Source organism: Synchiropus splendidus, chromosome 7 (genome assembly GCF_027744825.2).
Source record: "Synchiropus splendidus isolate RoL2022-P1 chromosome 7, RoL_Sspl_1.0, whole genome shotgun sequence".
Classification (NCBI taxonomy): Eukaryota; Metazoa; Chordata; class Actinopteri; order Syngnathiformes; family Callionymidae; genus Synchiropus; species Synchiropus splendidus.
The window spans coordinates 19,114,775-19,251,571 of NC_071340.1; the positions used below are offsets into that span (position 1 = coordinate 19,114,775).

Consider the following 136,797-nt stretch of genomic DNA (forward strand, 5'->3'; position numbering starts at 1 on the left):
AATAAAACTATGAACCAGACTTGGGAGGGATCCAGGACTCTCATCTTTGTGTACTTCTTATACACCTCAAATACTGTCCCCGTTATCCCAGAACAACCCTGGATAGATGTTTAACAATTTACAACCAGTGATGCCAGAAACGCATCACACATTACCTGTATATCACAACCTTTTTCAGTAACGGGTAATCTGACGCGTCATTATTTCAAACCAAAGTTACTTATCTAAGTCACCGTGCGTTACTATTGTTGCCATTGTCGGGAAGCTAAATATTAACATTCGCTTTCTACAACTGCGTCTTGGCATGGCGTCATGTGCGGGACACGCCAGTCACGTTTTCAACACGCGGGCAGCTCATGTGTCAAGCTGACGGAGCGTTGACCCCGTCATGAGAGACTGAGACGTGGTTTTCTGACTTGTTTGCAGCAACCTGTCATGGAGGGCAGCGGCTGGCCGGCGGAGCTCCCCACTCCACATGAGCTGCGTGAGGAGAGCGAGAACAACAGCCACGCCATCTTTGAAGTGGCCCTGCAGAACGGCTCGTCCAAGCGCGGCGGCCAGTTCGCAGGTGTGGAGCTGCTCCAGTCCTTCAAGCTGCTCATCATCCCCTGCTACACGCTGGTGGCCCTGGTGGGAGTCTTTGGCAACTACCTGCTGCTCTACGTCATCTGTCGCACCCGCAAGATGCACAACGTCACCAACTTCTTCATCGGCAACTTGGCCTTCTCCGACATGCTGATGTGCGCCACCTGCGTCCCCTTCACCCTGGCTTACGCCTTCAACCCCCACGGCTGGGTGTTCGGCCGCTTCATGTGCTACCTGGTGTACCTCATCCAGCCTGTCACCGTCTACGTGTCCGTCTTCACGCTCACCGCCATCGGCGTGGACAGGTAGCCGCAGAATTACAGCGAGAGCGGATTTACTCCGATGAGTCACGTCATGTGCTTGTAATCACTGCACATAATAGTAGTTCTTGTTGGGCAGAACAAATGTGCCACACGTAAATGTCAAATTGAAATGAATGTAGCTCAGGTGGAGGCTGTCATTTTGAGGTTTTTCTGCTCCTCATTCACAACACGGTGTCCAAAACAGGTCAGTCAGATGTGAGAAATGAACGAAATGTCTCACGTACTGAAAGCCTTCCTAGGAGAACTGGTTGACAAGTCCGAGGCTGTGGTGAAGTGGGCTTTTGTCCTGGTTTCTGAAGCGGCAGTGAAAGACTTCCTGTCTGTCCTCTGCAGATACCACGCCACGGTGCATCCTCTGAAAAGGCGCCTCTCGGTCCTGGCTTGCACCTACTTGCTGTCTGCCATCTGGCTGCTCTCCACGGTCCTGGTGGCCCCGGCTGTGGCTCACACCTACCACGTGGAGTTCAAGACCGAGGGCTTCACCATCTGTGAGGAGTTCTGGATGGGTCAGGAGAAGGAGCGGCTGGTGTACGGCTACAGCACCCTCTTCATCACCTACCTCCTGCCTCTGTCGGCGCTCAGCATCTCCTACCTCTGCATCTCCGTCAAGCTGCGGAACTGCGTGGCGCCGGGCCACCTCACCCAGAGTCAGGCCAAGGCCCAGCGGCTGCGCAAGCGTAAGACCTTCCGCTTGGTGAGCCTGGTGGTGGCGGCGTTTGGCGTGTGCTGGCTGCCCATCAGCGTGTTCAACGTGCTGCGTGACGTCGACATCCGCCTGATCGACAAGCGCTACTTCCTGCTCATCCAGCTGCTGTGCCACCTGTGCGCCATGAGCTCCTCCTGCTGCAACCCTTTCCTCTACGCCTGGCTGCACGACCGCTTCCGGGCTGAGCTCCGGAAGATGTTCACATGTCGCCGACGCATCGGCATCTCTGGCAACAACTGTGCCACAGCCAGCGTGGCCTTGTGAGGATTTATACACCGACATCAACATGACCGCGCAAGATTCATCTATAGATGGTGTCCATTTAAAGAGGAAAATGACAGCATGAAGTTCTGAATATCTCATTCTGCTGAGGAGCAAAAGTGTTTTGTGAGAATGTTGATGAAGATTCACTGATAATCGTCACCATCCTGTGGCTTAAAAGCACAATCTATCAGAGCTTCTTAGACTTTAACTTCTTAATATCACAATGGAGAAATTCACTGTTACAGAGTTAAGAATGGAGAACATGAGGCAGGAGGGGGGAGAAAAAAGCAAAACTGTGAGGGGGGCACAGTGTGGGATTTGGAACACCTCAGCACATGAGCAACATGGAAAACACAACAACAGAACTCAAGGACTGCACGTATGGGAGGGAGGGAGAGGTGTTGGGTGGGAGCCACCAACCTTTCTGCCCTGAGAGGGAGGCAGAGTGCGGGCCAAAGAAGGCGTTGAGAACAAGGGTGAAGAGTCAAGGGTGAAGAGTGATGTGAAAGGAGGACAGGAGGGGGTGGAGAATTTTGTCTGCACAACTTCCAGGAGAGTTGAGCAACCTTGGGAGGCCGGTTGTATCTGGGAGCCAATGGAGATAACTTGTTATGGGTTCTAATCCCATGTTATTTGACTGACTTACCAAGGCGGAGAAATTGACGCTATTGCGATGACGGTTAGTAAAGTTATGCGAATGGACTAGTCGGACGCTTATTCAGGAAGTAATGCCACTTGTGATCTGTCGAGGGTGCAGTGCACGCACCTGCCACATGAACTCGGTCACATCTGAGGAGTCGCTCCACCACGTGTCTTCTCTCTGGATGACGACTGTGAACAATCGCTTTGACTTTTTGACGTTTTGTCCAGCGATGAAGCCTCTGTTGTCATGTCTGGAAGGTTCTTTGTTGGTTTTGTTGTTTCTGAAAGTGTTATTTTGATGTGACGTCTGCTGTGATGTGAATGCTAATGCTAGCTGGCGACATAGCTAACGCTCGGCCGAATGTTCCTGTGGTTTTCATGTCATCTCCTACAACCAATAAATCACTTGTGTAACGCTTCGTTTGAGAACTAACATCGCTTCACATCGCTGCACAAACCGCCGTCGATTTTAGCTGTTAAATCGCTGACCTTGAGGGATAACAAATAAATCACACTTTTTTAATCTGTTAAAATGTAAATTAAAGGAAGTTTAATCAATGCATTAATTTGCGATTAAACACCATTAAAAAACACAAACACATAAATGAAAAAAAACGATGTTGATAGTGTGTGAACATGTTCATTTTTCAAGCTCATAAAAGTGTATATTTTGACCAGGATTTGAAGACAATGTGTCAATTTGTGGACAAAAGCCTCAACCCAGCGACCATGACACGTTTGTTTGGGCCCTTCTACCTAGTGATGAGAATGGGACAAGATTGTTACAGTTCCTGCATTGTATTACTGCTATCGTCGACAGTGAAAGTAGAAGTAGAAGACGGTGTTTAAAAAAAGAAAAAGATTATTATATAGATAGACACTCCATTTATTCAGCTGTGTAGCTTCTGTCAGGAGCCTCTAAGGAATACAAATAAGAACATCACCATTTCTTACAGAAAATAGGATTCAAGCACATGAAAACGTTTGGTCAGCATTTCCTTGTTCATTTCGTGAGAGGGACAGACTCTAGTTAAAGAAATGAATAGCATATTTGGCTTTACATTTCTTCATTTTTCAATATAAAAGCTGGCTGCCAGTTAAACTGAGTCCTTGAGGAAGACATGGAGGACTCAGAAAGTCAACGACTGAAGCAATCAGAAGACCACACTCCAACTAATGGTCAAGAGAGCGCAGTTGTAATTGCATTCGCTCACTATCGGCTGCTGATTCTTCCCTTTGTGGCGGGAGATGGGAGACAGCTTATAAATCCATCACTAGACACAGACAACCACTTACACCTGCTGACAATGTGTCAAAAGGAAACCAAGGAAGGAGATCGAAGCACGAGGAGCACCACACAGAAAATATCCAAGATCATTGATTCCCCACTGTGGCAGTAATAAAGATCATCTAATCTAATTCAAGATGGATTCAAACCCACAACCTCCCCCTCACATCTCACGTCAGTAGAGCGACTAAGGCAGCTGCAGATGGAGGAGAGAAACCTGAAGTTCACAGACAAGGCTCAGAGGACAGCTGAAGGTCAGCATTTAATGAAGTCTTCACTCTGTTGAGACTTCTGAAGAGCGATGTCCTCGAGGTTCAGATGAAGCTACACGCAGGGGAGTAGGCGAGTACAGACCTTCAAGTGACGCAGGACGCTACATAAGGTCATAGTGGACTGACTTAAGCAGTAACGTGGAGGCAGCCAGTGGCCAACAGACGGTGGGCTTCAGTTTAACCAAATATCAAACCTTTGTGATTATTCCAGCGCCATCTGAAGTTGCCATGGTGACGCGCGTTTCACCTCATTATTTGCTTTATCATTAAATCCTTTCGGCATGAAGTGCTGCAGATGTTCAGGCAGACCAAAAACATTTAGGGTCTGAGAGCAGAGCTCACGGTGATGACGACAAGCAGCAGCGCACGAGAAAAACAATTCACAGATGGAGTCAAGAATGGTCTGAAGTCTGGAACAACGGTTTGAATATTTAGTGTCTTTATTAGAAGAATAAAATAACAAGATTTCTCTCCATTCTCTTCTTTTTTTTAAATCAACTGCACAGTACTTCCAGTCACGAATGACATTTAAAAACACGGGGCGAGCATGTGACTTGCAGAGGGAGAAACTATACAAGAAGGCACAGCCCGACACTTACATTTCTCAGCAGGCGAAGAGCAGAATATTTACATATTGCTTCGAGGAAAGACGGCTCTGATTATTGCTCAGCGAGAGCGGTCCACATTATTGCAGTTTGATCAACACGAGTTTAGTTTGAGCAGGAGGCGCTCACACTGGTGACTCACACCATATAGTAAATACAACAGAAAAACGTTTAACTCTGGAGAAGAGGCCTCCCTCTCTCTCTCCTGACAATATTCGTAATCACAACATTCATCCGACGTCTTAAAACCCGCTGTAAAAATGATAATAACTTAAGGGACGTTAAATAGAGCGAAAATGTCTTTGATAAATCGGCAACTCAGCGACAACAAACATCTCTAAAATCACATAGTTAAGTACCAGAGAGTGAAAATACATTCATTTGCTTGTACGTGGCTTATTATTTCTGCTTGTTTTACCTCAAGATAGAAAGTGCACATGCCCCATGATGCGGGTCCAGCGGGTCAGGACCTGGCTCACACGGGTTTGGTGGTGAGGGACTGCAGGATGCTGGGCTGCTCCTCGATGACACGCACCAGGAGGTTGTCGATGTACTCCTCCAGCTCGGTGATCTTGGCGTCCTTCCTGGACAGGTCGGCCTGCTGCTTCACCACCAGAGTGATCAGCTCCTCCTGAGTCAGCTGAGTGTACGGGCCCGTCCCCACTGAGTCCGACATCTGGGGACCCAAACAAACGGTCCGTTTTACCACGAGTGATGAGGGACATTGTGATCATCTCTCACTTCTAATAATGGTCTTCTAACAGACCTTCCACTTTCTTAGACTCTGGATTCAGCTGGAAAATGACTGACTTTTCACTTCATATGAGTTTTATCTCTCTCGCTCTCCGGACCAGACTGCACTTATCTACTCCTGAGTTCAACAATGTAACCCATCACCATCACCACAGCCTCGCTGAATCACATTGGGTCTCCCCCCTGGTCAAAGAGCTACAGAGCTTCACAGTCAGCCCCAGGTTCTTCCAGCATGGAGGACAGGAAGCAGGTGGAGGACGGTGACACACACGTGTGCTTCCATTCAAGTGAATACATTGACTAGTGGGGTACAGTGGAGTTTGAGGCGCCGTGCCACTCAAAAGCCTGCGGCCACTTGATGACAGCAGAAGACGATGTGGGTGGGCTCCAAACAGCCCAAACCTTCATCTTAACTAACCACAATAACTAAGCCAGCATATTCCTCTAAACGTCAATATTTACCACTGGAGGAAAAAGCTTTTAAGTATTTTCCATCTTCCTTTCAGGTCAGTTTGCGCCCTATGAACGCATCACTGTCGCACACAGACAATTCAATGAAAGTGAGTAACAGAGTGGAAGGACTCCAGTGTGAGAAAGACGACACAATACAAGATCAGCCCTCAAAACCTTATAAATATCTTCCCTTAAATGAATGGAGTTGACCTTGAGTGTGACGTGTTCTGCCTGTAACTCACAACATACAGTACACGGTAAAAACAGAAAAGCCTTGAGTTGTTGCAGCAACAAGAGACGGGGTGGAGGTGACGCCAAGATTGATCTTTCCTGACAAAGCCGATGGAAAATATCGCAGTGAAAGGTTTGCTGACAGAGTTTCATTGGGACTCATCATTGTATAACATCAAGGCTATTTCATAAACCACACAGTCATGTAATGTAAACAGTAGAGAGGAACTTAGACACTGTAGACTTCCACCAGGCTCTTCATTCCCACCAAGATTGTTTGGGTTTGGGCGTGGCTGACGTTTGAGTCTTGCTAACAGACAGATACTCCAGAAGGTTCACTGAACCTACAAAGCTAGTGGAAGTAATCGCCACCTGTTTAAAGAATTTGACGCATTACATCAGTGTATAGCAGACGTACCTTGAATTTTGAAAGTGAAGCATCCTGGACTTTGATCTCCTTAAGAGCAGTATTGGGGTATGGACTTTCCATGGGCTTGACCGGATGCGGCCTGTGAGGATAAAGCAGTGGGTTTCAGTTCACTTTGAGAGACAGGCAAAAGAAGGGCTATTGTCTTTTCAAATAGCCACAGCAGTGTTGGTTGCATCCCTCTTTTTGTGATCAAAGTTAATAGTAGAAATCACAGGTGCACCTAGAAAAAAAAAGACCACCAGCAAATCCCAACACCGATTTGCTTCCCATAAAACCAGCAGCAACCAATTTCAGATGTAAATCAACAGTCTCGTCTCCCAGTCTCACCTGCGGGACATCACGCCTACACCACCTCCACCGCTATTCTGAGTACTGATCGGCTGGGCCTCAGATGGGGAGACCCACGCTCGCAAGGGAGACTTTCCCACAGACAAAATTCCTCCCTGAGAGGCCGTTTCATCCAAAACCTCCTGTCGAAGATCAGAAGAAGGAATCTGATCGGAACTAAAGGGATCTCCACCGATGTGTGACGGCATCTGTTCCTCGACTTTCGACGTCGGAGGCTCATTGAGGTCGATTGTTTGGAGGGTAGCTGCAGGTTCTTCCGTCGCTGTCTTTGAAGCCTTGTCCGACATAGCAATCTGCTTTTGTCTCAGAGAATTGTTCCTGATGAAGGCGTAGCTGCTTTGTTTGGAGTAGACTTCCGTTTCCCTCGCATTTTTTTTGTTTGTCGACCTGACGCTGTTGGGAGCAGAGAAAGGATCTGCTGTCTTCTCTTGGCTGAAAATCTTGTCAAGGTCATCAGGGCTCATCCCCTTGTCTTTAGGCTTCTGACTACCCTTGCTGGCGAAGAGGTCATTGGAGAGGAGTTCTGTCGCCGGAAACGGATCGGGTTTAAGGTCACTGACAGACGAAGTCGTGTGTAGAGGGTTGTGGATGCTTTCATCAGAGAGTCTGGCAGCAGGATATTCTTGTTCAACAAGATCTCTGCCACTAACCCTCTGTCTGGGTCGAGCTTTGGGTGCTTCAAGGTCTGAGGTTTTTCTTTGGATAACAGCCGGTGGGTTATCCAACTGCCTGGTTGGTTTGGACGGTGCCGACTCCCTTCTTGGCCGTTCCACAGACAGACTTTCCACAGAGTGGCCGCGTCGGCTAGACACGGGAGAAGGTCTTTGCTCCGGGACTTCAGTGGGATAATACTGTGAGTCGCCCTGACTTTGTCTTTGAACGGAATCCATGGCAGACCTGGGTTTAGGTGGGGCGGGGGCAGCCACCTTTTTTGTGGACGTCGGCCTGGATGGCTCCGACTGTCTCACAGGGCTTCTATCCATGGAAACCGAAGACCTTTGTGTTGGCGGGAACTCACTAGGACCGTCCACACTCATCTCTGGACCCAGCAATTCAGGAGTGTCTCTGTGTTTCTGACTGACCTCTGCAACAATATGATCCCAGCGGGTTTGTCCCTGGACGCCATGTCTTTTTTGGGGAAACAGGGTTTCATAATCAGGAAGCAGAATGGAAAGCTTTTTGCCTTGCTGTGAGCCACCTGGCTCCACGTATGCCGGGTTATTGATCTGTCTGACTGGCGCCTGGCTCTCCTTGGCAGGATACAAGGGTGGTTGCGGGGCTCGCCTCTTCATGTCAGCCATGGTGGGTGAGAGATTCTCTACGCCGTCCTGAGGGACACCGGGTGGACGATCACTCAACTCTGTCGGAGCCAGAGACAAGTGAAGGCTGGAGAAATTTTCAGGGGACTCGGCGGGGACGCTAGAGAAGGTGGAGTCAGAGGCGTCTGGGGAGGGGCACTGCTCACTGGAAATTTGAGGGTCAGTGGAGTCAGATGTTTGAGTCAATCTGCCAGGGAGTGAGAACAGAGAAGCTTACAGGTCAGTTAGACCACCAAAGACCAACAGGAACTCCACGCACTTAACGCCACTATCCTGATCGCCAGACTACAGAATGGCCCTTCAACTGGGAAACACACTCTTTCAACACTAACCAACAAGTGTATTGTTCAAAGATACATGTAATGTTCACATTGCATGATTCAAGCTTTTCAGTTAGACACCATTCACTGCATTAACACAGCATTATTTGGCACAGCGCCTATTCCACCAAGAAGCTAACTAAAGCTAGCGTAGTACGATGGTTTGGTACTTCTATACCGGATATATGAACAGATAGGTCAGACAAGACACTTCCATGACCAAAATCAAGTTGAATCAGTCAGTACACACAAGCGTCACCATGAGGGTGATGGTGCGCCATTGATGACTTTTTGCTGCATTAAATGCACGGAACACCATTTTTTGCGCTTCTATTGTGATGTTTTTTATGCTTTTTTAAAATACTTTTTATACTATTCAAACTCACTCAGTCTCCTTAATCATAGTTATTTGGTTATGACATCACATTGCCTGACGTGGTGCACCTGAAAATTGTTATGAATGAAACTTTACATACGATTAATCTACATTTCTACGGTCTTATATGGTCATTACTTCCATGCAACTCAAGATACAGTGATCGGGATCGGGTGTTTTATCAGTCTGGTTAAATGGAAAACAAAGCCTTCAAGTCTTTTCTAGTGAAACGTCTGAGTATCTGAGAAAAGCGCTATATAAAATTATTATTATTATGAAAGTTCATCTAATTTGTTGCGGCTAATTTCAGCTGTGTTGTGGACTCAGGACTGTGGATGAGTCACGAAAATGGCTGTTTCTCTTGGACAAAAGTACGTAAGCAACAAGGAAGTAAAGCTTCACAACAATGAATCAGGAAAGAAATAGCTCTTGGACATGCAATGTGAACATCTGTGTGAACTCAACATTTTCATCTACAAAAAAAAAAACCTTTAAAGAAGTAACAATAACTTTGAAGATTCATAAAACCTCACAACGTTGCCACTTCAGGTTGAATTACATCCTCGCTATAGTCAAGTCATCTTGGAATGCAGCTACTTGTAAACTCAACTCTAGACAGACAACAAGTCCAACTATAACACGGAGTCATACTAACGACGGTTCTTACCGATGTGAATCCAAACATAGACAAAGAACTGATTCCTCACATAATGTACAAAAACAGACTGAGCCGTCCACGTAGGAAGCCACACCGCAGCCAAGTCACTGTCGATGAGCTCACTTCTAAAACAGGTTCATCAACATCTTCACAATCAGCAGACACGCCCCAAGTCCACAGGACCAAACCGGTCGGACATGTTCCGCCGCTTTCGGAGGAAGTTTTGGTAATTCAACATGGATTCCTAAGGGAAGTATTTTTGAGGAATTTGTGGCATTCGATGAACACCAATCATGTTTCCACCATAACTCTCGAGATAATGGTGTGACTTCACAGCCCAAAAGAAATATTTGAACACAAGGTTGGCATTATAACATATCTACATATATTCCCCACGGTGGAACAAAGGATGTCTAAAAACTAAATAAAAGAAACTTGAAGGAGAAAATAAGGAAACACAAGAAAACATTTTAGAGGTTCAAACATCACATAAAGCGTTAGAAAGATGAGAAATATTTGCGACAAAAAAAATAAAAAAATACCAGCAAGAAATGCATATTTAAATGCATCTTAAAATGAAAATATACTGAAAGTGAGTGGTATGGGGGAAAGCAGTTAATTGAAAAAGTAAAATGATACTAATGTTTGCAAAAAAAACCAAAACAATTTATCAACAGTAAAGAGCATATATTATTACAAATGCCGGTCATGTCCGGCAGCCAAAACATTGTGACCAACTGTCTGGCAGCTGACTCTCTTGTGGGCGTTCCCACTCTTGCGAGAGAAAAACCAAAACATTTAAATCTCGGTGAAGCATCCCATGCTGATGGTCGCAACATGACGCGCAGCTTCAGCACGATGTTGGTCATAATGTTTCAGCCGACTGCGTATGGTACACAAGACTGCTCACCTGGGTTTGACTGCAGACACTTTGGCAGTTCTGTTGAGGAAGACCATGGCTGAGGGGGTCTGCTGAGTCCGGTTCGATGGCTGTCGAGGATCAGCGTTGCTCAGTGAAGGATCCGGACCGAGGGGAATCTCCTCGAACGGGTTGTTGGATGGCTGTTGTTCGGGGGTTGGGGTCGGAGACTCCTCTTTTGTGCCTTGCTGCACTTCCTCCTTCTTCTCCTCCTTTTTCTTGATCATCCCAAACAGTGATGAAAGCCTCTCGCTCATGGAGGCCTCCTCTTGTTTCTTCTGCTCCTCTTGCTTGCGCCGCTCCTCTTCCAGTCTCGCTTCCTCCTCTTTCTGCCTCTTTAGTTTTGCCTCTTCCTCAAGGAAACTTTTCCTCTTCTCCTCCTCCTGCCGTCTTTTCTCTTCCTCTTCCTGCTGCTGTCTCTTGACCTCAGCTCTGTACCTCTCCTCTTCCTCCTGCCGCTTGGCCTCAGCTAGTCGTCGCTCTTCTGCCTGCTTCTTCTCCTCCTCCTCCACTCGATGGCGCTGTTGCGCCTGTGCCTCGGCAGTCTCGAGCCTGAATGAGGGCACTGTGACTCTGTTGGAAGCCTCGGACGCGTGTTTGCTGATGTCCTCCACAGACCCTTGTCCAGAGCTGTTCAGACTGGGGGTGGAGCCACTTTTTGTCTCCCCTTCGTCATAAACGTGGCTGCCATTGATGCACAGGTTGTTGAGATCACTGTTGCTGTGTTTGGAGCGACCCAGCAGAGAGAAAGGACCCTGTGACACCTTGCTGTCCGAGCTGCCTGTTCGCTTGTGTCCCAGGAATTTGAATTTCTTCTTACCTGTAGGAGGAGCACAGAACCGACAGACGTCAGTGCTGGTATGCAAAACACAGTATTTAAATTCATCTGAGTGAAATGGAAACTAGAGAAATGTCGACCTACTTTCATATCTCAGCTCTCATTATTTCTAGATGACATTTTACAGAATGACCTTGAAACTGTGCCTGAGTAATAAAATGGTTCTTATTATGCCATTAACGTAATTGAATCATCGCTGGATTTGTTGGAGTACAATTACCTTGTTGTTTTGAATGTGCTATTGTGTTAACTTCGAAGGTACCCTTTACTTCTCTGTCCTAATAAACGGCTCAAAATTTAGATGCAAAACTACAAAGGTCAAAAAAGCAAGCACAAGAGTTGGTACCTTCAGGTGAGTCAACGTTGAGCCCAGAAGAGCGGCTCCCGCTGAGAAACGAGTTCTTTTCAGGGAGGGTTCCCAGTGTGGACATGGACTGGGAAACATTTTTCTGCAAGTTTGACTTGGGAGCAAACAGCTTCTTCAGCTTGGACTTCTTCTTCCCTTCGGGACCTTGGTTCAGAGAGACAGAGTCGAACTCCCCCTCGCTGTCCGTTAGGACCTGACTCACAGAGGGAACGATTGCCGATGCCGAGTCGGAGAAGCCGTCCTTCTTCTTCCCCCTGACTTTGTCTTTGAGCTTGGAGATACGAGAGCGCGGCTTGTCCTCCATGGAAAGATCCATCATGCTGGCCGACATGTTGTTTCTCATGAAGGTGATATCGAGGAGAACCTCCCCTCGCACTTTGTCCTCTTTGCCCGTCTTGTCCACTAATTTGTGCCAACTAAAGAAGAAAAAAAATATAGTTAAGTAATGAAGCATAAAATAGATCTGCAATTTAATCTGTTTTCATGCATGAAAAAAGGTTACTGTATATTATAAGAATAGATCAAGTGTTTAGGATACAAAGTCAGATAGGCTAGATGGAGATGGTTTGGACATGTACAGAGGAGAGAGAGACAGTACATTGGTAGGAAGATGTTGAGGTTGGAACTGCCAGGCAGAAGGTGGAGAGGAAGGCCAAAGAGGAGGTTTATGGAGGTGGTGAAGGAGGACATGAGGTTTGTAGGTTTGAGAGAAGAGGAAGCAGAGGACAGGGTGAGATGGAGGAAGATGATCCGCTGTGGCAACTCATGAGGGGAGAAGCCCAAAGAGAATGAAGAAGGAGGAGGAGGAGAAGGAGAAGAAGAAGTAGGAGGAGAAGGAGAAGAAGACGATGTTGAGGTTGGAACTGCCAGGCAGAAGGTGGAGAGGAAGGCCAAAGAGGAGATTTATGGAGGTGGTGAAGGAGGACATGAGGTTTGTGGGTTTGAGAGAAGAGGAAGTCGAGGACAGGGTGAGATGGAGGAAGATGATCCGCTGTGGCAACCCCTGAAGGGAGAAGCTGAAAGAGAACGAAGAAGAAGAAGGAGGAGGAGGAGAAGGAGAAGAAGGAGGAGAAGAAGATGTTGAGGTTGGAACTGCCAGGCAGAAGGTGGAGAGGAAGGCCAAAGAGGAGATTTATGGAGGTGGTGAAGGAGGACATGAGGTTTGTAGGTTTGAGAGTAGAGGAGGCAGAGGACAGGGTGAGATGGAGGAAGATGTGGCGACCCGTGAAGGGAGAACCTGAAAGAAAAAGAAGAAGAAAAAGAAACAAAAATCTCTCGACGAGTTTCTCAAAATGCCCTTGAAATAGTGTATTACTGGTAGAAAACATTGAAAATAAAGAGAGATTGATTTCGAAACATCATTTTAAGTATGAACAAACAGTCCAAAAGATTTGAAAATCTGCAAAGAAAATCAAGAAGAGGGCAAAGGCGTATATAAAATTCTAAAATTAAGAACACAGCTGAATTACATGAACAAATGAGGCGCATTTCGAAAACACTCACTTCACAGCACATTATGCCAAAAGCTACCAAACTTCAAAAGAATTAATGAGCTCTTTCTCCTCTCACTAACACACTTATAAAAACATGTTGACTGAAAGGAAACAAATGATGCGCCTTGGGCTCCTTCAAATAAATAACACACCAAACGACTTCCTCGTAGCTGCAAGTCTGTCAGCGGCGCTAAATTGGACCTTTAGTTTGCAGGTGTGTGTGTGTGTGTGTGATGGTGTCGTGCTCCAGCTCATATCATCGGTGCGGCTCACGTCCGCTCTGCTCATCAGGAACAGCCCTTATAGTGTGTCTGGGAAAGGTAGGAGTGTTCTGGAGGGCCCTTTCTAAAAACAAGCTCAGGTCAAAACAAACAAAAGCTTCCTGCGGCTGAGGTGAAGACAGCAGTCTCACAGTAACTACCGGTGCTAACTGGGTCTGAAGGCGTGAGGCCTTACTCAACTGAAATGTTTGATCAAACACCGCAGACAGGTGAGACGTCATCACGGAATTAAAGCATTCTGCCAACAGAAAACCACAACCTAGGATGACGTGCCGCTAAGCATCTGGCATGTTCATGTCCCACACTGATTTCACATGTCATGAAAACCTGATGAGCTTCCTGTTGGACTGGTTTCTCTGTTAACCGTTCGTGCTTAATGATTAACCACCGGGTTGCTGTTTATACTCCCGGTGACTCCCAACACTGAGGTTAAAGGCACAGCGCACCTGTTCCTCATGTTCTGACAGTAAGACTCACACAGTAGAGATCACGGTGTTGGAGAGCACAACAACAACATCATAACACAGCAGCAGCCTGCTGAGCTGCGGTGCCACTTATACTTTCCTTACTTAATAACAAACGGAGGAAACAACAAAACTGTCAAGAAAACATTTATCTGAACACAAGCTGAATGATGAAATAGTGGAGATCCTAATCGCCTGAAACTTCCCAAAGCTATTGCATAAATACTTATCATGCATCAATACTATCACACAGCAGGGTTTTTTCCAACCACAGGGTTTCCATCCACCACATGTTAACAAGCGTGGGCCACCGCCACAGCTTAAATGAGAGTGGTTTTCATGGTGTTTTTCATGGTGTTCCGGAAAAAGAAAACCTCCTGAGTCCGTTGTTGGTGGAACTCAAGCTGCGCATCTTCGCCGGACACATGAAGGGACGGACCACTGCCGATTGGAGAGAGATTTACTTCTCATGACATTTTTTATTGTCACCAACTCAGTAAATGTAATAACTCTCACCCCTGCTTCAATGTTTCTCAATCGCTGGCTGAAATCCAGGCTGAAACCCTGATCCCGGCATGGAACGCAGAGGGGCATTTATTTATTGACATTTATCTTTATCTTTATTTTAAATCAGGAGAAGTAAATCTCTCTCCAATCTGCAGCCATCCTCATCCACTCCGTCCTTTCATATGTCCAGCCAGATAGATGTGCGACCCTAGTTCCGCAGTGGACGTATTACAGTCATTTAGTTATGTTTTCTTTGGTTAGAAACATGCCACAAACCACCATAATCATGACCACTTCCAAAACATTATGCTGAAGGTTATATATATATATATATATATATATATATATATATAAAATTGTATAAATATATTTCTTTTTTTAAGGGTCATCATCCACCCCTAAACTAATAGAAACATATCTTATAAAACGCTGGTTGCCAACTAATCGTAGCCGTTTCTTATTTGCATCATCATGAATGTAAGCAAGACCTGAATCTAAATAAAACATTAGCGAAGAAGACAGAGGATGAGAGAGACGATCTAAGGCAGCTCCAACGGTGTCCACTAGATACCCTCTTTGTCAAACACACTCAAGTATAAGGCTGTGTATTGCCAGGAATCTGATACAGGATACAGGAAGAGTACGTGCGTAGGTTAGTAGTGTTCCATTGGAGGTCTGACTCCAACAAACAGCGTGGATCCTGTCTGTGCCACCCTGCGAGAGCCACGTTGACAGTCTAATCCCTTTAGATTCAACCGTCATATTGGCTAGCTGACACTGATGTTCCAACACCCTGTGGACCTCTTTGTCCATTACCAGGTGCTGAGGAGGGAAGTCGAATGCCTTGCTGTCAGCCCACAGTCAGAACTTCAATTCACTCAAAAACACAGAGTAAATAAGAATTTTTATTTAAGAAATAACAGTATCATAGGCATAAAATATTGATGCAGTATCCTAATATTGAAGTATATTCTTGCACCAATGAGATGGACTGTAGTCCAGTCATAAGACCAAATATAGACACAAGACAAGCTCCTTGCTTTGACTCATTTTCAGCCTGCTCTCTTGCACTGTCATCAGTCTGAACAGACCTCCATTGAACAAACCTGAACAAACCATTCCTAGCCTGGCGTGGGCAGAACTCTTATCTTTATAACAGTATATAAAAGCCAAGGCAGAAGAAGGCCTCCCTCTGAGCAAACAGCGCTCGGTCTCATACTGCACTAGTGATTTTGGGAATCCAACACCAGGCAGCTCAAGGTGAAACCCGCGACATCTGATAGTTGCCTTTTACAGGAGGATGGCTGAATGAGTACGGGGGGGGAGAGATTGTTCAGACCTGACTGGAAATGACTGAACTTTGCCATGAACGTGTAAAAACGCCCTGAGCAAACACGAGATAACCCTCCAGATAAGACTGCAATAACAAATGAGCTCATTCCTGGCAGAAAGGACAACCACGACCTCACTCCCTCCTTCTTAAAGCTGAACACCAGCATGGCAGATGTTGACAGTCAAACCTTTGTTTGTTTTGAAAATGTCCCTTTACATAACAGCACGTCCACGTTCAGCTATCAATGCTTTTTTATTTTTGGTTCTCGTTCCACCCAGCTCCACCCTTGCTGCGTCAGGACAGCCGAGTCACTTTGAGCATGATGCACACCTAGGTGTGGGCAGACGTATTGTGAGCCGTTCAACAGCCGTGAGAATGTGCTGGAGACACAACAGCAACGTGAGAAAACCATCCCCAGGCTGCAAACTTTACTTTGCACATGTGTGACGTACAGCTCTCAAACAAAGACGCACAATACATTCCACAGGGAGACAACAGTTCTAAAATCAGACAATAAGGACAAAGCGTTCAGCTCCATCATGTTCTAGTCTTCCATTGCTGCTCTTATTGTTTTAAGTCCTTCAAATACAGTAGGGTATTTGACACCGACGTCCCAAACAAAGGCTGTTCAGGCCTTTCTATGAGGTTGCCTGAAGCTGCATTTGACCCCATTATGGACTCATATCACTCAGTAACATGAGTAGCTACTTCTTAAATTCAATTTGTTTGTATGAAATTTTTATTTGCGCAACAACATCATGTGTGTGTACTCTTCTATATAATTAGAAAGTATCACAGTTAGAAACTTACTGACCAAAACGCCACATGTCTGATGCCAAATCTCCCTGTTGTTGGCAATCAATAAAGAAATAAATACAGGCCATTTGCTCACGTACAGGTTTGGAACTACAAACACAACTAGTGAGGTGCCATTATATGATGACACATTCACAATACGTTTGACTGGAGTGAGATGGAAATGTAAAGCGATGACAAAAGACGCAAATGTTTACTTCTTCTGATTGTTGAAGGAATGTTGAAAACCCAAGCTGCAGCTTGGTGCACATCCTGACAGGATAAGAAGCAATTTCCCAGCATGCCTCGAGGGTAAGTCTGGGATCATAATAATGCAGCCTAGTAGCTGCTGCTTAGTGAGTCACGTAATTCAACAATATATGTACTGACCTAGTTTCTGTCAATGCCTGTAGCCTGCAAGGGTCGATTTCAGGATCAGGTTTAAAAAGACCATTATACACCAAAGACGAAGCTTGAATGTAGCAACATCAAACTATTCCGCACACGTTTCACCCAATTTCTTCAACTTGAACGTGTAATATTCAAGTATTGCAAGTATTCCGATCAGCACTGAACTTTTACGGCTCATGCAGAGTTGCTTGTTCAGTCATGTATAAGTTAAAGAATCATTAATCTCATCATGTTTAACAATCTCCATCCCAAAAGTTTATTGTCGCTGAAACCTCAGGTCTGCAGTTGTAATGAATGACTTGTGCCTCTGTTTAGGGTGAGGCTCACCTCATAATGGCAGGTAGAGCTTATAGTCTTTTCTGAATTGAAATGTCATTACTTGACAGTCTGTGCGCTGACAACTACAACACTGAACAAACATAAACAACAACAAAAACATCCAAAACATGTGGCAAACCATGATGGGAAATGCAGCAAGAAGATAGAACATTGTTTAAGTGCTATAGAGAAGGGGTTTATTCACGAAATATTGAAACTATTAGTCAAGTTTTGAACGTCACTAAAAGTAATGAGGCGAGACACTAACTGTCGAGGAAAATATTGAGACAATTCAAACTCATTTTGGGTCACTCTCACGACTCACTCGGTCTTTTTGCGGCTCTTGTTGTCGTGGAGCTCCAGTAAGTTGACGACGGCTTGTCCCAGGAACTTGTCGAGTCCCACCTGGGCCCGGTGCATGACGATGATGTACAGGGTGCAGCGCTCCGCATTCCCCGGGTGGAAGAGCGGCAGGTCGAAGGCCGCCTCTTCCTTCCACACTGGGGCCACACTTTTCTCGGCCACCGAGGTGGAGAACTTGTCCTTGGCCACCTGGATGATGGCGTAAGCGTCGTTGGTGCCGCTCTTGCCCTTGGCGCGGAGACCCCGGGCTTGGTGCACCGTTACCTGGACGCTAGTGGGGAACCACTGCTGACTCTGGTCGGCCAGAGACATCGCGGCGGCCCGCTCAACTTCTGCCGGACCTGGGGTAAATGTAGCGGGCGCTTTCGCTCAGTTCCGGACTGTGTTGGTGGTTCGGGTTACCTCGCCTGTGGTTCTGGTTCAGGAAGCTGGGGATGGTGTCGTCATACTTTTCCTCCTCCTTTTTAACTTACTCCCGCAGTTGGACCAGGCGGGAGGGAAGCCTCGCTTCTAACTTCGGGTCTCACCACCGACGCCTCTACTCTCAGGACCGTCGCTACCGTTTCACGATGCAGGAAGTCCGTCACTCATTTTGAGTCAGACAACTATAAGCGAGTGGACCAAAGCCACGAGCGGCTACCGATCACTGAACTACAACTACAACATCAGTGACGTAATGTCCAGCCGCGCCCTCTGATTGGCTTTGTTCGTGGGCCTGCTGATTCGCCAGGCAACGTCACGTGACACTCTCCATTGCGACAAACCGACATCAGATTCCTAATAAATGTGAGAACACACCAGTGAAAGAACCTCCTAATTACGAATATAAAAATATTTACCGTCAGATACATAAAAATAAATAAATAAAATTGACATCAATACGTTGATCAGTTGCCCCATTGTTTTCTCTCGTAAATGTCGCATGATGTTCATAGACTTGTTATACTATTATACTAACTATACTAACATTATTATTATTATTCTGTGCTTGTTTTGGGGCTGTGGGAAGAATAAAAACAGGCACTATACAGTAGAGAAAGACAACTTAGTACTATTGCTAGCTACACCAGCTTTCACTTAACTTTATTTTAATATAAACTGATGTGTTTGTGAAGATTCTCATCCTTTCATGTCATCCACTATTTAAAAAAATGCAATACTGTGTATTAAGTTTGATATCAATGATCATACTGGTGATAATATTTTCACAAATCTCTCACTTACTTAGGTAAAAATCAACTTTGAAATGAAGACAGCTGAAAAGAAGACGACTGGAGCAATCTTAATGCCTGTATTCCAACTCTTTACACCGTAGACAAAAATAAAAATCTGCAGACAAATCAAAATGACATTCAAGCTCAAGCACAATATATAATTTTCCCAATGTAAGGCAGAGTGGAAAAGTTGAAATTAAATTAAAGATTGATTCAGGCCTCACATTGATGCTTCTCTCCTAAACTGTAATTGAAAACAAAACATGCTCAACAAGCAATTCACACAGACTGTGCAGTACAGTATGTGACTTCCTCTTCAGAACAAAAGGGTGAAAGCAGGAACAAGGTAGAAGTACAAGATCTTTCTCACGTAACTTCCTGATTGCAGTTGTTCTCATACAGGAATTGTTTTGTCAGACCAGGGTGTTGCTTACCTTAAAATAGTGCATAAATATTCTGAAGTAGGAGGAGCGGAATTAGACATGTTTAATGTTTAAAAGTGCTTCAATTAGATGATTGATCTGAGCACACTGAGGGAGAATGACTCAGCTCTCCGGCTTCAAATGAAGTGTGCTCAGTCCCTTGTTACTGCCATGAAGCTTCAAATATAATACATAAAATAAAACTTTTCATTGTATCCAAACAGCCTTACGGGATTTTAATTCACTCAGAGCATCTGTACAGTATCCACACACACGAAAATAGAAATGCACAGCCATAATTACGAAAGAAATTTGCCCACAGAGTAAATGCACAACTGGAGGCGTATTTTCTGAAGTGCGACAAGTTTGGTTTATGCAAAAGTTGAATGCATAGAAAAATCCCAGCTCAAGCAATAAAGCAACATCCAATTTTGATGAACTATTGAACCTTACTGACCAGATTAAAAAACTTTGAGCAAAAGTTCACATGCTACTGAGGTATAAGTACCACGTAAGGGTCCTGGAAGCCACCACGATATTATGTCTTAAATTATCGAATTACTATAATCAACAGAGCTTCAAAATAAACCATTTATTTAAAGTCTACCATGTTAATGCATAGATGTATAAGAATAGGTCACACTGTGGTTTCACTTTTCCACAAGCTGCTCTTCTTTCCCATGGAGCTCTGCGACTGGTCCGTGCCACTCAAGTCCTGCTCCAACTCGTGTTCGGAGCTTTTAAGGAGGCCATTTTGGGCCGTGGAATTTGGCGGAGCACTGCTTTTGACACTGTTCAACGGGTACATGCAGCGGACAGAATCCCGCTCCGTGGCGGCCGCCAGTCTCAGGTTGTCTCTGCTGGCACATCGCCTCTGGGCTCCTCCGTTCAGGGCCGCTCTGCTTGCCATGGACGGCAACAGAGCAAAGGGCTTGCGACTGCCACTGCTCCCTCCGTCACTTCCCTCCGAGGGGCTTGTGAGCACAGAGTCTCCAACCCTCTTGCCATTGGTCAGAGGGCCCATCTGACTTTCCGACAGGCTGTGGTGGATACTGCCGTTCTCACTGGTGGCTTGTTTATAAGTGACATGTGAAGAATGAATGTGATCCAAGCCTGAGGGGCCTAAAGCTCCAAGACTCCCCCCACCTCCTGCTGTCCTGAGGGCCTTAAGGCGATAGTGCCCTCTTCCTTCACCTCGATGGTGATACTGACCACCCCCTTGTTTACTCCTGCTGCTCACCTTTCTCCGTTGAGGATGAACCGCAGCCACAGAGTTCATCGTGGGCAGGATATTGTTTGAGGGCTTTGTGATGTTTTCTGTACTGGTGCTGGTGTTGTTGGCCACAGCAGGGCGAGCCGCGTGGCTCGGATTGTCTTGTGTCACCTGCAGCAGGTTGGTGAGCTTGCAGGGTCCAGGACCCACGCTGCTGATCCCACTCGGAGTGGACGACGACCTGGCTGACGACGAGTTCTGCAGGTCCCCAGGCGGATGGCAGTTGATGAAAAGCTGTGATCCCTGCTCAGACGTTTGCACTCCACTCCCTGTCGTGCATGTGTGTGCATAGGTTGACATTGGATGGGCGAGGCGGTAACCCGGGCAGCATGAGAGCCAGGAAGCCTGCACATCCAGTCTTCGGAAGCAGTGGTGTACGACCAGAAACACACCCAGAACGGTGGCGGTAATTCCATAGAGGCAGCTGAACAGCAAGCTTGTGTTCCCTGTCAGCCAGATGGCCATGGCTCCACAACACCACAGCGCCACAAAGAGGAAGTGTGTAGCCACCAGCACTAAAAACTGTGTCTTTAGTGAGTACTGGTCCTCGGGCGCCACGACTGGGCTTATCGGGCCCACAACCGAGTCTGTGGAAAGAAGGCTGGTGCTTCCTGCCAGTGTGGGCTGGGTCTCAGTCACAGGGGAGGACACGGTTGTCCCTGAACACTCTTTAGACGCCCGGTGCCTCAGGCGAAACATGGAGGACAGGAAGTAGATCCAGGTCACCAACTCCACCAGGCCAGCGGGGACAAAGAAAGAGCCCAGACTCGGGCGCCACACCAGCCAGCAGCTGCAAGAAGCAGTCAAGAGTTTAGCAGCACACAACAAGGACATCGTTGTGCAACCAACCTTTCCCGCAACAGAAAAACAATGACCTTGGGGGACCAAGGGTTGCACAGAATGATGTACTCACTAAGGGCTGCTATCGCCGTAGTTGCTGAGATTGACAGCAGCCGTGATTCCACAAATGATGAGAGGCACCCCACCAGCTATCAAATAGAACCTAGAGAAATGACAGGACAACATTAAAATCCCCTCCAGTTGAAAGGATGTTCTGTTACAAAATGGTTCTACTGTGCCATCCTTAATGTCTGGAGGGGGTCACTCAGGTCAGTGTGGACTTGTTGAAACGTGTGATTTATTTCCTTACATCAGCAGTAAGGGTGGGATGAGTCGGCTGAATGGCACAGTGTACAACCATCAAGGGCAAGACAGAGAAGATTCCCAGAATCACTGATTTACAGCGACCCCTCTGCCCCTTTTAATGCCCATGTCCCCCCTCCTCTATTCATGCCATCTTCAACCTTAGCTCCTCACGCCTCCCAGCCATCACCCTTAATGTCAGCCCATGGTTTAGTCAAAACTGTGAAACTTTAGTCTGCGATCACAATAACACCATTGACAGTGAGCGCTCTGGGTGGCCTAGCACAAGAGCGCATCTGTCTGAAACACAAACTGATCTCTCGGCTGTCGCAGCTGACCTGAGCATCGGCCGCTGAGTCGGTGGAACCGGGGAATCGCCCTCTGGCTGTCGAGGCATTCTCCACACTGCCTCTTTGTAGATGACCCTGGCGCTGACTCCGATCCACAGCAGGGTCGACAGCGAGGAGTAGTGGAGCGCGATGCCCACCTGTCACACAAGCACGGAATCACAATCAAATAGTAATAAGTAAAAAAAAAACATTGATAAACAGTCAAGCCAAAACACAATTTTGATCATTTAACAGATAAATATTTTGAATCAGAACTGCACTACAATGAAAAGCATCCATGTACAAGGATTTCACTTACAGCTTGACAAACAACTGGATAGCTGGTCAAGAATATCCCCCCTGCAAAGGTGGCTGTGGTCATGGCGATGTGGAAGCAGGTGTTCAGTAAGGTGTGCCAGCTTTTCCTTGATATGTGAATGGTACTACAGGAACGGATGGTAAACAATCAGAAGACTGGGATACATCTAACGGACATTGTCTTTCATGAGTACCTGTGATGAAGGATGTGGGTGATGATGATGGTGAAAAGGCATAAGAGAAGCAGTGCAGTACAGGCATACACCACAGGGTGGAGCACTCTGGCAGAGTTGTGTGATGTGCTGGGGAAGTCAGGTACTTCCTAAAAAAACATATTAAAAAAACATATAAACAGAGACAGGGAAAGTGTGTTTATAGTTCGTGTACAATGCTACCAACCTGCAGCACTGCGTAGTTGCTCAGAACTGAACAGCGCATGGTGGACATGCTGCTGTCAGTGTGGACCAGCTGACAGCCTTCCTGGTTCCAGCCTCCTCTTTTCTCCAAGGCTCGCAGACTCCACTGGGCAGCCACAGGGTCTGTGCCGGGTGACAAGTGGCGCAGCGACACCCAGATGGGCTCTGAGAGGTTCCACATGCTGCAGCCATCTGTGAGGAAATACATCAAGTATGTTTCATTGTGACACCTTCTGAGAACAGGGCAACACTAGTTACTCAAAGATAGAAACGAAGTGCGTGTGCTAACACTCACCCAGACCAACAAAGATGACGGGTGTATTCACGCTGCGCCGGCGGGAGTGTTCCCCAGAGTTGCTCGAGTTTCCCGTGAGCGGGAAGAAGCTGCCGGTCCTGAAGGTAATGAACTGCAATTTGCAGTCGGCAGGAGCATCCGGAGGAAACAAGGTGGCAGGCAGCGTCACCGAGGCAACCGCAACAGAGTTCTGGGAAGAGGAAAAAAAGACAGTTGAGTGAATGTCAAACAAAGTTGGCTCACAGAGTGTGGCTCACCTTCATCGGAAAATTGTTTAATGAGGTGTTGTGGGAGCCGGTGCTGCACCGGAAACGAAGCTGTTGTGGAGCTGGGTCTGGTGACTCCATCCCAGTATGAATGGTGGAGATGTCCCAGCGCTCATACGCAGTACAGGTTAGGCCAGTGAAGTGGGCCGGACGAACCAGGTGGGCCTCCATCACAATGTTCCTGGACACCTGACCAAACAGTTCAGTCACTCACACTGCTGAAACTAGCGATGTATTCACCAGGAGTTGTGCCTACCATGGAGAAGTCCTGAGCGTGGCTGTGGAGCTGAGGCCAGGCCAGAGTCTCCAGCGAGACAACAATGGAGCTGCAGGCTCTTTTCTCCCTCTGAGCGATGGCCAGGATCTTGGCGTCCACCTGCATCAGGTTACTGCCCATCTCCACCAGCACCTCTGACAGCTGAAGCAAACGTGGACAGAAACGCTGGCGTCTCAATCGTCATCTCAGCGGATATGTAAGATTCATGGATTTTTACCTCTCGAAGTTGTCGGATGAATTCCATGAACTTCTCCATCATCTGCGCCACATACAGCACATCCACTGAGTCGGTGAAGCCTGCAGCCTCCAGTGTGTACGTGCGCACTTGGTGAGCCACGGTGATAGCATTTGATGTGTTAATGGGTCGCTGCATCGGAAAATAATTTAGAATCCAACAGACTGTTGTTGACATAAAACAAAGAGTGACAGCTGCACTGACCAAGATGAAGGTGTGAAGGACACGTGTGATGCCATTTGTGTAGTGACAATCGGAGTAATCGCCCTCCTGCCACTTGCCAGAACGGTCACAGTAGCGTGAGGCCTTCCGTTGCTCCATGCCACCGTCCACGGTGAGGGCGGGGTATCGCAGCTGGAGGCAGTACTGGTGAGAGGTGATCCCTGCCAGAGTCCTGGGCCACCTGAGTGTCGCAGCAGGGGACTGGTTACTCACAAACAGATAAAAATCCAAGCATCACTGACGCTGCTTACCTGAACTCGCCACGGTTGTTGACTACTTTATCCTCTGGACAGAAGGAGGCGCTGTTCTCCAGCACCACTATTTCAACGGTCAGAGATGTGTTGCCCCTCCCAGTGGAAACTACACACTCCCACTCTCCACTGGCTTCCACATGAACATTGAACAGCATAAGCTCACTGCAGATTCAAAGAGGAAAGATGTTAGTATTAGTATTACCCCCAATTCCTACTAAATTTAAATCATGGACAGTGGTGAATATTTCAATTCCCATGCCTGGTAATGAAGGTGCAGTCATGTAGCACGTTCTTCTCCAGCTGGACGCCCATCTCCGGATCAGAGGTGACCAGCTGACCATTGTGACGCCAGTGAAGAGTGGTTAGTTTGTCCACAAAAGCAGCAGTGCAGTGAAAGGGCAGGCGGTCACCTCGGAAGACAACCTGACGCTGGGACGGCAGCAGTGAGAGGGTGTGGAGCTCCAGAGGACCATCTGAGCAGCAGAAACATCTCCAGTTTAATCGAGCCGATTCCTCATTACACAACCACAAGTCAATATTCCTGCAGAAGCCATTATGGCTCGCGCCTTAATCGGATCCAGGCCGCAGCCATTCATAAAGGCAACCCACAAGGATTAGTTGTCAACACAGCGATGTGATACTTTCAGAAATGTGGCCCTGCTGAGCTGCTGAAGTGACTTTCCAAAATTCCGATCGGCTAACTATTAAACGCCAGGATAAGCTCCAGCTCCAGTGCTGTTTTCCGAAAGTGTGGCAAAGAGACTTGAGGCCGCGCTCACCACAGCTGAGCTGGCTCTCTCTCAGGCCACGCAGGGGCTTTCCTCTCAGGCTCCTGGGGTAGGCGCACAAGGTCTCGTCCCCTAATCGGGCCGAGGTGCTGCGGAAAAAGCCAGGGATCCAGCGTAACCCGCAGTCACACGACAGGTACTCTGAGTTGAAGTTTCTAAAAAGAACATCAGGATGAATGAATTTGAGGTTGAAAAAAAATGAACAATATTCATGAATGATGCAATATTATTCCTCCTCTTCATCATCAACACAATAACTGATCCAAAAATAGGGAAAGTGGAAATAAGAGACAGACAACATCTGTTCTTCACTCTGCTCCCTATCAATTGAGAACCTAAGTAATATTATTGCAAAACAGTAAAATAGTAATATAGTTACAAAACAGTCATATAACATGTCAAGTAATGTTAGAAATGTCTGTAATTTATCAGTGAATTGAACTAAACATTCATTCCATATCATTCATTCATCAGCTGTCCATTTGACCTGATTTTTCTTTCATTCCTACATCACAAAATTGACACTTTCTCTTTCAATTCAAAGAAAATACAGACTCTTTTGAAAATGTAAACAACTGACTAATAAACATGTAGATAGCTTGTGGACTACAGTGACATTTATTTAACAATGAAGTCTCAGCACAGCAGCCCAGCTCCGTTCAGAACTAGCCTGAAACCGGAAAAAATAATTTTATAAACTTGAATGACTAAAATAAATCAACTTTCATGTGACTGCTGTATCGAAATTCTTCATTCAGCAACAAGTTTTGGAGCGTGGTTGCTTGGTATGGACGCTATGGCGTAGAACGCCTGAGTGTCACTCCAGATTAGTCAGAACATTCAGGTGCCAGGTGCCCAGGTGAGAGTCCATGTCAGTGAACGAGCTGAATAGTAGATGTTTTGTTTCGTATACAGTGATGCTGACTCAGCCCTTTTCTAGTGTGATGTTTGACTTACACAAGCTTGAGGGATGGAAGTTCTTGAAACACGCCCGAATCCAAAGTGGAGATGATATTTCCTGAGAGATTCCTGTCGCGGAAGAAGTGAAGTGAATTAAACCTTAGCTTCAACAACATTCCAGCGCGAGTCTGGTCCTTACAGTTTGGTGAGATTCGTGAGACCCTGGAACATGTCTGCAATCAGGCAGCCGATGCGGTTGTTGGATAAATCACTAGAGGTGCGAAAAAGAATGCACTGGTTATTTAAAATCCAAAGACAACTTTCGTTTCAGATACATTCCCTGTTTTGTTTAGAAGCCTCCCTTAATCGACTAAACAAGTCTGTGTCTCTGGCTACTTTCCCTTATCTCCCCCTCAGTGGGACGCCAGAGAAAGTTTATCACCAAAAGTGGGGCCCCTGTGTTGCCGTCCACCTCTGAGCGTGATGTATCACTGCAGCCAGTCAGAGATCTGCTCTGTTGCACCCCTGACACGACCCAGCAGAGAGCTGTCCAGAGCATGTGTTTATCTCCCCCTGTTTGTTTGGAGAAGCCCCAGACCTCGCAGGGAAAACACAAGTAGGGGGAGGAGAGGAGGGACTCACGCTGTGAGAGCACCTACGACCAGCATCGACCCGAGACTGATTCCATTGAGACGTTTTACTTGTGTAGCGCCAAAGTTTTCAGCGTTTGATAATTGCTAAACAGTGTTTGGGGCCAATTCTGGCCAGATTTTACTCTGCACCATTGCTTGGTTATGCAGTCAAACTTTATGACAACAGTAAAAGTATTATATCAAATGGCTTTGTAATGGCCCTATTCTGTGCCCTAGCCTGTGTTTGGTCGTGTTTGTTGTGTTGAATTTTGTGTCAATAGTTGCTAACCTTCAGTTTTTTATGATCTTTGAAGTCTTTTCTCTAAAGAGATGTTGAAGTTTCATTGTCAGATATATGTTCTTGGAAACCCTCATGTTGTTTGTCAGTGACTTCCACATTTTCAATCCCACTATTGCAGTGTATTCACTGTAGTTAAAGCATATAGTTGTTGTAGAGAAGTTGTACAGAAGTTCCCTCTTCTTCTCTGCTCCTCTTCATCAGGTGTTACTTTCAACAGTCTCTGTAGATGATCCAGCAAATTTGCAGGACATTTGGGCAGCATTTCCACAAGCCAGTTTCTTTGCTACCAGGTAATAGTAGAATATTTCACCCCATTTTTTCAGTCCTCACCCTGGCCAGCAGGAGGCACTGCGACTTTGAGCAGTCACCTGAGACAAATGCCTCCATAGTTACGTGGAAACAAATCTCTATCAAACACAGATGCGACTGAAAACTGCAACATTATTGTGTCTTTTCTCAAGTTTTTTTTCTTTCCAAATACCAATTGACTGATTTAATTGCTGCATATAATTTCCTGGATCTTGAGGCGAGTTGCCTCTGGCTCCTCGTGGTGTCCACTTGCTAGAGACGTCCGAGAGACATCCAACTCTTCAGCAGAAAGCCAAAGCCTGGTTCCACACGTGTTAACATCTTGGATTTTTGAGCCAAATGGACTGTGACCCGAGACTGAGTCAGCAGTGTGAAAGCTCTGGAGTCAACCTTGACCCGTCAGGTTTGTTACCACTAAACTATGAATAATTTGGAAGGACAGTCGAGTGTGCTCACAGTTTGCGAAGTTCAGACAAGCCATGGAAAGCCCCCGGCATGATGGTGCTGATCAGGTTGTGCTTGAGGTCCCTGCGGAGAGAGAAAATATGAAAAATACACCCGGGGGGAGAGGTGACGCATCCTTCCACAGAGAAGAGTGTGAGCTAAAACAGAAAACAAATGCTCCAAAGCAGGCTACTACAGCACACAGGAATAGGATAGGAAACCCTATCCCATCAGCGACCTGGGTTTGTGGCCAGTATGATGGAGATCTGCGATTCAACCACATCCAGGATTGTTAGTTTTCTTCTAGTTACAAAAACAGCTCCCCCGAAGTTTGGCTTGGCAATTCTTCACTGTAAATATGAAGTCTCATCGCTGCCTTTGAGGATCTCATTTCCCACTATCAGCTGTTCCTTCCCATTCCACATCTACACCCATGTCTGAAACTATTTGGCCTGAATGTCCTGCAGAACTATTTCTAACATGAGTTCATGGTGAACCCAAGCTTTCCTTAACCGGTCTGGTCAGAAGACCGATGGTTATCTGCAGGACACGCTCTGTGCGGGTGGGAATGTGATCCCTGTCCCTAGGATTAGAAAAATATGAATTCCCAGCACAGTGATCACAACAGAGGACATCCGTATGTGGTGGCTGATGACAACACTCTGTGTCTGGATTTGCATCTCTGAAGCATTTCATTGGAAAATTGGCTGCCATCGATTCTAAAAGAGATTCTTCTGCTGTGTGGTCAGAGATTTTGTTGCTGGTTGCTCGGCTCATATCTGGATTCAAAATAAGACACAGCTTATAATGATGAAGTACCGGCTGTCTGGCTCCTGACCAAACAGCTGAGCTCTGATTTGTTTGTCTCAAAGCAGAGCTGTGTGTTTCTGTCAGAGTGTGTTGGCTAAAAATAGACATGTAACCCAGGAAGTGGAAACGCTGCGAACCAAGCGCTGGTGTTCTGCGCGACCATGTGGGTCCGTCATGGTATCATCTGCGGTAATCTCTGTGCGGTTTCGCGTTCCTCTCTGAATGTGCTCCAGTAGCAGTGTAGGATTTGACGATGAGGGTGGAGGGAGAACAATACGGCTGAGTCCTGGGCTTCATTAGTGCAGCAATGGCATGTTAGGCACTGCCCACCACTTCCTCTCTTTGATGGACGTCACCCCCCTCCCCGTCTCTACCATGAAACAAACACTCATAAGCAGCGCACCGATGACCTCAGCATATTCACAATAGCTACAATGACGCTGTATTTCAGACCATGATCCAGTCCATCTAGATCTCCTGCAAGAAAAGTTCTGTGGTTACTCAGCCTCCTACCTGTTCACAACTGATTCCATTGAGATGTTTTACTTGTGTAGAGCCACAGTTTGCTACGTTTCATAGTTGCTAAATAGCGTTTGGGGGCGATTCTGGCCAGATTTTACTCTGCACCATTGCTTGGTTATTCATTCACTTTCACAAGCCACTTTTTCTTTGATACCAGGTAAGAGTGAAACATTGCTTATTCCAATTCACCCAAGCCTGTTTCAATGATCATTTCAAGCAACTTCAATGACCTTTTTCACTTTGGTCACGATGACTTGGATGGATAAAGTGGATGCCATATGGAGCAAGGACCAAACATATAACTCTGATCCAGTGCTTGTTCTAATAATGAGCATATTTCACCTCACATCTGTCTCTGATCATGTCAGTTATTTAAGGTATAAACAACCACATCGCCCCCTATTCTTGTACACAATTACCAGATGTGAGGTTCATGCTCAGATCGGGTCACTGAAAAAGGTTCCAAACCCGATTAAGTACTTTAAATTACCCCACCGCTCCGCTGCGGGGGAACCCAGAAGTGACTGAGATATAGATTACACACAGCAGAGAAATATGAAGGACAATTCCTAACAAACCCACTCACTTTTCACATACATTCACGTACTGAGCTGCAGACAGTGTTGCTGTCAGTCTATCAAATTTCTATCCAGAGTAAAGCACACTGAAATCTCCTGGTGGCAGGAAGATTTACAGGATAAAATATGTGTGTATTTTGGCATCATATCCCCACTACTTGTGATAGACTTTCTTATCACCAAGATGGGGAATGTGCACGAGCTCACCCGAGTCAATAACAGCAGCTGAAGTTGGACACGTACAGAGCAAAACTATAAGCTTTGGATACAAACAGAACCCAAACATCACTCATGGCTTTTCCCTAGTTTATCGCACTTCTATTTTCCACGAACCACTCGCACCACAGCTCCAGCAGGACTCACAATGAAGGTGGCGCGTTGTCGGTGCGCCCTCAGGAGCAGACAGACGCCTGCCTGACAACAGTTTCACAGCTCAGTGGCCTTGGCACTGTTGACAGGAGCTGTCACAGAGGAGTCGGAGAATATCACAGGCTCTCAAACTCTTCAAAGAGTTGCGTCTGCGGACAACAGTTGGAGCCTTGTAGGCAGCTCCGCTCACTCGCTGTACTTGTACCGTTGTAACAATACAGTTTAAATAAAGAAAACCAGGCCTGCATTGCATGTTACAGATTAAACATGACAGTGTACTAACACTCCTAGATATTACTCCAGTCATCTCATCAACTAACTCAATTGTCAGCAGTGGTCATGCATGTCTTTCACAGCCACTCAGTTTCAACTGTTTACTGAAGTGTTGTGTTTCACTTAATGTCTGCCATTGTAAATATAAATCCTACACGTTTTAGTCACTTTCACCAAGGGCAGGGCCAAATTCTCAGAGTCCTAAATACCCATTTTTAAAACATATGTTCATTAATTCATTTTAATGTTAAAACAACGCAAATTTTATTTGATCAATTCTTCAGTTTAAATCCTACTTTCTGCAGGTCCCATATTTTTGCTTAACATCCAGTAATTTTTACATGTTCAGGCTGTTACACTTGAAGTTGTGTGTGTCTGTAACCTGATGTGCAGTACTGTGTTCCTCGATCTTCGCCGATGTCTGCTGTGTTATGTAGATGACCTGCAGATTTGTCTACAACTTCCCTCCCCCAGGTCATTTTTATCGTTTAGAAGACATGATTTGTTGGTTTTAGGAGACATTACCACCACGTTAGCAAACATTAGCGTGCTTGCTAAGTGAGTCAGGGCTCACAAAATGGTGATCATAAGCAAGACGCTGTACTTTAGATACTCCACATTTAATATTATTGTAATGCATAGGAAAACACAATCTCAGGAATATTTCAATTTATGCAGAAACTTGCCAGTTAATTCTGAAAACTTTCCCAAGGAAGCACCATTGAACCATCGCTCTGACGCGGTGATTCTGAACCTCTGAGGTCAAACTGGTGAATCAGTCAGCACAATCGCTGTCAACACAGTTCAAAATAACAGTCTAAAACAGCTCCTCGCTCCCTGTCAGCTTCGATTGTCCATCCTCTGCGGTCATAAGAACCTGAAGGCCACCCCTCATCACGGAGGTGAACTACTCGATTGTCTCTGCTCTGCATGAAAACTGGGAGAATATGACGGAATCAGACTTGGTTTAATTTTTGCTAGTTGGACAGGGACCATGGATCAAAGCCATACCGCCCCATAACAAAAACAGTAGAGGGAAAGGTAGGGGGAGGTAAAAAAAAAAAAAAGTTGTGTTGCAATAAACGGATAATAATTCAATGCAATAAGTTTGTAATGTCAGGCTTTTTTTAGTGTGTAATCTTTATGGTTTCGTTTTGACAGCAAATATAATTAATTTTGTTTAGTTATTTGGGGAATATGTTGGGTAAATCTGGCATATCAACTGAAAGGACTCCTCCACGAAATTCAGTGGATTAAACTCTATATGGTCTTTTACTACTATGCAATGCCGATCTGCACTCAGAGGCTCAGCAGGACATGTCATAAGATTTACTTAACCATCTCACGGAGGGTTCACATCCAGACCAAGTGCTCCATTATCAGGGCCTTACTCAGCAGCTGCCACTAAGAGAGACTTTCATTCTCATGACTCCTTATGCTCAGCAACGATGGCCTGCACTTTCCTGAAGAGGGTTGAAGGGATGAGCACCTGGGCCTCATGCAGGCAGGAGAGGAGCTGAGCAGTCGTGGACAATAATGAAGACATGGCCTGTAAGAGGCGCCAGACGTGGAGTGCTCTTTCATCAGGAGTGCAGCCACAGAGTGCTCCTCGGACATTGTTTAGGCCCCGGCCTCAGTGCGACGGTGAAAGTGTCTAGCAGCAGCCGTACTCGCCGAGTGGCGACTGAGCATTTTGCGAGTCTCTGATTCACCCTTGGAAAAAGAAAAATCGGTGACACCTCACATTCTGACAGAGGTCAACGCAGACCATTTTTGTGTGGCTCGTCATTTCCTGTCTGGACGCCATTACTTGCAGAGGCCCTCACTCGTTTATTTTTACAGTTTCCTTTTCTTGCTTTTTTTTACAAGCTACTTTTCCCTTTTGGGGAGGGGCAGGTGGGATACGGGAACCAGAACTGAGCAAAAGCGTCTCTGTGCAGCCCAGACCCCACCTCCCTACTCCTTAACACACTCGGTCACAATGGGGGCTCTGTAACACAGGCCCCAAACCTACTCCCGTCTTTCCCCCAAAACAGGAAACCAGGATCCGCAGTCTTCTTGTTTTCTCTCCAATTTCCTGCTTTGCTGCCCCTTCCTCAGATTATTTTCTTTATTTGCACTGGCTCCTACCAGATGGAATACTAATTGCATTTTGTCAGTTGGCATCTGGACAATAATAGTATTGTGGCCAAATAAAATAAAGAATGACATTTCTCCGGTTTATAGACGAACAGCGGACATGCACCGACTTCATGACTGAAATGTTTAAAGTATTTGAGGCCCACAGCGACAGGCCATGACTGATGGTAACATAAACTGCGCAGACATTAGAGGGATACACAGAAATAGAGACATACACTTTATTTAAGGTGTAACATATGCTTAAGTTGATTACACGTTTCCACAGTTTCTTTCTCTGGAGTTGGAGATCTATCTGCCAAGGAAAACTTTCAAACCACAGCCTGTTATTGCTCTCAGTTCTGGCGTTGTGAGGGCTTAAAGAAGGTACGTATTTGGTCTCACGATATCCCCCGCATACACAGCAATCAGGACCAAGCGATCTGCGTTGGAAGAGCTGCAGAAAATTGCTCAGATGATGTCACGAGGATCGAATCCCAAGTGCAGATGTCTGGTCGAGCATCATTACCGACAAGTTAACAGACCTGAGGTTTATATAATCACAGTACACACTACAACAGGAAGGAAACAGGAACAAACGCCTTTCATTCAAGCTATCAATGAATAGGCGGATTCATGTCTCGAACTACATGTTTAGAGTATGCGGCGGGCAGGTTGGGTGGGGGGGTGTACAGTGAGACGGTGGAAAAGAACTGGAGCAGATAAGGAGCATGAACGGATGTGGAGGAAAGTCAGTCCACAGAGTTACTGTTGGTCAGCAAAGTCGAATAGCATGGAAACAAAAGAGCAAAATCAGAGTGTAAAAGAAAGATGGCGGCATACAAAGTGTACAATTTGCTAATGGGCTTATGAAGGGGTTTGCTTGCTGTTTCAATAAACCCCTAGAGTCGTGCGTGAGCTTGGTTTGCAATGCAAACACCCCAGTCCTTCAGTTTATCTGACAGCCACATCTGGAGTCTATCAACTCGAGCAGCACCCCCCTTTTTTGTTTCCACTCTACAGCACTCTTAACCCCTTCCTCATCGGCTCCACTCCTGAATGACACGCACTCTCACTACGTGACTGTTGCTCAACTTTGTAAAGTTAAATCAGGAAACGCTGTGAAGGTAAATTCATGTCCACGCTGACGAACATTGACCCACGCGTTGATACAATCCGATGCCTTATCTAGACCGGTCTAGACACCAGGGCTCCCTGCCACCTCTGCCACTTTCCCACTCTTTCCTCAAACAATATAGTGTGTTTGTTTCTGCTCACTTGAAATAATGTTAATCTCTGGTTCAGCAGAACAATCCCCAGTATTATATTGGACAAAGTGCAGAGGTTTGTGTTTCCGCTCTCCCTCCCGCTTCCTGCCTTTCTCTCGTCATACCATCTTTAGCCATCTCGTCTCCAGTTCCCCTATGTCAGATGGTAAAGCTGTTTAAGTTGGACTGCATCCTAACCCCAGCTGTTCAGAACGGTAGGGGCCACCTCAAGGTTTAGTCAAGGCAGAGGAGCTTACAGAGATAGATATCAAACGCTACGGTTGCAAATAAGTGTAGGACAGGACAGAAGTTCCACTCAAGAGTGAGCTAGAAAAATAGAGTGTCAGGTATGCGAAGGCATCGTTTCAGTCTCTGATGCTGTGAACGTGTAAAGGGCTGCCAACACCCAGAGTATCCAGCCGCTCCTGACCACAAAGCTCGCTCCTGCCATCCAGACCTGTCAACTGTAGTACCCTGCTGCTCCCTCATCCATCATCATCACTGGCCTCTGCTCTCCCGCTCCGCTCCATCTCTCCCTGGCGGGTGAACAGGCCTGGTAATGAGGGGCCCTTGTGCCTTGCCCGTCTGTCCCGTGTCCCATGGTGCAATGGGGCCCAGTTGGATGAGAGCCAGACTGCCTCGGCTCTATTTTGCTCATTATTCTCATTACCTCCACTCAAATCAGTGCTCGGACAGGCTGCTGCGATCTGTCCACAACTTAGGAAGGTTCAGGCTTGTTAGTGGAGCTGCCAGCGTCAGCTCCCAGCCCAGGGGTGGACGGTGTCGCAACACATGCGTAGTGTTGAAGGCCTGTGGGCGCATGTGTTGGTTGAGTGACCACTTTGAAAACAGCATTTGACACTTCCCTTATGCCAGGTATGATGGTTCCTCGTCCTAGTCACTGCTTTACAGTAGGGCCGCAACCATTAGTTGACGTCATCGATAACGGCGACAACTAAAATTCGTCATCGTCGAAATCTGTGCGTCGATGCTTCATGTTTCTCGTGGTGTTAACAGACACGGGCCACAGGATGGGTATCGAGAAATGGTTGTTATTCTGAGGCGGTGAGAAAATATCACATTCTCTGGAATCATTAAGATAAGTTCATTTCTGTTCCTTTAATTGGTTCCTGACTGAGGTCGGACTCCAACTGGCCAACGTCGCTGCGCGCCCCAGGATCCACGTCACCACCTCCGACTGACCGCCTCAGTCACAGTCACGGAGGAGTTCGAAAATGTGGATTTGTTTTGTTTGCGAAGATGCGCGTCTTAAGGACAAGCGAACCCCTTTGACACCATGGTAGAATGATGAAAGAGTGTTCCGTGTTTGGTCTGTGACGTCACACACGCTCGAGCTAACAGCTAGCATGTCGTTCGTAGCTAGTAGTATCGTAGCTAACTTGTTGTAGATGTAGTGAAGTGTCCTCAGTCTCTCTCCTCCGAATAATAATAACCAGACCTGAACTAGGGAGCTACACTGAACACATCATTTGAGATTATTATTCAAATAAGACCTTTTGATGTGAAAGTTGATCAGATATAGATATAGATTTTATATGAGATACATATGTGTATAGTGATGATTTTAAATTCTTCTCAAGTACCAATGAAGACCTCAGTTTTAAAGAACAGGAGCTCTCTGTTAGACTTGACCATATAGAGACCAAGTCCTGGAGGACTTTGTGGATGGAAGACTGAGCCGAGACTAAATTGAATACAGTACAGAACGAACCGATAGTTTGTTCAAGTGACAGCATTTCAATGTGCGTGAGTGTTCATAGCCCTAATAGCTTCTGCATTCTGTGCTCAGTTAGGTCTCAGTCTTGGTCTCATCCCCCTCATTGGTCTGGGACCCGACTCCAGAGTTTACCAGAACATCAACCTAGTTTCTTAAACCACAGGCCAAAAAAGGTGTTAAGGTGCCCTAAACAGTGTTCCCATGATGCTTTGCAGTTCAGTCAACTATGGTTGATCGCTACAATGTGGTTCCGCCTCCATAGCCGCTCAGCAGAGCGGTGTGGCGCTCCAAAGAGAAGTGGGAAGGAGAAGATGTCGGAAGACACGGACAAAAAACTGCTGAAAACATGACATTTTAGCACTTTACTGTCAATACTGTCGGCTCCGACCGCAAGTGGCCTGGTTAAGACGAGACCAGTTACAGTTAGAGAGAGGTACGAGGTAAGCAGGAAAATGCTGGGTTGGTTTCTGGGATGGGAAAAGTTTTGGAGGTCAAAAGGCTGAAATCATTGCAATTACTGTAAGGAGTGGGAGCCACCAAGCTTTTCCAAAGTGGAAAAACAGTTGTTTTATTTTATTTTATCTGGCTTATAAAACTATTTCAGTGACGTACATGAAGGTGCTGAGCCATCCGGCACACATGTGACCTTAAGGTTTAATTGCTAGACATTACTTCATCCAATCTGACGGAGTGATTGAAAATGACAAGTCGAAAAAGGACCAACCCCAGTTATGCATTTAACAGCAGGCAAGCGACCAGCATCACTTAAGAGCTGATAAGGTGCAGAGTCAAGATAAGAAAGCCAGGCAAACGGAGAACATACTTGGAGCTGGCTTTATGTGGCCATGATAAGAGGGAGACACCCCTGGCTGAGTGACTCAGAGGGAGTGGGTGCCCCCCACATTTATCTCACTCATGTGTTGAGCCGTATGTCTGGACACCCGTGGTCACGTCCCACAGCACATTCACCTCGACTGAGTGGTCTATATTATTCCACTCTTTCACAATTTCCTCCATTGTATGAATGGAACCTGGAGAAATCATCAGAACCAACTTCCATTAGTAGAATTACGCTAAAATGAATTGGAACTCCCAAAGCGGCGAGAGCTTTTCAGGACCCCGGCGTAGTAGTTGGATGGTAAGCAAGTTTAAAAAGGGTTACAAAAACACTAGACCAGAATGACTGCAAAAAAACAAACAAGCCTAAATGACTCCTTTGCACTTGGGTGGTTTGGCAGATTGTGAAGGCAACGCAGTCTTTGAGGAGGTTTGTTCCAATGAAAGGGCTAACTGTGTAGATGACTGTTTGGCATGGAGGAGCGCCGCCCGCCCCACAGCTTTATTATCCCACTCACAACAGCACATCAGGCTGCATTCAACTCTGAATAGGTGAGTGAACGATGGGCTTTTCAGAGACTCACCAGACTAGTCAAGAAGTGTCAGCGCCCACACTAGGACACACACTCAAGTCACGACAAAGAGTGAGAGTGTGTGCAGTCAGGGAGCAGACTGTGTTTATCCTTTTCACGTAGAGGAGGCGATACAGCGTAATTCCCTGATGTGTGTTTACTCAGCCCTAGTGGGCTGGGCCTTTCATTATAGCACTGACCACATAATATGACTAACTGTTCACTACTGCCTCAAACGACAAGCACATGTCGACTGGAAATCATGAAGCAACCTGAAGGATGAAGTGACAAAACGAGACTCACTAGATGATTATTAAACCAATAGAAATGAAGTTGGGCCACAACTCATTTTTGCATCGCACATTTTCCCATGAGCTTGGATGTCTGCTATTGCTGAGAGGAGCAAAACCAAAAGGTTAGGGACGTCAGCGTGAGTGAGCAGACCTCCACTGCTGCGTGTCGGAGAGCCAGAGAAATGAAGTCAAGGAATGAAACGAAGCAGAGTTGTTTTATGTTGGGTCCTCTACTGACAGCAGACGCCCACACTCCTCTGTCTTGGTTCGTCTGACCCTTTCAGTTTCCCTCTAAAATGCCTGCTGCTTCACACCACACGAGAAACAAGTGCAGAATTATGGCACATATTTTAGTGTTGAATGAGATACAGGATGTTTGTTTTATACGGCGACATCGTCAGCTTAACCATCCAACATTTAACACTCATACACACTGTTACATCACAAGCGAGAATTTTCAAACACAAACCACCGACCCATTCAGCAAACCCAACAAATAAGAGCAACAGCAATGTCTTCTCTGAGGTTATTTTCTAAACCACGGCATCAAACTGGGGCGGCACCACTTAAACTACTAGGTACACGTCTAGCCTGCATTTACAAGGACTGCACCACAAACAATGCTAGCAAAACCCTGCTAACTATGAGCATACTCATTTGCTGTTTTCTTCAGGTTGACTTTGGTCTGGTGATACACTGTGCCTTGGTCCATTTCCATGTTTCAGCCAAAGTCTGAACTGGCATATAGTCATGCTAAGACTTCACAAGTTAATTCTGACTTCAAGCAAAGAAAGGGTCCTACTGATGTTAAGCGCCATCTCAGTAGGTGAGCAAATATAAGCTCAGTATCCAAGATTTAACAGAAAAGTAGGTTTTGTCTCTTCCTGTAGGCACCTTTCTCGACACCGCTTGAGAATTTAACCAGCTCCACCCTGGCGTTTACATGGCAAATATAAAAACGGCAACGTCAGCGGCGTTAGCTTTTGTTTTCCACTGGCGCGTCTGGTGTGAGCTCCGGTAGGTGGGAACGAAAAACCAAACAACTGCTGCAAATTACCAATTTTTTTCTTTTCTTCCAGCATTTATGAGAAGCTGTTAGCTTCATGGGTGGCAGCTGAGTGGCATGTGGAACTAATATCCTGCCAATCTAACCATTCCTCCATCCCATCCCACAAAATAAAAGTCTGACTCTGTGCAGCATCCAGGAGAAAAATTTGGATTGGCTACCAAAACGCTGGAAACTCAGCAGGGATGCTCTGTAAAAGCCAGGTCCTGTGGGCAACAGTCACTGTATTAAATCATAATATTTGAGGTGTTGGAAGGTGAACTCCATCCGGGCTTTAAATACAAAAGATTTTTTGTCGTTTTTTTGTATCCTACCCTACTGGTTGGCCAACTTGGGCAACTCATCCTCAATCCCAAGGAATAATACAGCTGAAAAACACACACAGATATATATATATATATATATATATATATATATATATATATATATATATATATATATATATATGAAGATGATGTCGGAAGACATGGAGGAAAAATTGCCGAAAACAGTACATTTTAGCACTTTACTGTCAATAAAATGTCTGTAATTCATTGGTCTGACGTAATGTGGCTCAACCTTAGCAGCATGAAACTGGTTTGCCTGTAAAATACCATAATATTGTGAGCAACTGAGCTTGCTGTTGAGGGTGATGGCACCTCAGGTCCTACTCAGGCCTAACAGAATGGGTGAATTGGAATGAAGTCAGGGGAAGTTAGTTGTGAAGGTAATTCGATCTCTGATGTCAGAGCTAGACTCCTTTGTCGCAAGAGCCACATCTGCCTCCCAAGCCATAGATTCCAGACCCCTGCTGTGTAGTGACGTTGGGAAAGTGTGTCCTATGTTGACGGCAAATTCAGCCTTCACATTCCATGTTGAGGCGTATGTGGAAATAGATCTATAAATCTCAACATGGTCAACAGTTGCTTCAGCACAGTCTGTGTGTTGAATTAAAAAACAAATTTAGAGGGTTGTGATGTTGGAAATTCAATATGAAATTCAATCTATCACACTACATTAGTGCTCTGATTCAACCTCAGTTTTTTGTTTTACATCTTGCTTACCTTTTAAAGTGGGACAGAATGAGCAAGAATCATTAGCATTAGCTTTAACTGTTTTATCGTCCTCCCACAGCTGTGCAGTTAAAAATAATGTAAATAATGACAAGCTGGTTATAAAGTGCCATTCATCAGGGAATGAGCAGCGTTTTGAGATTAGTGTAACTTCCCAGAATTCCAGAGTCAACAAATCATACAGATATTTGGAGTTATTGCAACACAAATGAGGATGGGCGGCCCGTGGAGAGGACCTTATCTTGTCCGGAGGTGGGGGAGGCCACATGTTAGTCAGGATCATTATGTGGACTTCTCAGCCTAACAGTCTGGGTGGATCATCCTCCCTTCTGGACGTGAGCCCACACTACCGACATCAAACATAAGCACTCATATTCACGCTATATGTCTAAACACTGACTCCATCTCACACGTCCACATTTGTCCATTCACACCAAATGGAGAGGAATACTCACAGCTTCTCCAAGGCAAACAGTCCGAAGAACGATCCATTGCTCAGAACGCGGATTTTGTTGTGGCTCAGTATTCTGAAAGAAGAAAACACCAGCTTTACTAGTCATAGAGGCTGAAGCTGCAACCACAAATGAGATAATTGAGCATCCTCATCCTCGCTGTTTCTAAATCATTAGCCGGAAAAGCCTTCATTCCCAAATGACTTTCCACCGGCGAGAGCCTGTCCTGGAGACAAGCATGCTTCCAATTAAAAAGACCATCGAGATTAGTGGCACTGTAATCTTGATCTCGCAGACATTTTTCCTTCAAGAGAAAGGTTGGTCGACATCAAAGGCACGGCAACACAAGCCACGCAAACGTGTTCTTTCCTGGCTCTCCATAGGCCAGTGACTCTTATCATAGCAGAGGCCTCACTGGAAATGAGGCTGAGACGTCTGACACGAGTTCATGGGAAATATTTACAGTAATCAGTCAGCAGAGAGGGCCACTGTCAGAGCCAGGATTGATGGAAGAGAGTTTGAGGGCTTCCTTCAGACTGAGGTCAAGAGGTCAGGTTTCTAAAAATAAACATTGGATCTCTTCATAAAACCATTTCCAAATATTCTTTTCCATAACATACGACCAAAAGAGAGTACACATATAAGGTTTATATTGACTCACTGTACCCCCAGTTGTTGACCTGAGCAGTGGCCAGATAAGCAGCCGGCGACCATCATTACCATGCACTTCAGGTTCACATCATCTGCACCCTCAACATGTGGCGATTCATGGGGTGTTGGCGACATAAAGTGTGCTCTTAATCGAGGGAGCGAGGCCGCGTGTGCCTATTTAAAAGAGGGAGCCGACTGTGAACAGACTGTGAGATTTACAGATTCAGCAGCAACAGTCGCCCCCCTGTTTCCTGCCACATCAATAAAAACATTGCCTTCAGCCCTGCGCCTTCCAACACAGTTAATGACCAGATTTAATCATCCAGGCTCCGTATACAGGAAGAAAATCGGCAGAGCTGGCTCCTTAAATGAGAACTGACGTGTTAGAGCCATTTGCAACTTTCCAATGGTGGAAAAATCTTCATGGGTTTTGTTTTTAAAACAAACACAGACACATCTCAGGGGACTGTTGTTGCACAGCTGCCGAGACGTGGTTCTAATAGCTGAGACTATGTTGAGTCTAATGGTCATATTAATATGTATATTAAGGATATCACAACGACTATCTCGTAATGAGTTCTTTTTACAATTAAATAAGGCTAGATTAAATGACAACATATGTAGTACCGAGTTTCCACTGCAGCAGTGCATTATGGGACTTACAATATAAATGCATTTTGTTGTTTCTCACATGTCGATCTCAAGGCCTGGGGGTCAAACCTGTGTTACCAAACCATTTTAGACCACCCTCTAGTCCAATACTAATTTAAAAGGACATCAGAAATGTAAATAGATTTCTTATTTCCTGTAAAAGGAGTGGCACTGACCCCTTGTACGTTAGAGTTAGACACCCCTGCGCTACATCTTAACTAGTGTGGCTCACTGCCGCGGCTAAATGAAAGCTGCCACTGTCAGAAAAATGATCTCTTTTAAAAGATGAAATCTCACCTGATCAAGAGTGGAAACATGGTAACAAACGGGTATGAACATGACTCATGCTTTTTGGTTTTGGAACACTCCCCAAAGAAACCTTATAATCACTTAAGTCTGTTGCTGGTGGAATTCAAGTCGTGCTTCACATAGGAAGAGACGGGCCGCTTGGATTTTACTTCACTTGACTTACTTAAAACTAGCGTTTTTACTGTCACCAATTCAGTAAATGATAAAACGTTCCCCTCTCTTTCACTATCACTTCTTGACTGGCTGCGTTCCATTCCGTTTTTTCCTCTTTTTGAGGGGGTGCTACTCAACTGTCTTGAATTTGACCATGCTTCTCTACTGCAATGATGCCTCAGCAACGACTGATTCATCACCTCATGGAGATAAAATCGACACTGTTGTGACTCGACTCTTCCTGTATTTTTAATGTGACAAGATCTTACAGAGGATGGCAGAAAAGCGTCTCAAACTCTGATGTATTGATGAATTGGAGGTATGTACAGGCACTATATTTGAGTAGTTCCTTGAATGACTTCAACATTGCATTTGCAAATGATCAGTGATGAAATACACCCTGGCGGTTGAGTGGGGATATTTTTAGCACGGCTGTGTCAGCGTTATCGTGGCGCTGTGAATCCGTGACCCCCAGACCTCGGGACTGCTGCTCAAGTTTGGGCGCAGTATCTCACGTATAACTGGATGCAGACCTGAGATGAAAGCTACAGAACATCCGGAACTGCCTGAATAATTCAATGCAGATAGAAGAAGAGAAAGTCACATCTGGCAAAGAAACAAGCATCTAATTGAAAACAGGCCGCTCGAATACAGACACACTTGATCTTGAGTGAGTGCATTACGCAGGAGGAGACTGTCTCCACGCATGTAGTCTATAGGAAATATACACACGAGCACCCAGCACGCATGTGCGGATCTAGATGTTGGGAGAATATTTCCATGAGACTGCTCTTCCGAATGCTAGAACTTGAAAGCTCACAAATAAACAAGCACAACCCAAGCACAACAACAAAAGCCGCAGATTTCCAGGAACAGTGGTGTTGCTCGGGCTGGACACTCACGGCAATTGCCCAAAGTTTTCAGCATTGTCACAGCCGGGACATTGTTCTTGTGTAAACAGTGTGTAGAGTAGAACTTTCAGAAAGAGACAGGAGGAACTTTGTAAACAGACTGAAATAGTCAACGCTCCCATTAGGCTAAACAGGAAACCCAGCCAATTAGCTGTTTATTCAGAGGCCGGCTTCAGAGGTCAGCGCTGCGGAGGGAGCACTTCCTGGACCCACATCGCACAGACGGACCACTGTTAGGACCCAGCTGACAGTCGGGGCGCATGGGAACACCATGATCAGAGGGTGAGCGAACTTCACCCACCGATCCTCAGAGGAATCATGAGTCAAGGGCCCCACATGATGGCAAAGCAGATTGAGTTATCTCCGTCCGAGAGCAACATGTTACTGGGCGCAATTGAGCGATGCCAGAGATCTCAAAGCAACGTTTAGCATCTCTCATTAGCTCGACCCTTCTCTGACCACAAAAGGTCTCACTGGCTAATTCAATCCACCTAATCCGTGTGCAAGAACCAGGGCCACATGTCAGGCTCCAGGATCGCGTCCAGCTCGGTTCTGTAATTGATTTACGCAGAGACATCAAAAAGCTTAGGTCATATGAAGAGAGCCAGGTCAAACACAAGCGCCAGCCACTGTCATGCAGAGTTCCAAGGTATCGCAGCAGCAACGAGGTTAAACAGGGTCATGAAACACACAACGGCTGCATATTCAGAAATCAACAATCCATCTGTTCGCAGAGGCTTGGGTATGAAAGTGGAAAGGAAGGCAGCAGAAAATGAATGTTAAATCTTATCTTATACTGGAACATAACACCATCTGAGAAAGGTCACCATTTTGGACTGGTTGCTGGAGAGGAGCGGGTCACATGAATTTTAAGGATTAAATCTACTCAAATACATCTTTACAGCAAACAGTTATCTCACACAATGATCACAACTGAAAAATGTCTCAGTGAGGTCATTCAGCAGTTGAAAAGTATCCTTATTTTACAGGCACGGCTGTTACAATAATTTGCATTATTACTCATGTGACAGGTTTTAATGCAGGAATGATGAGTGAAAGGGAAGCTATCAGGGTTTGAAGTGTAAACTTTCGTCTCTTGGGCTACAACTACAAGCCATAAAACTTTAATGGATGTAGCAGAAAGAAATAGAGCCTCACACAGTTTTCCTCAGATAAAACTTCAACTCTTTAATGGAGAAAAAAAAACAACATTCTACTGATTTGTTTTGTGCAGAGTCTTCTTGTTGCGTGTGGCAAGGAGAAAAAGCAAAGCGTGTTCAGTTCACAGCAGCTCCTCCCGACTGTCTGCCACTTATTTTGCTGGTTTGCTCAATTTGCCTCTCTCAGCCACAAAAGCATTAGAAGGCCACACAGGAGCGTGACAGCCAGCTGCCCGGCTCGCCTTTAGACCCAACCCTCTCTCTGAAGCGTACCTGCTCACACTAGAGCTTTGCAGCATATTCAGCTGCTTCTAATTTATGACTTTTTTTTTTTCGTATCTTGGTGTTGAAGCTGCACGTCATTAGTCCCTACTGCATCCAAGCTGTCTTAAGTCATGTCAACTTTGAACGTCATCCTATTTCCAGCAGGGTTTGAAATGGATTTTTTGATCTTCTTTGATACAATATTAGCTATCCAAAAATATTTTTAAAAAATGTATTTGATATTGTTATATGTCACACAGATAACTAAACATTTATATTGAAATGTAAAATTGTAAATATGAGTCAGAGTTTCTTTTTTCTTATCCTTATTACAGTAAATCATCAAATGTATGGAGCATATTTATAAAGTAGTACTCGGAGGTAGGAGGCAGAGTGTGGCCAGGTAAAACCCCCCACAAAAGATGCTGTACGTTATTTATCATTCATACTTTGCTATTGTAAATATAACTCTTTTGTTTTAAAATTTGATTCTTTTCATGAGAGATGCTTATAGAAGTAGCATATTTTTTGTCTCTGAAATTAATAAATTAAAGGTATACAAAATCTACATTGACATTCAGTATCTTTATATCATAAAAAAATATTAACATAGTTCTTTCTGAGTGATAGTCACCACTCAGAAATAACTTCCAATACTGAATCAACTGTGTATAATTTAGCAAATATAAATTTTATGAAAAATATAAATTCTAATAAATATAATCAAAAACATTTTAGCATAAATGCATTTCATTTTTTTTTTGTCTTGTGTCTTCCTGGCTTGATGACCCCTCATATATACTATTTAACTGGCCCCTCCCCACTCACAATATTAACATTATTGGCCTGACCGTCAGGTGTAGGGGGAGCAGACCACAACATGCCTCATCTTGGCTCTGACAGAAAATAGATTTTCATGAAACGTTCTCACTGACTTTGCCTCTAATTTTGCCCAACCAAGCCGTTCTGCATCCAGCGGGCACAGAACCAGAACTCAGGGCGGAGGGTGAAACAGTCATGATGTGGGCCCACCCAGAACTCTGGTTTGGCACTTTTTTGTTCCTTTCCTCTCTCCTTGTTTTGTTGTGTTGGTTTACTTTTATAGAACATACTTTCATTTCTAACACTTCATACATTTGATATTATCTTCCAGCTCATGTCAGAGGGCAGATGTTTGAAGGGGAAAATAAAGTTGAAAAAAATACAGTGAAGCAGAGTAAAAACGTAATGGTCAGTTCTGAAAACAATAGACACGTCTTTACTCAGGACATTGACATGGTTTGACACATTTTGAAGTGCTACGGAAGTCTGTTCCATAAACAGGAAGCGTAGTAGCGGGAAGCTAATCCACCATTTTGGATTGGACTGGTGGATGTGGTCTGATCTTTGGAGTTGGAGTGATTGAGGAGTCACAGCCATAGAGGTGAACTCCAAGTTACTTCAGTCTCCTGAGTCTGAATAGTCAAATCCCCCTCATGTCAATGGCAATAAAAATACATGTATCTCTGGAATACTACTACAACTACTGCTACTTGTACTACTACTACTACTAATAATAATAATAACTTTATGATAATAACAATAATGAAAATAATAACAATACAATGACTATTATTATTGTGACTCTTATTTGTACTTTTTACAGCTGCACATTGTGGTGCAGCAGAATCATTGCATGACCAACTTGACATTTGAGTTGAACAATAATGTGGACTCCCTCAAAACAGTTTGACATTTTTAAATGTATAAATGAAATAACCAGAACATGAATGACTGGATGAGTTTTGGTCATCGCTCCCCCCGTCCCCCATCCGTTCATGGGTCCATCACAGACACTGAGGCTCAGGTTCTGCGTAATAAAGAGTGTCAAAACAATCCCAACAACCCAACAGGCCACTGTGTAAACACCATTTATCTTTGGATCCGTCTGTAAACCCACTGAGACCACACGTGAGGTCAAAAACAAAAACCCCTGAGAGCACAGTCAACTACAGTCCCTGTGTGTCCTTGTGGGATCGTAACTCCTGAAATGAACACAGCTTTGCATTAGCACTATTTATGTACTCAAACACACCAGTCATCTTTCCTAACTCTCTTGGTTCTTAAATGATTTTCCATGCTCCACTTCACTTTCCCCGGTTTTGTTGCAGAGTTTACTGCCAGTTCACCGGCAACTAAGCGAACATGGCAATATTTCTTGTTATATACACATCACAGTCACGGCGCTCAGAGTAATGAAGACAGACGTGTAGGATCAACAAAATATTGCAGTGGAACCAAGAGATGGATTAAAAACTGCATTACCTAACTTGGCTGTTAGCAGGTTTTCCAAGGACACTTACTCAATCCAACTGTCAAGACTAATGAAGGCTGTTAGAGAGCTGCATCACCTCGCCGTTTAACCTCGCTGACACCGATCTGGCTTACGTGAGTCAGTCACAGGGTGCTTGGCGCGTACGTCGGGAGAGTAAGATCATCTGTTTTTACCTTCGTCAAGGAGTTTACGTTTTTGAGAGTTTGTCCGTCTGATTGTTAGTCAAATAACTCTAAAAGCTCTCAACGCACTTAAATAAATGTTGTTTACAATAGGGAAATGAACAGAGGATGTATTTTGGTGGTCTGACGTTTTGACTGGATTCTTTGACTTTACTTTCTCACACAACCAGCTCCAATCAGGAGTAGCCAAAAACTCAAAAAAGATGTCATGACTTCATAATACACAGCATACAAGGGTGTTTGAAGGTTTCTAGAAAATCGCTGTATCGTCATTACTATTTACAACTCAGCAATACTGCACTAAGTAGGTCTCCTTTCGGTCTTGACCATGCAGGACTTGGGATTGTTTTTGTCAAGAACACAGCCTTTTTTTAATGCTAAATGTGCAGTGTAGAACCTGAATGATACTTTTGTGCCCATTAGCAGGGATGTAAGAAAGTATTGATACGCTCAAATATCGGGATACTTATTGCATGATATTGTATCAATATTTTGCTGAAGTATCGCAATACTTGATTGTGCAATACTGTCTTGATATTTTAAGTCAGCCATATCAATATTTAATTCAAAGATACTTGGTTATGCTGCTGCATTTGTGAGATGTTTAATAACTAACATTTTCTTTTTGTACACTGGAGTCATTTTTTTATTTTTTCATTCTTCTATGTGAAATTTCACCAAAAATCTAACTGGGCTGACATAAGAATAAACTTGTTTTCATGCATTATCTGCATGATCGGATTTCCCCCCTTAAAATGACGGCTCTTATCGCAATACATTGCTTAACATACAGTAGCGCAAATATATCATAATGTATAGTATCACCACTACTGTATCGGGATACGTATCACACAATACCTGCCAATACCTGCTGATACCTGCCGATACCTGCACGATATCTTCCACAAATGGTGATGGTTTTGAGTCAGTGTCTCTGCCCATTTGAAAACAAGGTCCAAAAGTATTACAGCAAACTTGCTTCTTTAATGGAATTTTACTTTGGCGGTGTTCTGTAGGTGGTTTAACACTGATAAATACACTGTGTTCATCTATACAAAGACTTGTAAACGGAATACAGAAGCATGAATGTATTACTCATACAAACACACACATTTATTTTTTACAGAAAAAAAATAAACTGAAAATCATTGGAACAAACTAGTAATTCGTTCTATATTCAAGTTGGTCTTGGTTTCGACTCAGCACTTGGGTTCAAATCCACTGCTAAGACATTTTTAACCATGGCCCAACACATTTTTTTAAATGGACACAGTTTTGTTGATAATATAGTTTTCAGGAAATCGTGTGACTTGAGCTGTTTGGCAGATGTATGTACGGCCTCAGTGACTTTCTAGTTTTAGATGTTCTCAACATGCGTTTCAGAAGTTGAGGACCACATTAACAAAAGTAAACCAGCTACATTGACACAGACTATCGACTCATGACTGCTGACATTCTCAGCTCCGTTGACATCCCCTATCATCCCCTATTTAAGAATACAATGCACATTCCAATCTAACAGCTGGAACACTAGCAGGAAAAAGCAGGAAGCAAAATGTCCGGCTAAAAGCGAGGCAATCTTCGAGACTGGACGAATGGTGAATTTATCATCTTACAATAAGTGCTTTCCAAGAGGCCTCCAGACTCTATTCTGTCCAAATAGCTTAACCCTTTCCTTGTCCGAACCATGAGGAGCCAGCAAAGCCAGCAGTCCTGGGAGCCCCTCTGACCCGGAGTCACCATCCCAAATCTAACAGAGAGACTAAGTGGCCTGGAGCGCAACAGGCACTTAGGCAGCAAATGCATGTGGAGATGTGAATGTGTCCATTGTTGCAGACGCAGCGGAGGTCTGCTCGCTGCCAAGCGGCAGGACCCATTTGCCGCCTGTCATGTATGGAGCCTTCCATGTAATCACATGCTAAATGTTTGGCCCAAATCTCTGGAAGACAGCTGGAGGCGCTTATTCTACATGGAAGGCCATGTTTTTTAGGCCATCATCACCTTTCTTTGCTTATCAACATTGCTTTTTATTACAGTTTTTCTTTTTCAATATGGTACTAAACTGGTCCTTTTTTGCCTCTACCATCCTTTCATACCTCCTGTGCTCGGGTTCCATGGGACTGATACACTATTCAAACAAAGTATACAAAGCTAAAAATCTAAAAAACTAAAGGGCAGATATGAGGAGACCTCCTGCATGTGATGTGAGCAAGTGTGGAGCCACTCATTATGGGGTGCATTGTGCTTTGCTCACCCTGCTGAGGAAGGAGTGAGGCATTGCGGTGTGTGGTTGTGTGTGTGTGTGTGTGCATGAATGTGGAAGCGATCAGATGTATTTATACCGTCAGTGAGCCCTCATATGAGTGTGTGTCCCCGAGTGGTCCCGAGCGCCGGTCTAAAATTAAAATTGGGGTTTTTGAAATGTCTCTAATTAGAGTGGGGAAGACTGAGACCTATTTTAGGCGTTGCGGTGATGCACGCCCTTTCCTGAGTGTGTGTGTGTTTATGCCAAGCAACCTAGACGTTGCAACCGTTGCCCATTATCCAATTAAATGTCATCACAATGAGAGGGGATGTTGACGGAACTGGTGCTGAAGGTTTTTAATCCGGGTCTAAGGTCAGCTAAACGTTTTCGAGAACATTTTAGACTCTTTCTCCTCCAAACATGTCCTCCAGCTTCCTTCAGCCACCCAGGCTTCTTCCTCCAATTTTCCAGCTGAGATCGCCAGTCCTATCTTTGTAAAAGTGACCAGTTAAATCAGGAATCCACAGTTGAATTTGGACGTTTGGCTCAAACAGAGTTTATGGTCATAGGAGCATTAATTGTTGCAGTGCAGTATGGGATTTGCAGAATGCGTTGTTGGACTGCTTTTGACTGGATGGCGCTGCTGAGTTGTGTTTTTGTGTGTTCTATGTACCAGTGGTTCTTAACCGTTTTAATCTCAGGGCCCAGAACTGATTTATTACTCTTCATTTCATTTGTGTTCAGTAACCATATTTGATCTACTAACACGTAAACAAACCAAAACCTTGTGAAATGACATGAAACCATGTGACCATCGCAAAGATATTAGTCATCGAAAAGTCCAGCAGAACCAGGTCATATTCATCAAATTTACTCAAGAAAAACAGGAAAAAAATACAGTCGAGTCAAAATATACAGTGTAGTCTGAGAATTGGAAAAAACTGTAGGTCATTAATAAAGTTCTGAGTAAAATAAATAACAAAACATTCCATAAATATTGTGAAATAACAATGATATATATTTTTTTCAAAATATATACTAAAGAAGGTAAAAGTAAAGTGTAAATGAAAGTATCAACAACAAAACTGCTTTCATGAACAGTTTCTACTGTTTATCATTTTCTTTTTTCAAGAACTTCTTCATAGTTAGTAACTATCACAAATTTGCAGCTGTCAAATCAATTCAGTGACACACTACTGCCACCATATGTGGCAAGTGTATTAAGGCTGTGCTTCTCGCGGCCCTTAAGGCCCAAAGGCGTAAAACAAAACACTTTTTGCATCCCTCTATGAGGCGCTCGCCACCAAACCATGGGCCTCGGCCCTATGCGTAAGAATCACTGCTATATACAACTGTGAACTTGTTTCGATCATTGTACGCCATGTTCTGGCTTCTGAAAGATGGCAACTATCCGAGAGACAGCAAAAAGCCAACACGGTGCAGGGCTCAAAATACGACAACTATCACGATAACTGTGAATATTTAATAACTACAATTTGGACTCCAGCACACAACTTCAGATCATCTGCTTTTTCACATTTCAGCATAGAAGTCTTAACTTAAACGTAAATTATTTAAGTGCTTATATCCGCCGTGAGAAAGCTAACAAAAGCTGCATTTTTATCCGTATCTGAGGCCATTGTGCCATATTATGGATTCCCATTTCAGATACAAACAAGAGACAGGATTCATAACCAGAAGGTAAATATTGCTGCAATAAATAACCCCAATATTTAGACGCAAAGACAAACTGGAGAGTTCATAGCAGCAGCGGCGCAGAAACACAATAGCCAGTTAAATCACTGTCTAAAGAGTTTTTATGCATTTAATGAGGCAATTTGGCGAATTTAGTGTTTGAAACAGAGCGAGGAATGTGGTGTGCGCCTGGCTAACATTGTCTCATTGTCTTTGTCTCATAACCAGGCTCTGTTTTCTTCTCCAAGAGCAAAGGCTGCTGGGAAATCAGGCTGATTTAACAAAAGGCTTGCCAGCAGAGGAAAAAAAACTGCCCCAGATATTCGCACGTTACTTTTGAGGCGACTGTGAAGAGGTCACTGTTTATTTAAAATGTGCTAAATAACTGTGTGCATTTCCACCACACTGTGTTGAAGAGAGAGATTATGTCTCCAAACAATATGGTTGACTTTGATTCTGCAATGTGCCGTTGCTCGGTCCATCAACATGGAGACGTTTAGGGTTCATAAACCTGACAGGACGCTGAGTGCCCCACATTCAAGTGGCTTTTGCCAAATAAGTCAGCAATACAGAACCAATTATTGTACATTTAACAGCAGTTAGAAAGTAAGAACAATATTTATAAAAGGTATTTAAATTCTTCAGTGTGATAAAGGAATTTTAGAACAGTTAACTTTCAAACGGCCGGCCCATTGTTTGCTTCAGGCTTCTCTTGGCACTCTGGTTTCCTCCTTCTGTCACAAAAGACTGAGATTATTTGAAGACTTTGCCAGCATATGTGAGAATCTGTTGGTGTTAGTTGATCTACATGTTCCCAGTGACAGAATGGTGAGCAGTTCCAGGGTGTCATCCCAAGAAAGTGGGATTTAGCCTCCACAATCAGTATTAATATATATATTTTTGCAACTTGAGCAGTTTTAATATTAAAAAAAAAACAAAAACCTAAAAATAAGTCTCACAAGTACTCAAAAAAACAATACAGTCCATCAACATGGAAACAAGGAACAATAATTATTACTGTTATTACTATTAACAATTATAGTAATAATGTATATATGCTTTTTAATTTTTTTTTTCCTACCAAAGCAGCAATATAATGCACAAATAAGTACTGCAAAGTATTAATTGACCACCCAATTAAATACTTAAACCAGCAAATATAAACAAGGGTTCTTGGGTTGTAGTTTATAATGTCCTGTCATCTGTATTCAGTTTAGAGTTAAGTGGATTTAAATGAATAAGTTTATGTCAGGTTCAGGCAGATATAATGAAACTACTGTGCAGCGGTTTTCAGTCGTGCTTTTTTTTTCTCACGCACTTTCCCTATTAAATGTTTACTTAGGTATCTGAGTCTGCATCAATGTGCTTCAGTCCTACAGGAGCTTTCCGCGAGGCTGTGGTCAGACACAGGAGGAGGGAAGTTAGCACTGGCAACGAGAAATCAAATTTCGCCATTTCTGGAGGAAGATAAGAGGAGACCGGAGTGAAATGGAAAACTAAAACAACAAAAATCTGCTCGGCTGGAGGAGATTACTATAATGTGTCTCCTTTTTCTGCCACGTTTTGAAAAATGGCAGCCGTTTGAGTCAACAAGCACCCAGGGGTGAAAAGTGAAATAGAGGTTTGTAGTGGCGCAGCCTCAGCACTGTGTATTTATGTGTCGGCCCCCTCTCATGTTACCGTGACCCGCCAGGCAACAATCAAATCTGGGACTTTGTGTGGCATCGCCAGGTGCACTGGTGGAGGATAAATCTCCGAGTATCCAGTGTCAGGCCTTTGTTTGCTTTTTTGATTTATTGCCGACCACTGCCCCACCTAACATGTGCGGAGTGGAGCGCGCTCCCCCTCCTCTCAACACCTTTCCCCACATAAATAAACCCCATCGCTGCAGGAATGCCCAGAGTCCAGTTCTCTCCCTGCCATTGGAATTCTCCCCGCTGATAAGACGACTGATGGGGAACTTTCCTCAGCGCTCTCTGGACTCAATACGTACTTAGTCAGAGATGACATATATCTCATATGCATGGGATAATTCGGAAATTTAGATTCCATTTAGTTTCCACGTAAAGGTCAGGTTGGGTTAAATTACCACACAGTGAAGTGACAGTATTCCAGAAGACAGTTTATGGCTTGAGACAGACTTGAATTTGAATCTGCAGTGTTTGTGATCAAATAATGCGTGTTTTTCTTATTGTTTTTACCAAATATTGCAAAAGATGCAAGAAATTCCGACATTACAACAGAATGACACCCTGAAGTGCCCGAAATGGAAATGTATTCTCAATATTTTAGCGCAGTAATTGACGGTGGCACCAGTAACAGCTGCACAAGCAGCACCACTTTCCCAGTGGTGCACGAGTCATGAAGCAAACTGTCACTCAATGTATAGAGGTGGGTGACAACATTCCTCTGTTTTTTAGAAAATGAAAAATGTCATCCTGGATACAAGCCACTGAAATGAGTTGTCTCTGACGGGTGGCGGCCGTGAGGATAGGGTGAGGAGTTCAGTCACTCGGGAGAGACTTGGAGTAGAGCCGCTTCTTTTCCGCGTTGAGGTGGTTTGGGCGTCTCATGAAGATGCCCCGTGGACGCCTCCCTGTGTAGGTGTTTCAGGGCCAGCCAGCTGGGAGGAGACCAAGGGGTCGACCCAGGACCAGGTGGACGGATTATATTTCTTCACTGGCCTGCGAGCGTCTCAGGATCCCCCAGTTGGAGCTGGTGGATGTTGCCTGGGAGAAGGGCGCTTGGTGCAACCTTTTTGAAGCTGCTGCCCCCGCGACCGGGCAACAGATAAGCAGTTGAGGATGGATGGAGCAAACCCCAGCACGCACTTTGTCCCTCTGAAGACCGGTTTGACATCCCCTGGTCTATAGCAAGCCATGGCAAAATGTGGCCCTCAGGGAGTCATATTTAATTCATAAAACTGATCACACCTTTTTGGCATTTTTTTCTTGGTTCATTTTGAGTACAACTCAAATATAACTGATTTGTTTTATATTATTTCCCCTCTTATTTGTCTTCCTATGAGTATTTCCTGTCTTACAATACATTGGAGTTAAAACAGATTTTTGAAAGGTTTCCGACCATCTTTCATTGGAATGTACTGTAAATCCAATGAGACACAGCAAACAACAATTTGAGCCTTTTTTTTTACAGTGCAATTTCACATAACATCCTCACTGTTTTGCCATCATGTCAGCGATTTCTTTCTTCGTCGCCTCCTTTGGCTTTGATAACAACAGTCACAGTGTATTTAATTGCCCACCCCTGCTCCATAATCAACTTTGAATAGGAATATGAATACACACAGACCCTCCAATGTGTTTGGACTGGGTGATAAAACCAAAGAAATCCAATGACATTCCAATAAAAATATTACAAAATAACAATAATAAATGAATTCACTTGTTATAAGTAACTTCCTTCCTCAATTTTTTTCTTGCCATGCCTCAAATCAACAGGTGCTGAATATCCATAATGGTGCCAACCATGGCAGCAAACTGTCCCAGCTCCAGCTGTACAGACCCGCCCTGATCAAACTATTGTCGCTTTGATGCAATATTTATAACTTAATGCCGCCACAAGACTGGTGCGACGCGCAACATTCCCGGACTCAAGTGCAACCACGCAGGGAGCAACTGACCTTCTTTGCAGCTGTCTCCAAAGAGTTGACATCAGGTCAAGGATGAGCATCAGAGGCTCTGTCCCCCCCGCCTGCTCTCAGAGTGGTACACCAGAGTTCAACAGAAGACAGACTTGCTACAAAAGCCAGTCATAATGCTCAGTGGCATTCTCTCTTCCATGACTTAGAATGGCTTTTGGATTTCTAAAAGATGTAAAATATACATCAGAGTAAATGTAAAAATGTTTTTTAAAACAGGGAATTGATATATTTAGATGCTCATTTAACATGGTGGCAGCAGTGATTCACGTGATTCAGTTGACAATATTTCACACAGGCAGGGTGAAAGGTGAGCCAAAGTTGAAGGCTGAAACTGAACACTCCGATGTGTAACAAGCATCAAGTCATAATCCGAATTAGATTTAAAGCATTGGCCACGACGTAGTATGATAGTTGCAGCGCCTTATGGAAGTCATACAACCAGTGGGCCATGAACTGAGAGTTGTAGTCAAGACTGTCTCGAGACGAGCGAATACTCAGACCAAGAGTCCCAGACCAACGAGCAGGGTGAGACCAAGACAGAGACCAATGTGAACACAGAATACAGCAGCACAATTAGTCACACAGACACACGTTTATTTCTGACTTCGAATGAAACATTTATTCAGAAGAAATGAAGCGTTCACTGGAACAGCTAAGTTATGCGTTTTCTATTCAGTCTGTTCTCAGTCTTGGTCTCACCACCCTCATTGGTGTTGGTCTCCGTGAGCTCTGGTTTTGCACGGTCCTGACTACAACACTACATTAGCGCCACACATTGTGAAATAACATGAATATACTGCCCGCAGGCCTCGTGTTGGATAGCAACAACTCCGTAGAATCCAACACCTCAAGACTGTTCCTGTTATTCTGCTGCCATAATGGCGATTCATGGGATGAATTTCACTTAGTTTCATGAGGTGAACGGCCAAGACGGTGATAGAGGCCCCTTATCCGTTTGTTCCCTCAATAAAACAAACACAGCTGCCAACACACAGCAGCATCACATATTTAAACAAGCACAACGTGTCTGCAGACCAAACAGCCTCACTATCACACATGAAGTAAAAGAAAATGGAGCCGTGGAAGTTCAGAGGTGAATCTCGGCCGCCTCCACCCTCTAACCCTGGAGTAGTGGGGCTGTTTGTCAGCGACTCGAGGGGGAGTTTTCATTCTCCAGGGGCACATCCTTCTGAGCCGCCTGTCAAACCTTCGCAGTCCCTCCTCTTTCCCACTCCCTTCTCATCTGCATCTTCATTCCCTCCACAAGCCTTATCTATTCCTCTCCAGTCCTCCTGTCGTCTGCCTGCTTCACAGCCCTGCATAATTAGGCCTGAACACAAGCCTGTGCAGGCTCACATCTGGAAGGAGTTTGGAGATGGCAGTTTCCTACCAAGACGACTAAATATTTAGGTTGAGAGTTACTGTGTGCGGACGAACTCGAGAGAGAGCGGGGTGGGGACAGCGCAGACACTAGATAAAGGATCGGGAAAAAAAGGCGACCGGTTCAGAGGAGAGTTGCGGCTCATTAAAGAAAAGTTTAGAGCAAATGCAGAGCTCAGACACCATTAATCCGAGAGGGAGGTGATAATATTGGGGGGGGGGAGCGGGAGGATGGCATGAACAACAAACACCCCACTAATAGTTTTAGTAAACAAATCTCCATTGGGAGTTCCCATGAGGCTGAGGGGCCTCAGCTGGAATGTTCACAGGGGCCAGCTGTTGTGCATTATACATAGCAGCCGGCCCCGGAAGCCACAGGCCTGGTGTCATGCAGTCCCTGCCTGCTCAGCATGGAAGGAAGAAAGCTGCCCGGGAAGAAGGACAATGAAGCTGGCTGCCACTCAGCCCGGTGAGTCCCTCGCAGCACCTGGAATACCGTCAGGAATATCAGGGATATCAAAACACATTCCACATCTGGATCCAATGTCAAGAGGAGCTGGACCGATCTTTAGCAGAGCTAACTTTTCAGAGCCTATTTAGAGGAGAGGAAAAGACGGGCTCTGTCATTATACCGAGATGCTGCACAAAAACAAGCCGGCCATGATTAGTAGGTGAAGCAGTCGAGGATTATCTGAGTTCACCGGCAACATGTTCCCCAGATGTATGAGTCCGCTCTGCCTTTATTGAGCCAGGAACACAAGAGCCTATAAATGGCCGACTGGACGACTTGAACTCTCCAGGGCATAAAGCCATTTATTTGACATCATTTCCTTGCTTCGGTGTGTTTTTAAACATACCCATGTGCAGCCCGCATTAACCCCAGAGGGCAGCGAAGGCGGACTCAAGTCAATTTGCAGAATTGAGAGCAGGAATATGTCAGCGATGGAATCACTCTTCATTTGTCAGGAAAAAAATCACCGAAATATTGCATTCACATCGTGTTTAGATTTGCAGATGAAGAGGCCAAAATGAGGAAGTGGAAGGAACCTCACGTCATAGACTTAAAACCTTGAGAAATTATGATTTGGACTAGTGATTATTATGGATGATTCCTGATTCAAAACTTAAGTATATTTATATCCATACGGTGGCGACGCCAAATGATTGATTCAAATCTTGATTCAAAGTTTGGCTTTAAAGCTCTCAACTCCACACATTCTAGTGGCATAAGTTGAGGCTGCAGGGTGTTAGCCACAATGGACATGCAACTACCAGGCAGAAGGTGGAGAGGAAGGCCAAAGAGGAGATTTATGGAGGTGGTGAAGGAGGACATGAGGTTTGGAGGTTTGAGAGAAGAGGAAGCAGAGGACAGGGTGACATGGAGGAAGGTGATCCGCTGTGGCAACTCCAGAAGGGAAAAGCCCAAAGAGAAAGGAGAAGAAGAAGGGTGTGAGCTACAATCCACCTCCACACCTGCTCCTTCTGTGCAGTCAAATGCAATACAAGCCACACAACACAAGCTGTACATGCATCTACCTCGGCGCAGACCTGAGAGGACATAACAAACCACATGTGCAAATCCAACACAGATTGTTCCCAAGTGACGTTTGAACTTTCTGAGCACGAGGGAGTGGCTCCTCCCTCACCTCACCACGTCAGGATCATTAGGCTGCAGTCCACTTATCTTGGTATCGCAGGACATGTGTGATGACAGTCGGTGTTGTGGGCTACGGTCAAATTGGGAGTGACGGAGTTGTGTCACCGATTATCCCAACACTCACTGCACTTAATGCTTCACAGGAACGCGCTGCTGCCAGCAGTTACTTCAGAGCCCAAACCAAATCAAGATGTAAACTTTCGACCTAACCCAACTCGTCGAGGGGCAAATCCTTCGTTCAGTTTAAACTGAGGTCAGGGGGTCGGAGTCGAGGGAGCGTGGGCCCAATCGACGCTTGCTTTCCGATCTTAAGTATTTCCACACCTTTGCTGTTGTAAGAATGAGGAAAAAAACGGACACATTTATGTGACAGCTCATAGGTGAGTGTGTCAGTGTTGAGGCGTGTTCACTGTTTGGCAACTCACACACGATCCTCAATGTGATCTGTTTTGACAAAATCACGACTTAAACAGAACGTTACACCAGTACAGTCGCATACATTCATTTTGACACACTATCATTGACCTCTCAGGTAACTGTGGTGCCATCAATTGACTCCTCCCACTTTCACACGGCTCACCAGCTCCTCAGGAGTCGCTCTGGTTCTGCTTTGGTTTATGCCAATGAACTAAAACTATGATAATTTTTGGTTCTTGTTTTTACTTGTCTCAAACTTGCGACCCAGTTTTAGCCTGGGAGTGGCCCTCACAGGGCGCCAACTGGCTGTCTAAAGTGAGAAGAAAACACAGAATTGAAGTGAATTCCAATGGATAACATATAGGCTTTACCTAGGAAGCAGCTTTATCACAAGTGCAAACTCACTCTGATGCTATTGAAGTCATCTCAATGCTGCCATTGTCTCCACATCTGATTTTCCCAATACATGGCATCCGTAAAGAAGGATAAAAGGTCGTACAAACAGACCTTTATTGAGACCTTTCAGTCCTGCAATGTATGATGGGATCCCTCAAGACCTGATCTACAGATCAGCAAGAGGCTAACATTCACCACGAAGAATCGTTTAACGCAAATATCAGATGAAGCAAAATGGCCAGAGACAAGCAACAAAACCAAGACTGTCTCTGGTTTGAGACCAGTGATCTACAGCAAGAATGGGGGGGGGCAATCTCACTAAAAGAAATGATCATGACACAATATCATAGTTTCCAAATGCCATTCTGAAAGCCAGAATGGAGATTGAGCATCTCACAATCTGATCCTGGGTCTGCCCCGATGCTTCCTCCAGACACTTTTATAAACACTAAGTAAAGTGAAAACAATTCTCATTTAACAACTTAAACTGATAACTTAAAACTATATGCCTTCTAGTCCTAAAATTTGATTCCCCTCTAGTAACTACTGAGGTTTTTTAACTCAGTATTAACAGTATTCAAAATGTTTTCACTCACAGTGTGACGGTTCTGTTGGGGAGCAGACTGACATCCGGAGGTTCCGTCAGCTCCTCTTTGCTGCAGCTGACCCGCTTCCCCACGCTCTGGACGCCGTGCGCTTTGGGCCGCTCCTCCGTGCAGCTGCAGCCGCTGGACGCGAACAGCAGCCCGCGACAGGCTTCGGACAGCCCCGGGACACAGGCGGAGAGCAGCAGCATCAGCACCAGGCGGCCCGGCAGCAGAGGGATGCCAAGGCCGGGCGAAGTCATTGTCCTTCGGCTGGATCTCACCTCAGCTGCACCCCCGCCTCCAGTCATCCCATATCTCCAACATCCAGCTTCCAGAGGCGATGAGACTTGTCTCACTTATCTCAGCGTTTTCATGAAACTCCTCATCCGGTCATTCCTCACAGTTGCACCGCCGCCTGTTCACAAGTGTCCCGTTATGTCATGGCAGCAGAGGCGCACGATTTTTTCCTTCCAAATCCAACAGAAGCGGCCCTGTACGATGAAAGAATCGAGAAAATATCTGCGCGAGGTCGACTGTGTTCTATAAAAGTTGATCCACACGGAGCACAAACACGAACGCAGCCACACTTGGACGAACCGGGAGACGGTCTAATTCAAAAAACTTTTCCAGCTGTTCCGCTTCTTCGCTTCTTGGAAAAAAAAGAAGAGCGCGCCGGCACTACTTCTTCCGACTTGCCTCAAGTTCAACTCAAATTACGCACAAAAAAGGTAAATTAGAGACAGAAGAAAGGAGGCCGCCCGGTGTAAATCCCCCCAAAGTAGCGGTTTTGCCTGGCTGCGTCTCTGTCACTCTGCCACTTTGACTCGTCCCGAGTGCGCACTGCTCAGTTGGCGCATGCGCCGTGGCCACGACAGCCCAGCGGACAGACCGACATGTGGTCCGGACACACACCTTCAGCGAGAACTGAGCCGTTTACACGATTTACGGCAAAGTCGAGCGTTTCATTAGTGACTGACGTGTCTATTTCACCTCTAATTCTTCGTGATTTAACACCACACATCTTTAATAATTTTAATAAGCAGTGGTTTGTGTCTTTAACTTTTGAGTTAATGTAGGTTTTATCGCTTAATTGACTTGGTGGTTGCTGTATGTTCCAGCTGTGTTGCTGTTATTGTTGGTGCTTTGGCTGTTGACAGTCACAACAGCAAACAACCAACGTACAGTACATGTCTGCAAGCATCTTTCTGAGCAGAAAATGAGACACTATAGGTGGTATATTTGCCAGTTAAGCGACATTTGTATCACTATTTGTATTGCTTTATCTGCAATTGCCCTGTTTTCATAAGTACTGACCACTGCAGGCGAATATTTCCAGAGCAAAATGATAAACTATCATAGTGAAACAGAGAAATATAGACAATTAAATACGTATCTTTATATTAAAGTAGGTGAAGTTCTGAAGTGTTTCACACTTGTTTTCACACCGAGCTAATACATTGTGCAAATTGTGTTTTTGGCTACATGTCAGCAGCACAGCTAACTAGCGATAGCAACATACCTTCAAACAGATATAACCACTAAATAACGCAGAAACTCATTAGATGTTGCGTGTGTTGTTAACATACCGACACCTCAAACAGGTTCCGTCGATAAAACTTCCCAAAAATTCCCATTTCGCCATCAACACCAGCATACATTGACCATAATGCACAGCGGGACTTTGGTTACGTTAAGAGAAGCTGTTGCAACACTACCACCTACTGGCGGGAATATCTTTTGCACTCAATCTGAATAAAAATAAATAAAATAAACAGTTGCTCTCATGCCAAGGCTGCACTTTATCACGTGTCATTGTGAACTCAATTGATGTAGTTCAGCTGCTTGGAAAGGTACATTTTAAACACTGTACTTCCCCCAAGTTCAAGAACCGCATACCAGGTTCCAACATTTCCACAAGGTCTCATTTAGCAAATTTCCTCTGGGTATGAAAAAACAAAACAAATCACCAGAACTTGTGTGGTTTTAAAAATACATGTTTGATATGCGAGAGGCCTTGAGAGGATAAAGAGCTGATGAAACCATGAAAGGTGAAGCAGTAAAGAAGACAAATCGGCACTGCGGTCCTCGCAGGATAATAGTCCAATGTGCGGGGGGCTTTGTTATTCCTGTATATGATACTGTACTCTGGAGCGGAGTCAGAGGCTTGAAGGAAAGCAGCAGCAGCGGAGCTGGGCGCCTGCTCAGCACGGAAACAGAGCAGTGTTTATCCAGGCTGTTAAATCAGGCTTCAAGTGCAACACCCTCCTCCAGCAACCATCTCATCTGGAGAGCACTTTCCACTCGCTAGGTCACGTCCCACACTGCACATTACATCCAATTGTACTTAATGGCATCCAGACTAACTTTAATGTCGTTCCAACGTTTTCTCCGTGTAGCCCGCAGCTCCCTTTTTTACAGCCCGGCAAGTTATCCCTCCTTCTTCCCGCTCCACATCTGGACTGGATTACAGGTGGGTCACGCAGGTCGGCGATTGGCTCAGAGACGTGGAGCGGCCCGAAGGCTAGAGATGGTGTCACCAACGTGAGAGTCAGGAGATGCAAGGCAGACTGTTCATGATTTGTAAGCAAAACAAGTGAACAAACAAAACATCTGTGCATGGAGCAAACATCTGTCCATAGTTGGCTCACAACTTCCCAATGCAGACAGTGACACCTAGTGGTGTTTGGCCTTCATAGCACCAACCTACGGTGGTGGTTCTCATTACAGCTGAGTTGAATATTTCAGTGGTGCCATTGTTCTTAGCTGTCAGCAGAGCGGTTCAAAAATCTAGTTGTTACTAAAGAACCTGAAGACATCAGTCACTTGAGTTACTATTCAATAGGTCGTTCAATAAGTCGGGTATACTCACTTGAATTCAGTAGAACTACTGTAGCAAAAACCAACAATGGCAAAAGATATGTTTTAAAATAAATATCTTGTACGCATTTTAGGTTCTTTCTAAAAGCCATACTCCATATAAGGCTGCCGGAAAAAATATTTCAGTGAGGAGAAATGCCTATATTTAGCAGTTCAAATACAAGATGGTACATAAACGTAATAGCGGCCTCTTGCGGCCTTCAGTGAAAGTCTCTGAATTACACGTTAACTGGACGCAGATGCTACATGTACTTTGGACTGTACGCCCGAGGGCGTGTGCGTTTATTTCAATATGAACACATATTTTTCACTCCATATTTCAACCCAGAGCAATATGAAAGGCATCCAACAGCCCATTGTATTGTGTACATCCATGTCAACTTTTTTTTTTTTAAATCAAAAGCCATCTTAAAAAAACAGTCACAGATGAAACTTCAAGTTGTGCGATTTATTAAGTGCCATATGAAATGCAAACATCATGGTGTATTGTAGAGGATATCAAGTTAAATATCAGCATCCACTCTTCTCACACTAAATGTCTCGGCCATACACGGTGCATGTTGATGGTTTTATATAGAGCTACAGATCAATCAGAAAAAAAAACAACATCAAATACTTGTATATTAAATGAAACTACAGTCCCTCATAAGCAATAACAGCAAAACAAGTCAGCAAATATATATATATAATCATCATCTCTACTTATATATCCACTCAGAAAAGGAAACTAGATATACTTGGCGGGTTTTTGTCCCAATATTAACAACTTTTTTCTTCCACTTGCACACACACTCCTCACAAAAGCGTGCAGTGTAAATGTTGGTCCCTTTGTCACCACGTGATTCCAGATCTTTGAATTTCGAGAAAGTATGGTGATGTGACCAGAGTCTGGGCAGCTGCGCACCATTAAAGCTAAGAATAACCGTGGAGGCGGGGCCAGAGGAAACGCTCTTAAATAGAGAAAGAAAACGAGATCGAGAAGGACGATATTGTGTATTTTACACGACCAGAACAGAAAAATACTTATTCCATATTTATCCCAGTCCACCTCAACACCCCCTTCCCAAATGTCTGTGAGCAGCAGCACAGCGGGGCAGACTGTGGAAGACTCAGTGGCGAGGAGGAGACACCGTGGCTAGTGGGGACGCAGGGCCCGGGTACCTCTGTTTGGCATGCTTCTCGCAGTACATGATGTCGCCGACCCAAAAGTGACCCCTCATCTTCAGGTTCAGACCACAATCCGTGCAGGTGTAGCACTGCGGGTGTCGGTATCGGCCGTCCACGATGCGCACGGCCTGTGTGCTGTGAGGAGATGAACATAACATTGTAGCGCAGCTCAACAAAACACAAGTATTTCCCAAAACCATAAGATTTTTGTTCAGTCGTTTCCTGCTTGTTATAATGTTGATGTCATGGTCTCTTGTAACTCCTCTCTCGATGTTTGTGAAAGTCTGAAAGCTACTCGTGCAAGAAGTTCAAGCTCATGTCTGTTTGCGGGAAGTCAAGCTTGAGTCTCACCACTAGGTGGCAGCTCACCATTTCAGACGTGATGCTGAGTCTGATTTAAATAATATGAACTAGGTAATCACTATTCTCATTTCAACACGTCATTGAGAGTGGCGTCGCGTGAGGCTTTGCTGTTGCCCTCAGTTGACGCAGTAACTTGATACTGCAGAACAAACAGAACCCAAGGTTCTGTGACGCGAGGCCTCCAGCATCTCCAGCATGAGTCACCCGCTTTCAATGTAACAGCACACGAGCACGAACACTTACACAATACTGGTGCCACACTTCTCACAGGTGTGGTATTTGCTGACTCCTCCCACCGGAGAATGTGTTATAGGAGCGTTGGGCGTAAGATTCCCGGGGAACTTCAGTGCAGCCTCTGGAAAAACACACACACAAGCACAGCTGCTGATTGTCCCACATCAACACTTGATTCACCTGAATACCTGCACGCCACATTCAAGACGTGTTCGAGTCACAGAAGAATGCAACCAAGACGCGCCAGCTCCACCATCTGCTGTCAGGAGAAATATAGGATGGCGCTCATGGGCCTCATTTCACTTCTGAACATTACCAGTGGTCCTCACCTCAGAGCTGAACTGATGACAGGCCTCCACCAAAGCTATAACAGAATGTGGCATTTCACAGCCAGAACTAAACATGAAAGAGTCTTGTCATGTTTATTTAACAAGGAAATAACGGAAACAAGCTGCGTGCTTGATTGATCCACGCTGCTCTCACAACACGCCGAACACAGTGAGAGAGATTCCTGACGATTGAGAAGGTTTTAGTCATTCAAGTCCAGATCCAGACATCAGAAATGATCAATGAATAGTCTGGTGAGCTTCAGTAACTTGGGAAAAATCTGAGTCTTTCCTCTTTGCTGTCCTCATGTAGACAGCACATCACGGCAGTGAAAACAATTACTGCGCAGCGCAGCATTATTCATTTAAGAAAATCTGTCTGTCAATAAAATTAGATGTTTATCAGCCTAATAAAGGTGAAAACATGTGAGTTATCAAACATCAGCACACATCGTGAGTCCCGGACCGCTGCCCTGCGCTTCCGTTCCCAAGCACAATTTTCATGGAGCTCCCAGCTGCACACCTCAGTGTTCTGGGAGTTTGAGTTGCTTTTGACCAGACAGCGATCAGACCCTTCAGTGGCCGGCATTTATCATGTTTGTGTGGAGTCGCGCTGTACACGTAGTTTCCGATATCTAGCTCCGAGTTGCCTGGGGTGAGAAGCTCACCACCAGCTGAGAGTTTCCCGAGACAAAGCGCTGGTATCCAGCCGGGATCAAGTCCGTGGCCAAAACCCGACTCGCTGGTGTTCACATCTCTGACTTCAGAGTCAAAAGAGCTTTGTCTCGAGGAGAACCCGCAGTGTGAAAGCGCCCTTAACCAAGCTTCATGTTCAACTTCAGGCTTGTCGAAGTACAATCATGCTGGCCTGCTGGGTGAGTGCTAGCTTCGCAGCCTAAGAGCAAGACGAGGTAGGCAGCAGTTCCCGTGCACTGAGGCTTTAGTTACTCGCCAACTAGCACACAGGTGCCCGATGAGGAGAAGCAGAAGCTTCTGACGCTGAACCTAGTTTAAGACAAACTAAACCTCCACCACTTTAACTGTCGGCTATAATAAGTTTATTCCCACAAACATGTCTCTTCTGACCGATTTTCCCAGTTGTGGATCGACTAGAACCAACTTCACAATAAGAGCATAACAAAGAAAACAGAGACACATCCAGATGTGATCATGTGACAGGGTCATAATGTTTGATTGATTGGGATTGGGATGGCGACAACGGCGATGATGCCAGCTTGACTACGATCTGTGGCTGACCAGCTTAGCTACAGCGCCACTCACAGGACTGGCATGAAAACTAAATCATTTTCAACTGATTTAAATTTCAAACTGATTTGGCCCCTTCCACAAACATCCTCGACTTCCTTCTCAGCCGTGTGTCACTTCATGTAATATTAACATTTGCTGCAGTCATGTCTGCACACAAGCTTCAGGCTCCTGGCGCCGAGTCAGCCACAAGTCAACAGCGACACAGGTAGCTATTTCCACAACACATGAGGAGAGATGTTTGCAGGGATGTACTGACCTTTCTCGTCTGCCTCCAACACTTCCTGCAGCATCTTGAAGGTGTTGGACTGACGGGGGGCGCTGCGGGACTCCCGGTTCTCCTGGATCATCTTGTAGACTTCAGAGTCCCTGTCAAACCTCTGCATGGCGAAGTCGGAGCCTGAGCTGCAGGGACAGATGCAAAACATAGATAAGAAGTGATGAAACATATCTGTCAGTTTGACTGGAATTTCAAAGGGCCTTTGACCTTGAAACGAGATGACAAGCTCACACGCCACAGGCACAACCAATGGCGTTTTCAGTCTCCAGTTGCACAAAGTTTATGGAGAAGCAGCAACTTCCATGTGAATTATTCAGAAGACTTACTTTGAACTGCTGAGCAGACAAACTCAACAGCAGCTCTTTATTGTGGCTAATTCGTGCTGATTTCAGCAGGGGGGAGGAGAGCGCCACACAGAGGGGGAGCTGAGCATGTCAGCTAATTGGGGGATTAGTAAAAGATGAGCGGTCCTTTTCGGAGCAGATTCTTCTGGTGTGGCTCGTTTTTACAGTTTCCTTTAAAGATGAGTGAAACAGCCCCTCCCTCCCTGAAGAAACACTTGAGTCTCTCCTGACTGACGTGGATGGATCAGCAGCTATTTCCTCGTGTCTGGGGGATGTTTGTGTGTTTGCTGACAGCAGGAACCGGTCAGCCTGGTTCACATGACACGCAGGTGCGGCTGTGATAGCTCTCACCTGGAGATGATCTAACTGTCACCCACAGCATACCATCGCAACCTCTGTCGTCAATGGCAGTCGTTCAGTGAGCGATAATATGGACTGAAGAATAGGAAACATAATGAAAGACTGAGAGTTCAGAATGATTTTTGACCTCCTAAACCCTAAAACTGATAAATCAATGACATTTTGATCAGGCATCATCCATCGCCGCAGCTTCTGGAGCTTCTGTTGCGTGTCAATTGATGTTTAAACCCGACGATTGTGGCTGAAACTGGAGATGGCAACCAGAGAGGACAACAAATATGTGACCAGGAAGAGAAAGGAAAAACAGCCAGGCTGCTTCTCTGCATCCACCAACATGCTTTAAATTGAAAACAGACATCTGGAGCAGAAAGTATAACTTCCCCACCCTCCACAACCTATTTCCCCTCCAGCGTGGCTCAACATCCCCCTCGGACATGTAATCTAGAAACAAATGGAAAGTCCTGTGTCCAATGGGAGGAAAGGGAGTGAGGGTCAAAGAGAATGGCGTTCTCTCAAACATGCAGACGGGAGAGAGCAAGGGAGACTTTAGGAAACGTACGTGAGGATTGACATAGAACCAAAGGTTTGACATATGGCTTTTAAACGGGCACCATCACCAGGACGCAGCAGGACCCATGACAGAGACTCCACGTGTGAAAAGAGGAAACGCATTCTCAAGCCCACGTTTGCACAGTAAACCCTGAGCCCTCCAGTCAGAACAATCATCGACTCACCTCGAAGGGGGAAAGAAAAAGCTCCTGAAGACAGATCCACTAAGTTTAACCCCACGTGTGGGACAACACCATCCAGCACACACAGAACACACACACCTCAGTCTGCTGCAGACAGGACAGAACAACAAGAGACTGGCTGAAAGGTGCGACTCTGGGCAGAAACTTATTGGCCCGGCAGCACAAATGGGTGGGAGAATGGGTGTTGCTGAGCGTGATTGGCTGCAGAGATCCAGGGGAAGCCATGGTGTGCAGACTTTGGGCTACAGACTGGGGGCCAATTAGGGGGGGAATATATGTCGATACAAGCACAATTGCTGACACAAGCCGACCAGGTCCAAAGTCAACCATGGTTCCCTGTGAAAACACTGGACCCGGAGCGCAGGCAGAGGATTTCATGACTGACTGAAGATTTTCATTCGTGCTGAGGTGAATGAACTCTGGGGAGTGAGTTTAGAAGAGTGAGGTCAGGCAGCACCTGCGAGAGTGAAGTCACAGCTCCATCACCTCATCAGTGCAGGCAGGGGAAAGCAGCGCCAGTGCAGGTGCAGCACGCACAGCCGCTTCCCAGGGGTGAACCGCTTTCATGGTAGCTTCAGAGCAGCTGAACAACTGCAGGGAACTCACAGGCTGCTGGGTCTGATAAAGACACAGCTCTGACTGAAACACCGCTCCACTTTATGGGAGAGGAAGTCGGATCAAAATCTAGCACCATAGTTGCTAGGGGCGCTCAGATGCCGATCAGGAGTATTATGGGATGTCCAAGGTTCAGTTGAACAAGGTTGGCATGTGTTTGGATGACATAAAGCTTACCTGTGTGGTACGTTCGTTGTTTTATTATGAGCTGTGGACAACTGCTGTTGTTATGAAGACATCTCAGAAGAACCATGACTCTTCTCACACTAACCATCAATACATGTGATAGTCATCCTTAAGTCTGTGTTAGACATTCTATCAACATAGACACAAAGTGGGCTCCACTTCAGTTGGCAATACTGTAAAGCTGTTATCATAGAGATTTTCAAACACTAATATGGTCAAAAATTTAATCAATCTTTACAGTAAGGAAAAGTAATCAAGTCCCATTTTTATCGCTTTGAATTAACCAACTGAAGTTAAAGAAAGAAGACTAAATGTCAGACACATCTCTCAAACAATAAATAATTAAATTCCAAAACAAGACTAATGAAGTATATTTTAACATAAGAAAACGTGCACTTTTGCACGTTTTGGTGATTCTGTATAAACAACACGTTTATACAGATGAAATCAAGTGTTTTAAAATATGAAAAAAAGAATATGAAGAGGGGAAAAAACAATTTGAAGGTGTAAAATGCAATTGTTTCTTATTTACTAGCCCATTTCTAAGCGACCGCGTACCATTTTCACTCAGCTACACTAACCTGCGATGCAATAAGCCATCATCCAAAGCAGGAAAGCTTAGAGAACTTTGATCAGCAACTTTTATTCAACTTATGTAAGAGTTTTCATGATCTGCCTGTTATCTACCGGTGGATTACTGAGAACTGTTAAAGCAGCAGAAGTGGAGAATAACTCAGGAGACAAGTGCCTCTGGTGGAGACACTTGACACACAACCTTACGTGTTGGAGCCTGAATCTGAGAAGGAATGAGATCATTATCACCGTTTGTTTTAAGGCGAGCTCCTAATGTGCAAATCTAATGTCTTCTGTCACACACCCTAAATAATGGCGTTCAAGTGTCAGCATGTAAAAAATCACTTGGTCTGAGCAGGTGTTTCAGTCATAATCTGTAATAGTAGCTGCTGTATAAGTAACTTAGTCAACTAGATTCACACAAACAAGGCTAGACCTAATGACTTAGTTTCTTTTATTTACTTTATGCTTTAAATTATCCTGAGTGTGTCTTATGGGTCATCAATACATTTGTTTTATATTTAACCTCTTTCAGAATTGATCAGTTTTCATCAGTCATCTAAAACTATCCATTTTTTAAAAATCACAGCATGTAATAATAGTTGAACTTTGCTACTCGCTATACTGCCTCCATGTTTAACTCTTGCACTTTGTGTTCATTTTCATATCAACCTGCCTTTATTATTTTGGGGGTCCATGAGAGTTTGTGGCATATACGTGAATGTTCAACACACTGATGCAGACAGAGAATCTGAGGCTAAAACCTTTCTTTGCTTTGTTTTCCCTCCATCCAAATAGTACGGAGCTACAAAGGACCGGTCCTCACCTGCGGCGGGGGGACATGGGCATGTCCTGGTCAATGGGACTTTGAGGGGAGTAGCGTCCCGGTGGGGTTGGAGTTCTGCTGGACACAGAGTTATTCCTGTAGTCTGAAGGGGAGAAGTCCTGTGGAGGAAAAGACAACGATAAAATACCAAATGTGAACAAACAGATGGAATCTGTCTCTTCACATTCTTGGACTATGATGCGCTGCAACAGTAAAGGCAACATCAGGTATGGATTTGTCTGACAGGTCAGAGGAGCTTTGGTGCTCAGAACAATCGCAGTGTCCTCTCAGGAAGCTCCAACTCTAGGTCAGCATGAGACAATAAATAGAATAAAACCTGACACCCCAGCTTGTTTAACATGTTTAATGGCAGTCCAGGCAAAGATTTATCAGTAAATGGAATAACTTCCAGATGGAGGAAAGTTCACAGAGAGCACCACAGACTTGACCTTTGAACTTGAAACGTCCAGGCGAGGAATAAATGAGGACGCAGGTGAAATCAAGTTTCTATTGTGCCAAGCCCAACATTCCTCTGTTTTATCTCAATGACATTTACATCAGCTGAGAGTAGATAAAAAAAGTATGACGACATGAATTTCGGAAAATGTTAAAGTCATGGGAAAGACCCGAGCAAGGTGCACAGTCATCCTGTAATCATGTTTTCTTACGTGAAATATATTAAACAACAAAAGGTGGGACATCGAAACTGTATTTAGTCATTCATAAATAGCAAATGTTCCATTTTTTTCTTGTAGCGGTACTGCCACAAGAGGGCGCAACACACCAAAAATCGCCATTGAACCTCATTCAATGACGGCTTATCATTGCAGAACATGAAAGCTCAAGTACCCAGGTTATCAAGAGGCGATTGTTTGGAGCCTAACGACGTCATGAAAGTCATCAACATTATCGACAAGCGAAACTGACTGGTGGCGCAGGTTTCCCTCCGCACACCTGTAGTCAGTCTGCACTGCACATAACTCAAGCCGGACACTTTTACAGTCAGGAATCCCAGCAAACAAATGACTTTTAACGACAACAGTGTCTGGAATTCACCTGACTCCACCTGCGAGACTGACCACAAGCCGGAACCTAAACACACGGGGTTTATTGAGCAGTCCACATGTGAGCGAGGCTGGCTTTCAGGGGTGCAGCAGTCAAGTGTCTAAGGGTGCTTTCACACTAGGGGTTCAAGAAGAGCTTCAGTTGGAGCTGGTGCTGGCCTCAACACTGACAGAGTGGCAGAGAAGCAGTCAGCGCTTGCCTCTAATCTTCGACCTTCTGTTCTCAATTGCTTCCAATCTTTTTCATCTTTGTCCTCAGTGAGTGGCAGATTATTAGTTCGTGCCAGCAGGGCTTCAGCCGGGAAAGGGAAAAAAAAAAATCAATGGGAAGGCTCGCTGAGATTCTTCCCAAGATAAACGGCGGATAATAACAGGAGGCTCAGAAGACCACGGCCGCTTCATCATCAGAGGAGAAGAGTGAAGGCGCACGGCTCCTCTCCTGCTGGGACTCAATCTCTGCGGCACATATACCTGACAGGCACGGCAGGAGCATCTTGCAAACATTTTGTGTTTATGAATCCGCAGTAATGCAATGCAAGCCTTTTGTTATGTAAGTGTCTGGCTGCTGGAGCACAATCTTCATGTTTTCCAGCAGCAGGAGGAGGAGGACATAAAACCAAGTGAAACAGACTGACGAGGAAAACAGAGGCAGCGTTAAGACACTCCAGTGGCTTTTATATCAGTAACCATGGTGCAACCATCTTCAGTCTGAAGCCATCGGTGCACAAGCGAGAGGCTCAAACAAATCAACGCGCTTGATTTCTGCCCAAGCGTGGAAGTGATAAACTGCCTTGCTTGCAGAACCAACAATACACCGATCTGTAATGCCCCAGTGGCTTTAAGGAGGTGCTGTTATTGTTTTGTCTCAGATAAGCGTTCGGATCCAAAAAGGGCGAGACGTTTGGCAAAAGTCCATCAGCAAATTCCTCCTGGTTCCTGTTGCTGTTAGAGGAAACTCCGATTAAGGCAAGAGTCAAGGGATCTGTAATCAGCACCGCAGTGGTCAACAGGGTCGCCGTGTGTTTTGGAACCGCAGTTCGATCGACTGCATTTGCAAATCAGCCTTTGCAGGATGCTGGGAAGGAACTCAGGGTGGTATCAGTGGTTTCTCATGATGTCTGCAGAAAGAAATGTTTGTGATGTGGTTTCAGGCCCAGTTCAATATGTCACATTCCATTTCCATCCCAGCTGACTTACATCTGGATAACTAGCCTGACAACGCTCGGTCATGTGTGCGACCATTTCTCACAGGGACACAAAAGGCACGTTGCCAGTTTCTCAGAAAATCTACAAGTGCACATCAGGCAGCAAGCATGAACAAAAAAAATTAAAAATCAAATGATCATGATTTTATTTTGCAGAGCAAAATACAGCCATGAAATCAGACCATGGCAAAGTGCGGCCCAGGGGCCACATGAGGACCTTTTCCGGTTTTGATCCGGCCGTCGTGAGGAACTATGAAATGGATAAGGAATCACTTTTTCTGGAATGCATTTTTTTATTATGAATTATTATTAAAATGGAAAAGATAGCTTCTTTCTCCTCATAACAAAACAAAAAATAAATACATTTTCAGTAAATTATACTTTCATGTTCTGCTTAAATCCTAGTCCTATAACTGTACCAGTTTATAATTTCACATATAAACATCCTAGCCATTTTTGAATTTTAACATAAGGCTTCTTTTATTGGCATTTTGCTTGAGGATAGGGGGAGATTTTGGGGGGCTGCTGTGTCGAATAAAAATCCATTAGATGGTTGAATACCAAACATTCATGAAGTCTCCCAACAAGGAACCCGGGGCTGTGCCCAAACACGCAAGCTACATGTCTTGACCTGCCGCTTCTCAGTCATAAATGAATGGCAACATCATTATTTGCGCAACGATAAATGTGCATTGTCATGAACCTGTCTCTCCAAATCCAATGGGTTTGCACGATCAAAGCAAACGATTTAGTGTAATTGAGGGGTTTAAGTGGAGCGAGTGCAATTCAACAAGAAAGTAAAACGGGCCGCTGTGTGATTGGCCACATGAAGACACGAACAAACAGGAAATGTCAACATAAAGTGAGGACAGCTGTTTGGGATCGTGGAGGGTTAAGGACGTTGGTGCCAGTAGGCCGCTCATCATCACCACTGCCACCCTGCAGCTTCAATTACAGGGCATCGTGAGACAGACAGGACAGGAGTCTGGAGCAGCTTTATTTTGAGAGCCTGGTGTGTCCATATGCTAAGTATACGAACTTCTCCACCGCCACCATGACGTGAAGAACAATGAGGTGGGAGAGAACAGACATCTGAGGCAGAGCAATAATCACAGCTGTTCACTGTTTCCTATCCAGCAGTGAACTCTGGCGGAGGTCTCCAGCTCAAACCTGGGGCTGTTTGTTGTCTCCCTCTTACGCACTGCCACTGATGGACCAACCCTTGTAATTAGGTTGCGGGTACATTGCGGCGCCTAATCATTAAACACAATAAGCAACCAAGTACATCAGTTGAGTCCATATCAAAGTGGATGTTATTAACATTCCCCAGACATCAGTGAAAGAATAATGATTGGGCATGCGTGAGACGATGACACAGCTGGACGATCACTCTGCTACCAACGTGCATGTTTTAAGAACAAAAGTGTTGCCATCTAAACAGAAATGTGTCACAATTGATTCATGAGAGTTGCAATAAAATCATTGCACTACCAAGTCAATATAAACCAATAAAGCTTGCTTTTAATTGAGGGGAAAAAACTAAAGAACTACAACTCACAAACCCGCTTCAGGCTTAAGAGTAAAGGAACACTTATTAAGAGCTATTATTTATGTATATGTTTTTATATGGTTTACTGCTGTCAAAAGATTCAAATTTTAATGGCAATAAATCACACTGAAGCTGAGTTAACTCATGATTATTAAAAAATTAATCACACATTTTGTATCAGTTCAGAATGAAACTTAAAGGAGGTTTGTTGTTTCTTAAAACACGACTTAAAATGCACTTAAACTCTGGCTTTTATACAAACATGCTCCAACAACCCAGCATAAGAGATACTGTCAAAAACATTCTTGAGAATAACCTCAGAGGCACTGAAAAGGTTCCAAAACATGCTAAAAGCACAACATTTTGTAAGCAATATTGACCTCTCCAGTGTTGATTAAATATTCCTTTATGTTAGATCGAGAACAGATACAAAATAGTCAGTCCTTGATCCCCATCTAGCAACAAAAATCCACAGCAAGTCCCGTTGGTCAGGGCATACCATGGTTGAAGTCATAGAATTGCAGTGGAATGTCAAAACAAAAAACCTCAATAAAGCCTGTTTCTCTTCCATTAAATTTCCTCCAACTGTAAAAGTTCAATATAGTCTGAGCTCTGTTATATTTAGAAGATTTAGCCTGAGGTCCACAAGCTCGGGTGGAGAATGCGCAGGATGTACGACTCACTGGAAACATATATGCAGTAAGCAGACCTCAGCACAGTAAGCATCTCCCTTTCATACTTCATGTGTACATTCTTGGCAGGAGGTCTCCGAGTGAAGCATTCATTAATCATTACCATCTAATAAAGTGAAAGATCACGCGATACCAGAGCTAATACTCCTGCTTTACATAAGTCCACCATGGCCACACACTGGCAGATATGAATCATATGTACAAGATTAGAAGCCCCATGAGCAGCAGCAACATCGGGAGAGCTGTAAGAACAAAACCAGGTGCTAAACCATCACTGAAGGAATCTTCAATAGAGATGGCTTTGATTTGACTTTTCACTGACTCCTCTAGTCACTAGATAGATTAGATTAGATGGCCTGTTTTAGTCCTGCAGTGGAGAAATTCAACATTACATTTCCATAGGCCAATTAAGCATCTCAGGATGTTATTGAATCTCAACAAGGAGAACACCAGAAAAACATAAAGAAGTTGGGTGAAAACAACTTAACATAAGTTTGGATGACTAAAAATGCTGTATCACTCAAACAGGAGAGGGAAAACTCTACACCAGTCTGAATGTTGTGTTACATTTACAGGCCAATTTGTGTAAATCCCACTGTACAGGTGATGGGATTACTAGCCATCAAGGTCCCAGGTTTGGACAGTGTTGCCTATGAGCTAATTAAATGCAGCCACACAGAGAAACCATATGGTCCGTCTCCTTCTCTGGTTTCACACCGGGACAGTTGCAGTAGTGCGCTGCTGCAGCCCAAACATGAAATACAATTTGAGGGTTACAGGGCCGTGCTCAGGTTTCGGCAGGAATTTCCCCTCAATTGCTAAAACATAAATCCACAATGTCAGCAAACGTCAATGCAAGCGTGATGTCTCCGTCAAGCGGAGATGTTTTCAGAGTGTTACTCGCAAATGCTTTTACCAGCTTGAGGGTGATGATTTACGAGTGACGGACACAGCCATGATCACCCCAAAGAAGGATTTTGACTTTTGCTGACACGTCCGTTTTTGCTGGAATGAACTTTCTGAAGAGCAATTATGCACATCATTCCCTCGACAACAACTTTTGGAATGTGGACATAACTCTCCGCCACCTTCGTAAACAGCGCCACCTTGTAAAACGTCCCATCTCGATTCTAGCCAAAACCTCCCCATAAAACTCTGCCAGAGTGGTCGAAGTCACGATGAGTGAGCTGGGGAACTCAAAAAGCAGGAATCAAAAGAGACCCAGTGCGTTTCTCACTCCAAAGGAAAGAAAAACACGATGCTGATCAATCAGTGGGGATGAGGAGAGGCATGCTGCCTGTGAAGAGCCTACATTGAATTCCCAGCTTAATGGCTACACGTCCACGTGAAAAGGCATCACACTGTCAGGGCTGAAGAAAACATCCCTCTGCAGTCGCGCTGCCAGCTTCAATCCCCTGATACTCCCCTGCTTAGCAAAGCACCAGGCTGCCAAACCAAACAAGAGCCCTACTCACGTAAAAGCTCAAATTGTCCATCATCCCAAACGAGATTTAGGCTTCACATAGACTGGTCAACATTTTGTTCAGTTTCCTTACTACCATAGTAACATGCTGTGTATAGTCATACTCACTCCTGCCAGGTCTCCAGTCAGCTCCAACGAGGTGACCACAGATTTAACTATTATCAGCCACAACCACCAGAATATTGCAGGACACACTCGCCCACTTGCGTGCAGTGGGACGAGCTCTGGCCAAAAAGACGTGTTTCAGACGGATGAAGTGTTTTTTCGCATAAAGCCTAGTGACACATCATCCTTCTGTGGCCAGTCCACCGAATTTAGCCAGGGAGGAAACGGTTCGAGCAGTTTGGACCAAGTAGCATCTTGGATGTCTCATACCGCAAAAGATATTTATACATTACTAAAAATCTCTGCGGCTAAATGAATAACTGCAAATAAAAAAATGGCTTTAAAAATTGGCCAAAAGTGAGGTTCAGCTGAAGACACGAGAACATTTTTCAAATTTGGGTTGAGGTGTAAACATTTGCTGCTTTTTGTGCTGAAAACACAGCAGCCGCTTAATAACGTGCAGCAAACAGTCGTAAGTGGAAACAGCTTCGGAAACAGTTGCATTCCTGTTTTTTTCAGAAGGTCAGTGCTCGGCAGAAGCTAGCAGGTTGGCATGTGTACTTTGGAACATTTAAATACTTCCTTTAAAAGTCATAACACTCATTTAAATTTCTTTGGTGTGTTTGCAAGGCGTGTCTAGTACAAGATTGGTGAGCAAAGGAAACAATGAGAGGAAAAACTATACAGTATTTAAACATATCCACCAAACTGAGCCATAACATGGTGAGCACAAAGAAGACTTCTGATTTAGGTCTAAAGGCCAAACTTTTATGGACATTTTTTCCAGATACAACCTTAATAATAAACATGTTTTACTGATCCCAGAAAACAGCCATCTTCCCATTAAACAGTGCACTAAGGGCACATTGTTGTCACGGTTTGAGAAACGACTTGACCTTATAGATGAATGTGATGGCTTAAGTGCAGCGCGGGAATGTCAGTGAACTCCCTGGTGTCCTCCACACACCTTTTCAGTCCACCTCGACTCAGACAACACAAGAGCAGGCCTTGTGGTGAGTTAGAAAAACTACCTGCTGCTTTCACAGCCTCTATTGTACAAGGTCGCTTTCTCAGGACACCCAACACCCTGGAAAATGGGGGGATACTATTGCACATCACTCTCTCCTCATGGAGGAGTGAGGAAAAGTCTTTTAGGAGCATTTTTGGAGACACTGACCACCTGATACATTCAGAACAGAGGCTCTTGTCATGGAGGCTCCACCGTCTCTGTGTTCACTGAGTTGCTGTGGTAGGCTCGGCAACCGCAGAAGACAGGCTCTTGGTGACGTATGGGATGGGAGAACTGAGATCACCTTTTGGAGTCAAGTTTAAATGTTCAAAGATTAAAGTTTCAATCTAAAAGATGAACATTGAGAGATTAAACGTATTGTATGACCACACATTAGAAGACAAAACAGGAAATGTAAAAAGTAGTCAGAGATGAAATGGAGGAAACTTTGTAAAAATAGAGTCAAGCTAATTTAAAAATTGAAGGTTGTCCAACTTGACAAGCGCCACAGTCACAGGAGTCTGTTCAGCTGCCATGTGAGTAGCACGTTGATTGCTGATGTCGGATTGTTGGAGCTCACAACCACAACATAGCCCCAGATGCATTTCACACCAGATCCCAGGCTACAGCCTTATTCCGGCTCCACGCATGGTTTTCGCTGTGGTCTGGATCAAGAACCTGTCTGTCTGTACTACGACTCAAGGGCTTCGGAGAGCGCTATAACAATGAAGCCAAAAATGCTAAATCAAGGAGCTGAAATTTGCAGGAAATGATCGTAATTACTCAAACTGTCAAAATCAAAACCTCAGATACCCCAACGTAAAGACAAAACTGACCATTTATGAACCTCATGGTAGTAATCTGGGTATTTTATGAACTATTTAAATGGTGTTGTTTTTCCTCTCCAAGGATCTTTATGGCCACATTGTACAAAAAAAGTCCAGCAGTCTTAGACAGTCCTGGCTCTGTATAGTTATAGATTGATTACATGAGTTTGCGGCTCACTAAGATATCAAAACGCTAAAACAACAGATACCAGTCAAGGTGAATCTTTTCCGCCGTTTAAGTGTGTGAAGTTTGAATAAACTTACTTCATATCAGAAAAGCTGGACACTAAAATTATGTTCTGAAAGTTGACAAATCACATTTTATGTCAATACAAAATGGGAGTCAGAGTTGTGCAATGATCGAAACACGATAGTGTGCCAGTTGTATATTCTTCACGACGTCATTTGTGTCTAGCATGGAAGACAATTTGTTTGGACAAAAATCACTCTCTACACAAACCCTAATTTCAGTCTTTTAAACCTGTACTACCTTTCCAATCTCACCAAACAACCCACAACACAGGCTTCGACAGCAAATATCTTTAAGTTATAATCAAGAGCACACACTACAGTCAAGAGTAAGAATGCATCGGTGAACTCCTCACTCAAGATTGATGTCCTCCAGTTAAAACGTATCTCAGAGAGCACATCAGTTCAGATTGAATCTGAATGTGAACCTCAAGTAATATGCCTGTCAGTCACAGCTCATTCATGTTAGCACACAAACCCTTCCTGCCTGAAAACTATTTGAGCAGATACCACATGGCATTAAAGTCACATCAAATTAAAACTAAAAAAGAAGAGATTGATGAGTTGCAGTCTGTGATTTCACTTGGATGGACTTGTGGCTGAGCATTTCATTGACTTAAATATCAATCAGAGGCGTCCTTAAAAGACCTACTAGCGGCACTCTGAATTCGATTCACTGTGTAAACAGCACAAAGATCTGGAAGAGAAAATCCAAGAGTGGCCTTTCTCAGCAGACAAGCTCTGTGGATGGAACGCTCAAATGTTTTCAAGTTCAAGCCACTGCATATTTATCTAACTTAATATACCCTCTGCACGAGTTATAAAAATGACTGGAATCCTCGTGCCATGACAAGAGGTCTCCAACATTTCCCTCTCTGTCATCTCACATGTTCTGCCCTCAGTGGGACCCGTGCGTGAGAAGAAGCATGTAGACATAGCTGAACTAGCCTGGGATGAACTTTCTCACCACTTTTTCGAGTCCAGACGCCTCCAACTAACAGAGACCCATGCTGGGTTTGTTGCCTCATTCGTAAATAAGCATCACGATCTCAGGGCGACGCTCTCAAGATAACCTCTAGTCTTTGAGTTAACACTTGCATTTTTCACTATCAGCCAGAGTCATTAGTCTCGGTTCAGGCAACGAAAGGTTAAGGTCATTGTTTAGACTCATATATTTCCTCGGAGCAGGCAGCGTGTCTGACTTCTGAGCAGCTTAATGTCAGATATTTTAAAAGTCTGACCTTCACAGTTCATACACTCCCAGTTATAAAAATGTCAACCATCCTCTGTATCCTGCAGTTACTGTGAAGCCCACACCAGTGTGCTCACATTCAGGGCATCAGAGGAGGCACGCCGACGCAACAATTACAGGGGAAAATTTGTTTTGGGCGTTAGAGGAAATCAGAAGTGAGTCAAGTATGTTCACCATGACCATATGACTCATATGTTTAAGATTTTAATAGATAAGACTCCTAGAAGACACTCACCTGTGACAGTGGTCTGGACACCCTCTGACTCTTCTCCTCAGGAGACCATGAACGCATCTGAACACTTAAAAAGAGAGAAAGCAAGAGAGACAGAAGTTAAAGAGGCAAAAGATATAAATAATGACAGACCTCATCACCTAGAATGGATTGGGCAGGCAAGGTGTTCATACTGCAACCTGGCATACTGAATGAGGAGTGAAAAGAAATACGACATTGATGTCATATTTACACGACAGCATACAGCCACAGTGACAAGTGTAACATGATGATCAGAGTGCATGAGCAGTAACAAGCGAGTGTCAGACCTTTAAGATGAGTACAACCTTTCAACAGTTCACTAGTACCAGAATCAATTAATGTTGTTGCACACAGAGTTTGGTGAATGTTCCACATTCAGCCTTTTGTGAAAGCCATTACCAACTGTGGAATGTGATAACCTGTGCATTTCCTTTGTTCCTACAGTACAATCCCACAGCTCCACTTGCTGTCTGTCATACCTATTGACCTGGCTGCTGCTGGGGAGTCAAGGGAGTGACTGGTTGCACGCTTTTGCAGGTTTAAAAATGTTTATCTTTAGAATTTGATTACCTAAAAGTGGTGGTTGAGGTTAACTGTACAGACGAGGAAGGTGAGTAAGGATTATAAAAGCAGACAACAAAACTATTTGTTTTGACTTCATTGTTCCAGAAAACGGTGCATATCTTTTGTCCATAGTCAAACACAGCACCGACTATCTTCTTTAATACCTGTCTGATAACAGAAGGGAGAAGGTCAGGGCAGGTGAGGTACCTTTTGTTAATGGCTTGTATCACTTTCTCTCTCTTTTCATTGGGACTGGAAGGAGGAACCGGGGAATAAGGTCCAGGGGAAAGTGAGGCCGGGCTGGAAATGGTGTACTCCCTGTAGTTCTGGTTCTCATCTCGACTCACCATTACTGCCTCCTGCAAAACACATGAGAGGACCAAACAAATAGAATGAAACAAGGTGACTAATATATTTAAATGTACAAACAAAAGAACCATCAACACATTGATCCAATAAGACGCACATATACATAAGGCATGCCAATAAAACAATCAATGAAATGACAGAAGATGCTCAACCAGGTGCTCTGTTATTTATTCAGAAGATAAATATTTCTGGACACACACAACTGGCAGTGCTTGTCTCAAACGCATTTATTAAAAGTACCTGCCCTAGCAAGATTTTTACTTGTCCCCGAGTATTGTCCAAACTCATACCTGGAAGCGCCCAGTCAGTTGTTCAGGAGTGGTGATGCCATTTGATTGTCGAGGATTGGGAGGATCAGGTCTGGCGAGACAGAAACACTGATCAGCACAAATCAATATAAATGAATAATGAATGGATATAAATGAATATTCTAAACCTGAGAAATTATAATGAACAATAAACCACAGAAGTAACACATAAAAAGACATTTGATTTTGTTTAGGTGCAGATTACTTCAGCCACATATAGTCATCATGGGTCAATATTGAAGATGAAAACTGTGTCCACCTCCAGGAAATGTGGCTACAGGCAGCTATTTTACTTTCTTTAATAGAAAGAAGCACTGTAAGCTGTTCCATCATTGGATCTGAAGGGGAAAATATGAGCAGTGAAAGCGCCAATCTAAACACACACAGCCCCTGTGGCAGCAGGGCCAGAGGCTGACTGGCTCTACGGTGAGCCCGAGGTAATGAGGCACACAGGACAGCTTGGATGCCTGTGGTAACTCACCCAGAAACACACCTCTAGTGGCCACAGCTTTAGAAAATATGTAGTTGATAACTCAGTCAATCCTCTCGATAGAAACAACATATTAGGTGGAATTAGGGAAGGCAAATGTGAGAGCCGATCACTTTCACTGGGGGAAGTTGTGGTCTGAAAACAATGAGTGGTATTAGAGGTCAACGAGCACTGTGGCGTCTTGTCTTAAACCGCTGACCTCCGGCAGCAGGTTCTAGCCACACAAGATGGATAAATCTGCTCCTGGCCACTTTTCAAACCGACATAAATCAGTGCTTAAAAACAATCCCAAGCAACTCATAGCTGTCATCGTGGTGACCTGCTGTTAACCTGCCCGAGGCAGATTCCAGATTTCCTCTACATTGTAAGAATACCACAAGTTTCCAAAGTCAAATTAGCTCAGACGGAGTGAAAACAAGTGGGACAATATATTTTAGGTCTGTCGCAGCGACATGTATAGAAAAGAAACATCTGTGAGTTTGTAAACCCAATGTATATCCCTGAAATATACTTCAGTTTTTTTAAGCGTTAGCATACAACCTTTATGGAATATGCCATTGTCACGAACCTAAACTAAAAGTTAAACTCAGTCACACATTGCATCTTCATGTTGCAGGCACTTAATCCATGACATAAACAAAGTCACAATTAAAACGTGTAAAACATTAGTTTGTCTCCAGGACACCAATGTTAGTGACCTTAGAAAAGCACTCTTAGCTAAGACAAGTACTCAAAGCACTTGCTCCCTCCCTTAATGAGGAACATTTAGTTGTGTCCAAGATGGCAAGATTGTCCGAAGAGCAGAGTCTTTGTGAGGAAGAAGACAGTGCCGCTCTGTATTCACAGGCTCCGCTCCATAGAGCTAAAAGCAGTGACTATTAAATGTTCCTACTCTTGGCAGCATTTTCTGGAGGGAAGCAAAGTTGTCACATTACATTTCTTGTCGCTCAAGCTATTTTTCTGAGCAACTCAAAGTGGGGCAGACGTGAGTCTTGGTGAAAGGATAGCATGGATTATTCCTCTTCAAAGTCCCTGAACTTGAGTCAAGACACTGAGTTCATCGGTGCCAACCAGCTGATTTGTGCTTTAGCACAATAGATGATGACCCTGTCACTTACAGTAGATTGACAATAGGAGCAGAAGCACTTGATTCAATTTGGTGGTGTTCTGAAGTTTTTGGCAGAATCATCATAGTTGTAGGATATGATGATTCTTCTTGATGGTTCTCTATTGAAACACCTCACACTGTTCAACAAAAAACCCTGAAACTTTACAAAACACAACATACAATGAAACCATCACTTAAATAAATGAACTGACAAAATGTTTTTCATTGGTCATTCATCATCGTGAAAAGATTGCTACAGTTATGACAACTCCAAAATACTGTCAAGCTGGAGTCACTGGTGGTCCAGCTGTAATTGTTCATCGCACTTAGCCCAGTGTCAGGGAATTCACCTTTTTTGCAGTGGGCCAACACAATTCTTCAATCATGGGCGCTGTTTCGTTGATTTGACTGCATGCTGCATTTTATAAAGTCCTTTGAAATGAGCTCATTTGCAGAGGCCTGTGCTGTCTTCTAGCTCTATATAATATCACTAGAAATCTGTCCTTCAAAACAAGACATTCATTGGAGGAAATCCAACATACTGTAGCCGAGACAGATGTCGATTTAGAAAAACACCTTTATCCTCTTCAATACATGTCTTCTTATGTTTACAAAGCATACATCTTTTTACTTTACACATGTTTTTTTCTAAATAGCGTACCTCCCAGTTTGTTTCCCTCATGACTGTTATTGCATGTGCATCTGAGAGGAAATGAAGGTTGTGATTGATGTTGCACCAGTTATTCTCAACGAAGGGAAAGAAGAGTTAAAATGTGCTTCATCAGTTGCAGGTGTTCCGTTGAACACCATCTGCATCCTGCCTTATTTTATTTAGCGTCACACACACAAATGTTGTGCATGCTGCCACATATTTCATGCTGAATAATTAAAAACATATTTTGCTGATCAGACACCTTCGTGTTGTGGCTAGTCTATTTAACGGGAGAAATGAGATAAGACAACCACGGCAGTGACAAATTATTCAGTGAGTGTGTCATCAGCATGAACCGGCCCCACAGAACAATGAAGCCCAAACACAAGTCTGTCAACAAAGCCCTGCCAAACAACAGCTTTCTGGGTCAGTGATGATGGTGATTTTCTGTTGGTACAAAACACCCAGATATAGGAAATATAGGGTGAAAGCGTTGCTGCAAGTAATCGTGTAGCTACGCCCTTAAAAAAATGAAGGCAAAGCAGAAGCAGAAAAACAGTTTCTGAAGAAGTCAGATTCTTCTCAGCAGCTGTCTGACCACAACTTCGCCGCTGCTTTGATGAGAATAAACTGCCAACCAGATGTCACACAGATATAGTAATTCCCAAAAAAGCAACGACAAAGTAAGCAATGCCAAAGTGTGCATCTTAATTACAGAGCCGTCTTATTTTAACATTAAAATCTGGAAGGGATGCTGCTGAATTAAATCAGCGATGATGACCAACAGAGCTGTGCAGTGGCAGCTTCCTGGGTCAGGCCGCGGGAATGGTGTTGTTTCTGGCCTGGCAGTAGACGTGAGGTCAGCAGGGAAAAATTCTCTCACATGGATGTACAACATCCAAGGAGGAAGCATGTGAATGCACACGTGTGAGAGTGTGTTATGAATTGCCCTGCTGGCTGCAGGAGACAAGAAAAAGCCTGAGCCTGTGTCATGGGAGGAAGAGCGACAAAGAAATGAAAGTTTTGGGAAGCACTAATCAAAACGCCAGACAAAGAGGATCCCGTTCTTATAGGAAAACCTTCTGAGTGGCCAATTTCCCATCAGCCAAACAAGACTTGGCAAATCTCTCAGCAAAGGCTTGCAGAGAGGGACCAGGGAAAAGAACAGCGTGGCTCTAATCCATGCTGGCATTTCCCCTGATTACAATCACTTGATTTGTTTGTACAGCGCTTCTACGATAAAGTTACTAAACGGAAAAGAAGATGGAAACCAAAGCAACTGCTGTTCTGGAGAGGGACTCAGAGGAGTTTAACAAGAGCGACGTACAATATCCTGTAGTCCGTCGTAAGGCTTTCTGAGGCATCCATGGAACACAATAGTGACATCTACAGGCCTATCTCACGGCAACCAGCACACTCTAGTTTGATGTGAGGATTTACTGAAATATTCTGCCTGTAGAGCAATGGTTTGCTCATCTTCTCCCACAGCACATACTGGGCCTTATCAGTCCCAATAAACACATGGGACACGAATGAGGACAGCAGAAGCGATCAACATGAAAATGCAGAACAAGACAAGTACCTTTCCACCAGCAGCTGCAGATTAGTCTTTGAGTTCTTGATCTTATTTTGGGCCTCCGCATTGAGCATGTCAGCTGTATTTTCGCCATTGATCTCCAAAATGATGTCACCAGGTTGCAGGTCCGCCTGATCTGCTTTGCTTCCCCCGTTGACCTGTAGAGCAGAGAAATAAGATTGAGCATATTAATGATCAGACATTAGTGTGCTGATCATTCTTCAAACATCTAACGAGAAAATCGGGAGTAAATCAGGCTGAGAAAACAGTTTGGCTGCCCGCCCTTTTCTTGTCTCCAACACATGATACCTGGGGTAAATACCCACAGACTTCTCACATATGGAACAAAGTAGCAACGCTCAACATTTGACAGATTCATGACACCCTTGAGGAGAAATCATTAGGTGGACACCATTTGATGGTTTGACTGGACGTGACCCTTGTAAGCAGTCTGACTGCACGTCAAAGTCAATGCCATTCTACCGCATCACAGGGAATTCCACACTAATGGGCCAAAACACAACTTCCAAGCCACGGCTCAGCTTGGCTCCTCTGTCCACACAGTCCAACCCGAAACACTCCTTCAAACAGCAGCTTAAGAGGTTTATTGTGCCACAATATTGAAATAACTGTCAGTTCAATACAATTTACTTGACTGACTGCAAAGGAAAATCTCAGGAAAAAAAAAACATGTGCCATCTGAAATTCTCCACCATCTGCAGTGAAAGCTGTACGCAAGCAGCATGCCACAAAGTTTAGGGCACACAGTTGCCATGTCTGCAGGCCCACTTTAGAGGCAGTCAAGCGTTGCTGTGGTGATCTACAATTGTGTCTCTCTTCTCTGATCAGGACATGTCCATTTTCACATCCACCGAGCCCAGTTGGGGGTTCTTTTCATGGGACCTTTCTCAAATGAAAAAGGGACAAACAGTCTCTCTCAAGCCAACACAAATAAAAGAGGTCATCCGTGTTCGTGCCAAGTACCCACCACCTCACATGATCCTGATGAGCAAGACAGTTTAGGAACTTTCCCTCTCGGCAGGACCTCATGTTTCTTCACACAAGCCTTTTGATATTTGAGACAAGCAAACAGTCTGTCATGTTTACTAGTGAGCGGCAACAAAGCCAGACCAGGAGACCATTATTCTTGACCATAACAGCGTGTCAAAAGGGGGAATCAATAACTGCTTCTGAAGCTGAAGAATTTAAAAAGTAAACATTTAGAACGTCGCCACCCTTTGATGGTTTCACTGTAATTTATGCTTTGTGCACCGACAACCAACAAACCCAAGCTATGTTGTGAGTGAGTTGTGATGCCAAAGACACCAGCCAATGTAGATCCCCACAGACAAAAATCCAGTTTGTTTCAGTTAAAAATAGACACAAATGCATTTAATTCAGGAACAAAATCCTTCAAAAAGGAGAACCATCCTTTCAGTCTAGCTTTAGCGCCTGGTGGACAGCACTCAAAAAGGACTGTAACAATGGTGGCACTGTGGTTGGATATGGCACTGAATGAATCCAAGCTGGCATGCTGGTCAGAGACAGCACTGGACGGTACTTTGCATCCGTTATTTAAAGCAGGAATCTGAGTCTTGCATAAGGCCTTCCAGGTGTTATACAAGCACACAGCATACAATGTGTTTAATGGCTGGTTACAGCATCCCACTTCCAGATCCAAATATTGTCCACAGGATTCAGGAACAACTCACCACTGTAACTGTAATCAGTGGTTTCCTTCTCATGTAATCTATTTCCATCGCATTCTACCACGTTCACGCTCAAGGAAATAGGTGTGAAGAAGCCCAACAGACACAAACAAAGACAAGAAAAGAGGCGTTGTGAGAAGGAAATAGACTTTACAAGGTATGCCATTAGAAGAACAAGAGGATATGGTTTGATAAGCTGTGTGCAGGTTCAGGAGAAGGGCAAATTGGGACACATACCTTGGATACTGTAATGGACTTCTTGAAGTCCCTTCCTCCACATATTCTGAAGCCCCATGGTGATGGGCCGATCAGGCTCACGGTCAATGCCATCAAGTGGTTATGTCTGAAAAACAAAAATCGGAGAACGCCACATAAACATGAGTGAACGCAGGCAGGCTTTGTGTCAGCGTTAGTGACTATCCTAATTTCTGGACTATAGAGCGCACCGGAATATTAGTCCCACTCACAAAATTTAAGAAGGGAAATAGATTTCGTTCATACAGTACATAAGCCACACCGGTCTGTAAGCCAGTGCAGCATTGCTGTCTGCGCCATTCAAAGGTCAGTGGTGCACCCGACTTAAAAATGCATGAGGATGACCTCTAAACTAGTTTTGAAAACCGGCATTGAGATGGTCTCATGAAATAAACTCAGCAATGTTCTGAACTTGAATCATGAACTCCTCACATCTTTTATTTACAGGAGAAACCAGCACATTTTGAGTGCTTTTGATGTGACAAGGCTCAATATTTTGGCAGCATGACGCTCTTTAGCCGGTAAAAAAATCTATGTATTAACTGCATCGTAAATCCGCTGGGTTCAGATAAAAAAGTAGTGGCATATAGTATGGAAATGACAGTTATGAAGACAAACTAGAAAAGCAAACATCCACCATGCAGCTTCTGTCCACTCCGACACACTCTCCCAATGACATAGTATCCTTACAAAAAAAAAAAAACCCAAACTGGCACAAATGCCAAAAAATGGTCCTACCCCCCAATGTTAAAGAATATATATATATATATATATATATATATATATATATATATATATATATATATATATATATATATATATATATATATATATATATATATATATTTTTTTTTTTTTTTTTTTTTTTAATCGTGGATCCAAACATTGTTCCAGATCCCTCCCAATTTTTTAAAAGTAGGTTCTTGTCCCATTTCAAACATTTTCTGAAAATTTCATCCAAATTCATCCATAGTTTTTCAAATGATTTTGAACACCGACAGACAACTGACGCCGTCGCTGGAGTTACAGTATTAAGTGTCTTAAACAGCAAGAGATGGCTTTCAACTTCAGCGTCGCTAAAACCAAAGACAGACTTAACGTTTAACTGCCAGCATAGATCTCTTAAAAGTCAAAACTCAATTTCCAGAAACATAAACAAGTGACAGCCATGCAAGAAGATGGGCGAGGACGAGGAAATTAACGTTGACTGCGGTCATTGTGTGCAGTGTAACCAGCACACAGACAAGAGTATTTATATATATTTCCATTCAGCATGACAGGCCTTTGTGATACCCAAGTGGCAGCAAGCTAGAAAAACAAACTTGCCAGCTCAGGCTCATTGTGTATACATTTCCCCTACCGTCAGACATTGCTAATCTAACATTTCGACTCACTGTACATACCAACAGATTGAAACCATCTGCGTGCTTCTGACGCTTAAGTTCAGTCATAAAACATTATCCATACATGTAGAATTGGTTCAAAGGCAACCTGCGCTGTAAAATATACCAGAGTCGAAACATTAGAGGTCAGCTACAATATAGTCAACGTTACAACTGTGTCACCATAGAAAGGTTCCTCGTGATAAGTTGATCAATTGTGTAGTATTGCATTGGTCTCTCACTCTCATTCCCTTACAGTCAATGAACAGCATGTAGATGTTACAGCAAGTTGTACTGTGTAACAAGACTCATGAATTGTATTTGACAATGAAACTACTGTATGTGAAAGTATGAAAACATTGGCTGGTGCACCTGAAACCTTGCACCTTTGACCAAAATACTTTAGTTAAGTGATAGTTCGGGACAGACAATAACAGTATAGTCATTCACGGAGAAGGCACTGGAAACACTGTAATGCTGACTGTGTACACTGTTAATAAAGATCTTAGAGAGGATCTCGGTAATAACAGTGGGTCAATGACTGTAAACACTGCAATGGTGTACTTAAAGCTTCAGAGTGATGTGGAATAAACGTCTTCAAATTAATAGCCAAGCTTCTCCAAACCCATGAAAAAAAAAAAAAATGTGGTTCTGCTGGAAGATTGTGTGTTTGGGGAAAAACTGTGAAGTCTTGTCAGCAGGCTGGGCCAATTAGCAACGCCACTGAGCTCACATCATTAGTGTGTAAATTGCTGCAGCCTCTGCAAATAAGTGAAGTTGTGATAATGACATGGGGCATGCTGTCCAAGTTTCCCAGCCTCCCCAGGGGTGTCAATTAGTTCCACGAACCACAGTCGCTTCCCCGACAGAGCAGCTAGTATCAGACGAGGACCCTGCTAATTCCCAGCATAAATGTCTGGTGTTTGCATCGTAAAAAGAAGTAGCAGTGTGCAAGTGAGAAGGCGGTAAAACTATGCTTCTCCATGAACAAACTCAGAGGCCAAACTACACACCAGTGGCGAGGATAAGTGGCTAAGTGAGGAGAGTTTTAGGCTGCTCATGGGAAGCGCTTGGTGACATGGTTGATTAGAACGCTGACATACTCGTGGCTACTCTTGATGAAGGCTTAGGAAAATTTTATAGAGCCCGGTTAGTGTTGTGTTAGCATGCTGCTGACGGCAGGATGCGTAATGTGCGGCTCATCTATTGAATGTTTGTCGTATTACAACCCATTCCCATGTTACTTTCTCCCCCACAATGTAAACCCACAAACAGGCTTAGTTTTGGAGTAGTGTAAAACAGGACTTGCCGTGAATGTGCCCTCTGATTTTTATGGATGATGTCTTTTCAGATACGTGAACATGGAAATGAAGGGATTGAAGTCCAGGAAAAGTACAACAAACTTCAGGACTTCAAGATTTTTTTTGAAGAATGAGGGAGAAGAGAACACTATTGGCCTAAACCTAACCCTCAAGATGAAAATATCACACTGTAAAAAGCAAATTCTAAACGCGATTTATATGATGTGTGATATGAACGTGTCCACCACACTGAGCAGTGAAGAAAACAAAAGAGTACGAACCGATGATAATCGATTTGGTTGGCAGAAAAGAAAACATTACAGGTCACACGAGCGATTTATCAGTCGACGATGTGAAGTTCTCACATTCAACGGCGAAAACTTATTAAAAACAGCCACACGTGTGACAAATTGGCCCCTGGGGCCTAGAAATGATGGCAGAGTTATGACAGAGAACCAAGCCATTCCGAGTGCTGAAGTGAAGTCATGGTTTTCACACGCACATCAGCTTAAAAAAAAAAAAAAAAAAGCAGACCATGCTATTGAATGATCTTTTTCAAATAACTCTCACCCAAGCACTAAAACATTTTTATGGGAAAGAGATGTACTTTGTAGTCTCCTCACTGGGAGCCATGTCAACTCTGGCATGCAATATGGACTGTGACATGTAGTTACTGGTAATCTGACTGTAGTGAGTGAAACTTGCAAGCACAAGCCTAGAATCGGGTGTGAATTTAAGAGGAAAATTGGACTCCTAATTGCAGGTGAATCATTAACGTGGATCGGCGCACATATCAAAAATGTGAGTCACCCTGTGTCTTCTACCTTAGCAGCGCACAAATTATAAACCGTGTGGTGAACAAACAAACAGAAACTGGAGCTATTGCACGAAGAACTTCACTCTGTTTATATATATATATATATATATATATATATATATATATATATATATATATATAAACAAATCTGTGCTCATTTCATTCAATGTACAACAGATGCTGGCATGGACGTCCCCCTCGTCGTGAGTTACTTTCCACTGTACATCAAAGGGTTGCAGGTGGCTAACCTTAGCTCCACAAGGCAGGAGCAGAGGACACTCTGAAGGTGTTGCCAGCCCATCAGAGCATATATAAACCGACTCACTGACACACAAAGAATTTAGGGACACTTTCATTTTCATTGTCAGCATAGTCAAGGCTGTCTTGCTTGATAAGTAAAGTTGTTTTAGTGAGTAGAAAGCACAGATGGCACTATTTACAGGACCATCAATGGGTAAAGCGACACCTATTATCTATTTATCATTATTATTTATTCCTGTCTGTCAATTTTTATATGTCATGCCGTCCGGGTATGAGAGAACAGATATTTCATTCATGCTATACGTCTTGTACTGTAGCATATTTGACAATAAAGCTGACCTACCTACCTACCTACCTGATCATTGTGGTTCCACAACCCCACAGGTAAAGTCACTGAATACACAGTATTATACTAGTTAAAGCTAGTTTACAACTGTGAAGGGGTTTATTTACTGAGCACATACTCATCAAATCAGGGGAGATTTCAAGGTAAAAGTCTCCCAAAGACACACATAAATCAGACTTAACTTAATCTTTGAAACTGAAATCTTTGATCCAGCAAGAGCCTGGATGAGAATGAGCGCTGGCTCCAGACTCCTCGGCACTAAGTGTGATGAACATAGCAGGAATTCCAGGATGTGCTTTTGTGCTCAAAAAGATGAACCGGCGTGGTTAACAGGGAGACTATTTCTACCATGAATCACACCTGTCAAAGCTTTTTCAGACGGTCACGCGTCAATGTGAAGTTTCCACTGGCCTCAGAGGCGGTCAGATGTTGACTCGGTGTGACACGCAGCATGTCGACAGGTCAACACCTACTCGTACACAAACACACACCCATTGAATTAGAATGAAAAAAAGGCCACTCCCTTGATTAATCAAGAGCACATTCTCATCATTCCCTCATTCACACCCTTTTATGTTGCCACACGGAGCAGGAATCACTAGGGAGATGAGAAGGTATCAAAACAAACATGTCAGACAGGCGTGTTGGTCGATGACTGCGCGCAGCTAAAAATGCCGACCATTGATAATAGCCATGTGTCATCATCACAGGATAACCAGAACTGGAGACATACCTGTCGTCTTTTTTTTCTTACTCCCTTAGTCAGTGGGAAAAAATGAAGGGTGTTGCCTTTTAGAGAACTGGCAGAACAATTCTGAATCCTGCCAACTAATGGCTTAAAAATGCTTTTGTGAATTATTTCCTTCATCTGAATGAATTCTAGATCCTGTAAATGAAAAAAAAAGCTTTTTTCAGGGGCTCTTTTTCTAATTGACAACAGGCATCAAAAGAGCAGACCACACCATCTACCCATCTAGCTCTAGTCCGAGTCTGTAAGCCGGAGAGCAAGGCAGGATGGAGAGAGAGCGCGAGGGACGGGGAGACGTGCGGAAGCTGTCTTCACTGAATGATATTGAATGTCAGTTGCCAATTACAACCCCTTACGTAGCTCTCTCACATAGTGACATTCCTGAAAGTCACCATTGGACAGGCTTTAAATTGCAATTTAGCATGTTGTTATGTACAATGAATGTACCTCCAACCGCGGAAGGCAGAACATGTGGTTCAGTTGAAAACCTGATGCGTCAACATGCAATGCTGAAGGCTGCCTTCGGCGTCAATATAGGACACATAATGAGAATCACAACAAAAAAATCACAGCAGAAATTAAGGTCTGACTCAAATATGCTCAGGCTTCAGGCACAATCTCGGGGGACACCTTATCGGGGCCTCTATATAATAGAGTGCATAATAATCAACCAATTCACCAACTAGTTTTTGGGATGGTGGCACTGTCAAAACTGCTCTTATAAAACTTTCTAATGGGAGCTCATCAGAATTTTTAATTGTACAACCCTATTTTAGAAGCTTTGCTTCACAGATTTTCCCGAGCCCCAGATGACGAAACGTTTTACTGCAGAGCTTCATAATCTTATAATTACAACTCTTCAGTGAAACAGTGGTGCGTGTTAAAGACATAAGTGGCTCCACTTATCTCCCCCAAACATCATCATCTGGCTGATCATGTTACTGCTCTTCACACTGAACACTGCTGCTCAGCAGCAAACCCGTTCACCACATCCTCCACACGCAACAGTAGGTTTCCTCACAAAAGGCACGCAACACCACTTTGTCGACAGCATGCACTCTCTAGAAATATCTTGTTGCTCTGCTGCCACCCAGCCCATTCAATGTTTGACGCTGGCTGAGCAAAAGCTTTCAGAAACATGGAAAACATTCCCTGCCTCACAGGTTCTGTAGTTCATAGGAAGCCTCTTTTGATGGAAGAAAAATACAGTCAACTCTAAACCAAGTGAATGAAAGAAAAGTCTGACTCAGACTTCCTGTATGTGTGTCAGTAAATATCAGACAGACAGGGCCCACATTTCTAGACTGTCATTAAGATTTTGTTCAGATTAGATATGCTTATTTTGTATGACGTCGAATATTTTCTTTCATGAATGTACTGACACAGCAGTCGCCATGTTCTACAGTTCCTTCGAAACACTAAAGCATCAGAGTGTCGCCATGTTCCCATAGGCTGCCTGGGTCACCATGAATCAGACATGAAGAGCAGCAAAGAATCCAGTCTCGGTCTGTCATTCAGCATTCATACTTTCCAAGAATACAGCACAACCAGTACAACAAGTGAATCAGAGAATCGCATCTTTGTTTCTCTGCTGGCATCACTAGACACAGTCTCCCTCAGTGACTTCATCACTGCAAGTGAAGCCTAAGAGACAGTTGACCTTTCACCTGCTTGACCCATAAGTCTCACTGCTGATGTAAGTGACGGCATCAAGCATTGCTATGTTATCCTCACACAGTGGGAGACCCCAACTGCAGTCATGAGACTGGATGTAGATGAGGTTTGGGGCTTCATTGAGGTTCTGCTGGGGGCCCTAAAGCAAGGTCACTGACACTACTGTGTGGTGATAATTGCTGCAATTCGCTTTGGATGAATGCATCTGCTAAATGACATGCTTGTGAGCCTCATGTGAACAAAGCTCAGCCATCAGCAGCTACATAAATATCAGACTGCCCAGGCTATTGTAGCTTAAACACTGACCCAACAGCACCACACATAGCGACGCCCCAAGTCTATTTATCTATACACACACACAACCCCCAAATGTATGTCAACATCTCCAAAAGTGGGGGTGAAGATCTGAGATGCATGTAAACAGCTAGCTCACCACAAGCTTGACTCTGTTTTCAGAAAAACAATTTCATAATTGGGAAAGCTTTGTTCACCATCCGCACTTCATTTAATTTCTCACGAATATGGCATCAGACTAACATCCCATTGATGCTGATATAAGATTAATTCAGTATCTTTCATTTTTCACTTCAATTTCTTTCTGTTCCTGCTCCAATAGCTGATATTTTAATTTGTTTTCCATATTATAATCGCAACATTTTGCCATTATAAACACAAATCATTATTACCTAAGATTCGGTTTCTCCTTTATTGTAAGCATCAAAGAAGCACACTACTCCTGTTGCTCTCCCTGAGTTGACCTCCATGATGAAGACTACTGTCTTGGGAAGCCAATTCAGGCCAGTTCTACACAGATGTTTCCATGTTCGCTGTGAAAATTCCTTCAATATCCTTCATGATTATCACTAAAAACGAATGTTAAAGTACATCCCCGTTTTGCTACGTCGTTAATTCCGTTTCAATCATAACCGTTTTTAGATTATTATTCGGATGCGATTCGTGAATGATCAGGACGAACGTTTTTTGGGGGGTGAAATGGAGATTTTTAAGGAGTTTTCTGTCCAAGTTAAGCGCACCTTCAACACCCCAGGTGAAAGCGATAACAGTCTCAGCGGTTCACATGACAAATAGCTCTATAAAGTTTCCACCTGGAGCTCAGTCCTTCCACTCGTCCTTCCAACCGACTTCGCAGTCACAAAAATACAGATGTGGAGGGCGACTAAACCTCTCCGTGTGTGGGCTTTTGAGGAGGTATTGAAGCAGCTCGCGCTCATCCTCGTCACGCGCCGTCAGCTCCCCTCACACAGACGTGGATGAAGCCGCTGCCTCAGCTGCACTAATGATCGAAAGTCTCATCATTAGCCCCACACTTTACTCAACCAAAAGGCAACACAAGACGCGCGTCATGGTTAAACACACAAGTAAAGGAGAATAGCAACGACTTAACCGCGTTTTATCACGCTTTTCAATGTGAACTTACCGTAATATATGGATAAACTTCCTGTTATCAGAGGTGTTCCGTCCACCTGCTCTCACTCAGCGACGGAGGCGAGAAAGTTTCCTCAAACTACAAAAAGTCGAGCGTGAAAGAGAGAATGAAGGTAACACACACACGTCACTGCTGCCTTTGTGATGCAGGCGACTCAGCTCCAGTCGGACTCCACCTGTGGCCATGTGCTGACACCAAAATAAAGCTGACGGAGGCAGCGCCGGGGCGGGTCACGTCACAAAGGCGGGAGGCGCGTGCATATCACGGCGCTGCAGCGCGAGTGCGACATCTGCTGGCCAGTTTAAGAATAGTGGGCGGAAACCGCTCGGTCGCTGAGGATTAATATTAGCAATTTATGTTCTATACATAGATTTTTATTTATTTAAATGTATTCTGTAATGTTCTAAAACTCGCTGAGTTTATTTTTTTCATCGATAATTGCGTAAATGACCGAACTATATATAATAAACGTTTTTGATTATATAATACTGTGTATATAATCAAAAACTTTGCATACAAAGTTGAGGTGAGCAGTTTTAAGAAAGGAAAAAAATGTTCTGCACAAAACCACCTGTAAAATTGGAGAACATTTCCAGGCCCTTCATTCATAGGGTTATTTGAATGGCATACATTTATCTTCAATAAACACTGGGTTTAATATTTAATAATTAAATGTGATTTAATTCACCCTCACATTGTGCCTTTGGGAGAGTAGAGGAACAGCAACAGTCACACACTTCTCAGTGTCACTCAGCACCATTTATTAACTTCCAAATGCGTACCTTAAATGAGATACATTATATTTCTCAGCAAATATATATTATATTCCATTTTATCCAAAGCTTACAGTCTGTACAATCATTGTGTGTCGACTAAGTAAAAAGTTTTTAAAGTGAAATAAAAGTCTATTTCTAGATTAAAAAACACACCAGAACATTGTTGAAACAGAGCAAATAAAAAAAAGCTCAATTAAAGCTTTGATGCACAGCAGATGGCAATAAAGAAATATATCAGAAAAAGCATTACATTTGGCACCGACCAGGTGAGTTCAAACACTATGATGACCATGGAAAACTGTTAAATAAATCTTATCCCTTCATCCATTTTCACACGGTTATCTGAGATCAGTTTGCCGGGGCAGCAGCTGAACCTCTCCCTCTCCTCAGAAACCTCCTCAAACACGTCTGGTGGAATATTGATAAAAAAAGGTAAAGATTTCTTTAAAAGATTTACACTATTTCTGAACAAATATGTGGCTTCCACTCCCGTAATGGTTTAAAGTTCCATATTCATTTTTTAGTCTTTAGAAAAGTCAATTATTTCAACAATGCTCTTCCCATCGATACGGTGGTTTAGTGGTTGGTCCTGCAACCGCATAGCAAGATGTTCTCCCACTACCGGTGTCCTGTGTGGGTGGTCTGTGAATGGCCCAAAACCTGTCCAGTGTGCCCCCCACCTTCAGCCCCAAGAAGCAGGAATTCGGCTCCTGCACCCCTCAATCCTGTCATTGGGATGTGTGTAAGAAAATGAATGATCTTTCCCCCTAATATTTAGACATTCTTCGGGTGAAAAAAAAATCACATTTTAAAAACTCCCCACAAGAGAATCCAATAATTAAGTTTTGCCTTTTTTTCTGACATAAGGACTCAGTGAGTTGAATTCAACAGCGCTCCCATAGAGCATCAACCTCCAGTCACTTGCAAACGACACCTCAACTTGAAGCTCAGCAGTCACCAATAATGCATTTCTAAGTCAAATAAGTCCAAATATTTATGATTTATAAATGAACTGTAACTCAATATTTGTCAATTCTTCTAATTGAAAACAATTTCATAAAACACACACTTATTTTGAATGAATTAAACATAGATCTAATGTGTATGTCGTCACTCATTGATAGTCAATTATTGCTGTGTTTACTTAAAGCAAAGTGTCACAAACAGCTTATGTGGCTGATTTCCACCACGTGAATTGAATTGAACAGCGAGGCAGCAAACAATTTCCTGGTTCAGTTCCAGCTCTGATCAACAAAGAAAGACAGAGAAGCAGGACTTATTCTGTCGACTCCACCCTCCTCAGACTTGTTACCATCGGGCTTTGAACGCTCCACCTGATCTGTCACAGATCTGTAAAATAATCTGGAGAAGGTGTCCAATATTAGAGCTTTCTCCAGAGAAAATAACTGCATCATCCAACTTGAGAAATCCCAGCGGTGACCAGTGATGGCACAGAGTGAAGGCTTTCTCCTACTGTACTTCAGAAAGTGCTGTGTCACTGGGAAGGAATGCTCGTGTCCTGCAGCTGCCAGGAACAAAAACCTCCATTCTCAACTTCTGACACAGAAGCTGCAGCATTCAGTGACTCTTTGCAAAGTGGCTGGAGTGTGCGAAAACGTTAGCGGTGAAAACACATGCGTGAAGGCGTGTGAAGCAGTTTGGGCGTGGTGGGAAGTCACAAGGTTAAGATGTAGCTGGAGTTCTGGGCGAGCAGGGAGTGCAGCGGTCAAACAGGTGCCACATAATTCCCGGGAAACGTTCCGAAAGCATGGGTCCGATCTGACGTACCTGTGGAGGAGACAGATCAGACTGTGGGTGGAAAGTGAAAAGCAGAATCATGGCAGTAAAGTATTGCAAAGGCAGTACAATTATAAATCTCTTATAAATCTCATTCAGGCTCCTTCATGTTTTGGTTATGACATCACAGTATATATGGTAGCGCAACTGGAATTGGTGACTGAAAAATATTCCTACCAAAAATAAGTCTAGATGTGACTTATAAGCGTTATTTGTATATATTGTTTAAATTAAAATCCAATTAATCCCTTGTCAAATCTCTCATAAAATGTAATCTACTATTAATTTAAAACACAATAAAACCAAAATAATAAGAAATAAGAGAATTTGAAAGAAGACTGGATTGTTAGTGTAACACGGCGGAGTCTGTGCTGAAGGACAGTAGATGTATCAATCACACCCTGGTTTGACTCTAATTCTACGTACAGTTGTGACATTTTCATTGATTTTCTTCAATGTTTTTGCATTTCTTGAATCTCAATCTAGTATGACGTTTATAATTTACCTACGAACCAGCCATCATCACATTTCTCCATCACTTGCACGATGTCTCCTTCTCTGAGCTCCAGCTCATCAGAATTCTGCGGCTTGTAGTTGTAGACTGCTTTGTACCTGAAGGAAGAAGAAGAGACTGTTTGGAGAACGGTTGTTTCTGTGACATGATTCGGCAGTTCGAACTCGGACGTACGGCTGTCGCTGCAGAACTGAGTTGTTTGGCACATTAGCTTGAGACTTGGCAGAAGGATTGGTGCTGTTTGGTGCGGCACCCTGGAAAACACAGAAGGGTGAGCATCATGGAGAAGACCGAGTGGTTCTGTTCAGAGTGTGGAGGTGGACATGCAGTGGCAGGAGGACCTTGGAGGGGTCAGTGAGACTCGGGAGGGCAGAAGCTGGTGACTGTGCAGCAGGTGAGACAGGCTTGGTGGAGCCCCTCCAGTGGTTGTTCTGGCTGGTGGGGGGAGTAGTGCTGGAGTGGCCCTGCGGCCACCGGTAGGCTGTTTCTTTGGTTGTGTTGGTGGGTGAGCGTGAGTGCATCGGTGAGGACGGCTTCAGCGGGGAGTTTTCAGATCGAGGACTTAGTGAGTTTGGACTGTAAGGAGACGCTGGCGACAGCGGGCACGGAGAGTGGAGAGGACGTCCTGGACTCTGGGGGGCGGGTGAGGCAGGGGACAGCGGCCCCGTGGAGTAGCTGTCCAAGGAGTATTTAGTGCGTGGCATCTTGTTGACCTGGACGTAGCTGGCGGGGAAGATGCCACTCCGGCTGGTCCCTGAGATCCTTCCCTCCAACCACTTGTCATCCACTTGCCTGGTAATACAGATCACCTCACCCTGGGGATGCCAGAACCAGACCGGACATCAGATGTAATCGCTTTAATTTTGGTGTAAGTCAAAATTACACACAAATAAAATACAATTATAATAATGCATTTTTAATATTCTGGTGGAAAATATTTTACATTAAAAATGTCTTGACTGCTATACATATACATTTTGATAAAACAATAAATATTTTGACTATGCTTAGTACTACATTCATTACTAGTACTACTAAAGTAATACTAACACTGAAACTCATGTTTAGTGCAAAACAAATGTAGGAACTGCTTCTCACACAGCTTCTCACTGAAGGAAGGAACGATAACATCAAAATGAACATTCTTGTGGATTTCTATTTTACTTGGAATCGGACATTGGGTTAACAAAATTACATTTCAGAGAACATTGGTTCAACTCCGAACCATACTGTATAACTGTTCATGTGACATCTGAGGCACTAATGCAAATAGCTTTAATGCTAATACGTCGAGGAGGGAAAAACCCAGTGTCTGTACCATGATTTATTTTGTTGGACTGAAGCACTTATTTACTGAAAATACTTACAATTCTGGTGTCGAGAGATGCATGCAGAAGGGTTATCAAAAACGATTGAGTCCAGAGTCCAAATTATTTTGAGATACTTGTGCCTCTCTGCAGCTAAAGTAGGTGGAATTATATCTCACTGTTTGGGAGGTATGTGAAGATCAGAACTGCATGATTCATAAACGTCTCCCTCAATGCAGCTGGGATAAAATATAGGCATAGTTTTTGACCCAGGTATTCAATATTATGACTTGTTTAAATGTGAATGTCAGTCACAACTTGAATTCATTATTTGTGTTTGAGAAATATGTATTGGACTTTATGTTCTATTTTAATGGAAAAATCGCGAAAAAAAACTCACACAAAATTCCCACAAAATTCTCCATTCTCCAGTTTTCCTCATAATGCAAGAGAGCCCTCAGTCGAACCTTAAAAAATGTGAGATATAATCCCACCAAGTTTAAGAAAAACACTAATGATGGAGCTGCAAGATTCAGCTTCAGAGTTGAGGAGCCAGAATCAGATACGGACTTGTTCTGTTGTGGTCACTTCACACACAAAGGAATGAAGACTCAAAATATAATTCTAGATTCATAGATGATTTCTAGTTTCAGTCAGTAATGCAATAACATTCTTGTGTGTGTATTATTTGTGGTTTAATTGTGGCATGGATTGTTTGACTCTAATACTTTCCTCCCAACAACAATAAAAAACCAAGAACAGATGATTCGTAGTCTAAAAATGGGCCGTTACAAAATATCTGGGCATAAAAACGTGCTTGTTTGGGCCCTACTAACATTTTTCCTAAATCCTGCTGAGACACAAATCCTCCACACATTCCACAGGATGAATTAAGCTTATTTTGTCATTGTCTTAATGAAACTATAACATTTTATACCCCAATCCAGTATTAAGCCGAAGTTCCTGGAGAGATTTGTGTTTCCTGAACTTTACAGAGCGACGTTACCACCTTTTTTATTTGGTATGTTCGCTCAGACCTCTGGTGGCGGTTTGACGGATTACACCACAGATAAGAAGGCAAGTGAAGCAAGCGGTTGACCTCAGTTGGGTGGAGTGAAAAAAGGCTTGTTGTTTTCAATATTTCCACTTACTTTTCGAAAGGAAAGTTCAACTGGAAGGTCGGCATTGAAGTTATAAAGAGCCACGGCTTCACCGAATTCTATCACCTGCAAAGTGGGGGACTTAATCGGAGTGGGTTTCTCTGAAGGAGGGAGGACCTGCGTGAGACAACACGGTTACACAACACCTCATGGCACAGTAATTCACCAAAACATACCTCCACATAGGTGGTGGGGAAAATCCCGGCTCGTCCGTGATGTTCTCCTTCAAACCAGTTGCTGTCCACCTGCCGGTGGATGTACACGATGTCGCCCTTCTGCAGTGGCAGCTCCCTGCGCACGCAAACACACCAGTAAATCAGTGAAAAGTACTTCAAATGAAACACTGAATCAACATCACTACAGCATGAACTTACTTTGGGGACTGAGCCTGGAAGTTGAACTTGGCTCGTGCTGCTTTCATCTGCGAAAAAAAAAAAAAAAATTGTAAATACTTAAAGTCTTTATTTAAAATGGCAGTTAAACGTGTCCCATTTGAACTGACTTTCTTCTCCTCTTTCTTAGGCGATCGCTCCATGGGGTCATTGGTAGGAGAGAGGCGCGCTACTGTCGACAAACAGTTGGAAAAGGTATTGTTTAGAAAATACATTAAATAATCACTCATTGGAACAATAGCAGCGAGCTAATCTCTACTCAGATCTTCCAAGCTGAACTTCCTTCTTTCCCTACTTCCCCTCCACCCAACTCCTTCTACAAGCGTGGAATTTACGTCACTACATCAGACTCCATGAAAAAACAATATTCAAGAGATCTTAAGTCAAATTTTGGAGGCAACATTGGGTGAGATGAAGGGGCAGTGGGAGGGGCTACAATACACCCCTATGGACAAGTGAGAATCACCAATTAACCTCTATGTTTTGGGGAGGGAACCAGAGTTTTCAGGGGGGAAAAGAAATATATAAAAAAAACAACATAATAACAATCACAGATAAGAATCAATCAAGAATGAGAATAAGAATAAGAATAAGAATAAGAATAAAAATAAGAATAAGAATAAGAATAAGAATAAGAATAAGAATAAGAATAAGAATAAGAATAAGAATAAGAATAAGAATAAGAATAAGAATAGTTGTTGTTGTTGTTATTACTACTACTACTACTACTGCCAATAAGAATAAGAATAAGAATAAGAATAGTTGTTGTTGTTGTTATTACTACTACTACTACTACTGCCAATAATAATAATAATAATAATAATAATAGATGAGAACATTGATAATTTCAGCATGGTGAAAAGGTGTGCAGACTTTTGTCACTGGTGTGGTTGCTCTTCCTGACTCTCACCATACGTCGCAGAAGGCGAAGACAGTCTCCCAGTGTGTTGATGTGACGGCGCCCTTGCTCCTTGTGTAATCCTGAAACAAAGACACACTAGTTTACTGAGCCACTTTATCAGATTACACGACTAAGAACATTTGATTTGGACTGCATTTGCAGGTCAAACATCAGAAACAATAAGTCTAGTTTTTGGGTTATGAATTAACAGCCTGTGCTGGTACTTGTTTTAACACATACAAAAAGGACTTCCAGACTCCGCCTCCTCGCCAATTGCTTCTTTAAGCCCCTAAAACTCACAAAAGCCCGCAAAGGTCAAAAGCCATGAGGGAAGAGCGAGAACCATCCAAGAATGTATGACACACATGTCCAGAAATGCGAGCCTCTGCCTGCCCTGGGTAACAAATACTGTACGTGAACTTGTTACAGTTCAACAGTTTCCTAACTGAGCGTCAGACAGGTACCCTGCAAGGTATGAAGCGTCCAGTCACAGCAAGACTGGCAGGGAAATTATAGGCCAGCGGCTTGATGAGCAGAGTTACGAGTGGATTAGGAGACTCAGAGGAGGTCTGTTAATGAGTCGTGGACCCTGGTGTTTCCACGCGAGGCCCCTGCTGCTGTTTGCTGCATCTGTTTTGTGTTTGCATCCCTGCTACAGTCGACATCATGAAAGAATTACATCTTTTCATGTTGTACAAAAATCTTCCTCTGTTACTTCGAATTTGTCCTACAGATAATTTCATTCAGTTTTAGCAATAACCTTTCAAAACACATTGAACTGAATACAGAAGAGTAAAACATGAAGGTCTGTTTCTGCTGACATGTTCACATCCATTATTATAAAGTCTAGAAAATAATATCCTAATGATCTTGCTTTAGTTTTCCATGTGACATATAGAGCAAAATAAGGATGAAAATCATGCTAATCTCTCTATGTTTTTGTCCAACTAAAGAAGCTCTATAACTTTAGAGAATAAAAATTTACCATTTGAAACTATCACAATGAGTGAGACAAATTCGAAAAACAGTGATGCCTTTTAAGATCATGATATTACAGCAAATTCTTCATTTATAAAGAACGTATTAAGCCATGGGGTATCGTGACTGACCTGTAGTTTGAATCCCCCCTAACAGGTCCACTGCCTCTGCTCTCCTGTAAACACAGTAAATATTCAACAGTTTGCCCCTCAAAGATTTAGAAGGTCTGACAGAGCAGAGGTGCTGACCACTCCCAGCGGAGCAGCCGAATCCCTGGGTCCTACAGTCTACACTGTTCTCTGCTGTGTGGACAACAGACTCAAGACAATTGTTGGACCATACAGCAAGATTAGGATTGTGGGGGGGGTGTGAGGGATTTAAGTGAGTTTCTGGCAGGCGAAATGAAGCGGGCGGGTGATTCCAGCAAACACACTCAAAGCAAACATGGAATCAAGTCTTCATTCAGGGGGGTGAGGGGTTAGAGGTGCAGGTTTGGATCTGCTACTGGATGGGGGATGCTTCGGCGGAGAGTCAGGACGGGGGGTCAGTACCTCACCCCAGCCTTGTTGCTGCCTCTTTTGAGAAAGTCTCCTCTCCAGCCCCTGGATGTCTGAGTCCAACTCGGCTTCAAACTGGCTCAGCTCAGAGGCCAGACTGGCCTGAACCAGAACCATGTTGGATTTGGAACAGATAAGAATCACATAAAAGGAAGCAGGGACAGGCGGATGAGTGCTCACCTCGATGGAAGGAGACTTGACTTTTGCAGGTTCCTTGACTGACAAATGACTCTGGAAAGCAAGATGAGTAACAGAGGAAGAAATCTGTCAGTAATGCTAATATTACGTTTTTTTTTCTTAAATAAAAGTTCATATTTTATTTATTTATAAATCAATATAACAAATTTTAAATATATTTTTTTCAAGCCTTCCATATTTCTCCATATCATAAAAATTATTTTCATCACATCAATATTTGCGAGGTTGCGTCAGCGTTTCTCTGTCTGACAGCAGAAAAACAAAGCAACAGACTTCAATGAAAACTGTTGACAATGCAACAAAGAACAGATGATACAATTTTGAAGGCGTTTTTATCATCAGGATCCATGGATCATTCGAAGGTTTGTTTCCCTCCTTGTGCTGTACCACTTTCTTCTTCATCGCTGCAGTGAGTTGCACAAGTCAGTTCCAGCACGCTACTGCCACCTGGTGTCCCATTCAGCTCGGTTTTTCAAATGAAAAGGTATCTAGTTACACAGTTAAAGTTGTCAATACGTTATGAAAACAGTTTCACCCTACACATCACGATTATATTTTTTATAGTTTCCTGTCAGAAAATCTGAAAACCAAAATGTATAATATTAGTGAAATACATTTATACATAAATGTTTCCAAAAGCCTGTATTACATGCGTAAAACATTTGGAAGCTCTTCAGGTTTGATGTATTCTGACACCAAAGAAAGTTTTTGGTTTAAATGTGAACACCTGATCACTGTTTATCTGATGGTTCTCCGGGGAGGAGAACAACACGTTCCATCACAAAAGGGGAATGAAATAATCTCCATGCTGCGAGCCATTACACACGCCCAGAGGTTAACACTATAATGCGGATCACAAGACACCTCAGCTCCTGTGGGGGAGTGAAACAAAGATTCCTTTTCTTCGCGAGCTGGGGCTTTATTAAAGAGGCACTCAGGAGTGTTTGGCCAGATCAACACACGCTCTTAAACACTCTTAAATCACGCCGTTGCTTGTCAAAAACATATTTTTAAGTGAGGCCTGAAGCTCAGCGAAGCAAGTGCTGGCACATGTGGCTCAAACAATGTAGAGTCAACACCTTATGTGAGACGAACAAAGATTAAAGCAACAAGAAAAGGTGTCTGTTGTTTAACTTTAGCTACAAGCTGGGAAAACAGAGCCAGACTGGCGAAATATTTACATGGCTCTTGTTGCCAGGAGGGATTTTTAAGTTCTGTTTCTGATCTTTGCGTGTGTGTGTGTATGTGCGTCTGTACCTGGCTGTGGACCTCCGACACGCTGCTCTTTCCAGGCTCAAAGTCGAATATGCTCCTGGGCTGCTGGTGCCGCTTTCCCTCGCACGCCAGCTTATCTACATCTTCGCTCCTGGAACACGACACCCAAAACACACACAGCATGGACAGCAACTTAATCACTTCTTTTTGTTGCTGCCTGCAACAACAAATCCAAACTTGTCTGTCCTGCCTGTTTCCCACCCTCAACCCTCCCCGTCTGCTTCCTTCTCCTGTCCAGGAGGCTGGACAGAAGTGTGCCAAGTTACACTTTAATTTTCTCTGCTGGTCAGCTACTCTACACACTGATCAGCCAACAAATGAAAACTGGCTCAAGTGGTGTCATACAGGCCAATAGGGTCACTCTTATGGACCAGAAAGTATGGTAAACTTATACAGAAGACTCAAGGCCTCATTAATTTAGCATTTCTTTATTAATTCCGAGCCATTCCCCCAAAATGAGCAACAGCGGGGGCTTGACTGCTTCAGACACTAGTGATGCCCAGTGGATGCAGATGCTGTTGACTTGAAAAATGCATCGGTTTAACCTTTAAATATTGTTTAAATATTATGAATTGTACTATGTATACAGTTGCTATTAATAATGGAAACGCTTTATAACAGTGATTTAATAATGAATTTACTGATATACTTACCTTGATTGAAATCCTCTGATTATATATTTCTGTGTTATTAATATTCAAAACTTCACTGTAAGAGAGTGCCAAAGAAGGGCCTCCAAGTAAACATAGAGTGGCAGCAGCCGATCTCAGTGTCTCCTGGTCGCTGATGCATGCTGGGAAATGTGAAGCCAGCAGCCATCAGTGAAGTCGGTTTGGACTCACCAGTCTGGTAGAGCTCCGTGGGGCGTCAGTCTGAAGAGATTCTTGTCTGCCTCGCCGCGTTCCTCCGTGTTGGACGAGACCCCTGCAGGGGAGAGATGTGAGCAAAGAACGTCTTTGGTTAAGCTGCTTCAAGTATATCTGCATCACATTATACTGAACTTCAGTCAATCGTGGAAGGGTAAACGCTAATGTCATTTCACATTTGGCTGAGAGAGGAAGATCTCTTACGTTCCGAGGACCAGCTGTCAGAATCTTCCAGCTCAGGGTCTGAAAAACAGACGTCTTGCTTCAGTCTGGGTGACACATCGATGATGTCATGACCAGAGACAAGACGTGATAACAAACGACAAGAGGCATACACGTGTTTATGAGGGTGAGGTCAATGCATTGATGAATAGCTGAGGGTCATCGTAGGTGCGAACAACTTCAAATGACATAAGATGTCATTGGTTTTGTCTGTATGACTCGGGAAGGAGGAGGAGGAGGAGGAGGGGGAGCTCTTACCTTCGGGCCTCTTGTGGATCTGTCGGAACATGCTCTTGTACCAGTCTCTGGGCTTGTTTACACTCTAAATTGGGAACAAAGGGGAGGTGCAATCATGTGGCAAATGCAGTGAAACAGTGGCAAACTGAAATTCCTTCATTAGCTAGCCAACGTGGCTGAACCACGTCTGACAGCTGAAGCCTGTTTGATGTGGCTTGGTGCGATTGCATCAGTAGATTTGATGCGCAACACTAGCAGAATGCTTCCTTGATTAGTTGCTTCTCATGGGCAATGCCTCAACTGTTGACATAATCCCTAATGAATTTAAATAATAGTCCCTAAAATAAATGATTTTTGCCTCGAGTGTACACATGACAGGAGCCAATGTTTGAGGCATCTTCATAGCGGTTGTAAAACGTGATTAATTGAGGTCGCTGTACAATGAATTTATACGGAGCCCCTAAGGGGACATGACCAAAAAAAAAGAAGAGAGAAGTTTTGCGAAATCTCGCAAAAAAATCTTGTAATACTATTTCACTATGTATATCTATTCATTATATATTTCAATGGTGACAAGTGAGTGAGGGTGCAGCGCTGAGGGGTGAGACAGAGTTCTGTTTTTTGAGAGTTGTTGAGGAGAGTGAGGAGCTGCAATTGTTTCTGTTTTCTGGAGACCACTATGCAGTGTTTGAGTGAAATAAAAGAAGAAACTAAACTACAGAACGGCTGTTTTTGTCTACTGCCAGCAGACGCTACAATACTTTTGCAACATCTCACACCATTCAAATGTATTGATTCCGCTGCAAGAAGTAGAGGCGTCATGGAGGATTGCGAGATCTCGCAATACTATTTTTGCGATCTTGCAATACTTTTGTGAGATCTCACAAAACTGGTCATGGGCTCTGTACCTAAGGGGCTCTGTACCGTATATTTAAATCAGAGAGATCTCGCAAAGCTTCTTTTTTTTGTCATGTCCCCTTAGGGGCTCTGTAGAAAACGCAGCTGGTCCAAAGCAAAATAATGGTTGGTGAAAGTGGGCCGAGTGATCTACCTACTGCTGAAGCATGGGTACTGCAGGAAAAAGGCGAATTGAATTAGTAGCGTTACTGGACCCGTGCAGAATTCCACTGGAGCCAAAGACTTGGAATGGAATGGCTGAAAGTAATGATCCATGACTTTGAGAGCCAGAGAGAGAAAGAGAAAGAGAGTGTTTGCATAACCGAATTATGCCACTAGTTTGCCCATATAAGCGCCAGAACTAAGTTAATGGGCCCATCTGAAGCGGAATATTTTTGTTTTTGCAATGAATGACTAAGCGGCCATATAAGGTTCGATGACTTGAGGTAACAAAAATATGAAGTTTATCTCAGGCCAGGATTGTGCCACAATCAAACATAGCCGTAGCCGTGCAGTCTCGTCATATGATCACATCCAACCTCAGCGTGGCAAGACAGTGTTGTTTACTGATGAAACGGATTGACAATGCCACTTAACAATGACGACCGTGCAGACCCAGAAAAAGAGGAACACCCCTGGCCTCACATAATAACAACTACAGAATGCAGTGTCACCTTTGTTTGCCTAAACAACTGTGACAAGATTTCAGCATTCAAGAACTCAATATCTAACTTGAGGAAACATGTTGCGTTTTTTTTTTTTAGATATGGTTTGAACGTTTCTCGTGTGTATATGTATGTATGTTAATATATCATATATAATTTCTGTCCAATTCAATGTGATAAGTCTCTTTTAATATCTTGGTCTCCCACATATGTAGTTCTGCCTATTGAGTATGGTTAAAAAATGCTTGAAATTCTGTGATATATGTGCTTTTTTATTCTATTATTATTTGTATTATTGATTAAAGTACTTGATTTATTTCTATATTTCATTACTTTATTGATTGGATGAACTTTAATTTCTACGAAGATGATTGTTTTGTATTTTTGATTTTTGATTTGATTGAATGGTTGTATAAAAAAATAAATCAGACATTACTCAACCCTTTACTCAGTAACTGAGTTGGGTTTTTTTTTACTTTTTTACTTTTACTCAAGTGATTATTTAAATGACTACTTTTTACTTCTACTAGAGTCATATTATTATGGAGTAACAGTACTTTTACTTGAGTAATTTTTTTGGCTACTCTGCCCACCTCTGCACAATTATGCAAACTACTTTATGATAAAACTCACGATTGTCATCTAAAATTGCTTCATGCTTAGACTAAGTTGACATTCAAATAACCTTAACTTAAAGAATAGCTTTCTAATACTCCGGTTTGACATCGTCAATACTAGTTTACATTTCATCTTACTGATCTAGACGCGATGGGCATTCCTGTCTCATCAACTGGGCCGATGCCGGAGTATTTGATGAGCCTCTCTTCCCTGGTGGGGGTCCAACCACGAGGTAACGTGGTGGAGTTCTGAACACCGTTGCTCATTCCCCCTGGAATAAAACAGTGAAATAAGATAAAAAAAATACATGAGTAAGGGACATTTTTCTGAAGTACCGTGTGATTGCGAGGGGCCGTAATAGGAGCCAAAGCTGAGCCTTGCTTGAGGGCCACCATTGACCTCTGTCCCCTGAAATGGAGGAGTCAAACTGTTCAGACTGAAGATGCGGTGTAGGGCAATATTCAACCACTAGGAGGGGCTCTCGCTCTGAGTGAAGGCTGCATACCTGAAAGTCTCCAGATTTCATCCTCGCTGAGCGGAAGGGGCTTAGAGGCGGGGTGGGCAGTCCTGGGGAGATGACCACCTCCTGGGTCATCTCTGCGGTTGACAGGACCTGCTGAACCGGTGGCTCCATGGAGAACACAATCCGGGAGTCATTTGGGTTGTCAGCAGCTTGCTGCAAAACATCGGAAATGAGAAAAATGGATGATTCCAAACACTGCTGAACTTTGCCCCCGCTGAGTCTCTTGGTAAACATCAAGATGTCATGTGAACATGTCAGCAGCGGAGCGATTCCCCAGACAATAACTAGCCTCAGCGGGGTTCCCTCACATGAAAAGGCCCCTAATTTATTTAAAGCAGGGCCAGCGGGAAGTCGTGTTCCACCCACTTCATCATCTCTTTAGCCACAAGTGCAGAAAGGCCTCATTGAAGGTGCAGAAGGGGCACGGAAACAGGAGAGGGCCATTATGAGCCCATTAACTCCCTATTCACCAGCCGTGTCTGCTCTGCAGCCGGGGGGTGGAGCCGGGGGCCATAGAGGTTGGGAAGGGGTCGTCCATGTCGTCCACGGTGTCCAGCAGCGCTAGCTGAGCTCCCGCCGTTGCCATGGTGTTCTCTTTACTGCCGCCCAGGGTGTCGAGCCCAACTGTCGGGCTGGAACACTTGAATCAGGTGCTTAAGTTCTCCCAGGTTGCCAGGGGTCATGGGAATGTCCCGCCGTATGATAGAGGTCTTATCTAGATGGGATGTGGCTCACGCTTGGATCTTGTTTTTGTCTGGAGATATGTGTATGAGTGCTTTCTTTAGCCCATGAGACTTTACCTGAGACTGCATGGGATTTGTCGTCGGTCCCGGGTTAGGCAAATGTCAAATTCTTTCAAGCAGCATCCAGGAAATCTGTGAAAAAAATGAGAAAATTAATCCAAATTTACAAACCCACAAAATAACCTCTGATACAGGATTGCTTGGTCAGCCACTGGCCATCGCTTTCAACAGTTATTTTTAATTTTTGACATTAATTATGAGAGTAAACAACAGGTCAAACGACAGGCTACATGGTGGTTCTCAACTGCTCAGGCTTTGGGACCATCATTTTGGAAGCTGTGACCCAAATAATAATAACAAAATAAGTGGACAACATGACAGATTTGACCAACTGAAAGCAGTTTCTTGACTCCGGACCTACATGGTTGTGAGAAGGGCCACATGTGGCCCGCATGCTTTATGTTTGTTGCTTAACACACGTTATGGGGAGATGAGGTATCATGAAACAGTATTGCAGGGTTGACGATAATTTTCAGAGGCCACTAGATGGTGCTCTTGGTTTAGAAATGATGTGAGGTTTCATTGAATTAGTCCAAACATTTTACTGCAGGCAGCGCCATCTGGTGTCCTCTGAAAACCAGGACACTGTTTCACAACACCTCATCTACCCATCGCTACTTCACCCTGATAAATATGGTGTGTAATGAGTAAAAACCCAGAGTATCCTCCTGTTATTCCGAGGGAAAACTTGAGTCACACACTTCTCCCCCCTCGTGAGGGAAAACCCAACTAGTGAGGCGATCATCCAGATGGTGGGCAACAACACACAGGGCTGCCGATCTAACTGACAGTTCTTGGCTTCTGTTTCAGGATCAAAGTCCTGCTGAGGATGGAGACGGATGCTTCGACCCGAGCCAGATCTCATTGGCGGTTTAATGGTCTGTAATGAAAGGGGGAGTCGTTCTGCTCTGCATCATAACATTCGCTGATTTGGGATGTTTGAATGTGTCTCTGATCTTAAGAGGATATTCTCAGATTACAACGTGTTTCCGTGCGGAGCTGTGGTGGGGCTACAACTTTTGACATGAATGAGTCTTTGTGGTTGCAAAGATGGCAGCGGGTCTTCGTCCTGATGGAAGCCAGTCTGACTCATCCGTTGCATAACCACTAACTCTGTGGGGAAGGATTGTTTGCAAACATGCGTTCGGCTTAACCTTTAACACCATCACCGCTTGGTTGTTATCAGTTGCAGCCAGTCATCATGAGAGTGGACGATGAGAGTGTGTTGTTCAGTGACAGGTGTTAACACGTGACAAAGTGCTCAGTTTATGGTGCACAGTCCAGATGAAAACATGGTATTGATGGATAAATCGATAAAATTTAAACTAAAAGAAGTAAAACAATTGAATGGATATACTTAGCTTTCGATCAAAACAATCGGTACAACCCGCCAATGTGAAGCATCATAGCTAAAACAAGCTTCTCTGTGAGGTTTTGTTCGGATGGGAGGTATTGAAAGATGATATCTCAGCCTTATAAATCTATTTAAGGTTCTTGGAATCCAGTTCTAGTGTTGATAAAAGCTTCCATTTGCACGTCTGCATTAGCTCAAGAGAGGAACAGACACAGTAGCAATGGGTGTTAAAAAAAACAGCTAAGATACAGCTCTAGAACTAACGTGCTTTAACAGGAAATGAGAGTCAAAATGGATTCAAATATCACTCTTTCATTTCTTGTAAGATAATTTTCGCCATGGTAAAACCCACATTGCAAAACTTGTTCTCTTTCGCCATCAACAACACCTCAAAAAAGATACTCTGCTTTCATGTTTGTAGTTTCCTCCTCGTAGCACAAAGACGTATCAGATTTCCTTTCCTTCATCGAATGCAAGTTTCCAGATGAATTTCAGAGGCTTATCCACAACACTTTTACAGAGGTGCCACAGACGGGACATAGGACTAGTCTGCGTTGTGCGTATAAATAATGCATCATTATGCTCCAGTAGGTGCTCAAATGCGTCAAAACTGAGTTCTCTTACTCATTTAGTATTCAATAAAGTTTCTGTATTCAGTGTGAGACGGTCAGTGTCATGACATTTGACTGACTTATTTCAACCTAGAGAGCACTGCAGTTGTTTCTGGCCACTTTAATGGCAATTTTACAAAAGTGTTCCTCTCCTGTTTTAGGTACACAATTTAAGTGCTGTTCTTAATATTAAGGGCCACAACCTAAAGTATCGAGTATAATGTTGAAGTATAATCATAAAAAAAAAACATTACATGTCTAAGGCATTTTTCAGCTGTGCTGAATGACAAAGACCAGCGGCTCATGACAAAGACCTTTTACATTCTGATAGTCAGCATTTCGCCACTCAATTGAAGACAGCAGCGCTCTGTGGTTATGCCATTAATATTCACAGCAGATGTGTGATAATGGTCTCAGTGTGCTCAGAAATGGGAGAACATTTTTGGCAGAGGGGGGCTATGCAAAAATCTCAAGAATACAGTCTAAATTTTTGAGGGGGAAAAGATCTAATATAAGTCAATAACGTTAGATGAAAAAGGTGGAAAATAAACGTCTTTAATGTAAAATCTTATAGACACCAGATTTATACAAAAATAAAAAAATATGAATTAAAAAGGAGACAGTGGAACATTTAGAGTGACTGTTAAAAAGGTTCATTTAAAAATGCTACAGATTTTTATTTTTATTTATTTAGTTTACAGTTAAATTATCGGCAAATATCGGTGGGAGGGTTTGACTTCATAACACAGAGTAAAATATGGGGGAACATACATTTATTATTGAGCGAATGAATCACACTATTCAAGATAAATATCATCATATAATCACATGTGTCATGTTCAGGGTCCATGTAAGGCCTTGCTCTGCTGAAGACCTCCTGCCCCAGAACAGCACAGCGCTGCTGTAATGACGTGTAAGCTCATATTTTAACGTCTCTGATCAACGTCCAACAAGAAAAGTCCTTCACCTCCTCAAACATTCCTCTGCTCAGAGCAGCAACAGAGCCGACCTAATAAGGAAACACACTTGTCAATACCACACAAAAACCTTCCTTGTCCGACATTCTGGCTCGGAACACGAGCGCATTCTTATATAATGACCCGAACTGCAGCGCGGCCCGAGCAGCTAGGTGAGTCGTCTATTATCACCGCTGGATCTTCCCCACACAGACGGATGAAGTTTGCTATAAAAGCTCCAGGTGTGCGAGAGCAGAGGATAAAACATGACACAGAGACTCACCCGGACGGTTAACTTGCAACTTATGGCTTCTATTGTTCTGAAGAAAAAAAAAGATTCCTGAAGGTTTCAGAGAGTAAATCTTGACTTTTGTCCTCAGGAAGCTCTTCCGGTCTGGGAGAGCTTTATACCAGATGCTAAAGTCGACCGCAGACTGTAAAGTGGCTCCTCTTATGTAACTAATGAACCAAGCTTTTATTGTGTGGAGTTATAAACTCACAGTGCGAAACATGACCAGCTCAGCTGAACTGAAAGACAAACTTTTGTCTCCTCGTTCTGAAGATAAGTCCAATGAAATGATACAAAGGGGAGTCATTCTGTTAGCTTTTCTTCTGTAGCTGACATAGAACCAAAGAGCTTGCCAGGTCAGAGTGAAGAAAGCTTCTTGGTAATATACTTGCTTCCGCTAAATCCCTGAGTAGCTGCGACCTCTCCCAGCTACTCAGGGCAAGAGGCAGGGGACACCTGGGACAGGGCACCAGTCCATTGCACGTGAAACCATGACTGATGGGAAAGTTGTTGTTCATTCTCAGAGAGAAAAGGTGGGCTTCTACAATACAAAAAATAATAATAAAATGAATTAGGAAATATTGCAATCTTCAAATGAAGCACAATTTAAAATAAAAAAAAAATGAAATTGAAACGTTATACATTTGTTTAGGAAATTATTTTTTTGTGGAAATTGTAAAGCTCAAAAAGACAAACTAAAGCGAACCAGCAAGTATTTTCCAGATACAAATATTTCTACTGCAAAAATGAAGCCTTTAATTTTTAACCAGCGGTACCTACTAATAGTGCAACCCTTTAGGACTCCACAAAACTCTTCCAGCTTTAGTACAAGTCTCTAAAGGAAGTCAGTGAATGCCACAAGACATAGCACTTTTAAAGCACATTTGTACACTCTCTCTTACATATGATTCACTGTAAGTCCTGTTGAAAAACTGTTTTGGTGGCATTTGGTATTGACTTCTGGATCTTGTGATTCTTTAGAGGATTTGTGATGCTGTGTCCAGAGAGAGCTCCGCATGAATCCTTGTTTACAGCGTGTGTTGTGGGAGCGAGTTTTCGGAACGCTGCTGCCAACTCTGGTCCAACTGAGCTCATTTGAATTTGATGATAGATCTAAAGATATATTTGGTGAGAGTCAAATGGCCAGAGCTGCTCTGCAGGGCCCGTGTTGGGTCGGATTGGTGGGAAAGGGTAACTACCTGATCTGTACCAAGATATAAACCATGGGAGTGTGGTGGTGAGGAGTACTGCACCAAAACAACACACTCTCTGTTCACAAATTTAGCGACAACTCGAATGACTTGGTGGAAGGCGTTGGATGATGTTCATGAAGCAACACTGAAACTGAAAGCAGAAGTAAGTTTGATCGCCCCCAAAAAAACATCCAGCACTCAGCAAATAATGACAGTTAAGTTTTCAGTTAGTTTCCATTGTACTTAAGTTGGGATTCTTTTGACTCAGCATGAGTCAGCTTCACCACACCCCTGTGAATCCCGTCACCAGCAGAAAGCTCTGCAACGGAACTTCAGTAAACCCACGCCAGCGGCAACATTATCAGTCTCCTCTCAGCCTGCTTCCATAAAAAGACCTGATGTGACCGGTTCAGTCCGAGCACCACCTCCAACTGCTCCTGCTATCTGCTGAGCTGACCGGACGCGACCCTGATACGTGAGTGTGACCCCTGAACTTCTGGAGGCGCCGCCAGGAAGGCGATGATGTGAGCTGGGAGAGAAAGTCATTCATCCTCCCTGCAACTGGTCAAGAGAGTGGCACAAAGCCAGGAATAAAACTGTCACTTACAAAGTGAGCGCCTTCACTCAGAGGCGTCGGCTTGTGTGAGTGAAGGTTAATGATTGACTGGAGGCTATAGTCATGCACAGCGTGGTGAACCCATCCAAGTCCCCCAGAAGACGAAGAGAAAGAAGAGCCGCCTCCTCCACTGCTGTTTGCTCAGGCCGCTTCTACTGTGATGCGCACAAACACGTATTTATTCCCACCCCACTGAGACAAGGGGATAATACTGATGTTTTTTCTTGACAAAAGGCCATAGAAATGGTCTTCATTTCAGTTGGACACGCTCAATCATGTCTGTCTCTGACATCTCTCTAGCCTGACATGACTGGCTGACAACAAAACCTGTCTGTCTTCATTGGAATGGGAAAAACACAACGCTTCCTCAAGGGCCGCAGTATATACTGCGAGAAGTGTGACGGGCCGTCAAGCAAAAATTAACAAGGGGTCTCATGTGTAGGTCAAAATGGAAAATAAAATTAGATTTTCTAGACTTTAGGTTAAGTATTAAGTATTTCTTCTTTCTTATTTTATTTTCTTTAAAACCATATACATATATATATATATATATATATATATATATATATATATATATATATATATATATATATATATATCACCACATGCTATACATATATGTATATACATACATATATATATATATATATATATATATATATATATGTGTATGTATGTATGTATATGGTGGGACTTTAACAGCTTTAACAACTTTAACATTATTACGATTAATTAATGACAACAAAAAAATATTTTATTTTATTTCATTTTTTTTAACAGTTTGCTCTCAAGACAACAGGGAACCTTTGTAAGTGCAGGAGTTTGTCCACTGATCACACTGATGCACAAGAGACATTGCAGCTAGGAGGATAACAACAACAACAAACATGGAGGAATATTTTTTGCTAAATAAGGTTTTATAAAAACTTGTATATGGCCACCATCGTGATTTATTGTGTTATTGTCACACTGATGCAAAATAAACAATATTTTGTTGTTTAAATGTATGTATGGGTCCATCACTTGATTCATAATATAATTCGTAATATAACAAATTCATTCAAATTATATATATATATATAAAAACAAAGAACTTTAACAAGCTATATTTAGAATAAAGGTGGTCATGAATACAAATAAAACGTAGAAAATTACAGTGACAAATTAATGTCAGTTGTCAGACACATTTCAGCTCTGGAATATAATGAGGGATTACTGTTTGACCTCATATGGAAATCTGGGGTTTTAATGATGTGCTGTACAAACACACGAATTAAATGAAAATATGAATGAAAATAATCATGATAATAATAGTAATAAACTGTCCACAAGCTTGAGACCAATGGAGATGTGAAAGCCAGGGCGAGACTTGGGTCTGTCTGGGAAAGCTGCTAAAAGAGCATGTGGTGAATAAATACCACACTGACTCCAAACATCTTCACTGACTCACTCTGTTAAATATGTACGAGTCCAGAAGGTTGACAACAAACGGCGCTGGCCTTTAGTAACTGTGCAGATGTCCCAACATGATGCCATACAAGGGCCTGGAGCTGCAAGTTTATCATATGTGGTTATTAGGGGATACACACATTTATCAGGGGGAAAGCGTTTCACCTCCTTCTATGGTCCTGTCCCCTCCGACAGCCAGCAGGAGTTTGCGTGCTTTGTGTCAATACAGCGAGATGTAGTCCCCTGAGGTGACAACAAATCACGGACAGCAAGAACCAGCGGCAACCAAATGGCAGCTCAACTCTCAGCCTGTGCAGTTTGTTTCCTCGAGAAAAACATGAGTGATGTGAACAGTGAGGTCATGCTTGCTTCTTAATTATCCTGTCAGTATTGGCTTTACGTCACCAGCTGCTCACATCTGTATCTGCAATCTGAAGAGGCTCACGTAATATGGGTCATAACAAGTCGACATACATTTTCCAGTCAACAAACTCGAGTTTCAACACTGACTGTGTGTGAAAATACAAGACAAAAAAACATGCAATACAATCCAATTTTAACTTTAAGCCTCATAATACTTTGACACCTGGTCAAAACTGTTCAAGGGGAAGTAAGGGAGGAAACGCTTCTGAGAAAAGGGATAACCCACACAGGCCCTCACGGCTGTCAAAGCACATTCTTAATATGAGCTCTGGCCCTTGGACCTCCACTAATATCACAAAGGGAATCAGAGGTGGCTGAAGAAATCTGCCTGACAGTAAGAGGAGCCTCCACAGATGCCCGGACCATCCTGGAGCCACCAGACTTATGTCCAGTTACGTAGCACAGAAAAACCATTCTTATTGTCCTAAATAACGTAAAATAAATCAAAGTAGAAGCTCACATGGAAAAGTGATGTTTGAAGTCAACTTTAAATGTCCTTCAAATGGAGCATATTAAAAGCAGTGGCTGCCTCTGTTCAAAAACTCTGCAGTATTTTCTCTGGTGTTCTTATTTTCAGGAGCAGGGAGAGTGGAAATAATGTCTATCCAACACAAATTCATGAGAAGCCAATGAGAGAGAAGCCTGATGTCACGTTTGTTTCAGCGCCTTGATGAACATAACATATACGAATTTATGGACTTTTACAAGTCAAGAAATGTATCGCACAACATGACATGGAAGACTACGACTGGACCAAGCATTGCTCAGCGTTTGCATGGGGAAACTCGGCCTTTAGCAAAGGAAAAACATAATATATGTTCTACAAAACAAACTGGATTTTCCCTTCCTGAAATATCTCAAGGAAAATGATAAAAAAAAATGTGATAAAAATGGACAAAAGCCATTAGAGTTATGTAACATATATTATATATATATTCCTCCAATTAATATATGTATAGTATATATATATATATATATATATATACATCTGTGTCGCTCCACCCCTGAGGTGAATCCAGAACCACAGGGTTAAACTGATCATGCTTCTGTCTTCGTGCCGTGTGTTCAGACGAATCATTCTGTTGTTTATGGAAGACATAAACAACAGAAAAAGAGTTTAACCTGTTCAGTAATTATGATTATGTTAGCTTGTTGTCAAGGGGAAGTATATACATATAGGTGTGTGTGTTTCAGCATGTCTATTCTATTGAGAACCAACTTTTCATATTTGAGGATTAAAACACCAAAATAACTGGGTCATTTTAATTTAATTTAAGTTTGGTTCAGAGTCCTGGTTAAGGTTAGCCATTTGTGGTTAGGTTGAAGGTGAGAGGCTGGGGAAAGGGTTACGACAATGGGTCCCCACAAAGATAGGAATACAAGTGTGTGTGTGGACATTTGATTAAAAAATATGTTTAAAAAAGTGCATGAGAGTAAGATAATGGCTTAGGTTATCAGCATTAAACAGCTTATGGTTAAGTGTTTCCAGTTGTTCTGAACTCAACCCAACACACAGGTGAAGTCTTCTGAAGTGTAAAACTGGAAGGGCGATCAGTCAAGTTTACACTTGCCGGAGGATGAAGTGGCACCAGCAGTTTAAGTCAAGTGCCCTGCCTCCGATCACGGAATGAATCACAACAATCCAAAACTTGACAAAAAGGATTCTGAAGTCCATAAAAGGATGCAAATGCAAGGTCAAACTTCTCATAGTGGTGAGAGAGAACCGCCTTTGCCTCACGCTTTTACACAGAAGAGCAGCATCAACAAGTCCTAAACCGGCAGCACAATGACATCGGCCTGTCAGAGCCCGCACACACCCGGGGGCCGAACATGTGTGGAAGCCCTGCCAACGCTGCCCTCTCTCGTGCTCCACTTCCCATCGGCTCCCACGATCCCAGCCACCAGATCCCACGTGTGCGACGTGGGTGAAACATGTCGGCTCTGGTGCATCTCCACCACTGCCACCGACACTGAGAGGTGCCAGACAGGTTACTCCAGCTTTAAAAACAACCTGTCTTTGTACACTTGCTCAAGACAAGTGGCGGCGGATTAAAGCGAAGCTGCCATGGGAATGTGTACTCACCCTGCGAGTGGCGGTAACAAGTGGAGTCTTGCTGTGGATGTGAACTTTGCTGGAGACTCTCTCTGTTTCACTCATGAACCCGTCAGGACACAATATCTCTCCCTCGCTCTCTTTCACGCCAAGCGCTCGCCCTGCCTCTACGCAGGACTTCCCGGTTGACATGAGTTTCCATGGCAACCCATTGGGCCCCGTTCAAAAGGCACCCTGCTCTTGGCTTGTCAGCTCTTTGGGCTCTATTGTTGCGATAAGGTGATATTTCACAGGGCCGGGTGAAGCCAAGGAGAATGGTTGGTCACCTCCCAGACACGGCTTCCACCACATCCCCCTGTCCAGGCTCTTCTTCTTGGATCAGCCACGTTTGTTTTGACATCGTCTGAGCTTCCTCTGATGAAGATGACGTTCCAACATGACATCCCGCTCAACTACAGTTACAAGGACATTCATTTCAGCTTAGATGTTCACCGTTCAATGAATCTGCTTCACTTGTTACATTAGAAAATACTGACAAGCTTCAGACCTGGTACGATAAACATTGTAAAGCTTCCTACAACGCATTGTGCGATACATTGTTCTAGCTTTTCCAAAAGAGTTTGCATCAAATGCTGAATTTGTCCTCTTCACTAGTGACTGTAATTCAAAACATTATGAAGACAGTAGTTGACACGCTGCCATCTAGCAGCGGGAGGCTGTCACTACAAGGTACGTAGCTTGTCAGAGCCCCACATGCAGAGAACAAAGCCTGTTGTTCATGGTTATGTCTGGGGTGCGTGCTGATGATGCTATACGGGGGGCTATAACTGCATCCCATCACATCACAATACACAAAATAGCAAAGTGAAATGAAGAAACATCACTGTAAAATCTGGGCTCTGATTGGTCAACACCTGCCGGAGATCAGCTTTTTCATCTTGAGTGTTCGATACTATAGATGTTACCTGAAGCATGCCACATGTAACACTGTCGTCCTAAACACGTCTGTTTTGTTACACGTAAAATCACAAGTTATCAGTCAGAATCACTTCAAAAGAATGCTACAAACGTTTCATGCTAATATTGACATAATACTTAAATCGAAGTACGACATCTACAAGAAGTGATCTTAAAAACATTTAAAATAACCAGCTCAGATTTAAAACTCGAGCTAAGTCGATAAAATATATGTGATATGGCACAGATTCATGGGGAAAAAGCTTGAGACTAAACATCAAAAAGACAACAGGATAGTAAACAGATTTTTGGAACAAGAGTTAGTTCTGCCGCTGCTTTAGAAACAGTGTGGTACAAGTTGTTTCTGAGGGAGGACCAAGAGTATGTGGTGGCCTAAGACTAGCTGTAGCCATAAATGAAAATAACTAAAAAATATATATACATGAATATCCTATAAAGCAATTCTGGCAGCACAGTTCGAGCAATTGTTTCCTGTTTATTCCTGCGTCCTGAGTGTTTATGTGCGGTGTGTGTCCTCCGGGTGCCTTGTATGGAGGCGGATGTAAATATTACCTTTGATTTGACTTTTGTTTGTCTGAGAAAGGAAACATTACAGTGATTGAAAGAGCTGTTTTGTGAACTTGTACTTCCACAACTGCAGTCCATTTCCAGTGGCTCTTGATGGACAAGCACCTGGCTGGGAAGTCCACCCTCCATCTGCATGGTTCAGTCACATTAGCAGTGATGAAGCCCTCTGAAAAGCCCATGGAAGAACCATAAACTATCTGGAGCCGCCGCCCGCCGCAACAGCCGACCTATGGCTTATGGATCGGCTCATCACATGTGTTGCTCTGATGAGGTTAACACCTGTTTATCGATTGCAGTTTGCATGCTTTTTCTCCACCTCTGCAGCCGTCTTCTATTGAAGAACCGATGCTAATATGTCAGAATGTGTTGGCAAACTAGAAGCTTTCAGTCATTTTATAGACTGTTCCTGCTGCTACATTTTACACGTAGCTTCATGCAGGAATGTTTCTATAAATTTAAAGAGCCAAGAACAGTTCCTGTTCATCCTCAGAAATTAATGTCAGTTTCATCCCGTACAAACCGAGTTATTGGCTCCTCCAGTTCGCCAATAAGAAAAGCAAAAACCACGTCATATAAGGAAAAGAATGCATGAGTTTACGGTGGGAAACCAGCCGCATATCTGCACACACCAACGTGATGCCAGTAGCAGCTGCTTGGCCCATATGAATGTGTAATATGTACAATGAAAACTGTTGTGTTTTTGAGAGTCAAAACTAAAATCCTGAAGTCCAGATGTGACATTGGGGACCAGCGTAATTTCTCTCCTTGTTTTTATGCGTCATATTTATTGAAAGACACCGTTTTTGTTCAGTGTTTCCTCAAAAAGTGTTTTTGTTCTGTGGTATGCAGTTATAACACTAGCAACTTTGGTTTAACGGGTTAGGGGGGCCACAAGGGTCTGTCCTGTCCACCAAACTCTTCTTCACTGAACTCTCCTGGAGCTACATTCGTCTCCTCCGATCTATAGTGAATGTTGTACCAACTGCTCCCTCTAGGAAAAGGTTCTCACCAGGACCACCTTCAGTAACTCAGTGTTCACCCTGATTTCAAAGGTCTGCAACAACTTCATCGTGCCGATACAAGGCGCACAACGTGGGTATTCACCTTCTACTGTGGCACAAATGCTGCTGCATGTTCTCTTCCAGGCTCTTGTCATGTCCAGACCATGACCAGTCTCTCCTGCTGACGTCTGTGGCTCATCTAGCTCAACAGGTCTTCAACAACACCCAGATTCAGCAACCTGCAGATCTCACCTGATCTTGACTCGCTCTAGCCATAAAACCAAAGCGAGCAACATTTGTGTTGCTCTGCCTTTTTAATAATTCAGTCGAAAGATCAGTTTACTAAGCCTCCTCTCCTCCAAGGTGGATTTCACTCCCTGCACTTGAGCATGGCAGTGCTATAACTCTCCCACAGGCTTGGTTCCTACAGAACTTTCTCCTGCTGCGTCCACATCCGACACCCTGTCACTCTGCAGTTGTACGAGGGGATCGCGCCAGAGCTGGTCAACACTTCGGCTCCCTGTCGTTTTCCGTCATATTCCATACATGCCATCCATCAGATCGGAATTCCCAGAGGAAACAGGATTAAGAATTCCCATCTCGTCTCGCTGTTCAGATTCTGCACAGCGCTCATTAGCAGCCACAGATTCCACTGGGTGAACAGCCGTGACGTAAAGACCTTATGTAATGATGGGCAAATTACAGACGGAGCTCAAAAACCATTTTTAAAAGTCATCATTGTCAAATGTGTTGATGAATAACCAGTCACCAAAGTCTGTTCATAATATTGAAAAAAAAAATGCTTGAAATGTTGAAAAAGTTTGAAATGTTCATGTGAAAATATTTTGTTTGGTCATGGGAGGCCAATCATTTTATTATTATTTTTGAAAAAGATATATCATGGTGTCAAAAGATACACAATAAGAAAGGATGAGAAACGGAAAACTGTCATGGAAATACAGTTACAATATTTTTATAAAGATACAATCTAAAAACAATTATTTATTATATCATAAATATTCATTTATTACTACCACAAATAACAACAATGATAAAAATAAGATAAAATCTATAAACAATTATTCATTATGCCATAAATATTTCTTACTACCAAATAATGATAATAACAATAATAATAATAATGTATTCAAATTATTGTCATTTAATTATAGAGAATTTATGTATACAAATTCTGATTTAAATATTAAAAACACGAAATAAATAATAATAAATAGACAATGTACAAAATTAATACCTTTATGGTATTATGGAAAAAACGTTTTAAAAAGTTACAGGAAGAGAGCACAAACACCTAGTGTCATACAGTAGTAATAATACGAACATGTAATATGAATACATTTGCTTACTCAGCACTCACAGTGCATAGCACTAGGTTTCAAAACTTCACATATGGAGGGAGGCTGCGTACTTTGCTGAACCATTAGGAGCAATCGGAGGTCAAGCACCTTGCTCAGGGGCACATTGGCACAAGGTGCTAGCAGAGAAACTCTCAGGCACTGAGTGTGCCTCCTGATGAAATGGGGAGTAAATCAATATTATTGGGGAAATCTGATAGTATCATCTAAAAAACTAAGAAGTATTTCTCCATATGACTCTGAAAGAGTTGTGACAGCCAACAGCTGGACTCCAGAATAACGGTCAGCCCAACTGTTGGTGACACATTAACTCTAGAATTTCACACTCTCTGACTAAACTGCTGCTCAGCGCTTCAACAAAAAGGAGCCATGACTCAAGATTGACATAGCAGCTACAAGCCTGATGTCAGGACCCAAAGAAAGAGAGCTCAGGGTTCAAACGGTCCGTGTTGCTGAGGGTGAGAAGCTGTGCAGTACTCACATGTGAGCGCAGTGAAGTCTCCTCGGCACAGAGGACGGGAGGAAGTGAGAACTCTGCCGCTCCTCTCCTTCTCAGGCTTCCTTTATCTCTGCTGAATGATTCAGAGTGTTTGACTGGGTGACCGTGGGCGTGTGTGTGGGGCGAACGTCTGCATGTGTGTGTGTGTGTGTGAGAGAGAGCCCACACTTTAGAGCTCATCAGGGAGAAGGAGAAGTAATAGTTTCCATCCACAGCTGGAAATAATAGAAATTCCCATACAGGCACAAGCTCTGAGGCCCCGCCCCCCAGACTTCAGGAGGCTATTTCCACTCTGCTCACTCAGTCATTACACCTTTATTATCCCTTCTGGCACATTTAGATCCCATAATAAAGCTGACAAATCTTGATGTCTGTGGATCTGCTGCTGTAGTTTGTGTTAATACATGTAGAAGACTCGGAATGTCCATGCATGTTGCAGCAGTTGGAGTCGGATCGTGTTTGCCGCCTATTTTTGCAGGATAAAAATGACGTAACTGGAATCATAAATGTGTGTTCAGCCGCACCACTTTTCCATTTTTCATGAGCTCATACAGGCTCGGAACAAGAAATGAAATTTGAAAGTGTATGGCTCTGAATTTTTTTGTATTTAAAATTGCTGAGTTGGCATTTTTCTAGGTCTCCCACGTCTTATTGGGGAGTCAATGAAAGGGAGGACGGTGTGACACATGAGCTGAAGACAGAAATAAGATATCAAGTAGCTGATCAACCACCTCTCATGATGGAGAGGGGTTTCATGAGGTTTCATGAAACAGTGTTGCAGGTGTCCTAATTCACAGAGGTCACTAGATGGCGCTCTTGCTTTAGAGCTGATGTGAGTTTTCACTGAATTAGTTGTTCAAGTCCAAACATTTTACAGCAGACAGCGCCATCTGGTGGCCTCTGAAAACCAGGACACTGTGTCGCGAAACCTGATCTATCACGACCTCATATCACAAGTCCCATAATCCACTGCAACAGCTGCAGTTTTCTGATCATTACAAATAAAGCGAAGATGAAGATCATTCACCATTAAACAGACGTTGATTTCAGTCCTGTTGATGGTATTTTTGTGTCGGACCCTCTGTAGATGACGTTTCCTGACTTCCCACACGACTGAGCTTCTGTTTTCACTCACTTCTGTCATGGGTGTGTTCAGCCGTTCTTATCAGCTTTTTCCTACTCCCATGATGCTTCGCACTTCTGAGCAGAGGAGCTGATAAAAACACTTGCTCTCCCATTCAAGATAAATATTTAACATTTCAGGGGCGCAGAGGTCACAAGCAGGCCATGGCACGCCACCCGAGGTGTCACCTGACCTGCTCGACAGGAACTCCCTCCAACTGGCATTGATGTGGTTAACACCAAGGCGTGTTTTTGTCTCTCACAGCTGAGCAGGCATACAAGAAGTTTAGAGTATTTTACAAGCTAATGAGTGAGTATTCATCGACAGCCTCCTGGATATGTGCTGGTGAATGTGGATTTTTTGTTATTGCTTTAAATCAAACCTGTTAGTGTGGATTTTTTTCCGCGCCTTAATAAAGTCAGAGCCAACCCGCCTTTTCTTTTTTTGGATTTCCAGGCCTATTGACCTACAAAATGCAGCTGATTCCGGACAAATAAATCAATGCAATTCTGCCCCCAAAAATAGCTTATAATCCACATCAAAATAATAAATAAATAATAAAATGAAAAAGTCGCATGACTGATCAGTCAATGAGAGTAATGTCACACAGAATGATTTTTTTATACTGTTATGAATGAAATGCATGTGAATGACTGAAATGAATGTCTGAAATATAAATGACTCAATAGCGCTCTCTAGTGCTCAGTCAAGTCAAAGTCTCAAAAGTTGATTTTATTTCTTTACTTTTTACTTTTGAAAACAATATAGTTGGTGATTAATAATTGATAAAAAAAAATTTTATTTTATTCATACTTTTTCTTCATCTGACATTCAATGCCGCCCCCACGTGTTTATCTAATGAACTACAAGTCAACGCTAAAACACGATCGTTACAAGTTGTAAAAATGCAACCGGAAAACCTTCGTAAACCATTAAGGCTAGCGCACATTTTTTTTCACATCCTACACTGTATTATATGAGTCCTCATCACGTGACAGAAGAGTGATAAATCATTTATTTGAAGCTGAAGGAATCCAACCTAATGACGCTGCTCCTGACCTCATGACTGAGACGCTTACTGGAAATGAATGAGCACAGTTATGATGGCCCTAAATTTCCTCAGGAAACAATAAAACAATCACCTGCGTCGGACAGTGACATAACTCTGGTGGCATCACGTAGGAAAATATTCCATAATTTTCTGTAGTCAGTGAACTTGATCTGAACATCGGCTGTCCTTCATACCGAAGCCAGGCATCTGATGTGAGTTTGACACGTCTTATCTACGTGATCTGGACGATAAAAGTCACTCAAACAGTGTGTATGGATCTGAACAGGATTGACCGGTGCAGCCAGGACGGTGGCGTCTGAGGTCATGGTTCTCAGCAGAATAAATGAACTTCCTCAATTCACGAGACGGTAAACACTGGTGTGTCTCACTGGTGACAACAAGAGCAGTGGATGTGTTTGCTCTGCTGCAGAGGACAAAGATAACAAGGCCAAACAGCCCGGCTCTCCTCCTTCTGAGAACATTCCTGCCTTCTGCTGTCTTCACCTGAACAAGATAGCAGATACGAATGTGTGGCATGACCACGTCTGTCTGTTGTTGAGATCAAGAGCAGAAAGTTCACAGGTAAAGCAAGGCATGCCAGCAATGAATGGGATGTTCCAAAAAACAATATGTGTAAACACACCACTCAAAAATACCTGGACTCTGGGTGGTGGGAGGGACATCCAGATTGTCATACTTGGTGTCCAGGGTGGGAACCACTCTCGGATCATAGTGTCAGGGCAGCTACCATCTCCAGCTCTTCTACAGCAGACTGTTCTGGAGGGAAACTCCCCAAGATGATCTTGCAGGAGGCGGAGATGGAGGTTCATCAGTGAGCCACACAGATCTGGCCTGTAGAGAAGGAGCTGGCCTCCTAAATCAATGTTTCTCAGCTGTTCTGCCGCACGAGTGTGTCGTGAGAGAGTGTCAGGTGTGTTACAGGAAGTGGTCCAGTTTCACCCCATTTGTCCAGAGATAGAGGTGGACGACATGATGACGTTAAATCATGAAGAACTAAAACGTGTTGACGATCCACCAACGTGAGGAGATCACATGGGTTTGGTCACATCCTTTCTATGCGCTATAGATCTATGTAGATTCATTGCTTCCTTCATCACTCACAGTGAAGACGGCAGTCTAATGTGCAACTGAGTTGTTTTTAAACCTTGACCACACACTTTCACGACAGAATGATGGAGGGATCCTTATCGCACCCGCCACGCCAAAGACTGTCTGCACCGCGAAGCTAACAGAGCTAATGGCAAACATCACGCCTCCCCTCAAAACTTTATTGATACTCATGGACTGTCAAAGTTTTGTGGTTTAAACGTTGGCCATAAACTAAATGCAGAACCAAACAAATTTGCTCCAAAAAGAGTCATTGTAGTTATGAAACTGAGGCAAACTAGAATAGGCCTTATGGCCTTTTTTTTTCATTGGGTCTAACACTGACCAGAAGCTTTCAAGTTAGTCTCAAATTCCTTATTGTGATGAAAATGAAACAGTTAATTGAAACCAATGATCAAATCCGGACATATTTTTGCCATATTCCACACCACCTTTTTAAACAGATTTGTTTTCTGCATTTTATTTCTGCAAATTATGTGCCAAAATTGCAGAGAGTCAGTTGCAAAATATTGTCACAAATTAAAAGGGATTCTCGACAGGACTTTCGACTGAGGACGATGGCACTTTGGCCGAGGTCTTTTGGCGGTGAGTGTGGGGATTTTTTGTTCTCAGGCTTCATCACGCAGAAGCATCGTAAAGCCTCGGCTCTCATGACTATGGAAGAGGATTATGGCCTGTGAAGAAAAAAAAATGGCACAATTCTGAGTTTAATCTCAGAACTCTGACTTTAAAGTGAGAATTCTGACTTTTTTCTCAAATTTCTGACCTTAAACAGCTGACGTTTCCCACTCCACAATTCATTGCTCAACGTCACAAAGTGAAATTAAAGTTCTCACTTTAAAGTCAGAATTCCGAGAAAAAAGTTGGGCTTCTTTGAGCTTCTGGATTTCACTGTGTTGTGAAACAACGCTACTTGACCTGTATTATCAGTCATATGACTCATTCATTCATCCTCACCAGAAGTTACCGGAAGATGTAATTACTTTTCTTTATCGGTAACTGCATTAAAACAAAACCCAAACTACTGATTGTTTCCTGTTTTTATGCCCCATTAAATCTGAAAGTGGATGCCAGCTTCTGCTTCAGCCTGATCGAGAATTGGTGCCATCAATTTGTAATTGCACCGAGCTCTCAACCTTTGAGAATATTTGTGACACGGCAGTTCTACGTGTTGTTTGGTTGAGCAGAGGCTGTAACAGAGTCTGTTTATCGGAGTGAAACTAAACTTTTTTTTTTTTTTTTTTTTTAATAGAATGGAGGGAAAAGCATGAGCTAAGTGCAATGAAGAGAACATAGATTGAATATTATTCTTTACATATGATCCATCAACTCTTTTTGTAAAATTATTTTTCACCTCATTTTGTGTAATATACCAAGATATATGTAAGTTATGTGTAGAGTGGATAAAGGCAAGAAACTTTGTAAAGACATGTTTAAATATATTTATTTTGCATGACATGATACAACAGACATAAACATATCCATGAGTAAAAAAATGTTTTAATAATAGTAAAAAATTCATAAATAAAGGCAAAAAAAGTTTACATTCTCAGAGCAAATTCAAGCAGCTTTCATCGACTCAAATAAATACATAAATAAATGATCTCAGTTCTGCCACAGCCCTCAGCTCTGGGTTGTGTGTGGCCTGGTGAGGAGAGGGTGAATGTTTTGCCGACACAGCGGGCAGCAGTCGAATGTCTGCAGGAACTCTGGCCAACAGCTGCAGCACAAGCATCGGTGACCACACGGCAGAGTCACAGACGCTTGCTCCTCCATGCAGACCACACAGCTCTGCTCACTCTCTGAGATCAGAGGAGATGCCACTGGAGAGTGAGTGGCCACGAAGGAGGCACAGTCCCGGCGGCTCTTAAACTCATCCACAGATGGCAGAATGATGCGTTCGGGGACAGGGCAGGACCTCCGGGTGAGCAGTGGGAGCTTCATCTTCGAACCTGCAGCATGAAACACCTGTCAGTCATCTGCAGTGACTGAGTATTGACGGAACACTTTTGGGATCCACACACACCCAGCAGGTGGACGGCTTGCGTCTGGCCGTACAGGTCAACAAGGGCCCACAGGGGCCGGCTCAGGTCCAGTCCTGACAGCAGCTTGCGCTCGTGCTTCCTGACGGAAACATAGAGGTTGCCTCCGCGTGACACCCAGAACTCCAGCTCCGAGCCTGGCCAGCAGAGGGACTCACACACTGGGGCGACCCAGTGACCTGGCGTGTCGGTCAGGTCTGGGATGGCCAGGCTGGGCAGGGGGAGGTGTCGGCCACCGGGGGGGACATTAGTGAAGCCCAGTCGAAGCGCTCCGGACCACTTGGACGAGCGCCTCACCACTCGCAGACGAACCCTCTCCTGCAGGCGAATGGGTCGGCTGCTGAACAGAACACCGTTCACCGACGTGTCACCCTTTCTCTGGGCCAGACGTCCGTGGTTGCTCAGGTGGATCATGTCCCCCTTTATTTGGTTGCAAAAGGTCAGCGATCCCAGACAGCACATGCCACACTGCAGCGAGCGCCGGGGCTCCATGTCTGCAACCAGGCATTCAGACATCAGCAGAGGCCAAATATCCCTGAGCACGTGCGACCGTTAGGTGCGCATGAATAAAGAAGCTGCACAAGTGCACGGATGACAGTTTTCATTTTATTATTTGAAGTCGGTGTTTGGACAGAAAGGAGCTGGTGAATAGGGTTGAAACATCACTGACCACCGCTCATCATGACGCAGACAAACGAACACGCGCTCCACGAGAATAATAACACGTTTTACCGTAGCAGACCGTCCGAGTGCCTTGGTGGAAAAGGAAGAAGATCCAGACGCGCCAGCTTCGTGCTTCCTCTCAGCTCAGTCAAAGGAAAAGTGAGTCGCCGTCGTCAAATGTTGACTAACTTAAAGACGAGGCGGGGCTCTGACTCTGACGTCACTGGCGGAAGTCACCGCCTGTAGAATAGCCACTTGTTTATGATATAATGTAAGTTGTTTCAGGGTCAGGGTCGTTTCTGATCCCACAATAGTCTAGATGTTTTTTTTTTATGATTATATTTCTAAACTAATAATGACGTTTTTTCTCTACCTAATAGTAAGTTCATCAAACCTCTGCCAATTGCTTTATTATTATTATTACTATTTATTTTTGCTAGGCAATGACTAAGATATGCTTGAGCTTTGGGAAATTCGTTTTAAAAATACTGATACAGTGAACCCTCATTTATCAGGGGGGTTACATTCCAAAAAGATGTAGTCAGCTTTATTTTTTACAGTTATTATACAGTACTGAACTACTTGCGGACAGTTACAACCCTTTTTGCATCCTTGCTAAAACGTATTGCTGCCATCCTCCTTATGTTATTTTCCTCATTTCCCTATTGATTCATTTATTCCACAATGGCGCCCGACAGCCACATAGCTTCTACCTTCCTTCAGCATGTCCAGAAGTTTAACTTTTTCTGTGATATTTAGCATCTTTCTCTTCCTTTTGGGCGCATCCTCAGGTGCCTTTGTCGGTGTAGAACGTTGACATTGTGGGTTTTATCATGGAGTAAATTTGCAAACGTAAATTTGGCAAGATGTACCGACACGAGGCGCAGAGACTGTTCACGTTGGTTAGTCCCTTAGCCAATCAGGATGCGGAACAGAATGTACTGTTTAAAAGAAAAAAAATATTTAAAAAAAACTGTACTAAAAAAATCTGTGAAACGGCAAAGCTGCAAAAGGTGAACCGTGCTATAGCGTATACTGTATACTGAAAACAATTAAAGGAACTGTATTGATTCCCATGTCAAATGCAACACTAAAGATACAAAAAGCTGCTCATTACAAATGAGAGTTGTCTGTTTTGTCTGAAGGCTCATTTCATCCTGCTTGTCCCAGTCTTTTTTTTTTTTGCCCTGAATAGCGAGATACAATCTCAGGTCACTTCCCAGAACACGCTCATAGTTGCAGGAGGCGGAGACTTATCTCCAACAGTGGGTGAGACGGAGCCAGGTGTCGCGAGGAATTTCTGGTTATTATCTCATGATACAGACAGGAGCGAGATGTCTTACATTTCTCCACCTGACGATACATGCGTAAGCACTGCTCGGATGACAGCTGCTCCCAAACCAAGTCTGCATGCCTGGCATGGGTGAACCCCCTGAGATCCAGTTCTCCAAAAGGTCACCTGAGCACTTGTGGGCAGTTCCCACAGGGAATCCCGGAGTTAATAAATAGTGGCTGTCACTATCAAGTGACTGGATTTTACAGAAATGACTTGTGCCGGCAGCATCGTCACTCAGACTCCCCCTATTTTACATCTAGATATTCATTTGAAAAATCAACGTATTCATTCACAAGCTGCACTATTTTTGCGCAAATATATGTATTAACATATACATATACATTAATTGTATGTATGTATATGTATTTCTAAATAATTTATTTAAATATATTTTTATATATAAATATTCTTAAATCATATATGAGTTTAAAATATATTTCAATAAATGATTTCAAAATACATATACATAAATACAATTGAAAACACAATAACTGGTAAAAAAAAAAAATATATATATATATATATATATATATATATATATATGTATATATATTAAAGGGAAATAATTAATTAAGCTAAAGCTCCAAAGTGATATCGCTGTGCTTTGCAAGTTGAATAAATTGCTTGGGGAATGCGCGGGTGGATTGGGTAACTTGCTTTGGGAAAGTGTTGTTTATCTCCAGGGAACTGGACGGGGCAAGATGACCGCGCCACACAAGACAGATGAAAACTGTTATGCGTCAACACCCAGGGAGGAAACAGGTAGCTGAGGAGGAGAGCCGCGCTTAATACGAATATCAAAGACTGGCTGTTGATGTGGGAAAATACCAGAGGAAGCTGCTCAGAAGAAACACCGCCTCAACAAGAAGTATAAAGAAGAAATGTAGTCATCTCGATGTGTGCTTCTGCCAGTGTCTGGCCTGTAAGTCACAACTCTCATTGTGCAGCAGACTCTACCTGGAGAAGAGCCCGGATCGATCTGTATAGGCCTGGAGAAATTGTCTTAGGTCCTGGCGAGGACATTTGGTGATTGTGAATAAACGCAGTTTGTGGAAACGTGGACTCCTGATCATTGACAACTACCTGGAACAACGAACACGATTGGTAGGATTAGATATTCTCGGTTAATGTTAGGATCAACTGAAGGATGAGAATATTTTCCTACTATATATATATATATATATATATATATATATGTATGTATTAAACAAAATCCATAGGTTTTGTTTTCATGCAGTTACTGATAAATGAAAGTAATTACGCCTTCCGGTAACTTCCAGTGAGGATGAATGAATGAATGAGTCATATGACTGATAATTCAGGTCAAGTAGCGTGATTTCACAACCAAGTGAATTCCAGAAGCTCAAAGGGAAAAAATACAATTGAAGCCCGACAAAGTCAATTATTACTGAAAACGCGAGGGTTGGGTGAGTGGGTCATGAGAGGCTCCGCTTTACTGTGCTTTGGTGTGATGATGGGTCAAACAGGCGACCCGACGCTCGGTTTATCATCGCTTCCTAGAGCCGTTCAGTCTGTGCAACATCATCCAAATGTTTGCATTTTAGTGTCCGTGCATGTGAAGATAAGGCATGTAAACGGATGTTTGTGGTGGCAGAAATGAACCGAGGATGAGCCTGTGACACACAAATCCAATCCAAGTAAATACGTTTTTTAAATGAGTACATATTTTAAAGCAATAATAATAATAAAAAGCTGTGCGTGTCCATTTACAAGAGATGAAAAATAGATAAACAAAAGATTAAATAAATAAACAATGTGGACGTAAAAGGATAATCATGTATCAATTCCATCATTCATGCATGCAAAAATACTAATAAATACATATAATCAATACATAATATATTTGTACAAATTATCAGTCATCAAAAAAATTGTTTAATTTTTTCTTGCGTTATTATTTCTAAATGTATTTATTCATTCAACTGGTAATGCAGCTCCTCATGTCTGTCAAACGCTCTGTAGCACGTGAACCTGCCTCGAGATTTGAACTTATCAACCTTAATAAAATATTTTAAAATAGAAAATAAAAAAAAAATAAAAATACACAACACACTAGTCATGTGATCTGATTCAAAACTGGGACTCACAGCGCACATTCAAATCGAAAACAAGAAGTTTTATGGATAAAATAACTTTATTTTACAAATATACAAAACAATAGAGCAATGGATTATTATTATATATAGTACAAAGGATTCCATTTAAGATACAATGTGTACAAATAAACACGTTCAACGTTTCTGGTGCCGTCAGCGGTTTGCCCTGCTTGGTAGAAGCTTGAAGTCCCGCTGACACAATGGGCACCTTCCGAAAAGCAGCCAGACCTTGGTTAGACACTGGCTGCAGAGGCAGTGGTGACCACAAGGAAGTGTCACGCGGGATGGTTCCACCATGCAGACCACACAGTCCTGCTCGCTTTCATCGCCTGCAACCAGAAGACGTGAGGGATCTGCTCCTGTGTGTGAGTGTGTGAGTCTCCTGGTGACAGCTCCTACCTTGCGAGTCTTTACTGCCCACAATGCTTTCACTGCAGAGACTGTAGTTCAGGTTGTTGCTGTCTTCAACAGCTGGTAGAATGATGCGTTCAGGGACAGGACATGACCTCCGGGTGAACAGAAGACACCTCTTCCTTGATCCTGCAATGTGAAAGAGCCTTCTGTCAGGTTTTAGGAGGATGGATGAAAAGTGGAACACTTTTGGGATCCACACACACCTAGCAGGTGGACGGCCTGCGTCTGGCCGTACAGGTCAACAAGGGCCCACAGGGGCCGGCTCAGGTCCAGTCCTGACAGCAGCATGTGCTCGTGCTTCCTGACGGAAACATAGAGGTTGCCTCCGCGTGACACCCAGAACTCCAGCTCCGAGCCTGGCCAGCAGAGGGACTCACACACTGGGGCGACCCAGTGACCTGGCGTGCTGGTCAGGTCTGGGATGGCCAGGCTGGGCAGGGGGAGGTGTCGGCCACCGGGGGGGACATTAGTGAAGCCCACTCGAAGCGCTCCGGACCACTTGGACGTGCGCCTCACCACTCGCAGACGAACCCTCTCCTGCAGGCGAATGGGTCGGCTGCTGAACAGAAGACCATTTCTGAAGGAGCCGACCTTTTTCTGGGCCAACAGTCCACCGTGGCTCAGGTGGATCTTGTCCCCCTTTATCTGGTCATGAAAGGTCAGCGGTCCGAGACACAACCAACCACAACGCGGCGTGGGCTGGGACTCCATTTCTGAGACAGAAACCTTTATGAACACAATGATCGTGCTGATACAGACTGATAAAAACGGCATTTCATAGCCAATAAATATCCTACAAAACTGTATGAATAAAGTGTAAAGCACGTGGCCATCAAAACATAGACGCCCACAAACGGGCCGGACCTCGAGAGGTGTGTCTGTAAGTTTCCGACGCTTTGTTGAATGAAAAGAAAAAAAGTCTGACAGATGATAAACATTGATAAATATTTGCAGGTTCATTGCTTCTACTGGATCCACGAACCTCCGAGAGCAGACGGTGCGCACATATGCCTATGAACCCTTGGATGTGAGGCGCGAGACGCGCGCTTCTGACGTGCGCAGTGGACCTGCTGGACCTTCTAGTCCTGCCGCAACATTTAACGTCCGATAAATAAATATTACAATAAGGTAGAAAAACGCAGTATTGTTATTAGTTGGGCCATTTGCGAATGAGAAAAACAACCGTTATTTAAATCAGAATCTAACGGTGAATCTTAAATTCTAAAGCGTCAAACACCTACTGAAACAGTGGAACAACTCACCGTCGCTCTCTTTCATGTCTTTCAGTCTTCGTGCAGGACAATTTGAAAGACACTGAGAATCCAAGAGCGGAGAGCGATTTAAAAGCGCGTGGCTCTAAAAGTGGGGCGGAGCGACGGTGGAGGTGTGTATGTAAACTTTCCAGGCCACGTGAGAGCGCTACACATTGGCTTTAACAATATCCTGGATCAGTGATGTGGACGAAACGAACCAAGAGACTGATTTCGTTTTTTTTACAATGGTGTGGAAGTCCCCCTCGCACCCACCCGCCCCGCGCCTCCTGAGCGCTTGGTCAATGTTTGTTTGTATGACCGAGCTTTTATGATTTACAAGAAGCAGAGGCGCCTCAACTTGTCATGTGATAGCAGCGAAAGCGAAAGTGACATCACCGGAGGAAAATTACCAGCTTCTCACTGGAAATCCCAGATACACCTTTTACCCTGGACCGTTTTTCAGGATGCTCCCCACTCCATGTCAGATGAGTGGATACAGCTGTTTATTTTGGATGCAGTTTCTCTGTCTAAACTTAAAAACATTCCTATCCATTAAAAAACTAAAAATCCTATGAGGTACCGCAGCTGTTGACTCGCGCCTTCATCATAAGAGCAAAGCGTTTTTATATCAAACGGACTGAACCCTGCGGGTTTGACGTGAAATAGCAGGAGGACTTAAATGCAGAAGTGCTTTCCAACTCTCAAGCTTGCCTCCGTTCTAACTGCCAGAGGATCATTTTAACATTTACAGCACGATAATCACTGGTGATATCAACTTTTAATTCAAGCTAACTAGGCCAGTGAGGCTCATAGTCCACAGTGGGATTGCTTTAAAAGTCGCCTAATAAAACCCTGTAACGTGTTGAGGTGTGTGGTGGGAGGCCACGTTTGGTGGCGCATGCCTGCATAAAGTCACCCTCCTCTGATATCACCTCTGGCGTGTGTGGATCGCTGTGCAGACACAGGCTCTGACCACAATAGAGACATTTCCCCGGAGTAAAGCAGCGCCGGCAGCTCCTCCTCTGCGTGTTCCATCACTGGGCTCGAACATGGCAGCCCATCTGAAAAGCTCCCTGTTCCCTCTCCACCTGTTCAAAAAACTATTAATCTCCAGGCTCCCAATCAAACGATGGGTGTCCACCCCGCAGCCAATGGAAGCTGAAGCCCCCCCTGGCCAATCCCGGGCTGCATTCTAATGTGGCCCCTCTTTATCAAGGTGCACCCGGATCTGATCAGAGTTGAGTCGCAGGGTTCGAAACTAAAGGGATGTGGAGCCACGACGGAGTCAGCAGTGGGGATTGTACCTTTCGGGTCTGATCTGTGGTCCGGTTTGTTTGGATCTTACTGGGCGACAGAGTTGGATCCATGGATCCCAACATTCAGGGGTCTTTCCTGTTCAACAACAGCCTGAACCAGTTCCCCAGTGAGCTGAAAGCCCCCGTGTGCCAGTACTCCGTCCCCAACTCCTTCTACAAGCTCAACAGCCAGCTGCCAGCAGGGACCCCGCATGGCATCAGTGACATCCTCAGCCGCTCCATGATGGGAGTGGGCACCACGGCCACCACCACCCTGCTCTCCGGGTACTCCAGCATGGGTGGCTTCGGCCCCTCCGTCACCAGCACCTCCATGTACTACAACCGGGACTACAACTCCTCGATAGGGGGCTTCTCCAAAACCGGGTCAGAGTGTCCCATGAAGGGCCGGAGCTGCTGGACGGAGAGCAGCTGCGACTGGAGGGCGGCGAAGCAGCAGGTCGGCGGCGGTGAGTCTTGCACTGGTCACTTCCTGTGCAAAGGAACTGAGGGAGAGAAGAATGAATTAAAGCTGTTTGTTTTTACCAAATCAATTTCAATGTTTAATCCATTTATTGAGACTAACTCCTTATACTGGGATTGCAAATTGACTGATTTTTTTTCATAAAGTTTCATGATCATTTAAGTTATTTTATGAGTGTGACATCAGAAGCAGGCAAGACATGCAATATAGTACATTTATAATAATAAAATATGTCACGCCTCAGGTTAGAGTGGGCTGCATGGTTTCTGTCCAAATCAAAGGTTCATCTCCAGATCAAATTATTCTCATTAAAAAGGATGTTTTTTTTACTTTCAGTCGGGATAATTTTGAGTAAATATATGATATAACAGCTTAAATAAAGTGTGTAAATTAATGTGCGTGTATTTCCAGGCTCTCTGACAGAGGTGAGCAGCAGAAAGAAACACACCAGACCGACCTTCAGCGGGCACCAGATCTTCGCTCTGGAGAAAACCTTCGAACAGACCAAGTACTTGGCCGGACCCGAACGGGCCAGACTGGCGTACTCCTTGGGCATGACCGAGTCCCAAGTTAAGGTCAGGATGAGTTAAAGCCAGACGTTGGCAATAAAAAGTTCGGAAAATAAGGAAATACATTTGAAAATACCTGTTTATCTGCCAAAAGTTGGTCAAAAGTTAAAGTGTGTTTTCCTTTGCTGGACATTAAATGACTTCTAAACCGTTTTTAAATAAGCTTGTAATTGCTAAAAGCTTATATAAACAGCCAATGAATGAATTTATGTATAGTTTGCTTTGAATTAAAAATTGCTCCAATGTTTCCATGTTGTAGGAGACAGAAACGTTGTTGTACCTGAACATGTATTACACCGTTCTATCACAGTAGTACTGTCCTTCTTTGCCGTTTCAGTTCTTTCACAAAGTTTGATCAGGAGGAAACATGTTTATTTAAAAACCATCTGCCAAAAACTGAGCCAATGAACGCATTTTGAAACCATAATGGTTTTTTATTCACTGTCAATATTTCTTCTCAAAAACGTGTATTTCACGGTACTTGTTATTTTTCTGACAACCTTCTATGTGTTCCCAAAACTTCAACATGTTTCGCCGTATCTGGTCTCATACGCGTGTGTTGGGTTCAGGTTTGGTTCCAGAACCGACGCACCAAGTGGAGGAAGAAGAGCGCCTCGGAACCCACCTCCACGCAGCAGAACCAGGCCGGGCAGAGCGGCGAGGTTTCGGAGAACGAGGTGGAGGACGAGGAGTACAACAAGCCCCTCGACCCAGACTCGGACGACGACAAGATCCGGCTGCTGCTGCGTAAACACCGCCGAGCTTTCTCCGTGCTGCGCCTCGGCCCGCACATGTGACGCATGCTGGAGTGGAACTACGGCGCAGCGATACTACTGAGAATAACAAGCATGCTGAGAAAACGATTATGCATATGGACTCTTTAAAATAAATAAATACTTTTTTGGACAGAGAAACAGTCTGAAGTTATTTAGAATTCCACGTGTGTATGTTGGGTTTTTGTCACATTATATTGTAGGCAACGTGACACCGAAATACTCGGCTATAGTCCAATGGAAAAGACACAACGTTTGAGGATAAAACAATTCAGGTGTGGGTCCTTCGTGCTGAAGACTTGAGCAACATGACTATAGACTTCTCATATAGAGTTGAAGTGAACACACGGGTCATGTCAACAATCCCACTTGGTAACTAGATGAGAACAAGCCTCACTACTGAGCTCACAATCTTTGTGACGCTCAACTCATTTCTGCAGAATATTACCTGACAACATTTGGTTAAAAGATGCAGGTGTTTATCTAAACTGACAAAAGGACATATAGGCCAATGGACTCCAACAAACACTCAGACACACAGTGCCACGTTGACTTTCCTACAAAATGAACCTAGACATGCCCTAACATACAATGTACTGTAGGAAACATCGACTGAACACAGATATTGACACCACAAATGCAGCACCCAGAAAGACCACCAAAAACTAAAAGACAAGGTGCCTCTTCTACACCAGGACACAGTTGGCAGACCAGGGAACACACACAGGTTAGTGCATGCATTTGGGCTGGAGCAACACAAAACAGCAAAGTCCACAATCTGCACACACAAATCTGCTGCTGCACACTGGTTTCAGGAAGGCGCAGCATCAATCAGACACTAAAACAAACTGTTCTTATCTGAGAGCGAGCATGTGAGGGCAGCCTCGTGTTTACATCAGAGTGAAACTGAAAGTAGAGCTTGCAGCCATCAGGTAAATGATCATTAACCCAGCAGCTGTCTCGTGGCGCTCAGTGCAAGTGACATGAACAGCATCGCGCTGTCAGGAAGGATGGCAGTTTCACAAGATGAAGCCTTCCTCTGCTCAGCTTCTGATGATCGTCCCAAAACCTCAAGCCAAACATGTTGAGCGAGCAAGTGACACGGCTCCTCAGCAGGCGCGTCAAACCCAGGAAAAGTTACAGTTACTTTAAACAACAGATGACAAAACCTCATATTGTGCATTCTGAACGGCCCATGAGTGATTAAGACTCCCACCAGACTATTTCCATCATGCACTGCAACAGTTGCAGCTCCGATTAAAGTTGCCAAAGTTAGTATAGTGCGTGGCTTTAATACACCTCCTGTTTATCCTCCATGAGAATCCACGATCACAACCTTTTCAGTCGCTGCAC

General features: G+C 43.7%; 8 protein-coding genes across 16 annotated transcripts in view; 2 read left to right on the top strand and 6 right to left on the bottom strand.

Moving 5' to 3' along the window:
- Window positions 1-1,878, top strand: part of prlhr2a (prolactin releasing hormone receptor 2a) — a 4,244-nt gene extending 2,366 nt beyond the window's left edge. The window contains exons 2-3 of the mRNA XM_053871396.1: window positions 427-890; window positions 1,242-1,878. Coding sequence (XP_053727371.1) covers window positions 436-890; window positions 1,242-1,878 — 1,092 coding nt within the window. The 5' untranslated portion in view covers window positions 427-435. The remainder of the gene's footprint in view (window positions 1-426; window positions 891-1,241) is intronic.
- A 2,600-nt stretch (window positions 1,879-4,478) lies between these two features.
- rab11fip1a (RAB11 family interacting protein 1 (class I) a) lies at window positions 4,479-18,314 on the bottom strand. 2 transcript variants are annotated; one of them, XM_053871454.1, is made up of 6 exons: window positions 17,625-18,314; window positions 11,677-12,113; window positions 10,484-11,312; window positions 6,880-8,406; window positions 6,541-6,631; window positions 4,479-5,361 (listed from the first exon to the last, which is right to left on the bottom strand). In XM_053871454.1, exons 1-6 carry the CDS (start codon window positions 17,972-17,974, stop codon window positions 5,161-5,163), a joined length of 3,435 nt encoding a protein of 1,144 aa, XP_053727429.1. In that variant the 5' UTR covers window positions 17,975-18,314; the 3' UTR covers window positions 4,479-5,160. The 2 variants fall into 2 exon arrangements, with proteins under 2 accessions (XP_053727429.1, XP_053727430.1); XM_053871455.1 differs by lacking the exon at window positions 6,880-8,406 and having other exon boundaries at window positions 4,481-5,361.
- A 641-nt stretch (window positions 18,315-18,955) lies between these two features.
- On the bottom strand, window positions 18,956-59,968 carry adgra2 (adhesion G protein-coupled receptor A2). Of its 3 annotated transcripts, none has more exons than XM_053871304.1 (20): window positions 59,871-59,968; window positions 58,294-58,775; window positions 39,652-39,723; window positions 27,713-27,784; window positions 26,214-26,285; window positions 26,072-26,143; window positions 25,106-25,269; window positions 24,586-24,799; window positions 24,324-24,488; window positions 24,055-24,253; window positions 23,833-23,982; window positions 23,595-23,756; window positions 23,330-23,527; window positions 23,073-23,262; window positions 22,761-22,969; window positions 22,556-22,683; window positions 22,363-22,486; window positions 22,053-22,201; window positions 21,485-21,574; window positions 18,956-21,361 (listed from the first exon to the last, which is right to left on the bottom strand). In XM_053871304.1, the coding sequence occupies exons 2-20, from the start codon at window positions 58,590-58,592 to the stop codon at window positions 19,936-19,938; spliced, it is 4,155 nt and encodes a 1,384-aa protein (XP_053727279.1). In that variant the 5' UTR covers window positions 58,593-58,775; window positions 59,871-59,968; the 3' UTR covers window positions 18,956-19,935. The 3 variants fall into 3 exon arrangements, with proteins under 3 accessions (XP_053727279.1, XP_053727280.1, XP_053727278.1); XM_053871305.1 differs by lacking the exon at window positions 59,871-59,968 and having other exon boundaries at window positions 58,294-58,453; window positions 58,566-59,112; XM_053871303.1 differs by lacking the exon at window positions 59,871-59,968 and having other exon boundaries at window positions 58,294-59,112.
- A 1,640-nt stretch (window positions 59,969-61,608) lies between these two features.
- pdlim2 (PDZ and LIM domain 2 (mystique)) lies at window positions 61,609-93,360 on the bottom strand. Its single transcript, XM_053871850.1, has 10 exons — window positions 93,140-93,360; window positions 85,155-85,260; window positions 83,215-83,366; window positions 79,365-79,434; window positions 78,913-79,064; window positions 78,124-78,187; window positions 68,454-68,572; window positions 64,777-64,922; window positions 62,935-63,046; window positions 61,609-62,463 (listed from the first exon to the last, which is right to left on the bottom strand). The coding sequence occupies exons 2-10, from the start codon at window positions 85,245-85,247 to the stop codon at window positions 62,271-62,273; spliced, it is 1,101 nt and encodes a 366-aa protein (XP_053727825.1). The 5' UTR covers window positions 85,248-85,260; window positions 93,140-93,360; the 3' UTR covers window positions 61,609-62,270.
- A 539-nt stretch (window positions 93,361-93,899) lies between these two features.
- Window positions 93,900-121,324, bottom strand: sorbs3 (sorbin and SH3 domain containing 3). 6 transcript variants are annotated; one of them, XM_053871546.1, is made up of 21 exons: window positions 121,182-121,324; window positions 107,832-107,906; window positions 107,014-107,184; window positions 106,844-106,916; window positions 106,646-106,779; window positions 104,350-104,413; window positions 104,074-104,112; window positions 103,846-103,927; window positions 102,986-103,094; window positions 101,711-101,761; window positions 101,525-101,632; window positions 101,105-101,148; window positions 100,005-100,075; window positions 99,205-99,263; window positions 99,077-99,123; window positions 98,879-98,993; window positions 98,694-98,819; window positions 96,577-97,050; window positions 96,410-96,489; window positions 96,227-96,333; window positions 93,900-95,712 (listed from the first exon to the last, which is right to left on the bottom strand). In XM_053871546.1, the coding sequence occupies exons 2-21, from the start codon at window positions 107,841-107,843 to the stop codon at window positions 95,651-95,653; spliced, it is 2,028 nt and encodes a 675-aa protein (XP_053727521.1). In that variant the 5' UTR covers window positions 107,844-107,906; window positions 121,182-121,324; the 3' UTR covers window positions 93,900-95,650. The 6 variants fall into 6 exon arrangements, with proteins under 6 accessions (XP_053727521.1, XP_053727524.1, XP_053727522.1 ...); XM_053871549.1 differs by having other exon boundaries at window positions 96,949-97,050; window positions 99,205-99,266; XM_053871547.1 differs by having other exon boundaries at window positions 93,900-95,286; window positions 99,205-99,266.
- Window positions 121,325-125,830: 4,506 nt separating this feature from the next.
- On the bottom strand, window positions 125,831-127,344 carry LOC128762842 (E3 ubiquitin-protein ligase NEURL3-like). The gene is made up of 3 exons (XM_053871378.1): window positions 127,276-127,344; window positions 126,528-127,037; window positions 125,831-126,453 (listed from the first exon to the last, which is right to left on the bottom strand). The coding sequence occupies exons 2-3, from the start codon at window positions 127,033-127,035 to the stop codon at window positions 126,125-126,127; spliced, it is 837 nt and encodes a 278-aa protein (XP_053727353.1). The 5' UTR covers window positions 127,036-127,037; window positions 127,276-127,344; the 3' UTR covers window positions 125,831-126,124.
- A 3,392-nt stretch (window positions 127,345-130,736) lies between these two features.
- On the bottom strand, window positions 130,737-132,387 carry LOC128762890 (E3 ubiquitin-protein ligase NEURL3-like). The gene is made up of 4 exons (XM_053871450.1): window positions 132,336-132,387; window positions 131,277-131,786; window positions 131,059-131,199; window positions 130,737-130,988 (listed from the first exon to the last, which is right to left on the bottom strand). Exons 1-4 carry the CDS (start codon window positions 132,349-132,351, stop codon window positions 130,813-130,815), a joined length of 843 nt encoding a protein of 280 aa, XP_053727425.1. The 5' UTR covers window positions 132,352-132,387; the 3' UTR covers window positions 130,737-130,812.
- Window positions 132,388-133,691: 1,304 nt separating this feature from the next.
- On the top strand, window positions 133,692-135,468 carry nkx6.3 (NK6 homeobox 3). Its single transcript, XM_053870849.1, has 3 exons — window positions 133,692-134,088; window positions 134,514-134,677; window positions 135,241-135,468. The coding sequence occupies exons 1-3, from the start codon at window positions 133,692-133,694 to the stop codon at window positions 135,466-135,468; spliced, it is 789 nt and encodes a 262-aa protein (XP_053726824.1).
- The last annotated feature ends 1,329 nt before the right edge of the window (window positions 135,469-136,797 follow it).

Coding starts and splice junctions, on each gene's coding strand:
- LOC128762842 (XM_053871378.1), bottom strand. CDS start 127,035: ATGGAGCCCCGGCGCTCGCTGCAGTGTGGCATGTGCTGTCTGGGATCG. Junction 126,454..126,527: donor GCAAGCCGTCCACCTGCTGG/GTGTGTGTGGAT, acceptor TTCATGCTGCAG/GTTCGAAGATGAAGCTCCCA.
- rab11fip1a (XM_053871454.1), bottom strand. CDS start 17,974: ATGTCTCTGGCCGACCAGAGTCAGCAGTGGTTCCCCACTAGCGTCCAG. Junction 12,114..17,624: donor AAGAGCCGCAAAAAGACCGA/GTGAGTCGTGAG, acceptor TTTCTTCTTTAG/TTGGCACAAATTAGTGGACA. Junction 11,313..11,676: donor CAACGTTGACTCACCTGAAG/GTACCAACTCTT, acceptor CTCCTCCTACAG/GTAAGAAGAAATTCAAATTC.
- adgra2 (XM_053871304.1), bottom strand. CDS start 58,592: ATGACTGGAGGCGGGGGTGCAGCTGAGGTGAGATCCAGCCGAAGGACA. Junction 24,800..25,105: donor AGAGAGCCAGCTCAGCTGTG/GTGAGCGCGGCC, acceptor TCTGCTGCTCAG/ATGGTCCTCTGGAGCTCCAC. Junction 23,263..23,329: donor TAAACAATTTTCCGATGAAG/GTGAGCCACACT, acceptor TCCTCTTCCCAG/AACTCTGTTGCGGTTGCCTC.
- sorbs3 (XM_053871543.1), bottom strand. Junction 101,633..101,710: donor TCAAGTCTCCTTCCATCGAG/GTGAGCACTCAT, acceptor GTTCTGGTTCAG/GCCAGTCTGGCCTCTGAGCT. Junction 100,076..101,104: donor AGGGGGGATTCAAACTACAG/GTCAGTCACGAT, acceptor TCTTTGTTTCAG/GATTACACAAGGAGCAAGGG.
- pdlim2 (XM_053871850.1), bottom strand. CDS start 85,247: ATGGCATTGACCGTGAGCCTGATCGGCCCATCACCATGGGGCTTCAGA. Junction 79,435..83,214: donor CTGCAGCTGCTGGTGGAAAG/GTACTTGTCTTG, acceptor CTGTCTCGCCAG/ACCTGATCCTCCCAATCCTC. Junction 78,188..78,912: donor ATACAAGCCATTAACAAAAG/GTACCTCACCTG, acceptor TCTCTTTTTAAG/TGTTCAGATGCGTTCATGGT.
- LOC128762890 (XM_053871450.1), bottom strand. Junction 131,200..131,276: donor GCAGGCCGTCCACCTGCTAG/GTGTGTGTGGAT, acceptor TTCACATTGCAG/GATCAAGGAAGAGGTGTCTT. Junction 130,989..131,058: donor GGGCAGTAAAGACTCGCAAG/GTAGGAGCTGTC, acceptor TTCTGGTTGCAG/GCGATGAAAGCGAGCAGGAC.
- nkx6.3 (XM_053870849.1), top strand. CDS start 133,692: ATGGATCCCAACATTCAGGGGTCTTTCCTGTTCAACAACAGCCTGAAC. Junction 134,089..134,513: donor GAAGCAGCAGGTCGGCGGCG/GTGAGTCTTGCA, acceptor GTGTATTTCCAG/GCTCTCTGACAGAGGTGAGC. Junction 134,678..135,240: donor TGACCGAGTCCCAAGTTAAG/GTCAGGATGAGT, acceptor TGTTGGGTTCAG/GTTTGGTTCCAGAACCGACG.